This window comes from Lepidochelys olivacea (genome assembly GCF_965140295.1).
Source record: "Lepidochelys olivacea isolate rLepOli2 genome assembly, chromosome: 2".
In the NCBI taxonomy this organism is placed as follows: Eukaryota; Metazoa; Chordata; order Testudines; family Cheloniidae; genus Lepidochelys; species Lepidochelys olivacea.
The window spans coordinates 217,747,199-217,891,377 of NC_140412.1; the positions used below are offsets into that span (position 1 = coordinate 217,747,199).

Below are 144,179 nucleotides of genomic sequence, written 5' to 3' on the forward strand. Positions count from 1 at the left end.
GTCTCAGGATTTTATGCTGGCACTTGTCACCATAGTATCTAAGTGCCTTCCATATTAAAAAAAAAAACCCAGTAGCAATAGCAAACTCCTTACTGGACGTCATAGAAAAATTTAAGGACACCTATGTATTCCCCGTAGCCAGTGCATGCCCAGGACCTGAAGCCAGGACCTCTAGCTTCTAAGACCAGGGCACTATCTCTAGGCCAACAAGAAAACAGTATGATAACTGCCAAACTTTCACCCTCAGGTTTGAATATGAGGTCTAACAGATTGGTCACAAACGCCAATGATTATGATTGTTGCTATGAATAATTATTATTTATCAATATGTTATTCTGCAAGGACATCAGAGTTTTCATTTGATTTCATTTGATTTTCATTTGATTTCACAGCATTCATTCATCTAATGGCTAGTCTGGTAAGCCTACATTGTACTACACCCAGCAGTGGCCAGAACCCAGTCCGTCAGAGGAAACTGGGGGGGACCACTCCCTTCATTCTGCACTTAGACCCGTGCTTTGTTAAGTTTCCACTGGTGATAGAACAATCCAGTAAGTGATATCAATAAGAGATGCAATGCCAGCTGAAGGGGGAGAGGTAGAGCAGCAAGACATCATAGTCAAAGCCATGCTACCAAAAGGAAGATGAGAAGGCCAAGATACTCCTGAGTGACACTTACTGAGAATAGAGGAAAGACAAGCCTTAAAAAGTCACCTGGAAGGAGCCATTGAATAAGAACCAAAATATGTTGCTGGATTTTTCTACTTGTAATTAATATTGTTGACAATGGGATTTTTGTGGGTCACTTTTAGCAACAAAGAAGGCTGATTAGTAAGTTTATTAAATGGTATGAATCTTAGTTTTCATGAAAAAAGTGAAGCCAAACCATTCTCTTCTCCTGGATTTTCTTGAGAAGCTAAACCTGAGAAATGCTTGTTGTGGAAATTATTTCTGGTTATAATATTTTTTTTCAATTGGATCCAGTTTTAAAAAACCACTAAAGGTTCCAATCTTGAAAAAAATCTTATACATGATTAACTTTAAGCATGAGTAATCCCACTGAGTTCAGTAGGACAACTCGCATCCTTAAAATTAAGCACATGCAGAAATTTTTGTAGGATCAAGGCTTATGATATTAACAGAAAAAATTCTGAATTTGATGATCAAATGTTGTTTGTTCATCATTTCAGTGTGAGTAACATAAGTATTTTATAACAGAATACCTTTTTCTCCTAGGTATTTGAGCAGAAATAAAATACTGGAATGCACAATTTAGTTAATTTTGAATGAAGCCAAGAGATTTTATTCGGTAACAGCTGATTTTCTTTGACAAATATCAAAGTGACAAGGACAAATACAGGCCTCAATGCTGCAAACACACGTGCTTAGCAGTCAAGTCAATGGGATTACTCATGAGCATAACATTAAGCATATACACAAGAGTTTGCAAGATCAAGGCTATTGGGCCAAATCTTTACTCCCATGAGCAGCCTTACTGAAATGTATGGCCCTGATTCTGGAAATCATCCCTATTCAGGAAGAGAATGTTTAACCACATGCTTAACTTTAACCACATATTTAAGTCCCACTGAAATCATTAAGACTTAAGTACATGCTAAAGTGCTTTGCTGTATCAGGGCCCATGTGAGTAATGATTACAGACTGAGGTGTGACACATAGATCCCTTGGCAAAGGGTCCCTTGTTCTGTGCAAACAACTCTTATTTTAAACATGTCAAACCCACTACACCAAACCCATAAGGGCTAAAAGTAAGGCAGGGATCGGCAACCTGTGGCCCGCGGCCTGCCAGGGTAAGCCCTCTGGCAGGCCGGGCTGGTTTGTTTATCTGCCGCGTCTGCAGGTTTGGCCAATCGCAGCTCCCACTGGCCACGGTTCGCTGTTCCAAGCCAATGGGGGCTGCGGGAAGTGGCGCAGGCCAGTGGGAGCTGCGACTGGCCGAACCTGAGGACGCAGCAGGTAAACAAACCGGTCTGGCCCACCAGGGGGCTTACTCTGGCGGACCGCAGGCCAAAGGTTGCCGATCCCTGCAGTAAGGTATCTACCGAAAACTCATAGCTTATCAAGACTCAGTCATTGAGAGATGTATGTACAGGTAATATTAAAGGAATAACATAACTATATGGAAAGTATGCTTTATGGTCTTGGAGTAGAAGTTAGTCACCAGGAATAATATGCCTTGGTGCTGGCCCATTTAAGGAGGGAGTTGTCACCCATCCCTGGTTAGCCAGTGATGTAATGCAAGGCTCATTTGTGTAGCTTTACTGTATCCCAAGACTATCAATGAAAACCATCAGAGACAACTGCAAACAATCAAAACTACTAGGAGGTTAAAAAGTGACTTTACAACAACCATGGGATCACCCTGTCTCTGAACAAGGACAAAAGATTGTTTCTGTATCACAGAGGAGAGAGAGGTCTTCTGCATCCATTCACTGAGGAAACATCTTGTGGAGCAGGAGTGTTTCCATGAAAGTTTGGATCCTGGTTCCGGTGAAGCCAGCAAGCTCTACAACAGACTAAACTTTGGGGAGACCCTACTTTATTAGATAAGAAAGGTAACTATTAATAAGTGTAGGCCCTAGTTTGTTTTATTATTTTGTTTTGTATTGTAACCTTTTGTTGCTATTGCTATCTTGTTTCTAGTGGAACCTCTATTTTCACTTAAATTAATCTTTCTTCTATTATAAGTGCTCATAAGCGCTGTCTTATTTTAAACATGACAAACCCACAGGGGTGATGATTTAAGGTAAAAGTAATAAACTGGGGTATGTAGCTCCTTCGTGGCAGAGGATCTGGGAATTCTCTGACTAGCCAGACCCAGGGACTGGAAGTTACAAGAGAATGTTTCAAAGGGATACAGGGCCTGGGGAATGTTTCAAAGGGATTCAGGGACTGGGGTGCACCTATTGTTAACCTGTAAGGCAAAATCCAGGCTGGCACAGACCAAAGGAGACTGCTTGAGTAGCTAACAGGCTGGTGGCATTAGGGCTGCCATCACAGGTAACGCTATCTCGTGCTAGAGGCAGGGGGTACCTCAGTGACTTGCGGAACACAGAGAACCATCACAACGGCCTATATTTTTTCCACTTTATGTTCATTATAGTTAAGCAATTTGAGTGCACACACAAAGATAAACACAAAAAGATAAAAATGAATGTGTGGGAGCATACCAGACCTAAATGATTGGTACAATTACACATGTCACTGCTATATCACATTAGGTTAATAAAAAATAAAAATTAGAATCCCATAAACCAAAGGGTTTTATGTTTCCAGACTCAGATGTCCTGGTACATTCTGAATACACTATTTATAGACCTGCATGTGTTAGGTTTCAAGCCATTATGTACCAAATAGGAAAAATACTTGAGAGCCATAAAATGGTAAGGTCTTGAGCCAAAGCCCATTGAAGTCAATGAAAAGACTTCATTTGATTTCATTTGGCTTTAGATCAGCCCCTAAATATTATACATATGTATTCCACAATTTAGATTAAATCTTGTATTGCTTATCCAAGCCACGTTACATTAGATTACTATAATGAAGTCTTTGAGTACATAAGTCAAATACAGTATATACAACAGGTCAAACATGAAAGAGAATTAGGAGCCAAAATACACTAAAGATGTCATTATTTATAAAAGTTAAACAGTGTCAACATAGAGTACATATACAAGGTAGTGTTAAAAATCCTCTGTGAAAATTTTAAAAGCATTTTGAAAAACAAATGCCACTCAAAAGCCTTACAATTTTTAGCAAAGCCAGTGGAATCCACATTAGCAAATTTAACCTCTTATGATGGTGTAAAATTAGCCATAGAATGAATTCAATAAATAAATGCATATAACAAATGAGCATTCTCAGTTCATACTGATCTGGTGCTGTATACTGAAATGTGATCTAGAACCAAAGATCCCAATTCTGCACTAAAATCCCTTAGAGTAAGGGTTGTCAATCTTTTTCTTTCTGAGGCCCCCCCAACATGCTATAAAAACTCCACAGGCCACCTGTGGCACAGCAACTGTTTTTCTACATATAGATTAAAAGCCGGGGCCAGCGCTAGTGGGTAGCAAGCAGGGCAGGAGCCACAGGGGGCCCAAGTTGCTTGGACTTTGGCTTTGGCTTCAGCCTCACATGGCGGGGTTCTGGCTTCAGCTTTCTGCCCTGGGCTCCTGGAGTCTAACACTGGCTTAAAGGTTAACACTAACACTTAAAGGTTTTCTTGCTCCACTATTTCAGAATGTTGAATACAGAATTTCACTAGGGTCAAATAGCACCTCTCTGCAGAGCCCCAGCAGACCTCAGTGCCTGCCTTACAACAGTCTCTGTAGAATAATAGTTTTCTTTGCAGAAGTTTAGTAGAATGGAATATGTTGTTTAAGTTTTAGGTGTCCTGTGTATACAGTGAAAAGAAAAGGAGTACTTGTGGCACCTTAGAGACTAACCAATTTATTTGAGCATAAGCTTTCGTGAGCTACAGCTCACTTCATGGGATGCAGCTCAGGAAAGCTTATGCTCAAATAAATTGGTTAGTCTCTAAGGTGCCACAAGTACTCCTTTTCTTTTTGCGAATACAGACTAACACAGCTGTTACTCTGAAACCTGTGTATACAGTGATCACACTTCCAGACTTACAGGTGTCAGTGCCATTTATTTATTTTAGGGCTTCCTTTGCAAAGGGGAGGGCAACAGGGAAATTCTGCAAAAGTGTATGTACTTGCTGTGCTCCTGCATTTGCCAGCAAAAACACTTAAATGCCTGTGCAGAATGGATAATTTGTTAATGGACACAAATAACTTACAAGCCATTTGCAAATATGGGAAGCTTTCCAGCCTTCTTTGAAAATCTGTCACCGTAAAGAGATGCTTTAACTCTTATGCTAAGATAATGAACTCAAACACTGCAGCTTATGAAAGTTACTCCAGTGTTTGGGTCTTTTGCTGTTGTACGTTCTGGCGTTTTAGAGAAGTGTTCAAAATCTAACAATAAAGCTAGCTGAACCTGGCTTTTTTTGCATTTCATTACATATTCAAAAACGGGGGCCCACTTCTGTGAAACCGGGCGCCCCAGGGTGGGGAGCGAAGTGGAGGACCCATTTTCTCGGTCTGCCTTGGCCACCTTGGCCGAACTGACATGCAGGGCAGGGGAAAGGTCGGATGGAAAACACAGAATCCCACCAACCAAAACTGGGGAGTGTCCCACGCAGCTCGGGGATTTCACAAGCCAGCTGCAGCGCCGGGGAACGAAGGCACGCCAGAGCGGACAGCTCCCAGCGCGGCTCGGCGGCAGGCACTGGGCGCTCCCCGGCGTCACAAGTGCCTGTGTCCGGAGGCCACGCGTCAGCCGAGAAGCTGGCGAGCGGCAGCAGAGACCGCCGGGAGAGCGCGCCCCACAGTCCCTGCCGGCCGCAGCTCCTTCCCCGCGCTCCCCTCCCTGCTCCGCTTCGCGCCAGCTCCGGCGGCTGCGGCTGCTGCTTCCCGGGAGCCGGAGCGGGCGCGTGAGGCCGTCCCGGGACCGGGCTGGCTCGCGGTGCCTTCGCCTTGTGGCGTTACCTTAGCGCCAGCAGCCCCCGCCCCTCCAGGCGCAGGCACAGAGTTAGAGCGGCGCCAGGCTGCTCTGCTGGGCGCCGGGGCAGGAGGCTGCGGGGGACTGAAGGGAGGAAGCCCCCAGCACCCCTCTGAGAGTAGCCGCCTTCTGGGCCATGCAACTCCCGGCGCTGCGAGCCTGGCCCCTCTGGCTTGGGCTGGTGCTGCTGGGCCTGAAGGCAGCGCCCTGCCAGCAAGGTAAGGGGTGGCGCGGGGGTGCTGGATGTAGCGAGTGCGGGGGTGGGGTGGGGTGGGGTGGGGGGTTGGGAGCAGCCTTGGAGCTATCCCTGAAGCAAAGACTCCAAAATCATGGACAGACTGGGACCAGCTTTAAGGGGACGACGACCCACCTTGACGCCCCCCAGGCTGGGGCCACTCAGGTGGGAACTCTCCACCCCGCTGCTTCCCCAGTTCTTTCAAATCCCTTGTACCATTAGCTGTTTGCTCAGAGGGGGCGATAGACCACTGGGAGCCCTAAGCAGGAACATTTTGCTCCCCTCAAACATAAAAAAGCGGGTGGGGGGGAGGGAGAAGGTCCTTGAGCTGCACAGGGCCCTAAGCAATTGCTTAGTCTTCTCCCTCCCTTTACTTGATACTTTGTCCAGAAATTTTCAACTTCCCCATGACTTCTGCCAATTCTATGAACGCCAGATTTTGCCAGGAACACCCAGCTTCTGCTTTGTTCAGCCGGTTCAGGGATGGCAGGTACTTGCTCCTGTTCTTCCTTGGGGCGGGGGTGTTATGTCTCCAATGCTGGGAAATGAACTGCTCTGCAATAGTCATTCCTTATCCTGGCAGTGTAAGCACTGACTATTGAAATAAAGCTGACCAAGGTGTTGGGGAAAATACTGTTTAACTCAAGTAGATTTTCTGACTACAATAATGCCCAAGGCTTTGTCTATACTAGCACTTTTGTCAGTAAAACTTTTGTCTGTCAGAGGTGTGAAAAAACACACCCCGACTAACAAAAGTTTCACCAACCAAAGCGCCAGCGTGGACAGCGCTGTGTTGGTGGGAGATGCTCTCCCTCTAACATAGATACTGCTGCTTGTGGTTTAATTATGCCGGCGGGAGAGCTCTTTCCCGCTGGCATAGATCGGCTACACGGGAGATCTTACAACGGCGGAGCTGCAGCAGTACAACTGTGCCACTATAAGGTCTGTAGTGTAGGCATAGCCTAATTGACCCATTAGCCATAGTTTCTTCAAGCACATGTATACATTAAGAGCCTGATCCAGTGACAATTGATTTTGATATAAAGCCTCCCATTACTTCAGCAGGCTTTGAATCAGACCCTTAGTAAAAATACTGTTTTACCAGTCTCCAGCGGGAGCCATGCACTCCAAATCATGAAGACTCCCGTCAGTAGTGTCCCTCCTCTTCTCCTTTGTTTCCACTTAAATTTATATTGACTTTCTAGTCTGGTAATTATATATAACTAACTTTACTGGAAGAGGGAAATTTAATGAACTAGAGAAATTCTGAAAAATTCTTTTTCAGTATTATGTTGCTACTACAATCAACCTCTAGAAAGGAAATGCATAATTTAAAATCGTTTAACATTCTTAACTTCTCTCCACTCTTTTCTTAAACATGTCCTATTATCCTTAACTATTGCAGCACATGTGGTATGTATTGTCACACCCTGACCTGAGACCTCTGCAAAACCAAGAATTAAGGATTGTTGTGAGTTATAAGATGTCTTAAACATTTCTTATTTTAGTATTTTTTTGGGGAAAATCCACATAAAGAATTGATAGAATAGTATGTTATATGCTGAACCATTACACTGTATTATGTTAACATGTTTACACATTTTTAAGTGTCATATAAATATTTAAGAATGTTAAAAACTTAAATTGTCAACATAATAGGCTGCAAGAGTTCTAACATCTGTAACAATTTAATTCATAATTAAAACTAGAGCAGTAGCTATTTTTATATATCTCACTTCTAGTTTTTTGAAAGAGTGATTTTATGGAAATATGTATTATTTCATCTCCATTGCCGAACAGTGCTGCGATGGATAAAGGCTCTGTAACAGTTCTATTTTATATATCGCAGACATTAGGATAGCCAACGGGACTACTTGTTCTTAAAGTCAAGCACAGTTGTAAGCACTTTCCTGGATCAGTGCCAGAGTGCTCAGCAACTTGCAGGATCGAGCCTATAATGAGTAAGCCTTGGCACAGGAAGCATAGCATTCCTGAAGAAAATGTTAGAATAAATATTAGAACTGAGAAACAATGAGATTGAATCTTCCTTGAAGCTCAGAACCTTCTGTTAAATAGTGGTGTGGATGCATGGGAAAGTGTGCAGGTGTTTGGGGAAATGCCCATTGAATATGAAAGAGAAACTCAAATTTTAACAAATATTTGCATATTTTTCCATGAGTCTCACTGTACTGTTTTTCATCAGAAAATATGTGCTATAGTACCTAGACAAAATAGGAGAGTTTGAGTTTCTCTCAAAAAGAGCTGATTTTCCTGACATTGGTTTTTTTGTAATTTTGTAAATTACACCAGTGTAGCTCCAGTGATTTTAACTGAATTATTTCTGTTTGGCATCTCTGAGAGAGAATTAGATTCCCAATCCAAATTTTGGATTTCTTTATTTTAAATGTAAGTCAAGTCTGTGATGTTACTCTACTGTGCAGTTTTATAGTTTAACTGTAAGATTTCTTTAATTATCTTAAAACCAAATAGTTAAATGTAAACTTTCTATTAAAGTACTTAGCCTTACTAAACATGGTAAGATTTTTTAAATGTCCCTCCCTCTTCCCCCAAAAAGAGAGAGAGAGAACAAAGATGAATCTTTTGATGTATCTGATTGTACTGCACTCTGTCAGGAAAAGATGATTTTCACATAATGGCATATTTTATTATATTGCAAATTAAGCTCTTGAGATTACTTCTTATTTTCCTGGAGTGTCATTTTATGACTATTGCAAATAGGTTCCTCCAATGGCATGTCATAATTTGTTTTTAATATCTATATATATTTGCACATTTGTATATTAAAACATTTCCTACATATGCCCCATGATAGGCAGCGCTACCAGAGGTTGCCTGACAAATAGGTTGCCTGACAACTTTCCATTATCAGACCTTGTTTTCAGTTGCTTATAACTTTGCCAGTTTTAACTTTTGGGGTTGAAATTTGCCAGGTGTTGGCCTCAGGCGGAACTTTTTTGGACAGTTTCAGCAAAAAGGTTAATCTATTTCTGAGAACAAGATTAAAGGAAAATGTTTGGCCCACGTTAAAAATATTTATAACTGTTTAATTTAGTCTCTCTAGTGTTGCCATGATTTGGAGCAGGCAGTTGAAGTTTGGCACGGAAGGCAAGGAAGGAGTGTCACCTTGCTGTCTCAAAGTGACTTTTTCTGTCCTTGTCAGAATCCATCAAAATTTGACTGAGTTATAAGCCTATGAAATTTACTGTTTGCACATGCTCAGTTGAGAGTTTTGTTAGTTTCTGGTCAGCAAAATTCTCCAAATTTTCTGTCTGTACTGAGCATGGTCCACCCCTTCAGAACTCTGTACCAGCCACACTGAGCATGTTTTAACAAGCTCCTGGGTGCTAGGGGCACTGTGATGCCAGGCACTGGAATTGGGAGCAGAGAAACTCTCTCCTGTGCTCTCAGTGCTCCCCTGTTAGGACTTATGCAGAAAGTGAGAACTAAGGGGAAGCAGCCTGAAACAGATGCGGAGGTAAGGAGAAGAATGTGGGAAGGAAGACAGGAGCAGGTTAGGTGGCTGGTAGGAGGAGCAGCAGAAGAGTCTCATTTGTAGAGAATATGCCCTTCAAGAATCCTCAGTTCAGTTTCAGGTTCTGCAGGCCTGACAATACCATCAACAAATATCTGTGAACCTACCTGGCAAAGTGTGGGTTTAGTCCCCTTTTAGTAGGGTGACCTTACATCCTGTTTTGGCTGGGACAGTCCCACTTTTAAGCCCTGTCCTGGCTGTCCCGACTTCTTTTCCAAAAGGAGGCATTTGTCCCGTTTGTCCTTGCTGACTTGATCAGTTGACAAGAGCAAACAGGACAAATGCCCACTTTTGTCAAAAAAGTGGGGTGCAGTGCAGAAGGGATGAGCAGAGATGCCAGCCCCCAGCAGGGGGAGGCAGGGCTGGAGTGGGGGAAGCAGTGTTCCAGCATGCGGGGACCCATCCACAGTGTTCCAGCACCTAGGTAACAACCTCCTGATGGGACTCCCGCAGGGTTCCAGCACCCGGGCAACAGCATGTGGTGGGGGGTCCCTCAGTCAAGTGGCTGGTTTTTCTCTTTGGGAAATATGGTCACCCTATTTTCTAGTGACTGTTCCACATAGAGAATACAGCCTATTGTTGTTATCAGTTGATTTGCAAGTTCCGGTGGCAGAGGTCTGTGCTGTGTGTTTAAAGGTTCCAACCCTGCTCATGATCCATGATGGAATTTCTGTTTTTTCAGTTTTCTTTTTGAAAAATGTAGGAAATTATATACAAAAGACACCAATACCTCTGTTAAAAGAATGTTAATGTTGCAAAGTCAGACACTCAAAGACAGAGGGGTAGCCATTTTAGTCTGGATCTGTAAAAGCGGCAAAGAGTCCTGTGGCACCTTATAGATTAACAGACGTATTGGAGCATAAGGTTATCTGACGAAGTGGGTATTCACCCACGAAAACTTATGCTCCAATATGTCTGTTAGTCTATCAGATGCCACAGGACTCTTTGCCACTCAAAGACAGAAAATGCCAGAACTGAAGTTGCCCATGCAATTACTGCTCTTGTTTCTACGGAGTTCATTGACATAGAAAATTCCATGAGGCAGTGAATAAGTCTATATTCAGTGCAAGGTTTCGATGACGTGAAGTAAATAAGTTTTGAAACCACACATTGAATAATGAGGATAAAAAACAGCCAACTATTGAATAGATATCCATTCGATGAGCGCCATCCATCCTGGGTACTGAATTAGACAGGAGTCCTGTGGAATAAAAAAAACATCTGATTATATAATTAGCTGGGGTTCCATAATGCATGAGCAGAAGGGGGCAGAATTAAGGTTGTATGGGCTGAGCACTTTTGAAAGTCTCACCATTACTTTAAAAGTTTTTAGAGTGAAACTAATTCCTAGGCAAAGGTTCAACACTAGACTATGCATGACTGTGTAAGCCATATGTAGAAGTCTTAAGTGGATCTTTAGTAGGGCTGGCCAGAAAAAAAATTCCCACTGAAAATTTTGACTTTTCATTGAAAAAATGGAAAACTTTGAGCCAAGCTCCCCCCCCCAATTTTCCAGCTTTCAGCCCATTTTTTTCAATAAAAACTTAACATTTTCATCAAAAAGCTCTTTTCACTAACAAATTTGTTTAATTGAAAAACCCAGTTTTCCATTAAAAGAATTTTTATTGAAATATTTCAACCAGCCCTAGTTTTTAATGCATAAGCCTTGTGTCAGCCTGCTGCAAAGGTGAATTTCAGGCATAGTGAATACAGAAGACAGTTGTTCGCAATGTGCAATTTAAAAACAAAAAATTGTATATGCTAGTTTCCTAGAGTATCCAGTTATACAACGCAAACATTGCACACACAAAGAACAGTTAGTTAATATCCCTGATCATGACAGTCATTTGCAGCTGTATTGCAGAGTGGGACCAGAATGCAACCAGATGTTATAATATGCAACGTAATATTTCAAAATGAGAGATATGGAAAAATTAGCATATCTCCAAAGACAGCAAAAAGTTGCATATGTGAATAGCTGGATCACATTCACAAACCATGTGCATAATGCTGTGAACTAAGTAAAAATATCCATTATTATCTGATCTTTATTTTAGGATTAATGATCCTGTGACCTTTTGATAGGAAAAAGTTTATAATTACTCTTGACACTATGCCAAGAGGTAGAAGTGATATGCATAATCTGCATATCAAATTAAGATTTCAGTAAAATGAAAGGTTTGTCTGATGTGTAATTTGACTCAAACACTATACGTAGTCATGGAGAAAAGAATTAGTACTAATTGTTAGAGAAGAGATTCAGTTACAGAAAGGGAACCACTTAAGGCACTGCCACATTGTGTAGGCAGAAGAAACATATAAAAGATAGAAGACAGAATGAAAATTCTGATTATGGTTCATGAGCTACTTATGTTGAAGCCTGTTTAGAGAACATTTGAATAATAGACATGACTGACCTTTGATTCTCACAAGGGTTTCCCTCAAATTCCGATGAAGGATAAATTCTCCGTAAGGTCATCCTGTATGGACATGAATAGCCTACAGGGTATTGCAAACAGTGCAAAAAAACACAGTAATGACATAGTCCATCACATCCACTTCCATCTGCACTTAGATGGTGGAAGATAAAGCTATTGGTATGTGCTTGAGTTGCCTAAAGGCATAACAGATTAAATAACCAGTCTTTGGAAGACTGCAGGATCCTTATATTCTGCTTGAAAGAGATGAGATCTTTTGTTCCACTAGGACATCTTCTGCATTAGAAAGAGAGGATTATGTGATTTGGGAAGCTTACTCACAAGTACGTTTATCAGAACAGTGATATGAAATTTTTTTATTACCAATGCCACAGTGAATTAAATGGATACATTCTTTTATCCTATATATCTCACATAGAATGTATATATCAATATGAGCTAATTGCATCATACAACTTGCAAATAAAGATTCAACACATAAAGATACAAAAATTGAAGAAACAGTTGTGGTTCACACTGCTAGTATTCAAATAGCAGGTCAGCTCCACTCCATTTGCTTGGTTTATAGTTCTACTTGACTTATGGTTCTAGTATGGTGTCATAAATATAAAGGGAAGGGTAAACCCCTTTGAAATCCCTCCTGGCCAGGGGAAAGCTCCTCTCACCTGTAAAGGGTTAAGAAGCTAAAGGTAACCTCGCTGGCACCTGACCAAAATGACCAATGAGGAGACAAGATACTTTCAAAAGCTGGGAGGAGGGAGAGAAACAAAGGGTCTGTGTCTGTCTGTAGTCGTCTTGGCCAGGGACAGAACAGGAATGGAGTCTTAGAACTTTTAGTAAGTAATCTAGCTAGGTATGTGTTAGATTATGATTTCTTTAAATGGCTGAGAAAAGAATTGTGCTGAATAGAATAACTATTTCTGTCTGTGTATCTTTTTTGTAACTTAAGGTTTTGCCTAGAGGGGTTCTCTATGTTTTTGAATCTAATTACCCTGTAAGATATCTACCATCCTGATTTTACAGGGGGGATTTCTTTATTTCTATTTACTTCTATTTTTTATTAAAAGTCTTCTTGTAAAACACTGAATGCTTTTTCATTGTTCTCAGATCCAAGGGTTTGGGTCTGTGGTCACCTATGCAAATTGGTGAGGCTTTTTATCCAACATTTCCCAGGAAAGGGGGGGTGCAAGTGTTGGGAGGATTGTTCATTGTTCTTAAGATCCAAGGGTCTGGGTCTGTAGTCACCTAGGCAAATTGGTGAGGCTTTTTACCAAACCTTGTCCAGGAAGTGGGGTGCAAGGTTTTGGGAAGTATTTTGGGGGGAAGGACGCGTCCAAACAGCTCTTCCCCAGTAACCAGTATTAGTTTGGTGGTGGTAGCGGCCAGTCCAAGGATAACGGATGTAATATTTTGTACCTTGGGGAAGTTTTGACCTAAGCTGGTAAAGATAAGCTTAGGAGGTTTTTCATGCAGGTCCCCACATCTGTACCCTAGAGTTCAGAGTGGGGGAGGAACCGTGACATATGGTGAGTGTTAAGATTAAATGTATGAGTCCATATATGAAGAAACACCTTAACAATTGGCACCAACTGGTGCCTTTTTTAGTAGTTTCACAAAAGGCAGTCTGCACCATCCTTTCACTCCTAAAGATTATTCTTTACCTCTTCTGTGAGTAGAGAGAGACTATCTATTGCTGGCAGTATCAATCTGGTATTTTTAATAAGCAATATAGTTTTAATATTTTTAAAGTTTAGGTATTTTCATAATCTAGCTTCCTTTCTTAAGAAAGAGCAGCCATTCACAGATTTATTATATATGGTTTTATCTGTAGAAATTCCATCAACAAGAACCTTCTTACTTTTAACAGATCAGCAAAGCCATCCCAATGTCTCAAGATCAGAAGCTCAAAGCTTTTATTGTTTTATTTCCTGGAAACGTTTCCACCTTTTTAAAAGCTATGGTTAAAATTTCCTTCACATTTTGTTGGTGGAGTGCCTCTTGTTGGCTTTAGTAACTGCAGTTTTAAGACTCTGAGGCTAGAACATCACTTAGATGTGCAAAAATATATCCATGCCTGTGCATCCATAGTTGTAATTACACTTGCTACAATTTATTGTGTGAGTCAGATAGCCTTTTGTGTATGTAACTAAATGTCTACCCATTTCCACACCCGTTTGTGGGAATTGCCTGCACATATATGGTGTTCTTGTGCAATTAGGAGTAATCTTGCTCGTCATGTATGGGTTTCTGCTGTCATATGTCAGTTTCAGTTGACCACACTGTGAAAAGATAGATTGAGTGCAAGGGACCTTTGGAGAGTCCTTAGTCCTTTAGGAGTAAGATTTTTACTTTCCTATTATATTCTTGACCACCTTCTCCTATTTTAGATTAAAAGGTTTCATGTACAACAAATGAATTATGAAGTTAACACCTTGAGCAAAAGTGCTTTTTGCAGTATTTACATAACCATGGCCTCCATAATTCTTTTAGCTAGGCTTAAAGACTAACATAGTTATCAGATCATGTTTGCTGTCCACAAAGATAAGAAAACAGCCATTATAACACAGATACCATTAATCATGGCAAAGAATTGTGCTAACACATGATTCATTTTGTAGTGAAAACAGACCCTTACTGTATTTGACAAATATAACTTAATTTGGCACTAACAAGATCAGAGTTTTGGGGCCTGATCCAAAGCCCGTTGAAGATAACGGAAATAGTCCCGCTGACTTTTATGGGGTATAGATCAGGCCCCATTTCACTTCTCAACTCCTTTTCCTCTTTTCACGGTGTTGGAGTTGCCCACAATTCCTCTTGGAGTTTCAGTCCTTTTCTCTTCAAATATTTCTTGACAGTGTCTTTCCATTTTATTCTTGGCCTTCCACATCCTTTCTTGCTGTTCTCTTCCTCCCATGCTTTCTTTGCTGATTGTTCTTTTTCCATTCTTATCAAATGACCACCCTACCTCAGACATACGCTTGCCAGCCTATCTATCATTGAGAGCTCGAAGTTCATCTTCCCTCTAATATCTTCCATGCACACTCCATATACCCTCCACTTGCCTGACATTCTCTTCAGTATATTATTTTCAGCAACCTGTATCTTCTTTTCTTCCATCTCCATAAGACCCACTGTTTCCAAACCGTAGAGCAGTTTGGAATACACACAGCATACATTTTTCCTTTCAGTTTGGTACTGGTCCCTCAGTACTCCTGTTACGTTTTTTGCTTTCATCCATTCACACTGAATTCTTCTTTTCAGTTCTCCAAATCTCTCCCTGATGGCATTAAATGTACTTCCCAAGTACACAGTTCTTTCTTTTGATTCAGCTTTGTCTGGATACTTCAATCAACAGCTCTTCTTCCACCTTCCCTACTTGCATAACTTCAGTTTTCTGGGTGTTTACCTTCAAACCATGGTCTTCAAACACAGATGTCTGCTCTGATACCATATTTATCAATTCCTCTTTGCTGTCAGCCAAAAGGCCCAGATCAACAGCATACATCAGTTTTCTCTTTGTCTCCACAGGCTTGGTTCTCCTACTAATTAACTCCATAACTAGGATAAAGAGAAGTGGACATCGCACACTGCCTTGTCTCAATATCACTGTCATCTCAGAATTTTCCGAAATTCCCTATGTTGTTAGCACCTTAGCTGTTGACACTCAGTACAGCTTCTCTCCACTTCATGAGACCTCCCTCCCATCCATTTCAATAGTCCCTACATCTGCTCCCATTGAACCAAATCATATGCTTTCTCAACATCAATATATGCTATGTAGCAGTTCCACTCTTCATTTATCATTCTTTCAAACTTCTGTTTCATTGCAAATATTGCATCTGTCATCCCTTCCTAAGGCCTTATTGCTCCTCTCCTATATTTTACTCTACATTGCACCTTAACCTTGCCTCCAGAGCTCTCTCAGTGACTTTCAGAGACTGACTTAACAGAGTGATGCCCCGATTGGTGTTTGTATCTCCCTTACTCTTGCAAAGAGGCATAATCAATTCCATTCTCAAGCCATCTGGTATCCTATCTTGATCCCAGCAAACATATAGTAATCTTTGAATCCACTTTACTCCAATATCTCCAACTGTCTTGATCATATCAAGACTTATCTTCACCAGTTGCTTTACCATTCTTCATCTTATTCAGTGTTTCTGTCTCTACAGAGATCAGTACCTTTTGAGACTTCCCCGTACTTGTCAGGGTTACATTCACTAGCAACTCTCTCTTCTCATTTTACAGCCTTTGAAAATGTTCTTTCCATACCTCTTTAGGGTTAGTCACCACACTGTTCCCATCCTTCACACATAAAGATTTCTTCATATCTTCATGTTTAATTGTTCCTCTTTTTTGCCAACCCAAAAAGCAACAGATCAGGCCCCAAGTGCAATAAAATTTGGCTAGCAATACTGTAGCATTTTCATGTTTTCTAGTTAAGAGGATTTAAAACCTTCTGTAATAATATTTATTTGACAGACAGATTATATCTTAAATATTATCTTATATTTGTTTCCACAGCTCTTGAATGTTACCCTGGTGGACATCAGATCCTTCAGAGTCCTTACCGAAGCGTTGATTTTGATTCATCACAACTACAGCAATCAGCTATTCAAGATCTCATATGTGACCATTCACTAACACCAGGATGGTACCGCTTTCTAATATTTGATAAGCCAGCTGAGATGCCAACCAAGTGTGTGGAGGTATTGGTGCACCGCATTTTGTATTTCAGATTTAACACATGATTTTTCTTAAAATTTTCATAATAGGATAGGTACCTATCAAAAGGAAAATAATTAAGAATACTTATTAGTAGGACAAAAAGGTGAAGTTACAATCTAGCTAGCTGAAAGCTTGTACAGCGCCAAGCAGGCTAGAGTAGGAGACTCACAATTGCAGGGACATCACATCATTAGTGTACCTCTGCCCAAAAACAGAACAGCAGGGAGAGCAAATTCATTTTTTAGCATTTAACCAGCTGAAATTTACAGCCACTACTAGGTGGGCTTTCTTGATGCTAGTCTATTTAGACATATTAAGGTTTTAAAACACAAATTATGTAAATTATTATGTATTATTATATTATTATGTAAATGTAAGGCTAGTGGTTTACTTAAAAATGTTCAAAGCAGTATACATGATTTTAGCCCCTTGATTCCCCTCTTAGTGAGCTAATTTTAAAATGTACACTTTAGGAGAAGATATTAGTCATAAAATGTTGATCCGATAAAGGTAAATGAGAAAGAGCTAAGATTAGTTTGCCTCTGACCCCTAAGATCACATCAGATACAAGAGTCATCCTTAACTCTGGATTTCCTAGGTTTGCAGTGCTTGTTTTTGGGATTATTACAATATCTCTGTAATGTTTTTATCCTTAAATTACTGACAGATACTCTCAACCTTAACTCCATTTTAAAAGAGTTTTGTCTTGGAATTTCCATGGTCTTTTTTTAATTAAAACTGTCATAGTGAACAAGAAAAGAGAATGCTACTATGTGATATTTCTTCTAATGATTTGAAAATATGTGGGATCAACTTTAAAACAAAACTTTAAAACTTCACCAGTACACCAATGCAGAATAAAAGAGCCATTGCAGACTGGCTGATTAAAAGGGATTTATAGCTCTGTGTTTTAAGAGTAGCACAAAGCAGCTGAAGTGTAGCAGTGATTCTGACTCTTCATTTGCTATTGATTTATTAGTGTAGAGGGCTGTGTTACAGAGACCGATGTTATATGAAAGGAAGGGCAGGGGAAGCTCATTTCAGAGCCTGATGTCTCTGGACTCCTGTGCTCATGCCTCAGATCCCCCTGCGGTGCTGCCTTGGTGCAGAGCGGAGCCAGAGCAGCAGTGTCATGGGGGGCTTTTCAAGCCCTGATGCTCAAGCTAGTATACAACTATGGTTTAAAACAGTGGGTCAGGACCCAAAGTGGGTCAGGACCCCATTTTAATGGGGTCACCAGGTCTGACATTAGACTTGCTATGGCCTGGGGCTGAAGCTGAAGCCCGAGCCCCACCTCCGAGGGCGGAAGCCAAAGCCCAAGGGCTTCATCCCTGGACAGCGGGGCTCAGGTTACAGGCCCGCCACCCGGGACTGAAGCCCTTGGGCTTCGACTTTGGCCCCCCCCACCGGGGCGGTTTGTCTCGGGCTTTGGGTTTGGCTTCCCCCACCCAGGGCGGCAGGGCTCAGTTGGGCTCAGGCTTTGTTCCCTCCTCCAGGGGTCGCATAGTAATTTTTGTTGTCAGAAGGGAATCACAGTGAAATGAGTTTGAGAATCCCTGACAGAATCTGTAAACAACAGTGAAAGATGAGCCAAGTCATCTACCAATGAGAACTCTTGACATATTTGTCCTGTGTTCCTTTTATCACTAACTCATTATAACCAATAGAATTGTTACCTGCAAATTAGCTATGGAGGCGGCGTGGTGCTATCACAATGGCCCCACTTAAGACTTTTCTGAGCTGTTGACCTTACCCTGTCTGTAGCCCATGTAGTCATAGTGATTATAAAATATGGTCACTAAGGGTATGTCTACACAGCAATTAAACACCCACAGCTGCCCCATGTCAGCTGACTTGGGCTCACGGGGCTCAGGCTGCGGGGCTGTAAAATTGCAGTGTAGACATTTGGGCTTGTGCTGGAGCCCAAGTTCTGTGACCCCACGGCTGGGGAGAGCCCCAAAGCCCAGACTCCATCTGAGCCTGAATGTCTACCCTGCAATTTTATAGTCCCACAGCCTGAACCCTGCGAGCCTGAGTCAACTGACCCAAGCCAGCCGTGGGTGTTTAACTGCTGTGTAGCCATACCCCAGGAGCCTAATTTCTTCAAATATAACTTGTGCACAACATTTCAATTAATTTTAACCATGTAAAATGTTTGAAGTTTCTACATTATTCCATTAACAAGATCATTCAGAACAAGGAAAAGACACAGAAGCTAAATTTCTTAAAGGACATATCTTAAGATTAGTTTTAATACAAACTAATCAATTACTGGTAAATTCTCTGTACAAGTATTCTGTTTTTACAACTGTAAGTTTAGGGGAGGATGCACTTTACTTTTCATACATTACAAAGCAGTTAAATCCTTGCTCTAAGTTCAAACTGGAACTCAAACTTAACTGTGAAGCCACAGCCAGCATCTCCATAATAAATTATTTCTAAAAAATAACCTTCGGTATGTATAATAGGGTCACTTACCCAGTCTGGCATTAAGATACCTATGCAACAATTTCTCTTCCCTAGGATCCTTCTGTAACCAGGCTCTTAGTCTGTTCTCTGTCACCTTCTGCCAAGACTTACCTAGGCTCCTTCCCCACCTCCTCTCCATAGCAGGGTTGGTGGAACAATTTGTATAGTGGGGATGCTGAGAGCCACTGAACCAATTTGTAAACCCTATGTATGATGGAAACCACATCAAGCCAGGGGGTGCCCCAGCAGACCTAATTCCAGCACCTGTTCACCATAGGGAATCCCCATTGATTATGGAGGAGCCTCCCCAGCACATAGTTTTCCTCCTAGCACTCCACATTGGATTCCCACAGGAAGCCCTCACTGGTCTTTCTCTAGTTCCTGGAGTGCCTCCCACCACACTGTTGTTCCTGCCAGCTCCCTTTCCACGCACAGCACGGGCTGTAGTTTATCTCTTAGCTAGCCTAGCTGTCAGTCACTTGCTTTATGGACTGTCACTCCCATGATGCGTGGGGTAAACCAGGCACAGATGAAGTTGGGCCCAAATTCTCTCCAACCCTGTGATAGTACATTGACTGGGTAATTGCACGTCTAACTGCCATAGTTGTGCAAACAAACAGGTATTCATCCATTTTTTTTGTATATTTGCAGAGGCCAATTTGAAAATTTAAACCCAAATATTTAATTCTTTTTAAAAAACACATTTTAAAAACATATACAATGCAATATAGAGAGTGTCAGAGCATAACTGATAGATTGAAAAAAACCTGGCTCTTTACCTAAGCAGTACATGTCATTTATAAACTGTTTTTTCTACACTTACAGGCAAAAACACATCTGTATATATATATCTAATCTCGTGGGCCAAAATAAAACAACTCAAGTAAAAAAATGAAAGTTTGTTTTGAAAATTCCTTTCATTTTGAGTCCCTCTGACTATTAGAAAACTTTTAATTTGAGCTACAATGAACTCTTTGCCAGAGTTTCAAACTCTGCCAAACGCTCTGTTCCAGACTTTCTTTAAAACAAAATCTCATCTCACTGGACTCTGTTCACCTGGTAGGTTAATGTTGGGCTTATGACCTCCTAGATTCAAGAGATAAAACTTCCTTCTGTGATCATTATCTTCTGTGGTAGGCTTAGTGTGTCTGTATAAGAACAAATTCTTTGTAGGCCATCACAGTTCACTCTATCAGGAAGTCATCTGAGGTAAAAGGTGATCCCAGATCCTGCTGGAGAAGACCAGACTGAGACTTCTCCAAAGGTCATAGAAAGCTCAGAATTTCAGGTCCATGATCTTCATGTGAGTTTTTTCCAAGTGCTGGTTTTAACATCACTGCACTAACTCTTTAGCAGCAAGGTGGTTTTCCATTTTTATTATAATTTATTTAAATAATTAATTAATTAAATAATTCCATTTATTTATTATATTCTCTCTGGAGAAAGAGAATAATATACCTATGTCCTCAAGGTGTTCCTTCTCAGATGTCTTTTAGTAGAACACCATATTTAGAGAGGGGACCTTTTAACATGAGTGCTTAGTCTGGTAAACTCAGAACCATTACCTTTATTATTATTGCTATTATTATTTATTATTTGCATTGCCATAGCGCCTAGGAGCCCTAGTCATAGTCCAGGGCCTCTTGTGTTAGGTGCTGTACAACACAGAACAGAAAGTTGATCCCTGCCCCAAAGAGCTTAGGCTACTCTCATGCTCCAGTTTCTTTTGCTCTAGTGCAGGGGTTCTCTAACTTCATTGCACTGCAGTCCCCTTTTGAAAACAAAAATAACTACATGACCCCAGAAAGGGGGGACCAAAGCCTGAGCCTGCCTGAGCCCTGCCACCTCAGGTGGGAGGGGGGGAGCAAAGCCAAAGCCCCAGGTGGGAGGCCAGTAACCTGAGTCCTGACACCCAGGGCTGAAGCCCTCGGGCTTCAGCTTCAGCCCTGGGCAGTGGGGCTCATGCTTGGGCTTCAGCCCAGGACAGTGAGCCTTGGGCTTCGGCCCTGGATGGTGGGGCTCGGGCTTCGGACCCAGACCCCAGCAAGTTTAATGCCAGCCCTGGTGACCCCATTAAAACGGGGTCGTGACCTGCTTTGGGGTCCCAACCCACAGTTTGAGAACTGCTGCTCTCGTGTGATTGGGAAGATTTGGAGTCTCATGCTTTAGTGGATTAGAACCATCTCCATAACTTCCAGATTTGTTCTCATGGCAATGCCCATGACTAATATCTTTGTTAAGCTATGAATCGCACTGCAACTACACTGGTTTGTGTGTGTGATTTTTTATTTATTTATTTATTTATTTTTTACTAATTTTCCCAGAAAAATTCCATTCTGTGGTGAGATGTGACAGGTGGTGTTTCACAAATTATTTAAAAATACTGTCTGTCTGCTTTTATCCATTTTAATTTTTGTGTTGCTATTTTTATTATTTGTATGACATTAGAATCTAAAGATCCCAAATGAGATTGGAGCCCATTGTTCTAGGTACTGTGCAAACATATAATGAGAGATAATCACTGCTCTACCAAGCTCACAACATAAATAAACAAGGTAGGCAAAGTGGTGGAAGAAAAAACAGGCACAAAGAGGTGAAGTGTCTTGCACAAGATCACACAGCAGATCTGTTGTATTAATTTAGATGGAATATATGGGCTAAAGGTGTTAACATAACCCAGTCACTGTCTAACACTAAACAGTGTTAAAGAAGGTTTGGCGTTTGGCTTACAGAGACCTCCGTCTGCTTATTACCATGCCAAATGCATTCCTTCTAACCTTTTATTAAAGATACAAAACCAAAGGAAAAATAGTTAAAGAACTTGAAATGTACAGTATTAAATAAGACTTTATTCTTAACTATATACTTTGTTCCCCTTCCCTTTACCTGGAGAGAGTTTTTAGAATGGAAACCCCGCTGGTTGGACAGTCTTAGCTGGTTGCAAATGTGGTAATAATTGTCCTTTTGAGGAAAAGAGAAGAAGTTTGGTTGAGATGGGCTGGAGTTGTTGATCTTGTTAACAATCCCATTTCTGAAGATGACAAAACAAGACAAACAGACTCAAAAGGGGGAGAGGAAAGAACTGTAAAGATAGAAAATGTAGCTTCTGTCTCTTATGTTGACTCTCACTTATAACCTCACTGTTGAAAAAAGCATGGGCACAGTACATGGTCATATCAGCCACTCCGAGATCTGGCAAACTTGTACCAGTATCAGGCTGTGTAGAGCACTGCTTTTAGCTGCCTTCTTGGTCACAGACTTACGGCAGTGGTGCAGAATATGCAGTCTTGCCCAGCTAAGCCAGACTCTTGTAACACAGAAGGAAAAAGGAGAGAGAGGGGAAAGAGACAAAATACGGTAGGGAAGGAAAAGGACACATGGGGGTGAGGGGAGGGACAAAGTCTTGCATCTCAGGTGGTGGTTGGAGTTTATCTGGAGCCAGTGAAGTTGGAGATTTCCTCTGGCTTCCTCTCTCTGGCCTGGTCTTGTCAGGCATTACTCAGGATTAAGGTGAAGAAGGTGGGGCTAGTGAAGCTCTTTCCAGTAGCCAGTTTTTCTCTCAAAGTCTCTTTCTTTAAGGAACCCAAAAGGGACTGATGGGTCGAATAGCTCATCTACTCCTTATTTTGTCCAGTCAGGCCTAGTTTCAGCCACACCAGTTTTGGTTCACTGATTTCTGGTTCCCCACTTCTCTTGTTTACCAAGCATGATGTTAACATGATGTTAACACAGTCCCTGAGTTATATCAGTAGGCCTTTCTGTCTTGCTTTTGCACCTTTTCCCATCAGTATTTGTTATTCTAGGTTATTACAATAACTTATTAACTTACACTCACTTTTTGCGGTTGAAGTCACAATTAGGGTAAATTGGTACACTCAGTTATCACAATAGGTCAATGGCAGAGCTGACCTTCAAAATTCTTAAAAAAAAATCTTCAAAATTCTTTCTTCATTCAACTAGCATGTCCTCTGTTTGATAGCCAGTTTTAGCCTGAACCAACCCCTTGCATATGGGTCCCTATATCACTCAAACATTTGCACATCACAGGAATTACGTCATCTGCTTTTGATGAGCAGATGTAGAACACAGGGGTTTTTCTTCATATGTGTGGTATGGCAGCCCACAGCATCTCACAATCTGCCCTCACAGCCTTACATGTATATTAAGCAGTAGGACTGACAAGAGTGAAACCTGTGTGGACCCACAGGTGAGAAAAGCAATTTATGCCCAGTAGAATCATTAGTTAGATAAAGTACAGCAGGGCTTAAAATGTATGTATAGGCTTCTCTATGGCGCTCATCACCGTAATATAAGAGTGTCTCTTAACAGTAATGAATTTGTCCTAACAAGACTGCTGTGAGGTAGGGAAGCACTATTACCCCCATTTTAAAGATGGGGAACCGAGGGACAGAGTGATTAAGTGACTTGCCCAATATTTGTGTATATTGTATATTTGCATTCAACTATGAAAAAACACCACACACATTTCCCATGTGGAGATGAATTCCCCATTTACTAAAAGCTGGTGTAGTAAAATAGTTAAAAGCATATGAACCTTGCATTAAACACCAGAGCAGCTTGGTACTGTATTAACTATTTTAAACTGCTTTTTTTTCGTGCTAAAGATGAATCACTGTGGAACGCAAGCCCCTGTCTGGTTATCTCTGATGGAGTCAGAATCCATCCCTCTACCTGGTGAGATCAAACAATTAACAGCTTGTGCAACGTGGCAGTTTTTCTTCAGCACTACAAAAGACTGCTGCCTTTTCCGAATCCCTGTCAGTGTGAGGAACTGTGGAGAATTCTTTGTTTATTTGCTACAGCCCACCCAAGGATGTATGGGGTATTGTGCAGAAGGTGAGGAAGCACATCCTATCATTCTACAAAATCTGTGTGTGTTAGTAAATATCTCTTACTCATTTTTTTGATATAGCATTCATTATTTTAATGTGTTGTTCCTTGCTTGATTTGGTGTCATATTGAGTGAAAACATACATTTAGAATTTTTCCCGTAGCCTTTACTTGTAATATTGATAGTGTAGATCAATAATTTATTGAGATACCATGGTGAGATAAAACTATATGTATGAATATATTTTGTTGAGTTATTGGGTATTTAAAAATACAAGAAATTCAACTTTGCATATATCAGTTATTAGAGGTTTGATCCACTAGTAAAATACCTTTTTTGTCTTGCTATAATTAAACTTTTCTTTCTGAAGAGTATGCACATTTTATTAAAAAAAAATTAAAGTTGGAAACACCAACAAATAACAAATGTATTTGTATAAATGGGGTGTAAAAGAACTGGAAAAATATCTTTGTAGAGTACCTGTAAAGACCACCTGGTGTTCCCAAGGGAATTGCAACTAGTCCCAAATGATCAAGTGTCTGCTAGGATCCTTATTCTGCAATTAGATTTTCTAGCACAGATCCCTATGCCAGTAAGCGCCCCATCACATGGGCTAGAGGGTTCTGATCAGGGCCGGCTCCAGGCACCAGCTTTCCAAGCAGGTGCTTGGGGCGGCATTCAGAATGGGATGGCGGTCCATGTCCCACAGCGGCAATTTGGCGGCAGCGGCAATTCGGCGGCAACTGCTTGGGGTGGCAAAATTGGTAGAGCCGCCCCTGGTCCTGATTCAGGAAAGCACTTAAGCATGTGCTTAAATTGGGACCTATATTTGTACTATCAATTTTATACAGTCTTTTTGCAAATTTAAAGGCGGGGTTAAGGCCACTTTGAAAATTTGGTCTTTAATGTCATCTTCACAAAAACTCTGAATCAAGTGATTTTGGATAACTAGGGAAAAATCTCACCAATCAAACTCTTAGAATTTAGGAATTTGTGCTAATGTACTGCATTAGTAGCAAATCAGAGTAGTCTACTCTATCATGTATGGAAATGTACAGATATTTTACCTTATAGCAGTGGTTCTCAACCTGTTAATTGTGAGCCGCAGATTGAGAACCACACCCCTCCACCCTAAAGACCACCACAGTCCCCTATGCCCAGAGCCCCTGTTCAGAGCAGGGCCAGGAGTAGAGCCCTTGGTACAGGCCAGGCAGCCGGACCCCAAATCCTGCTGTGTGGGGCTGGGCAGGAGCCAGAACTGGACCCCGCTCTGCAAGGCTGGGTAGCAGCCGGGATCCCCAGCACCGAGCCAGGAACGGAGTGCCCAGCGGGGCCGGCAGCCAGCACACGAGAAGCGGGGCCAGGAGCAGAGCCCCACCTAAAACCTGGGGCAAACCCCTAGTTCCCAGAGCCCGCACACACACAAACCTACCCACAGACCCACTCTCTAGCCCTCTGCCCCACTGCGGCACTCACCAGCCCCCTGCTGGCAGGAGCGCTGGTGCAGGCTGCAAGACGCCAGCCCCGCCCCCTGCCAGACCAGAGTGGCAAATTTTGAAATTTTTTTTGCACATAGCTGGGCTGCAGCTGTCTGTTAATTGAGCCGCATGAGGGTCGCAGGCTGAGAACCGCTGCCTTATATATTATTTTAATTAATACAGATCTGGTAATGCACTAAATCACATTATTTTATAAACAACTTGTGATGCGGTATTCACACCACACTAGCCTAGGAAGGGTTAATGAGGCTGAGAAGGGGCCAGTTAAGTGTATAGGTCACAACTGAGGGAAATTAGATGGCCTAAGTAACCCTGGACTGCTGATGAAGCCAAGCAGAAAAGGAACAGATGAGCCTAGTATAAAGCCAAGAAGATGGCAGCAGAAAAGGGCTGCAGTGAGGGAGTCTACAGCTATTCTCTGGACATAGGTGAGGGAAGGAAGGAAACCTAGGGGGAGAATAGGAACCCTGGGTATCCAGGCCATGAAGGAAGGGTTACCCAGAAGTGTGATGAAGCAGAAGCTTGAGAGAGGCAGAGTAGGAAAAGGCATTAGCGAAATGGCAGCAAGGTGAGATCTTGCAGATATTGGCTGCTGATTTGCAGGTCCCTAAGCTGGAACCAGGAGTAGAGGACAGGTCTGGGTTCCCCTGACAGCCACTGAGGGCAGCGGATTTGGAGACTGCCTGGGATGGTTTGTCCTTTGGGACTTTGATACCCTGGATAGGGGAAAACACATAGTGACTTTGTTGGAGGGGCAAGCTATGAGGAGGGAGCACCCGAGTCAGAGAGAGGGAGAGTGGTGCTGCTGGCAAACAACGGAAGGTGAGGTTGGATCTGGAAGGAGCTAATTTCCAAGCCGTCAGGAGAAGGCACCCTAGTAGAGAGTGTACCTCATGACATGACGTAATAGATTAGAAAAGTTCCATTTACATCTGATGACTCTGTTAACAGAAAAGTTTCTTCTACTAAAAAAAGGAGAGAGAGGGTGTGAGACACCAGTTAGAGATCTAGTCAATGGATTTCATGGGCCTCAAACTCCCACTATTAATCTGATATAGGAGAGTAACAGCAGTACCTGGCAAAGGGTAGCTGCGTGGGTGCTCTGAGCCTGAAGCACGTTTTGAAGCCAAGAACTTCTTTCTGCAGCTTTACTGGGGCTATGTCAACACTAGCACTTTTGTCATATAAATTATGCTGCACAGAGGTGTGAAAAAACACCCTGAGTGATGTAAGTTACACCGACAGAAGAGCCAGTGTGGACAGTGCTATGTCAGTGGAAGAGCGTTTCCCGCTGACATAGAGCTACTGCTGCTTGTTGGGGGTGGTTTAATTACATTGATGGGAGAGCTCTCTCCCATCACTATAGAGTGGCTAAATGGGAGATCTTACAGCGGTGCAGCTGCATCGGTACGCTTGTGCCACTGTGCTCTCTTGTGTAGACATGGACTGAATTTTGTCATATTTTCATAAGAACGGCCATACTGGGTCAGACCAAAGGTCCATCTAGCCCAGTATCCTGTTTTCTGACAGTGGCCAATGCCAGGTGCCCCAGAGGGAATGAACAGAACAGGTAATCATCAAGTGATCCATCCCCTGTCACTCATTCCCAGCTTCTGGCAAACAGAGGCTAGGGACACCATTCTTGCCCATCCTGGCTAATAGCCATTGGTGGACCTATCCTCCATGAATTTATCTAGTTCTTTTTTGATCCCTGTTATGGTCTTGGCCTTCACAACATCCTCTGGCAAGGAATTCCACAGGTTGACTGTGGATTGTGTGAAGAAATACTTCCTTTATTTGTTTTAAACCTGCTGCCTATTAATTTCATTTGGTGACTCCTAGTTCTTGTGTTATGAAAAGTAGTAAACAACACTTCCTTATCCACTTTCTCTACACCAGTCATGATTTTATAGACCTCAATCATATATCACCTTAGCTGTCTCTTTTCCAAGCTGAAAAGTCCCACTCTTATTAATCTCTCCTCATACCCCTATTCATTTTTGTTGCCCTTTTCTGAACCTTTTCCAATTCCAATATATCTTTTTTGAGGTGGGCGACCATATCTGCACACAGTATTCAAGATGTGGGCGTACCATGGATTTATATAGAGGCAACATGATATTTTCTGTCCTATTATCTATCCCTTTCTTAATTATTCCCAGCATTCTGTTTGCTTTTTTGACTGTTGCTGCACATTGCATGGATGTTTTCAGAGATCTCTCCACAGTGACTCCAAGAGCTCTTTCTTGAGTGGTAACAGCTAATTTAGACCCCATCATTTATATGTATAGTTGGGATTATGTTTTCCAATGTGCATTACTTTGCATTTATCAACACTGAATTTCATCTGCCATTTTGTTGCCCAGTCACCCAGTTTTGAGAGATCCTTTTATAACTATTCACAGTCTGCCTGGGACTTAACTATCTTGAGTAGTTTTGTATCATCTGCAAATTTTACCACCTCACTGTTTACCCCTTTTTCCAGATCATTTATGAATAGGTTGAATAGGACTGGACCCAGTACAGACCTCTGGGGGACACCATTATTTACCTCTCTCCATTCTGAAAACTGACCATTTATTCCTACCTTTTGTTTCCTATCTTTTAACCAGTTACCAGTCCATGAGAGGACCTTCCCTTTTATTCCATGACTACTTACTTTGCTTAATAGCCTCCCTTTGGTGAGGGACCTTGTCAAAGGCTTTCTGAAAATCTAAAATACTATATCCACTGGATCCCCCTTGTCCCTGTGCTTGTTGACCCCCCTCAAAGAATTGTAGTAGATTGGTGAGGCATGATTTTCCTTTGCAAAAGCCATGTTGGCTATTCTCCAACAAATTATGTTCATCTGTGTGTCTGACAATTTTGTTCTTTACTGTAGTTTCAACCAGTTTGCCCGGTACTGAAGTCAGGCTTACTGGCCTGTGGTTATCCTCCAGTCATTTGGTACAGAAGCTGATTTAAGCTGAGTTAGTAGTCCTGCAAGTTCACATTTGAGTTCCTTCAGAACATCTGGTCCTGGTGACTTATTACTATTTAGTTTATCAATTTGTTCCAAAACCTCCTCTAATGACACCTCAATCTGGGACAGTTCCTCAGATTTGTCACCTAAAAAGAATGGCTCAGGTTTGGGAATCTCCCTCACATCCTCAACCGTGAAGACCGATGCAAAGAATTCATTTGGTTTCTCTGCAATGGCCTTATTGTCCTTCAGTGCTCCTTTAGCAGCTCAATCGTCTAGTGGCCCCACTGGTTGTTTAGCAGGCTTCCTGCTTCTGATGTACTTAAAAAACATTTGCTATTACTTTTTGAATCTTTGGCTAGCTGTTCTTCACATTCTTTTTTGGCCTTCCTAATTATATTTTTACATTTCATTTGCCAGAGTTTATGCTCCTTTCTATTTTCCTCACTAGGATTTTACTTCCACTTTTTAAAGGATGCCTTTTTGCCTCTCACTGCTTCTTTTACTTTGTTTTTTAGCCATGGTGGCTCTTTTTTGGTTCTTTTACTATGTTTTTTAAGATGGGGTATACATTTAATTTGAACCTCTATTATGGTGTCTTTAAAAAGCTTCCATGCAGATTTCAGGGATTTCACTTTTGGCGTTGTACCTTTTAATTCCTGTTTAACTAACCTCCTAATTTTTGTGTAGTCCCCTTTCTGAAATTAAATGCTACAGTGTTGGGCCGCTGTGGTGTTTTCCCCACCACAGGGATGTTAAATATAATTATATTATGGTCACTATTACCAAGTGGTCCAGCTCTTGGACCTGATCCTGTGCTCCACTTAGGACTAAATCAAGAATTGCCTCTCCTTTTGTGCGTTCCAGGACTAGCTGCTCCAAGAAGCAGTCATTTAAGATATCAAGAAACTTTATCTCTGCATCCCTTCCTGAGGTGATATGTACCCAGTCAATATGGGGATAGTTGAAATCCCCCATTATTATTGAGTTTTTTATTTTAATAGCCTCTCTAATCTCCCTGAGCATTTTGCAATCACTATCACTATTCTGGTCAGGTGGTCGGTAATATATCCTTAGTGCTATATTCTTATTATAGAAGCATGAAATTACTATCCATAAAGATTTTATGGTACTGTTGGGTTCATTTAAGATTTTTACTTCATTTCATTCTACACTTTCTTTCACATGTAGTGCCACACCCCCACCAGCACAACCTGTTCTGTCCTTCCAATATATTTTGTACCCTAGTATTACTGTGTCCCATTGATTATACTTATTCCATCAAGTTTCTGTGATGCGTACTATATCAATGTCCTCATTTAATACTAGGCACTCTAGTTCATCCATTTTATTATTTAGACTTCTAGCATTGGTATATAAGCACTTTAAAAACTTGTCACTTTTTAGCTGTTTCCCATTACATGATGTAATTGAATGAGACTTTTTTTTCATTTGACTGTTTCTTATTAGAGCCTACATGTATTTTATCATCTTCTATACTCTCCTCCTTACTAGGACATAGACAATCTCCATTGTCCCGTAAGGGATGTCTCTGTCCGAACTACATGCTCCTCCATACCTGTCGGCTTTCCTCCAGCCCTTAGTTTAAAAACTGCTCTTCGACCTTTTTAATTTTAAGTGCCAACAATCTGGTTCCATTTTGGTTTAGATGGAGCCCATCCTTCCTGTATAGGCTCCCCCTTTCCCAAAAGTTTCCCCAGTTCCTAATAAATCTAAACTTCTCCTCCCTACACCATCATCTCATCCACGCATTGAGACCCTGCAGTTCTGCCTGTCTAACTGGCCCTGTGCGTGGAACTGGAAGCATTTCAGAGAATGCTACCATGGAGGTCCTGGACTTCAATCTCTTACCTAGCAGCCTAACTTTGGCCTCCAGGAGCTCTCTCCTATCCCTCCCCCCTATGTCACTGATACCTATATTTACTATGACCACCGGCTCCTCCCCAGCACTACACATAAGTCTATCTAGATGTCTCGAGAGATCCGCAACCTTCACACCAGGTAGGCAAGTCACCATGCGGTTCTCCTGGTCATCGCAAACCCAGCTATCTATGTTTCTAATGATCGAATCACCCATTACTAATACCTGCCTCTTCCTAATAACTGAAATCATACAAGCAAAGTCCTTTTTACTTTTGTGCTTTTCTTGCTGCCTTGTCTGCTGTTTCCTCGTTAGCATTTAACAACTGCAAAATGCCAGTTTTCAAAAAGCGATTGCCAGATGAGATGAGAAACAAATACAAACTTTGTATCATTGGATTATGGAATAGCATAATCTGCTCCCCATTCTTGCTAACTCATGAGTGTTTCAGTGTGGTTGGATCTCAGTTTTTCTCTTTTACCTTATGAGTGTCTAGCTGCTTTTTAAAATGTTTCCAAATGTCCAAGTATTTTCATGTTTAATCAAGGCACCACTGCTGTTGTACTCATTAAGAGTCAGGAGAGATTTTCTTGCTGCATATTGCACAAATTGCATAATGGCAATTGCACAAATGCTATATCTCTTAGGCCACTGTAGGAGAGATCATTTTTCAAAATTAATTTACATGGAATTCAGCTAAGTCATAGGTCTGAATTAATCCATAAAGCATTTAGGCTCTTATTCAGAAAAGTATCCCTATTCAGGGCGTGCTTTAGCTCCTGGTTAATCACTAGCCAAAATCCAGGGGAACATGCTGAAAAACAGTCTCTGTATTAGCCAGTGTGGGAGGGCAGTGTCGGTGCTCCATGCCCTGCCCCTTGACACAACCTATTTATTTGATATATCCATCTTAGGGTTTTGTACGGACTCCCATCACTGTCCTATGTGATCCTGATAGTGAGGATTGATCTATTTGCAGATACCAGAGTTAGCCTTTAATTAGTGTTTTGATTATATTTATCATTACTTAACATGCAGCAATATTTTAAGAAAGCTGGTATATAATTAATCTATTTATAGATATACTACTTAAGGAACTTCTTTATTGTTGTTTCAGAAGCAAAACCACAAAGATGTGAACCTGGGGAAGTGAAAACTCAAGGTGTCTGTAATAGTAAGTATTTTGTCTTGACTTTCAAGATTTTCTTTATACCCAGGACCTAATAATTTCAAGATTTTGTTATATTTTTTACATTTATTGTTGGTAAATGAAGTGTCTTGTCCTTTTTCCTAGAAGAAATTAAAACAGCATTGTTAGTAATCAGGTAAGAAACAGCTTGTATCTCAGGGTACGCCTGCACTGCAAAATAAAACAACTATGGAGGTGAGCCTCAGAGCCCAGGTCAACTGTCTTGGGCTCACAGAGCTCTCGCTACAGGTCTAAAAATAGCAGTGTAGGTGTTCCCACTTGGGTTGGAGCCCAGGCTCTGAGACATTCTGAAAGGAACTTTAAAATATTAAACTTATTTTTCAGGTTTAATAGTTTTATAATAAAAATTGAACTTTTAGTGCTTTTTCAGGCACTTATACCAAATACACATCTCAATGTCTATCCATGAAAGGAATACTGTCAACATATTTAGGGTTTTCCATTGCTTTGCGGAGGTGGAGGGGGTTCCAGTATAGATGTACCCTCAGTAAATATTTCTGTTTAGTCATAATCTATTATATTTATGTTTTTATTAATCTGGAGTTGCACATGTGCATCTGGCAATATTTTCAGTGGAAATCCTTGGGGCCCTAAGATCTCTCCATATGATCTGTTGCAGGGCCTTAGATTGTAATTGCTGTGTAAAATGTGATTCACATTATGACTCCATACACAAGTACTAAATAAGTAATAATCATGGTTAATAATGTTGATTTACAAGTTACTTTGATTTGCAGATTCCTTTCGTACCTAAATGCTGGCTCTCAACAGCACCACTTTCTTGCAAACTCTGCTGCCTACAACTGTCCCACTACACTTAGACCATTCCTAGTTTTGTTTACAGGCTAAGTAGTTGTTCCTCTCAGCCAGTCGAATTGCTGTGCTTGTTACTTTTGGCTCTCTGGCAAGATTTTGTTGTTGCCTTTTATTTCACTCCATTTTACCTTCCTCCCCTCCCCTCTCTTGAAGAAGCTGTGGTAGTTTTGCTATCCAAATGTTCTTATAAAGAATATATCAAGTCTTCTTTAATTCTTTCACCCTTCCCTCCAGTCTATGAATAATCAATATCTGAAAAAGGACTTTTCTTATTTTAATAACGAGCAAAAAGAATTTTTTTTTCTCATTGTGATTCTCACCAGATTTCTTTATTTCACTGACTTTGTAAAATGTAATTTGCAAAAGAAGTCTATATATGGAAAGAGTAAACATTCTTACTTTTATAACTGATATTTAAAACTTTCTCAATGTGAGTTCAGTCAACATAAACTAATATTGATTCTCCTCAGAATGAAATTCACAAATTATGTTTTTGTTCTGTTTTTATTTGTACATTTTATGTTTTGTGGTAGGTAGACTGTTTCCTTCGTCATCTCCATCCCCACCACCACCACCTCCTACTTCACTGGAAGTTGTGGCAGAGTTGGTTGAAGCCAGTGTTTACTTACGGTGTACTTTTGATGTTCCTCTTGCAAATAGTTCAGTGGGATTTATTGTAACTTGGTCCAGGCTGGCTTCTGAAGACTTCAAAGAAGAACTGAGACGAGAGACAACAGTTCAGGCATTCTCACTGTTAGAACTGGATGGCATAAACCTCAGACTCGGAGACAGGGTACGTTTAATAGAATCTTTTTGTATATTTGTAACTATATTATTGTCCTCAGTAGCCATTTTATCTACCAACCTATCATTTCATATATGCTCAGCAGATAGCAACAGTAAATATTAAAGGCAGGGTACCAACGTCTTTCTGTACAGATTTTCTTGGCAGCAGTCCTGTGCCTCCAGTTGTTGTTTATAATCAGTGATGCCAATCTGAGTGCAGAAACCTCATGGGTACATGAGTAGTGATTATGGCCATCATGGTCTTGGGGCTATCAGTCTATGTACAGTGTGCATTGTGCCCCTGTTAGCTTGAACTTGCATCTTTGCTACCTTCTACTGTGAGTTTGTAAAATCCTGTAAATAAAGTGAGTTTGGGATGGATCGGTATGGAGGTAAGAGCCTATAATGTCTAGCTGCTGCAGCAAGTGGTGCTCGTGATTCAGCACGAGGCACTTCTCCTCCTGAATTAGTAACAAACCACGGGTCTGATATAGTGGTCAGGCCAGTGTGTTGTTGGAGGATCTGTCTTTTTGGTTAGATGTAAAGTGAAACACTTGACGACTCATGAACATTAAGGGCTTGGTCCTGCATCATTAAAACCAATTAAAGTTACGCTGTTACTTCAGTGGGAGCAGGATAAAGCCCGCAGAACCCCCAGTACTTTTTATAAGAACAGAGGGGTTAACAACAAGATGCTTTCTATCCATCAATGTTAAAATTAGGGTTAATGCTCTCTCCTCACCCGCCCCCATAGGTGCTGGAACTAGGGGTGCTGGGGGTGCTGCTGGCTTGAAGTGGTTTCCATCATACACAAGGTATACAATTTGGTTCAATGGCTTTCAGCATCCCCACTATATAAATTGTTCCAGCACCCCCCTCCAAAAAATAAAAGATGTAAAAACATTTCCCTACCATTTTACCTGGGCTGTTCGTTAGTGACTTTGCATTAGTAGCCAATCAGAAGGCCAGTTGCTTAGTAGTCATGGTAAATTACCAATCCTACATAGGCCACATGGCCATTTAAAATACTGTTGTTCTGTTACTCCTGTTTTACCTTTGTTTGCAGATCTTCTGTAGCAGTTCTACTTTTTTCTTGGAAAAACCAGATATACAAAGCCCACCTGTTGAGAGCAGTGAATTTTTTGCTGGCATTAAGGTATTTTGGAAGGGAAACAATATTCTACTCTCTTGCAACAAAAGCTTTTCTAATTATTGTTGTTCATTACAGTTGTAGCAATATTGCAAATATTCTAAAAGATTATTTGCCTATTAAAAACTCTGGCATCAGTAGATGATGAAAGAACTCAATTTCAAATGCTGTTATTTCTTTTGTGCTTTTTTATTCTAATCACACTTGCTAAATATGCTAAATGAAGAGAAGGTGGGACCAAGTAAGCAACAAGAAAATGTATGACCCCGGACACTCCGAATGGATTGATAGTGAACTAATAAGGAACAAACTTCAACTGTGCGGAGCTCAAGTTCCATGGGAGGTGGGGGAGGCAAAGTTGCCTCCTAAGCTACTTTTATGCCTCTGCAGTCACTGATGCCAGCTAGAATGGCCCCCTAGGGACTGTTCCACTGGCTAGGAATCAAGGCCACAATTCTGCACAGACTTATATACATGTGTAACTTTATGCACTGTGAATGAGATTACTCACAGTGTATAAAGTTAAGCACGTGCATAAATCTCGGCAGGATCAGGACCCATGTTCTACTAAGTTCTGCAGTATGCTTTGTGAAATGTGAACATATTTTCTTTTCCACACAATTTTTGCATGCACAATTGGATCCTGTATTGATAGCTCAATTTAAGCGTTCTTTGTAAATTAGCCCTAACCATATTCTCTTACGTGTACTATACAAGCAGAGGTGAAAGTAAGCCAGTATGGTCCGGTACGGTGTACCGGCAAGAGCCAGTACGCCGTGCCAGACCAGACCGACTTCCCCCGGCTGGCGCTTTAAAGGGCCCCGGGCTCCCCACAGCAGGAGGAGCCCCGGGCCTTTTAAAGCACGGCCAGAGCACTGCCGCCGCTACCCTGGGGCTCCAGCAGCGGGGCTCGGAGCTTTAAAGGGCCCTTTAAAGGGGGGCGCTTTAAAGGGCCCAGGGGCTCCGGCCGCTGCGGGGAGCCCTGGGCCCTTTAAAGCCCCTTCTCCCCGCCACCCCACCCCAAGCCCCACTGCCGGAGGCCCAGGGTAGCAGTGGCAGGGCTCCAGCTGCGCTTTAAAGGGCCTGGGGCTCCAACCGCTGCGGGGAGCCCCGGGCCCTTTAAAGCGCCCCCTGGGCTCTCCGCAGCAGCCGCAGCCCCCAGGCCCTTTTTTAAAGCGCCCCCCAAGCCTCACTGCTGGAGCCCCAGGGTAGCAGCGGCAGGGCACCGGCGGTGATTTAAAGAGCCAGGGGCTCCGGCCGCTGTGGGGAGCCCCGGGCCCTTTAAAGCACCCTCCCGAAGCCCCAGGGCTCCCGCAGTGGCCGGAGCCCCCGGGCCCTTTAAAGCACCACCCGAGCCCCGCAGCTGGAGCCCTGGGGTAGCAGCGGCAGGGCTCTCGCGGTGATTTAAAGGACCCGGAGTTCCGCTGCGGAAGTGGTGGCCAGAGTCTGGGGCCCTTTAAATCACCCCGGGGCTCCCAGCTGCCTCTGCAGCTGGTAGCTCCAGGGGTGATTTAAAGGCCCCAGGGCTCCCAGCTGGAGCCCTAGGGCCTTTAAATCTTGATTTAAAGGGCGGGGGTATTTAAAGGCCCCGCCTCTTCCGGTTGAGGCCCCGCTCCCCCGCTCAGGACTCCGGAGTACTGGTAAGTCCTTTAAATTACTTTCACCCCTGTATACAAGGATCTATATTGCTAGTTTACAGAGACAGGTTCTAAGAGAAATATTATGTTTTGTTTTCTTCAGTATTTTGCTTTCACTAGGAGACGACTTTATAGACAGCATATTTGTTTTATACAGCTGTAAAAATTGTATTTTAACTTTTCAAAAGTTATACAGAAAATGCAATTTTGTGTTACTACTGTAGTTCACAGAGTAAGATAATCTCAAGTAAATATTTGCATTCTTAGTGTGCTTTTTTATATGCCAGCTGCATCCTGAGTCACTCAATATATCAGAAGATGGGAAAGAATACAGACTGACAATAGAAAGTAGAATTCCTATTTCTTGTCCCAAATTTAGCCAACTTGAAAATGACTGCAAAATCTCATTAAAATTAAATACTATTGATCAAGGTAAGTATTGTCCTAATTTTTATTATGTTTACCACTTTGAATATGTACTTCTAAACCTTCTCTTTAGATTTCAGATGTTTTTGGTGTGGTTGTAAATTATGGGATATGTTATATAGTATATATTAGCACAAAAAAGTCAAAGGTCAAATCTGCTGCCATTCAAGGTCTTGGGAAGCAAAAGCCTGATCCAACACCCACTGCAATTAATAGAAGGCTTTCAGTTGACTCCTACAGGCAGTCCATCGGCCCCCCTGCCATTAACTTCAATGGGAACAGGACTGGACCCTGCGTTTGCACATTGCTAATTTTATCACATCAGCCAGTGCAAGCAAAGGAAATTCAGAATGAAAGATTCTCCCCATGACTCATTGCATTGCTCTTGCTTATTATAGCACTTAGTCCTGCAGTCTTTACTCTTAGCCATTATTATACTTTTTCTGCAGTTGAGCAGAACTCCTGTTGACTTCCATGAAAGTTTTGCTTGGGGAAAGACTGTAGGACTGGACCTGTGGTTTTGTGTATATGGTTATAGATGTAGAATCCAAGACCAATAACTTATCTGTGAATGGAGATCCAGATAGCTTTAGCATTACCAAAATATCAGGAAAGTAGAAGGTCTTACTGTTTCATTGTTTACTTACACAGTACCAGCAAAATCTTTATTGGTTTCTCAAGCAAACACTAAAGGGACAAAATACCTTCTGATTTGATTTTTCCTCTAAATGAGTCACTAATGATTGGTTTTCATTAAAACAGATAAAGAGCAGCTAGGTTTAAACTTGGCTCTTTCTTCCTGTGATGTGGATCTTCTTCAGAAACCCTGCATTAATGGAACCTGTAGCCAGGTTATTGTTCATTTCACTGCTGTGACAGATTTTGCTCAGGATGGAGACAGAGTTACCAAGATTATGGTGGAACCTATATTAAGTGACAATTTCCTGTGGAACCGCTACATCCCAGAAGGCATACAGGTTGAAAACCATCACATTAAAATCTTTTAAAAAAGAAAGGGCCAGCACCTCAGCTGGTATAAAATATTGAACCTCCACTGGCTTCAGTCAGGCTGTGTTGAATCACACTGTAATTTCTAATGGAGAAGTTTTCCATTTTCATTTGAATGGAACTATTTGTCTTTTGAATTAAAAAATATTAATATTTTAAAGCTAACTTGACCACTGAGAATAGTAAAAAATAAAATTTGGAAAGAGATTTGAAAATGGATTGATTATAAAGCAAACTGGTGTTTTAAGATCAGTAACTAATATGTGATATTAGTATTAGTACATAGATTATGTAATTTATTGCCTGACTTGATAACAGTTACTTACTGTGAATCTCTTTGTTTTGAAGATTACAGTAAAGGATCTTCCCTCTGCCTACTGCTACTCATTTACTGACCCACATATAATTACATTTGATGGCAGGTAATCATTGGATTGCTACTTTTAATTATAAGTGATTTCATGAACTTATATTAGCAACACTGTTAAATTGCTTATTGTACATTTCCCCCGTCTCCTCCACACATTCATCCCCAAAACAATAGGGATAAACATGTTTCAGCTTGTACGGACTTCATAGTAATGCTTCTATTATTTGTATTTCTAAAGGCAAGATGCTTTTCTTTGCTGCATGGCAATAGAGTGAGGCAAATTGTATTGTTCCTGTGAAGTGTGGCTGGGGAGCATGCCAGCGGAGGAATGGTGGCTACCTGTAGGCGCTCTTGCTCACTCTCTATATATGTGTACGATAAAACACACACATTTCAGGAGGATTGGCTGAATAGGAGGGGTTGAGACAGTGAACAGCCACTCCATCAGCACAGTCTCCTAGCAACTACCTATAATTTACTTAGCAAAGTGCTGTATGGGTTAATGCTATTTGAGCCAGTCATATGCCTAGCTGCCTTTCACACATCACCACAAAGCCTTTTCACACAGGGACAGAGCAGCTTCCGTGCCCTCAATGAGTGCAAGTTCTGTTGTACTTTTCCCTCTTCTATGGCATTTCTAATGCATGGGGAGGGTCAAGGCAGAAGAGAATCCATGCAGGACAAACTATGCACTGCCTGAGCACCACAGGAAAAATGTTCCCATTGGTTCTTGTCAGGGTAACAGGGCTGACCAGAAGGGAACATGTGGTCCCCAAACAAGGATGCTCATCCACATATAGTATAGAGCCACAGAGTGAACCCCGTTTAGGATGGGAGAAATGCATCTTCTCTTACCAGGATTGGGTCAGCTACTGGATGGCCCTACAATGTATATTGGGGCTAGAGATTCCTTCCCTGAGTCCAATTGTGTTGCAGCATAGTCTCACATGAGCAAAAATTTTATTAGCATGTTCTTCACAGAGGACCTTATGTTACTAGCAGTAAAAAACAAACAAAACAATGAGCTTGATTCTGTCATTCCTACTTCAGTGAGAGTTAGCTTCACAGGACACTTCTCTTCAGTGGGCAATTTAACCATGGAGATACTGCAGGATTGGGCTTGTTTGTGATTTATAATGGTATTCTCTTGCTGAAAGCATGCTGCCAAAAAGAGAGAGGCTGATGATTTGGAATAAACAATGCAACCTCTTTATTTACAAGCTGGAAACAAGAAGTACACAGCAATTGTCTTTAGTGAATCACTAGCTAATGCCTTGCAAACCCAGTAGGATGGCCATCCCAACCACATATGCACTATGTCTACTAGGTCACTGTGCATATAGCAAAAATTAAACACTATTTATGTTGTAGTTAAATTTCAGACACTATATATGTCCTGACATACTGTTAGCTTCCAAACAATCTTCCATTTGTTTAATTTAATACCGGTAAATTGAATGCTTATCCTTGTAGGAACAGAAAATTCCCTCCTGAGAAAAAAGCCACGACTTGTGTTTAAGCTAAACCATTTTTTGTGTCTCCAAGAATATGCACATTGCTGTTCTGTTGCTGTTGAGTTTGAACTGACCCTTACCCAAATCTGTGATCCTCTAAACCATTTTTGTACGTGGTATTTACACACTTCAGTAACACTCCCCACCTGACACTTTAGGCTCCTCCTGTTTAAATCATTTAACCCTTTAGAGACACGTAATGGCCTCTCTCATATCAAAAGGTTGAAAGTGCTTCTCTTGACACTGCCGATCTTTGATGTAAAACCCTCTTGTCCTCCTGGCTATCTTTCCATACATACATTCACTCCCCACTTCTACACCACCTGCCCATCCTTCCAGCCTCCCGGATGTTGTTCTGCACCTCCCACTGCAGCTCCAGCGAAGTCTACTTTTAATATACTCTGATCTCTCTTATTTTAAATTTTTGATTTACAGCTCTCTCCATGTAACAAGTCATTATGCTGATTTCTAGAACAAAAAATGGTTTTTTAAATTTATTTTTAACTTTAATGTTTGGCTTACTTAGAGCATGGAGATCACTTTGTAAGGAAAACAGTAGACAGTGCAAATAAAATATTAGAAATTTGTATCTTAGAGGCAAAGTTTTTGACAAAGCATGTTGCAGCTTTTTATTATACTTGAAGATGAAGATGATGTCACATGCTTTTCTTTTGCTCCCAGGTTGTACGATAATTTTAAAACTGGAACATTTGTGCTCTATAAGAGTACATCTCGGGATTTTGAAGTTCATGTGCGCCAGTGGGACTGTGGCAGCCTTCACTTCCCAGCATCATGTAACTGTGGCTTTGTTGCCAAAGAAGGAAGTGATATAATTGCATTTGACATGTGCAGCGGTCAACTACATGAGTCACAGCCACATTTATCTGTAAAGAGTAGAGACATAATGGGAAGCAATATCAGGATCACTGAATCCTATCTAGGAAGAAAAGTCACGGTAAATATTATTTGCTGTGGTGTTATTCATTTTGGAAGGTATTTCTGCCAATTCATACTGCCAAAGCTTGTGTTATCTTCTATAGTGAAACAGTACAATAAAGCCTATCTTACAACTCTAATCCCATTGAATCAAAAGGATAAAATATCCTCCCAGAACACATGGATGAGTCCCACCGCTGCTCTTGAAAATTACATACACATGTCAAGAGGAGATTATCCTTTGAAGCCTGAATTACAAAGAAAATGTTTAGGCCTCAGTGCTTTATAATTTTAGATATTCCAGCTGCATGACAATTTTAGTAAATTAAGAACCAAGAGCAACATTTTAAATGTGGGTGGCAAAATCCGCATTTAGACACTGAAATAAAAGTGGCCAGATTTTCATTTATCTCGTATACTTCATCTGAAGAGCCCAAATATGAATCAATTAATCAATACACCTCTATAAGGTAGAAAAGTATCATTATCCCCATTCTAGGGAAACTGAGACACAGAGAGGTTAACCAGTTTGACCAAATTTACTCAGTGAGTCAAGGGCAGAACTGGGAGTGAAAACCAGGAGTTGTAAAGTCCCATCTCCTTGCTTCAGCTACTAATCCCGTGCCAGTCATCTCTTGTACTATTAATTACCATGCAAGAGTAACACTTTTTGCTCTTCTATGTATGTACAAGCATCCTTATTTTTCCTTTTGCCTAGACCTCACTGTTTCTGATTACAGAAGAAATAAACCAGTTTAATGAAGAATGATTATGTTCTTTACCTGCTTGCTGCAATTTAATTATCAACTTTTTTTCTAATAAAGCATTTTCCACATTAAACTGACAGAAATATTGCTTAGCATTGAAGAAAACTAATTATGGGTAAAGCATTGTCACTTTATCTACTGAAAGACTGTCCCTATTCAAATCCAGTATCTGGAAGTTGAAGCTAGACCAGTTCAGACTGGAAATAAGACAAAACTTTTGAACAGTGTGGATAATTAACCCTGGGAGAAATTTACCAAGGCTTGTGGTGGATTGTCCATCACTGGCAATTTTTAAATCAGGATTGGATGCTTTTTAAATGATATGCTCTAGTTCAAGCAGGAATTAATTCAGGGAAGTCCTATGGCCTGTGTTATGCAGGAAGTCAGAATAGATGATCACCATGGTCCCTTCTGGCCATATTAATCTATGAAAATATCTTATTACATCTATCCAGAAGATTTTGCTCTTAAAACACATAATTCCTTTTCAAATAGATTGCAGGGATGTTTGAACTAAAATAATAAAACTCTGAGATTCTCTTGAGTTATTCTGGAGCATTTAGGTCCAGCTTCTCATGTGTAGAAGGTGACTTTGCACCATACTACCATCAGATTCTGGTCTTAAAGCCAGCACAGCCAGCTAGAAGGTTGAGCGTGACCCCAGTGTTAGGTGATCCTCTGGTGGCACCTGTATGTCCCCTCTCCCTGGTGCCAGCATACACGGAGTGACTTGATCTTCTCTATGCTTAGCTGATCTCTGGCTCCTTGTGTTTTTGGAGCAGTTGGTCCTCCATTTTATCCCTGCTAACAACCATGAAGTCCTACAGGACTACAATGTATAATATATCTGACAGTCATGAAGGTTATGTGGCCATGAAATTACCACACTGGCTTGTAGGGTTTGACTGTGAGATGCAATATAAAAATAGTTCTGGAAAGGTTAGTCAGATGAGGAGTTTAACTGCTATATACCTGGCACTTCCCTATTTGTTTCCCCTGTTGTCTGATATTTTATACCTAATAATTAGTTGTTTCTATTTGTTGTGGTAATATCAATCCCTTTTTAGATCTCATTTTCTTCTGGAGCTTTCATTCGTGCTGATGTGAGTGAATGGGGAATGAGTCTGACACTCCGGGCACCCAGTTCAGATTATAAGAACACTTTAGGACTTTGCGGCTCATTTGATGGAGACGCAGAGAATGACTACCACACTGTGAATGGGATCAAAATCCCAAAGAATTCTAATGCTCATCTTACTTTTATTAATGAGTGGAGGTAAGAAAAACCATTTACTTCAATCAAATATCAATCCCCTGCAGAAATTTCTTAATTTTCAATTCAGCTTTTCCCCTACATACTCTGAAAACTTGTCTTATTACAAAATCTTCCCAGCGTTATTGGTTGATATTTAATCACGGAAAGAAACTATAGAAATTTAATTATTTTATGGCACTAATTATTGATGTGACAAATTAATGCTTGAGGATTAATTGCCATTTAGGGGCATGGCTACACTTGCAGATGTAGAGCACTTTGAGTTAAACCCACTTTCAGAGAGCACAATAGGGAAAGTGCTACAGTCTGTCCATACTGACAGCTGCAAGTGCACTGGCGTGTCCACATTTGCGGCACTTGCAGCGGCATTGGGAGCGGTGCATTATGGGCAGCTATCCCACAGAGCACCTCTTCCCATTCTGGCGCTGTGGTTTGTGGGAAGGGGGTTGGAGGGCCGGGGCATTCTGGGTCCTGTCCCAACGCCCCGTGATGCATCAGTTTGCATCCCAGCAATCCCTGTGCTTCCATCCACATTTGGCGTCATCTTTCAACGTTTTTTGTCCTGCGCGCTCTGTCTGAAGCTGCCGAGAAGTATGCTGACGAATCTCGCCAGCACGTCACGTTTGGTTATGATCCAAAGTGACATTGAGGACTCCGACGATAATATCAACTCGAGTAACGCATATGACACGAGTTTGCTTGTGGCATTCACGGACATGCTCACCACCGTGGAACGCCACTTTTGGGCTCGGGAAACAAGTACTGAGTGGTCACATCGTCATACAAGTCTGGGATGACGAGCAGTGGCTGCAGAACTTTTGGATGAGAAAAGCCACTTCCATGGGACTGTGTGAGGAGCTCGCCCGCACCCTGCAGCGCAAGGACACAAGATTGAGAGTTGCCCTGATGGTGGAGAAGCGAGTGGCTATGCAATCTGGAAGCTGGCAACTCCAGACAGCAACTGATCGGTTGCTAAGCAGTTTGGATTGGGAAAGTCAACCGTTGGAATCGTGTTGATGTGAGTTTGCAGGGCCGTTAATCGCATCCTGCTCAGAAGAACCATGACTCTGGGTAACGTGCATGACATTGTGGATGACTTTGCAGAAATGGGTTTCCCTAACTGCTATGGGGCAATAGATGGCACGCATATTCCAATTCTGGCACCAGCCCACCTACCTTCTGAGTACGTTAATCTGAAGGGGTATTTCTCTATGGTTCTCCAGGTGCTTGTGGATCACTGTGGGCATTTCATTGACATTAACGCAGGCCATTTCATTGACATTAATGCAGGCTGGTCTGGAAAGGTGCATGACGCATTCATCTTTCAGAACACTGGCCTGTTCAGGAAGCTGCAAGCTGGGACTTTTTTCCTAGACCAGAAGATCACATAGGGGAAGTCAAAATGCCCGTTGTGATCCTTGGAGACCCACCGTACCCTTTAATGCCATGGCTCATGAAACCCTACACAGGGAGCCTTGACAGCAGCAAGGAGTGGTTCAACAACAGGTTGAGCCAGTGTAGAATGACTGTGGAGTGTGCTTTTGGCCGTTTAAAGAGCCGCTGGCGCTCTCTGTATGGGAAACTGGACCTGGCCGATGACAGCATCCCTGCATTTATATCCGCATGCTGTACCCTCCATAACATTTATGAAGGGAAGGGTGAACAAGTCACTCAGGCATGGAACTCAGAGGTTCAACACCTGAAGGCTGAATTTGAACAGCCAGAAAGCAGGGCTATTAGACAGGCCCAGCGCGGGGCTGCAAGGGTTAGGGATGTCTTGACGGAGCAATTTGAGGCTGAAAGCCACCAGTAATATCTGGTGACCTGCACGGGAGTGAAGTGCAATGGTTCCAATATTAGTAGGAATCTGTGTTTGCTACACTGATTTGCAATGCCTGTTTCTTTCCTGGGCTAAGATATCTTTTACTTTATGCAACAATAAAGAATGTTTTCAAAGCCAAAAAATCCATTTATTGAAAAGAAAATTGATTTATTGAAAAGAAACACAACTGCTTGGGAAACAGAAAGGGCAATGGGGTGGGTTGGGGAACTGTACAATCACAGATTTGCGTATGTCCTGTTATCATACTCAGCCTTCCTGTCTGGAGTGCTGTGCAATGAGTGCTGCAGTTCAGGATGGGTTTACTGCATGGTGATAGGGGTTGAGTGCAGTGGGTAAGAGTCATAGTTTTCAGGGCTGGGTGGTGAAGCTACAGATGTTGGAGGCAGCTGGTGGCGGTAAGAACCTGGATGTTGGGGAAAGTGGGTTGGAGGTGACATGGGGGGCACAAGGGAAAGAGTTTTGGGACAAGGGCTGCAGGGGTGGGCGGGCACGGTAGTGCTTCACCTGCATGGCTACGAGCGCCTGGATAGAGTCCGCTTGGCGCTCCATTATGCTTATCAGCCGATCCATGCTTTGCTGCCGGAGCACTGCGCTTTTGTGCCGGCGCTCCTCATTCTACTAGCGGATCCTCCTTTCACTGTCCTGCCACTCCTGCACTTTTTGATTTTCATTATTTGAATGCTGCATTACTTCATGCAACATGTCTTCCTTGCTTCTACATGGCCTCTTTCTGATTTTTTGGAGTCTTTTGGCCGGTAATAACACGGACGGCTGAGATCTCAAGGTTGCATCTGTAAAGGCAAAATGCAACACTTAACAGAGGCAGCATTGTTCACACCAGACAGAGCAATGATTCCCCCATACTTAAGGACAAGCACAGTCTACACAATAGCATAATTTGTCCATCCCAAAGCGAGCGCACATAACCCACGGGAGCCCCAAAATGGTGAGTAAGCACAGGGTCAAGTGTGACTGATTGTTTCACGTCTGTACTGTCCTCTGGGTTTCTGTGCCTTGGGGAGAGCCAACAGTAGCAGGTGTAGTAAGGGGAGGCCCTGAAACATAAATTCTTGTATCAGAGGCCCAGTCTGAGGCCTGAAGCCTGAACCAAAGTAAAGCCTGAACCAAAGTACTCCAAGGCAGTGTTAAGCAAAGCTGGGCTGTGAGCCAGAGGCAGGTCCCACTCACAGAAGTTGGCAAGAAAAGGTTATTAGAAGCATGTGCACACACACACACATAACTGTGTGAGAGGAACTTGTGCCAAGACAGCATCAGAACACTCCACAGATACAACAAGGAACAGGCAGGTGCATCTTAAAGACAGGGTCAAAAGGACAACATGATGGATAGATTCGTTTGAACTAGGGGGCAGTGGAGTGTCCCGCGACTGACTGAGCTGTGTCCATTGCCAGGGAGCACAAATTCATAGTATGCCCTGTAGAGTCTACAGGGAACTATTACTGTGCTTCGTTTGACAATAAACCTGGCCGACGTTCCTTCGTACCTTACTAGAGTCTGTGGTTTTGGGAGGTTCTCTTGGGGTCTGCTGTGTTAGCTATCTGCGCAGAGCTGGGACAGCACACAAAGGGAACACTCATGCAGCCAACTGTTATCATCATCGAACAAGAGCAGAGTACCACACCGGTAGCTACCGACAACAGCAGGGGCCCGCTATACTGAACACTGTCCCCACATTTTAAACAGGAGTTCATCCTGGAAGATATCTCACTGCTGAGGGTGACTTGGGAAGCAAGGGAGGGTCTTCTACTGCAATGCGGCTTCCTCCCTGGCCCATATGCAGCTTGCCTGTGTGTGCAGCAAGGCTCCCCTCGCCCCTCACGGCACAGTGGCGCGGACAAGTTAGCCTTACTGGAACAAGGACCACAGTGGCTCTCCCGAGAAACCAGTGCAAGCGCATTGCCCAAGTTCTGGATTAGACCTTTGCAAAGATCACTGAGGCCAATTACCGCGATGTGAGAGAGCACATCAATGCCGTATTCCGCATCTAGGCATGCATGCAGCCCTAACCCTCCTCACCCCAAGAGCCTGCACAGAATAACTTCCTTTCCAAAATAAAAACCGTTTACCAGGAACCTCTTCTGGTGTTTGTCCTTCCCCAAGCACCAGCTGCCACGACTGGCTACCTTCCTCCTGGTTTGAGAACAGCTCCTGGCTGCATGCATCTAGGGATTCCCGGGTGTCTTCTTCTGCCTCAGCACCCTCACTCCAGCTTTGCTTCTCCTCCTCCTCCTGCCTTGTTGCACTGGGCTCTGAAGTGTCCATGGTGGTCCTTGGAATGGAGGTGGGGTCGCCCCCAAGTATCAGATCCAGCTCTTTGTAGAAACAGCAGGTCGCAGGGGCAGCACTGGAGCAATGGTTTGCCTCGCGGGTTTTGCGGTAGGCGTTCCGCAGCTCCTTCACGTTAATCCTGCAGTGCATCCCGGTCATGGCCCCTTTCCATCATGTCCCTTGATATCTGCCCGAAGATATCGTAATTCCTACGGCTGGAGTGCAGCTGGGACTGGACAGCTTCCTCCCCCAAACACTGATGAGGTCCTGCACCTCGCCATTGCTCCATACCGGGGATTGCCTGGCGCATGGAGGTATGGTCACCTGGAAAGATTTGCTGAGAGCATTCCACGCCTGGCTGAGCAAACAGGAAGGGGATTTTCAAAATTCCCAGAGAATTTAAAGGGTGGGTCTGACAGTTGGTCACCTGAGGGCAGGGCAGTAGAGTTCAAAGTGATACCAGAGTGGTTAGAACAGGCATTGTGGGACACTTCTGGAGGCTGATCAAAGTGCACTAACAGACCAGGGCCTCCACACTGGTGCCGTGGCGCTCCAGCAGGGGCGCACCAAAAGTTATTCCACTTGCCGAGGGGGAGTACCAGGAGCGCTCTAGCTGCGGAGTCAGAGTGCTCTACGTGTTTTGCCAGTGTGAACAGGTAGTGAGCTAGCGCCTGGGGTTCCTTTAATGTGCTCTAACTCGCAAGTGTAGCCAAGCCCTTAAAAGGCTATTAAACAATATAACCAGGTGTACCACACAAACCAACGCATTTATTCATGCATTTTAATCATATTATCAAAATTTATTCTCATGGTTTTGTAATTTAATTAGGTCACTCAAAATTTTGAAAGGCTATATGGTGATATTCAGTATCTACTATAATCTAGGGTCCAGTGGTGTAAACAACACTGTGGACTTCTAAAATAAAACAATTCAGCGACATAACAATTTGCAGTATATTCATTTTTCTTTTCCCCTTCTTTTATAGAATTTCACCAGGAGACAGTTTGTTTGACAAAACACCAAGTTCTTTAAGTTCATCCAAGAAAACACCCTTCTGTAGTTGCACAGTTGATGATCCTGGATTATATGAATCGGTGAATAAATTGGATTCTGTTTCTCAAAGAGAATTTGCTTCATCTTGCAAAGAAAGTGAAAATGTTAAGTTTCTTTCTTTGATACCAGGACTGGATGTCACTGCTGAGTATTTTAGCTCTGTTGAGCTTATCAGGCGCTTAAGCAGACGTTCATCTTCACATGAAAAGGATTCTTCTGCTCTTCTGTCCGGAGAAGACCAATCTGTTAATCAAACCAAACATCACACACAAACCCTACCACATACAGCTACAAATTCAAGGGAAGACACTGGAACAGAAAAACAAGGCTTATTGAGCTTGGGAAGTAGAAGAAATAAACAGAAGTATGACAGCCATCTCCACAAAAGACAGCCTGTCAGAAATAGATGGAAGCGCCAGCATTATTATGAATATTTTTCTGTATTTCCATTCCAAAGTCTCAGCCAAACGGACCTGGAAGGGTTTAGCTATTTTTTTCCAGAGGACCATACCCCTGACACACACCAAGAATTTTTCCCTTCTTGGCCCACACCTTCTGGCCTCACTGAGTCCAACGCCTTGGCATTATGCAAGCAGACAATAGCTAACTCTAGCTTAGGCAGATCTTGCACTGCTCTTCTTGGCAGGCGGATAGAGGATACAGTAGATATGTGTTTTAAAGATCTATTGCTGAAGGATGATCTCAGCTGGTCAGAAGCAGGCATGGCCCTTTTAGAGAATGAATGTGAAAAGAGGGTTTTGGAAGAAATAAATTACAACACACAAGGATTTCAGGGGTCAATTGAAGACCTTCTCTTAGCATTAAAATGCCCCAATCTCTGCAGTGGTAATGGACAGTGTGTAGAATGGGGCTGTGCCTGTTTTCAAGGCTTTAGCTCATATGACTGCAGTGTGTTGTCTGGTAAGTAGAACTATACAGGAAGCTTTACTCATACAATGTTCTTGGGTTTTGTGCCAGACCAGCTCATTTTATTGCTTTTCTCCCCTACTTTTGCACACTGACAATCATTCCCTACAGTGAGCCTACTCATTATCCCACAACTTCATTTCAATAACAGCTATATGTGTTATCTGTTCTGCCTCCTGGTTTCCCAAGGGCAAGCCACAGACTCAGTTTCTGGCATGTCAGAATTAAAATATTGACAACTCTCACTGAATATACAATCTAGACTACTAGCTGAGGAGAGTAGCATATTTCACACACTGTCTTCTGTCAAGGAGAGCTGTCACACATATCCATTCCCTATTTTTAACTTCTTTAAGAGCCCTGGTCATTAAGTGGCAGTAGAATACTTTTTTATTTTGGAGGAGCTGCTTCCCTGACAGCAAACTATTTTAGGAGAGTATCTACATCAAAAAGAAAACAGTTAGGTTTGGGCTGTGGACTCCTTTCCCCCATCCATTTCCATTTCTACCATTTCTGATGTTAGGGCCTGATTCTCAGTTACACTTTATACTGCCAGAGGAGTGTAAAGGTATGTTACTATAAATGAGAAGCAGACCTGACACATGCCCAGCCACTTCTTGGCAGCATGAACATTTCCTCCCCTACTCAATATCAAAAGTAGAGCTGAATAGGAAATTTGAAACTTCAAATTTATAAAACGTTCCAGTTAATTTCTTTCTTTGGTTGGATCTCTAATTTATATCTACAAGATGTTGTACCATATTTGTATATCTCTTTCCCATATCTGCTGTATGACAGATTTCTGTCATTCTAAAATTGTATCTGAATTCTCATTTAAACATTTTAACCAGACAAAATGAAATGCTGAAGACAGACCAGGCAGGGCAATATTGTTTACTCTTTCTTCTAAGATATGTATAGTTATAGACAGAGAGATGTGTTATGCTTTACATAGCTTAAATGTGTGTTAATCAGTTAATTTGTTGACTTTCACTTACTGATCTTTACTTCAAAGGTCAGGTTCCAGAAATTACAGAGCTGGAGAATGATGGATTGTGTGATGTTCGACAGTATGACTGTACATCTGTGAGAGCTTTTGGCCAAGGTTTCAGGGAGTCACCCAGTCTGAAATGTGAAATTATCAAACTACAGGTTTGTCATTTACACAGTAATAATATATTTGAACTTTTCAGAGCACTGGGATTAATTTCTAATTGCCTGGGCAGAATAGAAGGCATTTATATTAATGCACACAGGGTCCAATCATGCAATGGAAGCTGAGAGCAAATATACTCAGCACTTTACAGTAGGCACTCAACTCCTTGTAAGACTGCCATCTCCTCAATGGCAAGAGAAATAGAAAACATAATAGGAATTTTTACAGTTGAGAGAGAGAGTTATATGAGGAAACAGCAGCCAATTATCAGAAAAGCATGCTGAGAAATATATCTGTACAAGGGTAGCCCTATGTTGGGGAGTTTCAGTAGTGACCAGGTGGTTGAAAAGAAAAGTCCTTACAGAGAAGGATAGAGTCCCGTTATTTGGAGGGCAAGGCAGCTGGCTGAAGGACACCTCTAATTTCTCAAGGTTGGAGCCTGATGGTTGAAACGGCATTTTGAAATAAAATGTTTCTATTATAAAAATGGAGGTGCAATTTTTGCCACACTGTTGGGTAAAATACAGCAGCTATTTAATAATAGTTTAGGACAGAAAATTAAGAATGTTTGTTATACCAATAAAATAAAAACCAGCAGGATCTTATTAAAGGGGAAAAGGCAAAATACCACATTTATTGTGACTACAGAAAGAATCATAGTAAGCAGTTAGTTATAGCTATAACATTCCATTCAATCTCATATTTATTCACACATTCATTCACACACACACACACACAGGTTCTGCAAGGTTGTTATCATAGTTACCAGCCTTAGAGTTGCTCATGTCAAGCCACTGGCCAGGTGGCCTGGACATGAGGAGGGAGCAGGGCCTTGTCAGATGCTCATCTGATGCTCCTGGAAGTTGGTTTGCAGACTCAGACCCCCAAAGTTCTTACTTTCTAGAGTCCATTTTTATAGGAATTTCTTCCTATGCCAGTCTATGGGAATTGCTTCATCATGCTGTTGCTGAATCAGTCAGCAGATAGCACATTCCTGACGGCTCCGTGCTGCTAGATGTTATCTTGTTTTTTGGTTCTCCCATTCTTGAGGCTGTTGGGTGGATTCTAGTCTGCCCTCCAGGGGTCCTCTGGTGATTTCCACTTGACGCCTTCTTCAGCCAATGGACACTGGATTCTTAGGCTGGCACCTCCCTGATCATTCAGTTATTATCCACACCAAGCATCCATCCACATACATCCTCTGTCTCTATTTTAATCACAATTGTTAATACAACAAAAGGGCGGGGAGTCTCTGGGTGCTGTTTCTGTTGTTACAGAGTATTGCTTTGAGTCTCTCTCTGTGTGAATTGCTTTGAGAACAGACTCTGTCTTAGAATGTACTAACTCAATTAGCAGCTTGCAAGTTTCACACATAGAGAGAGAGAAACAGTACCAAAAACCAAGAGACCTCTTAATTAGTAATACCCTGGAATTTAAACTATGGGGAATCAAACTCATTTGTGATTTTAATACAGAACTTCTTTAATATGATCCAACATACTGTAACACATGTTAATGAAATTACAAGAGGAATTTAGGTAGACAGAATGCTCGAATTGCCCAGGACACCTGATTAACTCATAAATATTGGAAAACCTGAAGTCGTCATGTTGCAATAAAGAGTTGGCCTCTTGATCTTGGACTAGAGACTGAGAAAGCTCCAAAGTAAAATTGCTTTTCACTTATGTGGGATTTTGTTTGGAGTGTATTCAGTGGGAAACTTTCCTTTTTGAGACAAGAAACTTTTACTCAACTAGTTCCTACAGATGCTATGATTGTTTTGACAGATTATAGAATGCAGGCAATAGCTATTTCTTGAGCACAACATGGATCCACTTATCTACATGTTGGTTCAAAATGAGAAAGTCAGCAGCAAATTTACACTCCATTAGGTTAAAAGCCCTTCAGATCAAGCCCCCAGTGAGGCAATTATTGAGAGTTCGCTTATCACAGTTTGATATGTCTCACTCTCACCTCATGGCAAGGTTTTCCGTTATAACACTCTCTGTGGAAGCACATTTGGTTCCCAGCTACAAAATCTTTATCGTAAATCACTTTTATTGACACTTCTAGCACTGACTTGAGCTAAGTTAGAAAATGAGCCCCACTGCTAATATTTGTACAGGATCAGGCTTGATGGGGAATCTGAGGTATTGTCCTGAGAATACCAAGTATTGGAAATTTTTTACTTTCGGGGCTATCTGCCCTGTATAATTACAGTGGTATAAATTAGGAGTTACCCTGTTGTCAGAGTTGCAACAGTGTAAAAATTGGTCCATTGGAACCAGCCCCTCTGTGCTTTGGGACAGACCTACTTGCTCCTACGTCACCTAGAGGAATCATTTTAGCAGGCATCTCATTAATGAAGAAATATTTAGCTAAACCTGGAAAAAATTCTTATTCTTCACTTTCTCACTTCTGGTTAAAGGCCAAATCCATCCTTATTCCCCAAGAGGGTCAATCCTGATAGAGAGCAGGAAGGAAGTGTGTTTGGTGCATGGTGGAAATAAAGATGACTCTGGGGAGCTTGCATAGGAGTATTCCACACTCCCAGGAGCAGCTAGGCACTGCTCTGTAGGGCAGCAATCTGTGCCATAGCAGGAGATTTTGGGGGCCATGACAAGTGAGTCTATGATTACACAGATACATTGGGGAAATTTACTCAGGTTTGGTAGGGGGCGAGACAGTTTAGCCCACAGAAGCAAAATACAGAGTAAGATTCAGTCTAATTTGCATGAAATTGTACATGCACGTAGACCTGGGAACATACTTTGTCTCAATACCCCTGACATCTTGCTTTGTAATTTAAAAAAAAATTAACATGTTTCTGTAGCAAATTCATACCTCTGAATTCCCAGGATTGGTAACAAAAAGACTCCTGTGGAAAATGTCTGCTTCAGATTTCAAAGGTTATCAGGGTAAATGCTGTCAAAATTGCACTTTTATTACTATTTCTGTTAGCTTTTTTTCCTTCAGTGTAATTATAGATTAATCATTCTTGCCACATTCCTTTTAAAAAAGGAAGTCAAGAAAGAAAGACAGAATATCTTTATATCAGAACCAAAATAATTCATATATGGGGAAAAAAACAATTAGCAAAATAACAGTCCAATTATATTGGAAAAAGGTTAACTGTTTAAAAAGTCAAGTTAAATTTGACCCATGATGAGATTTCCATCTTTACAGCAAAAGAGATTTTGTGTGAGGTTATTTTTGTGTGTGTCAGACCAACAAATATTTAATATTTTTGTAAAAACAAATTAATTCGGATACATTGTGAACCATCTCTTTCAGTGTGTCTAACTATTTTGTATTAAACTATGTGATAGGTTCATCTGATCATACAACTAATGCATCTAGTTATTGTCAAGCTGTCCTATAGTGACTCAAGAGTGTGAGTACCAGTCTCAGGGGAGACAGTTAGAAAGCCTGGCACAAAACCCAAATTTGTTGTGAGATGTACACTTAGATTTCACCAACAAATTATGAAGTGCAAACTCCTCAGGCACTATAACAACCTTAACATGGAGTCACAGACAGTCCCCTTGGGTAATCCTCTGTCTTGCCACCTCGGTAAGCTTAACTTTGTGACAGATGGTCTCTTATACCACAGATCACAGCAATATTCAGGTTACTCCGAGTCCCAAAGGACCAATCAGTTACCTCAGGTAAGACGGTGCTTGTAGCCAGTCCTGTAATAAACTATCTAAAGATTTATTATATGGGAAAAGGAACTGCGAGAGTTATTTTCAAGTTTAAAGTAGGTAAACATACATACACAAATGAGTTACAATCTTAAGTTTCCAAAGTAATGGTAGCTTCTAGAATAAGCAAGGTCTATATGTCCTTTAGGGCTAACCCTAAAGCACTGGGGATCTTTTGCATATGCCTAGTAATCCTGGCCTCCCAGAGTCCAAGCAACGTAAAGATACAGTTCCTTTTGTTAGGGGTTTTTATTCCCTTCCTCCTGCTGCTCTGAGGGGAAAACTCAGCTGATGGAAGGAATCCACTTGCAAGCCTCATCTTTATGGAGGTGGAGAGAGTAAACAACAAAGTCTTCTTTCCTCTTTAATGTTCCACTCTAGTCCATCTGATGTTGATGGGCCTTCCTTGTCGGCCAGAATGTAACACTTTCTGTTGGAAATCAGCATTTTACACTAGTTAATGTCTCACTCTCCTGTCTGGTGATTTACACAGTTACAGAGTCTTACAATGCAAATACTCAAATAATATCTTATAATATGCGATACAGATATTATAAGTGAAATTAATGCATGCAGCAGCTTACGAGCATTCTATAAAGTCTAAACCTTCTTATAATTCTAATACCTCTTTTAGCAATACCAACACACAGGTGAGCCGGACAGGTTCCAGCTGTGTATTTGTCATTCAGTGGAGACATGGGGACCATGGCATGAGCTGGCACTTGATCTGCAAGCATCACAGTTATGAGTACAATTCTGTATTACTCACTCACAAAACCCTCCCACTGATGTCAAGAACAGTTTTGTCTGACTAAGGACTTCAAGACAAGGCCCTATAGCATTATCATCTCTGTTCCATTATATTGGACTCTAAGGCCAGATCCTTGACTATGGCCAAGGACCGCACACTGTTACTCAGCATAGGGATGTACAAAGGTAGCTTTAAACAGCATTTGTGGCTCCTCGAGCCAAGGACAACTATAAAGTGGGTTGGCTCCGTGGTGAAGTTTAGAAGAGCTTAATGGCTGGCACCCAATAACCCAGAGGGGTTGATATAATAACTAGGACTCAGGGAAGACCCAATCCCATTCCCTTCACCCCAGCCTTGCCCACATACTGGGAACTGGGAGGAGGGGCGGTTTAGGCACTGCTTTCCCACCTCTACACTACTAAAGAAGCTCGGCGCCACAAGCTTGCATGATCCTGGCCAGCTGCTCCAGCTTTAGATCCATTATCTTCTGGACATGTGGTACCAAATGGCCTCACTGCAGGGATGAATCTGGGCCTTCAGTTCCAAATTAGCACTTTTAATTAGACACAGAAGACCTAAGCTAAGACATAAATTCATCAATAAATAATCATACTTAGCACTTCCATAGCACTTCACCTTTCCAAAGTGTGACTAACCCTAGAAAAGACAGATGTATTTTAATAATGTTCTGTACATGTTCTCTGTTATAAACATGTTTTCAGAATGCATTGATATGAAAAAACAGGCATTCTATCCTTTAATTTAGTACAGTGACAGTAAATGGATCCTGGGAGAACCTGTGTTTATGCCATCTGCCTTCCAAAACACAAGAACGGTCGATTGCCAACTGCCGACTGATGGTCAGCAATCTGATGTCATGGATCAGGTTGATGACAAACCTATTGCAAGGTGGCAAATCAAGGTACCCATAGTCCTTTCAAATAGCAATTTTGAGATACAATTATTATTATTAAAATGCAAATTGGTATTTATATGTTGCCATTTGTGAAATAGTACTAGAATCTTTGCTGGATATATTGGTATAATTTATTGCATTATTATTGTAAAATCTTACAGATTTCTAATGATGGATTCATTTATAGCAATCCTAAAACAATAACATTATTTGATGGAGCTTGTCAAACATGTGAACCACAGGCAAATGGGTTATGTACATTAAAGGTATGTGCTTCATTATTATTTATGCTTATTTTGAATATTTGCGTCTTAGTTTGAGCTAGGAAACAAATATAAAGGCCAACTGAGTTCTTGGAAGATGTGTAATACATGTGTTCACACCATAGACTATTATTTGTTAAATACTGCTTGCCTCACTCAGACAGAGTCAGATTCAGATACCCTTATTCATTTGCGCATCCGATGAAGTGAGCTGTAGCTCACGAAAGCTTATGCTCAAATAAATTGGTTAGTCTCTAAGGTGCCACAAGTACTCCTTTCCTTATTCATGGTGAATAGTGAATCGTACTTTATTCCACAAATAGTTAATTCAACTATTTGTGAAGTAAGGGACCACATACTATGAATAAAAACGGGTATCAGAATCTGTCCTACAAAAGCACGATTGAAGTTAAAGTAAGTCTGTTCTTGTGAGCAAATTGGCCCTAAAATAGCTTCATCCATCGTGTCCCTTCAGATAGTACTCATGAAACCAATTAGATACATAAACTGCTGTAGACCCATGCATGGACCCATTCCATGGAGCGTGGAATTATGCACATAGGTGAGGAGCCAGATGATGATAGCGCCATCCATAGGCAGGCAGGAAAGGAAGGGACAAAGAGCTTCTTTCTACTTGTGCAGCCTACACATGGGCCTTTCACAACTGAGCACAGAAACTGCTCTGTTGGTGCACCCACAAGAGTGGAGGAAGTAAGGCCATGCACCTCCCTCACTCCAGACCAGCAGCCACCGGAGAAGTCTTGCAATGAGGGGAGCAAGCTGAGCAATCCTGCTTTGCACCAAGCCAGTGAGGACTACTGTCCACCTGTGCCCCTGAGCTTGCTCTGAGAGGATGTCGCTATGCACCACCAGGCCCTTCTAAGACAAGTAGATAAATACAATATTCTAGCTCTAAAGGTGTTCCTGGCATTCATGGTCAACTGCAGAAAAGGGTGAAATTGAATGAAGCACAGGTTTATCTGCTGCAGGCCTCCACCATCCAGGCTATGGGGCTTGGATGGGGGCATTCAGATAATCAATAAAGTGAATTTATTAAAATTCAGTTTTTCCTTCTGTGACATCACCTTAGTATTTCCCACTTCAGCAAAATAGTACATTAGCTTGTGACATCACAAAGACCAGGGACCAAATTTATCCCTGGTGCAACTGTTCATTTCACTGACATTACACCAGGGATAAATTTGATCCTAGAAGTCTTAAGGCTGTGCATGCAATGGACAATGTCAGTGTTGTCATAGAATGATGCATTTTGAGATATCTTCAAAGAATCAGGAAGTTATCAGGGGAAAGTGCAAGAAGTGTATACAATATTATAAATCAGATGTCCAGGTTGTAACAGTGGGGATTTTTCATGCACAAAATTTACAATCGCAGATTTAGATATTGGGATGAGGCAGCTTTGAAAATGTTGCCCTCAAATTCATTCCCAAACAAAAATGAATACTTTATTCAATTAAATTGTTAAGTTAGAGTAGATTTTCTTTCTCTGACATTTTACAGTACATAAAGATTTATTGTTTGAGAACCAAGAGAAAATCGTAAACATTTAATCAATTACATGGATATTTCTGTTAAGGAGAAAACATGCAACATAGATGGCCTCTGTTATGGGGAAGGAGATACAAATCCTACCAGCCCATGCTTACTCTGCAGACCTGACATCTCAAAGTTAACTTGGTCAGTTACTGAAAGTAAGTTCAAATTTGTCCTGGAGCCTCTCACAGGAATTAGGCTGATACCTAATGAAGTGGTGGTGTTTCAAAATTGTGTTGATACAACCAAAATATTGATTATGACTTCAGTTAAACGGTGCATGTGAAATGGGCGCTGACTACGACCCTGATTCAAAGCCCATTGAAGTCAGGGGAAAGATTCTATTGACTTCAGTGGGCTTTGAATCAGGCTCTTAGTGCACAAACTTGCACATGTGAGCACATGACCAGATTGGTACCCGTGCACAACTCTGGTGACCTGATACATTTGCAGTAAGTGGAGGCGAGTGCCTATTTTCACACACAGGACTTAATGAAAATCAGTCCATTATTCAATAATATATTCTCACCATTCTCTGTGCATTTTGTTCTGCATAGTATGATCTTGGGGACAGCAACCTGTTAAATGTTTGACACACTTCACCTACTGTACCATGTACACTAACAATATAGAAATCGACTTAATGATTACACGTTGAAAGAATAGTCACTGGTTGTTTTCAGATACAATTAAAAGAAAAAATAAGTAGGAGAAAACTAACTTCATAGGGTCTTAATATACATTTATACAAACTGAGTTCCACAGTGCTGCTGAAAAGGGCTAGGAGCTCATGAAGATGCGGTGCCCTTATCCACTCACTGAACTGCTGTAGACCGTATCTCCTTTCTCTCTCTCTCTCTCCCTCCCTCCCACCCCATCATGTGCATGGAGCATGACAGCTACTGCAGCCCTGGGGCTTTAGTAATCCCCTTAGAGCTGCTTGTGAGGGAGGGGGAGGAGAAGAGGAACCAGATTAAATGAGGAGCCCAGTGACAGTATACCAGAAATTAGCTGGTGAATAGGTGGGGAGTTGGAGCTAAGCCCTCTCTGTCTTCTGACAGTCTCAGTGAGAAATTCCTTGGTACCAACGGACCCATTCCTGACAACAGGTGTCTCCGTTTATGTGCAGTGATCTAGTTCAGACTCCTCACTTTCACTGACTCCTTTGCTGCCACTCAGCCATTGAGAACCTGCCTGTCCCACTGGAAAGTCAAGGTTGGCACTAGATTCCTGATGTCACTCTCCCACTTCTTAGTGTGTGCGCAACATGCCTCAGCTGGCACATGACCAGGATTCATCACCAAATTTGGTCCGCTAGTTGGTTCATTAGCTTCCCCAGCCCGGGCCAGGTACTGACAGGGAGTGCGACATGAACGCTGATCCATGCCTCCCTACTCCCCACTCCAATATATGAGTAGGAGGTAGAGTCAGTGACTCATGGGATGGGATCTCTACAGCTGCTGCTATGCGTGGCCTTGCTCCATGGGATTCACTTAGTTCTTTGTGTGCTGAGGGCCCAGCTAGGCTATGGATCTCAGTCAGGACTGCATACCTGCTTGACTTACTATATACTCTAATTTTGCATCTTGCATTCTGACAATAGAATATTCTGTTTTGAGATCTACTAAAGAACAGCACTATATAAGAACTGGGTATTATTATTGTTTTGCAGAATAGGCATGTGCAGGATAGAATTTCTAACTAAATTTTCTTTCACATTTAACAAAATAACTATTCTGAGGAGTTCTATGTAATTTATCTAATGTGATTGTGGAAAGAATAATTTAGATAAGGCCCCAGTTTTCTGCTGGGCCTCAAATAGTCCAATATTATTGTGCCTTACAACAATACAAAAAATGTCCACAAACATTTGTGCCTTTAACTTTGTAAACATAAATGATAGCAAATGGAATTCTAACTACCTGATATATTTCTTCAGACAGGCTGTTGGATGAATAACTATCTTTTACATGCAGGGTCCCATCACTGTGGTATTTGATCACAGACTATTTTCACATGAAATTTACTGTGGACATGAAATCCGTTTTTGTGCTCATTCACACGACTATCTGCAGGCTCAAAATTGCAATCACATAAATAGAGTTCATTTCTGAAAATGTAGTTCTAAATGTGTATGTTCTTTAACAGAATCTCATAGTTAAAGAGCATCATCTTCAAGTTAAGCCATATTCAGCAAGCGGTCTGCATGCAGAACTCCCATTGATGTTAGTGGATCTGGATCTTAGTGGCAGAGCTTTTCATTCAAGTTGCTCAAGAGGTGACACTGCTCTTGTCCCATAAGAGACATGATAGATAGATAGATTCCTCAAGGAAAATGTAAACCATTTCTGGGCTTTGTGGAGTCTGATACTTTCATTTACAAAATGTAATTCAAGTGCAGGTTTATGTTCATATTTATAGAGAATCAAAGTATATGTCCAGGTGGTTCAAGGGGTTTGGGGTTCTTTGTACATTCAGATAAAATAAGCTTTCTGCAATATTTTTTCTATATAATAAATAATTGGGTTATAAGCTTTGTTAAAGTTATGATAAAAGGGCCTTTTTTTCTGTGCCATTTAAGTACCATTAAAGTTAAGAAGAATTAATTGCATTCATCAAAGTCAGAATAGACTCTTTTGAAGAAAATTTTCCCTTTTCATATTTATAAATATGTTTTAACTGTTGTTTAAAAGACAAAATGTCTACTTTGTTGCAGACAATGAGCCTCCTGTGCTTCCAACTTTGCAAGGCACACTACAGACATTTTATGGGGAAAATTTTGTGTACCAGTTTATGGCATCAGATCCAGAAGGCTCTGCCATCCTTTTTACGTTGGATTCTGGCCCTCAAGGTGCCAGCCTTTCCCCTTCTGGACTCCTTATATGGAAAGCTGTGGCAAAGAGTTCACAGAAATTGACATTTTCTTTGACAGATGATTGCAATGCTGAGACTATAGTAATAATAGAGGTAATAAATATTACAGTCAAACAATCCACACTAATTCCTAACCTATAAGATACCCAGTGACAAAACTAATTGGTAGTTCATAACCAGTAATATGTTTTTATTGGGCTTGTCTTGTAGGTCAATGTGAAATCGTGTGATTGTTTAAATGGTGGGTCATGTGTGACAAATACACATTTCCCATCTGGAAGTGGAAAATACCTGTGTGTCTGTCTGCCTGGTTTTGAAGGTGACCTCTGTCAAGTGAATTTTGATGATTGTAAATCTAATCCCTGTGGTATTGGCAGATGTGTTGATGGGATAAACAGCTACTACTGTGAATGCACACCTGGGCTGCAGGGTAAATTATTATTTTTCTTTTTTCGTAGATAACAACTTTTAATTGTTTTTTACTTGTTTTTACTTTACTTGTATAGATTGAAATTAATTTGTTGTGATAATATGAAGAAAAGTATTATACTCTTGTGATATAATACCAAGTACTATATTATATTCAGCGACTTTAATATTTTTCTTGCATCTGTGTGCATAATCTCGGCTATATGACACTATTCTGTCAGAAAAACTATTCAGCTGTGAGTCTCACCCCAGCTGACTCAATCTGTAAGGCCAAATCATAATGCTTATGACTGTAATAAGTTGTTCACTGGCCACTGCAGACTGAAGAGGCTGACCTAATAAAGATCATATATATTGGGTTTAAATTTTCTTCTGTGAATCAGTTGCTCTGATATTTGAAAGAAACAAAAGCATTCTGCCAAATTCTTTTCTCATTTACACCTGCACCCGCCCACTGAAGTCAGTGAAACAGCATGTGTATAACTGAGGGCACAATTTGACCCCAAACAAGTATAGTTACTTGCTGAGCGTAAGTAGGTATAGGAAATCAAAGGATTTAGGGGAAGATCTTGCAGCCTAACTAGAAGTCCCTGAATCAATGGAACAACTGCATTTCCAGTGTGCAAAGGAGCAGGATGCAGGGATTCTACGCAGGAGGTCTGTATACTCTGTAGCTTGTGGGGCACAGCATGAGCATCCCTGTGCTTCAGCATGGAGGAATGGTTTATAAGTTTGGCAGTGGATCCCCCAAGTCAGATCTGTGAATCCATTCAGAAATCACCATCCAATTCTATCTCCCTTTAAAAAGGACGTGCAGAGCATGCCGGAACATATACTTGTTTATCTGTGCTCATATTTTTTATTCATTTCAAACACAACACAGGTAATCATTTTTGTGCTTTTTAATTATAAGAATGATGAGTCACTCTGACTATATTAGAGACTAACAAATTTATTTGAGCATAAGCTTTCGTGAGCTACAGCTCACGGAAGCTTATGCTCAAATAAATTTGTTAGTCTCTAAGGTGCCACAAGTCTTCCTTTTCTTTTTTTGCGGATACAGACTAACACAGCTGCTACTCTGAAATCTGACTATATTATAACAAGTGATTAATATTGTGGTTGATAATGTCTGTTAAGAGCAAATGATCTCACACTTTCTTCCCCAATTCAGCATTGCCATTAAGCACATAAATAGTGGGTTTGACTTCATTGGGACCATAGACATGGTTAAAGTTAAGCACATGCTTAAGTGCTTTGCTGAATTGTAGCCCACAAAACCCTCCCTCTATGTATATTCTACAATAAGGAAAATATTCACTGTTTAATGGAAATACGGTTTAATGGCAGACCTGCAGAATTTGTGCAGTTGGTACTTATATGTGGAATTTGTTTTCTATTTCACTGCCCACATAAATTCCACTTTATTTAAATGTACAGCCAAAGTTAAGTAAAGTGATACTCTAAAAGTCTGTATTTCAATTTAGGTAGAGATTGCCAAGAAGATATTGATGAATGTGCATCTAAGCCTTGCTTCCCTGGAGTATTTTGCTTCAATACTTTTGGTTCCTATTTTTGTGGTCCATGCCCAAAAGGTCTACATGGAGATGGGAAGATATGCCTTGGTAAAATAACCTTTCCCTATAATACAGTAATCACCTTACATTAGGAGTCTTTGGTCTGTTACATATTTCAAACAATAACATATTAGAGTGCTGACAGGTATCTTGTATACTTTTCATCAAAATGTATCGTTGCTAAGTCAGATATTAGGTTTATAATTCCCCTTATGTGACAGTAGACAGCTAGACCAGATACACAGCTGGTAAAAATTGAAGTAGCTCTGTTTAATTCTTTGGAACTACACCCAGTTTTCACCAGCCCATTTATCTATTAAATGCTTCTTCAGATGTTTAGAAAAAGGAATTGTAAATATTTTGCAGATATTTAATATTATAGAACTAGGATATTTCCCATTAACACACAATGTTTTGTTACCATGTGCATTTATTGACCAAATATCCTAATTATTTTTTAAGAAATCTAATTACATTTGTTCAAATCAAACAAATAACTTCCCAACGTGCCTGCAAGATTATGTAATGTTGCAACTACTGAATAATTCAAGTTTTGTTATGGTTATGTTCTTTTTCAAAAACTACTGAGAACCCTTTTCCCCCCATCCCGTTCATCTGACCTTTCAGAATCTTGAGGTATTTTATTTTACTAGCATTTTAACTCTGCTAACGTTTTATATGCAGTTGAAACAAAATTGAAAAGTGACGTTCCCTCACATCTTTTGGTTCCGGAAAGCTTTGAAGATGTTTATGATGAAAGAGAGGATGACACTGAAGAAATGGGAAGGAGTGAGGGTGAAGATTACATTTTTCATGAAGAAAATGGAATTGCTGATGCACATACTGATGAGAATGTATCTGGCAAGTAAAGCTACCAGTCAATTTTATGTTATTCACATGAATTTTTAAGATTAAAAGGAAACCGAATATATTCGTTAGTTGGGCTGCATTCTTATTCCTATTGTAAAATGTCAACATCAAAACATCGCTTAGGATAGCAAAGTCACCTGATTGATACTGTAATGAGGGGCAGGGTACATGTTGTACTTTGTGTGCCTGCCTAGTGCTGTACACTAGATAACACGTGGACAGGGAGGGGACATCTGTTGTGGGAAACAGACAGTGGTTTATGGTATTATACTGAGTGCCATTTTAATCCTTAAACGAAATACATAGGTGAGGAGTATTGCAAATGAACTCCAAATTCTAACCTCAAAAACTCCTTTAACTTTTATACCTGGCTTTTCAACTCTGTGCCTTGTCAAGCTACGTTCTCAGGAAATTTCCTGGCCAGTTCAGCCACCAGTGTAAGCTGCCTCCGGACTGCTGTGGCATCTGCAAAGGCCCCATACAAGCCATTTTGCCAGCTCAGTTTGATGCTCTGGTTGTACTCCCTTCCGCCCCCTGTATGCCCTCTCGGACCCTTGTAGGACAAGAGGGACTAACAGAAGGTGGCCAGGGGAGTAGGAGAAGGTCACTTTCCATTCACTTTGTGCCACTCTCAGAGAGGCTCAAGATCTGACCCTTTATCTCCATGCATATTATGAAAAATTCAACCATTCAATTACTAGAAGTGGTTTTCAGGACCTCTGTGACTATACATTTTACACATCTGCGCACACTACATCCCAGGCTATGTTATTTAAATCCATGAACAAATCCTTCAGCTTGTAATACCTTAAAATGATTTCCTTACTCTACTTAATGTTTAATCAGGACAATTTTAATTAACTGAAATCTCAGTTAATTGAAAGGCTTTAAGAGTTCACAGCCAGCAGATGATACTCTACTGAAACCTGTAGGGTATATCTGCATTGCAATAAAACACCAGCGGCTAGCCCACATCAGCTGACTCGAGTTTGCAGGGCTCTGGCTGCAGGGCTATGAAATTGCAGTGTAGACATTTGGGCTCAGGCTGGAGCCTCTGCTTTGGAACCCTCCCACCCAAACCTGAATGTCTACACTTAAATTTTATAACCACACAACCTGAGCCCCATGAGCCTCAGTCAGCTGACACGGGCCATCCCCAGATGTTTTGTTGCAGTGTAGACATACCCTGAGTGAGCCCAGCTAGGAACCTATATAATGCCCATTTGGACCTAATAAACATTTATCACTGTACAGTGAAAAGAGGAAAAGATTAAAATTGGAATATGCAAAAAATTTAAATCAGAGGGAATTATCTAGTACAGCGGTCTATTATAAAACACCAGTGTACAGTATGCTTGCCAACAATCAGTCTTGGTGCAGAGAATCAGTAATGGTTATTATATCAAGACTTGCAAGCTAAAGATATGGTGACAGCTCTACTTTCCAGATGTAAACTTTGTTGATAAACATGCGCTCTTACACAGGACTTTGCCTCCCTGAAGTTGATATTCATATTCAGCTTCGTAGCTTTGTAATAGGACTTGCTGAAATATTTGTATTTGTTTTTGTCTGTCAAAGTTTCTGATGGATTATAAGCATGAACTGGTGTGCGGAGGCAGAGTTTTATATTGCAAAAATATCAAATAACTTGGAACAATAACAACAAAATCTTGTGGTGCGGACCAGTTGGAATAATGTAGTAGCATAGTTGAATTACAAGCAAAAATATAGACGTCATTAATCTCTGGATTTTAATAATGTGAAATAGCTCTTATTTCATAGCACTTTTTTCATTAAACAATATGCCTTTTAAATTATATGGGCATTTTTATGAGTATTACTGGCAACCATTTCCTACGGCTTATGCTATTTCAAAATAATAACTGTATTTGGCTTTTTAAACTCTGGGCTTGGGTTGGCTTGACATATACGTGCAGGGTTATAATAGCAAGCAATCACTTTATCTTAAACTAAACTCCAGATACTCAGTCCCCAGCAACACAAAGAGGTTGGTAATCTTTCCTAACAGAACAGTTGCTCATTGCCCTGGTGTGTTTGTGTGTGGGGGCGGGGGAGAATCCCTGGTTGTATGCCAGAGCTGGGCTGTTCTGTTCTAACCTTCCCAGCAGAGAGGCCGTGTCAGGGAGGGTGAGGACATAGCTAGAGTGCCCTGTGCTTTGCTGATCCTGGCTGCTTAGGGGCCATTCTTTGGGCTTAAATCCTATTGAGTGTATTTATTCTGGCCTAGCAAGTGTGGATGAAGGGTTTGTGAGGCACAGAACATATTCTGTTGGATCTGGATATCCCCATACAAAAAATGTCTTATAATATTTCTGTACTTTTTTTCTTCTGTGATTTTTTGTAGGTTATCAACAGTCATCCATTGAGAGAGTTCCTAATGCCACAAGTTTTACTCCCAGTCCTAAAGATGTTGCCAAAAGTTTTATTTCTGTGCAAAGGGCCAGCAGCACCCCCTCAACCTCCACAGTGAAAACAAACACACCAAGGAAGCGAATTAATTCTCAAATAACCGCTTTTGACCAGTCTGCAAGTACCAGATACATTGGCCATACCTTCACTGCTATCAGTGACCAGCTAGATAACACAGGAGAAAGCTCTGCCATGAAGACTATGACAACGCCATCTTTTAGGAACAATCCAGTATTACGTGATAAGACGACAATGACACAATCTGAGGCTTACAATCCTATAGAGACTAGAAAGGACACATTGCTTAGCAGCAAAACAAACATACCCTCCATAATGAGCAGAGTATTAAAAGGAGGAAATAGTCATAAAGTTCAACACCCATCGGTCAAGCGTAAGGACAGTCTTTTACAGTCTGGTTTTGTTGGAATCACTGTCCCACCAAAAGTGCCTGGCACAGATCAGGAATCAGATACAACAGCCGTGCCTAAGGCATTAACTTGTGCTGATTTACCTTGTTTTCCTGGAGTTCTCTGTGAACCAAGCCACGATGGAAGCTTCAAATGCGGTCGTTGTCCTTATGGTTATTATGGAGATGGTGTCGCTTGCAGAGGTATTGCTGATCATTATACTAAATATTTTACAGTGAAGAATCTGTGACATTTTTATAATTTTTAAAAAAGATAGTGTTACTGTATAATGGCTGATAAGAAAATAGCTTCAAATTGTCTATTATTTCACTATTAAAAATGGTAAGACGTTCGGTTCTATGAATGCATTTTAAAAAAAATGTTTGTTCAGTGTCCATTAGCTTCCATGCTTAACGTCAAGGGTCTTAGCTGATTCAATGCAACGTGTTTATAATATAATCATGTTAGGCAAGACTTCATTCTGCTGAAGTGCTGCTGTCATTTTCCTTATTACTCTGTTCTTATTTCTTATTGCCTTTCAGCAATATGTAGGCATGCATGTGGTAAAAACATGGAGTGCGTGGCACCCAATATTTGCAAATGCAAACGTGGCTACTCTGGTTATAACTGTCAGAGTGGTGAGTATGGTACATTGAATTTACCCCATCTAACTAGTATGTGTGAATGAAAGTGTCTAAAATCATGTGTTGATTTTGCACAGCTGTATGTCAACCTGACTGTAAAAACCATGGGAAATGCACGAAGCCCAGTGTCTGTGAATGTCTCCCAGGATACAATGGATCAACCTGTGAGGAAGGTAATTAGTCTGTCTCCTTAAAATTAGAATCATAGAGTCCAAAAAAGTTGTCCCCTGATTGACTGTCACTACTGTGAGTATTCATCCTGACAGGGGGAGGGATGTCTGTTGTTTTACACAACTCCTAGAACTATCATAGAAATGAAATAATAGAAATGTAGGACTGGAATGGACCTTGATAAGTCATCTAATTCAGTCCCCTGAATTGAGGCAGGATTAAGTATTATCCCCTGACAGGTGTTTGTCTAACCTGTTCTTAAAAACCGGAGGGAGATTCCGGTCTCCCTAGGTAATTTGTTCCAGTATTTCACTACCCTTACAGTTAGGAAATTTTTCATAATGTGTAACCCAAATCTGCAGCTGCCGTCTGAGCCCATTACTTCTTGTCCTGTCTTCAGTGGTTAAGGAGAACAATTTATCACCCTCCTCTTTTTAACAATCTTTTACATATTTGAAGACTTTTATCATGTCATCGTAAAACATATGGTACCTTTCATAATATTGAAATCTCCCATGAAGATTGTTTGTGGTGAGATGTTCCTAAATTTAGTGAGCTGTAAAGGCGAAAAGAATTTTGGTTCTCAGTTTTATTTATGACATTATCAATAAATTTGGATGCTATATTATATCTACATATATATATATATACACACACACACACATGCATACACAGACAATTAGGGATTAATCATTTTTGTAAGAATATAAAGTTTAAACCCCATTCTGCCATGTCCTTAAAATATAAGAATCAGCAAGCTAAAAATTGATGGTGGACGTTTGTACTCCCATCTGAGTACAGAGTGCCAAGTGCACAAACCATGCTTAATATTTTAGTTTGAAATTGGACGTGGTTCTCAGGCCTGTCCCTCTCTCCTCTGTGCACTTTTAGTAATTTTTGATAAAATGAAGACCAGTCCCTTTGAGCCAAACTGTGCCCTCAGATGCACAGATGGCTCCCATTGAAGACAGTGGGCCAAGTTAATTGCTGACATGCATGGGTGTACCACTATCGATTTCAGTGGAGCTGTGACCACTCATACTTGTGGCAAATTTGGCCCATAACAAGCTGCATGTGCTCATCAGGCAGAATTTGGCCCTTTCTACACTTTGTCACTGTGGAAAGAAGGAGGTGCTCTGTTGTTATTTCGTCAACAGGTCTTCATTTTATTTCCAGTTATTTTTGCTGATACAAATGTTATCTTTAGTTATCGCTAAAAGATAAACAATTTTAATAGATATTTTTAGAGCTGACTTCTTGAACAACATAATTCTGTATCTGCAGCACACTGTAAACCACTGTGTCAACATGGAGGCACATGCTTGGCCAGAAATCTCTGCACCTGCCCTTATGGTTTTGTGGGACCCAGGTGTGAAACAAGTAAGCAAACAAAAATGTAGAAATCAAGAATATAATAACTTTTATTCCCCTGCACTTGGATGTATTAAAACAAACAATGCTTTACATTTCTGATGCACTGTATCTGCTGTTAGCATATAGTAAAATCCAAGATGATTGTCTGAAGGCTACTAGAACTGCGGCTTACTAGCATCAATTAAATAATGTTTGTACAGCACTTTGAAGATGTGAAACTTTATGTATGTGCTAAATAATTTATTATTATTACGGTTAGTCGCTCAGGGAGATGGATTTAGAGTTGAGGTTAGGACATAATCCAGAACAACTGTAATTTTTGGCAGCTGGTTACTGTTTCTGGATTCCTAAATGGCCCTTCCTTAAGCTGTTGGGATGGTCCTCATTCTGAGGCTGATATTAGTAAATGCTAGGTCAGTGGTGTGTAAGATCACTGAATATAACAGCAAATTAATGGACTCATCCTCTGACTTGGAATGCAAAATGGAGACCTTTGGTGGGAATTATAGCTGGCCAGTTTGAATAGTTTAGTCCCAAATGAGATACTGTGTTTCATATTAGCTGTATCTGGCCTTAGATGCTCCAAGTGTTCAAACCAATATTTTGGTTAATTTGCACACAAGTCATTACTCACTGAAAGGTCCTTGCTTAGAAATCAGAAATTCTACTGGGCTACTGCCCTCCTCAACATGCCAATGAATTTGCCTGTGGATTAGGTAAATTCCTCTCTTTGTTGCTCTTGGAATCCTCAAGTCTGTTGATCCTTTTGGTTTTCAATTGCCATGTCAATAATTACTGCTTTTTTTGAGATTATAAGATCCCAGAAGAAGGAACTGTGACTTGAAGAGCTGACTTGTGGCGCTCTGAAGCCATGACTACTCCTAAAAGGCTCCTCCTTACCAGAAGTATCAGGTCTCTGCAGGGTTTACATCTGACCTCTGAGAAATGAAAAAGCAAGAAAGGAGACCATAGTGAAGTATCTTGAAGTTAGCATTAATTCAGGAAACCATCACTTGATGTTGTTGTACCATTTGTTGCTTGGAAAGGTGATTATTAGACAAATCCAGGCCAGGAGCATCTGGTCAGAATGGGACTTTTTTTGACATCTTCCAATCTGGTGTCAAGCTCCTATATGGCATTGAGACAGGTTTAATCTTAAATGAAGCTTCAAGCGATGGATTGGTGTGTAACTCCCATTAGTATCAATGCAATATCCATGCTCATATCTGGGGAAGAACTGAGAAATCAAGGAGGTTTCTCATAGATATAAAATTGTAACAAACTCTTTTGTACTGTTTTCTCACCTTATGGGTTTTTTTCCCCCTGATTTTCTGGATTATAGTGGTTTGCAACAGACACTGTGAAAATGGTGGTGAATGTCTCACTCCAGATGTCTGCCAGTGTAAAGCTGGCTGGTACGGACCTACATGCAATACAGGTAAAATTGGTTATTCTCCACAGGGAACTGCTTTGCAAAAGTTCCACACTCAGGGGCCTACCAGAAGCAAAAGGGATTCCCATTGCTCAAACTTCTGAATCCTTTGGCTCAAGCTGGGGGCAGGAGCTGCTGCTACTGCTGTGGAAGCCTAGCGACCCCATGTGCCTCCAACTATTCGTTCATTTCTTAGCACAGCCTGCAGAATTTGCAGGGAATGGCATTTCAGTTCTTTCACCCGCTGTCTTTTAGATTCATCGTAATCATGTCAGTCATTAACACCCTGTCCTTGCCGTAAAAGCAAGCTATTTCATCACCCATATGTGGCGATGCAGTTCTTACATTGCTTTGTTTTTCCTTCTGCTGTTCTGTAGCGGTGTGTGACCCGGTATGCCTGAATGGTGGCTCCTGTACTAAGCCAAATGTTTGCCTCTGTCCAAAGGGATTCTTTGGTGCCCAGTGTCAGAATGGTAATAATTTTTCTCTTACTTTTCTTTTTTGAGAAGACACAGGAAGATGCCTGCCTCTAAAAGGACACTCTCAAGATTTTAAAAACTCTCAGTAAAGTAACATAGGTGAAAGACAGAGATTTTCTTAAGATTTCATTGTTTATACTGGCCAGATTGTGGCTGGCCCCTTGTGTGAACGCCCAAGGAGGGAGGATGCATGGAACTTTGCTTGTCCTGTGCTTTTGCACCCGTACAAAAGCCAGTCACAATTGTACAAAGGACTGTTGGCTGTGGGGTATGACTGGGCCCTTAGCTAGCTAGCCTGCACACTGCTTTCAGTAAGGCTAAGATTTTGTCATGGATATTTTTAGTAAAAGTCACAGACGAGTCACGGACAATAAAGAAAACTTCACGGAAGTCCATGACCTGTCCCTGACTTTTACTAAAAATATCAATGAGAAAATGGGGAGCGCTGGGCAGCTGCAGGATTCCTGCTGCCCAAGGCGGCTGGAAGCTGCAGGGGGGCCAGCAAGGAGCTGCGAGTTCACCCACCCTCAAGCCCCCTGCTGCCCACAGTGGCCTGGAGCTCTGGAGTCACCCTGACACCCACAGCAGCCGGGAGCTGCAGGGTCTCCCTGGTCCACAGCGGCCAGGAGCTTTGGGGGCCTCCATTGCACAAGGTGGCTCAGACCGTGGGGGGCCCCCACCACCACGGGCAGCGGGTACCATGCAGCTCCCTGCCACTGTGGGCTGAAGTCATGGACTTCTTTGGAAGTCACAGATTCCGTGACTTCTGCGACCTCCATGACAAAATCGTAGCTTTGGCTATCAGGGATACTAGCATGCACAGCATCCTGCAGTGCAGCTGCGAGCCCTGAGCCATCCTACCCTATGGTTGTAGAATGGGTCCTGTATCTGCTACAGAATAGGCACTGCTCCATGTCAATATGGCTCCTGCCAGACGGGCAGGATTTTGCTAAATATAAATATCCTAGAAAGATTGCTAATAGATGTGCATCTTAATAGTGGTTACAATCTATTTAGTTAGGATAGTATGCAATATAAGAAGGAACAAAAAGCTATTCCTTCCTATAGTATACAATGCTTGAAGCTATGCCTTATTCCCACATTTGTATCTTTTAGCTGTTTGCTACCCTCCCTGTAAGAATGGTGGCCACTGCATGAGAAATAATGTGTGCACCTGTCCTGATGGGTACACTGGCAGAAGATGTGAAAAAAGTAAGACAACATCAAAATGCTTCCAGGATCCAGAAGCAATTGGTGAAATGCTCTCAGGTTCATTATTTTCACTAATCAGTAAATGATATTTAATTTAAGGTGTCTGTGACCCAATGTGCATGAATGGAGGCAGATGTGTGAGGCCAAATATTTGCTCTTGCCCCTCAGGGTGGAGAGGAAAACAATGTAATACACGTAAGTATCTTATAACTAACATGCTAAAACTTATTAAAGGAAATATTTGGCTAAATAATGTAACTGACAGTTCTGTCCAGAAAAAGACATGAAGATAGTACCAAACAGCTTGGAGGGGGACAGGGGGACACTTTTTCCTCTGATTACAGACCCACATCAAAATGCAGGATGTGATATCTGTACTACTGAGCCAAAGCCGTGGAGGTTTCAGTTTAAACCATGAAAACAGGACATACCTTCTGTTCTAGAGTAGCATGTAATATTTTTCCCTTCTATTTCCATTATTGTCGATGTTAAAAGCTCCATGTTTCCAGTGCTCACACCCAAACTGTCTGTAAGAGACTTTTCAGATTTCAGAGTAGCAGCCGTATTAGTCTGTATCCACAAAAAGAAAAGGAGTACTTGTGGCACCTTAGAGACTAACAAATTTATTTGAGCATAAGCTTTCGTGAGCTACAGCTCACTTCATCGGATGCATGTAGTGGAAAATACAGTGGGGAGATTGTATATACACAGAGAACATGAAACAATGAGTGTTACCATACACACTGTAACAAGAGTGATCAATTAAGGTGAGCTATTACTAGCAGGAGTGTGGGGGGATGACCTTTTGTAGTGATAATCAAGGTGGGCCATTTCCAGCAGTTGACAAGAACGTGTGAGGAACAGTGGGGGGGGGGAATAAACATGGGGAAATAGTTTTACTTTGTGTAATGACACATCCACTTCCAGTCTTTATTCAAGCCTAAGTTAATTGTATCCAGTTTGCAAATTAATTCCAATTCAGAAGTCTCTCGTTGGAGTTAATCCTGATTTCATTGACAGCAGGGTAAATCAAGAGGAACTTCATTTAAGTCAATAGGAATTACACTGTGTGAGAGCAAAATCCGGCCCTAAATATATTTTCTTTCAGAAACACATATCATTAAACACCCATATTTGTACTTCCATATATATATATATATATTAATTCTCTTCATATTTTCGACTTTTAAAAATATCAGGACAAATTCAGCCCCTAGTTCCACCTACACAACCCTTTTGACTTTAACAGGGTCAAGTCAGCAGGGAATTTAGTCTAAAAGTTCTTTTGTATTGGACAAAGCATCTCTTAAAAAAACCTAACATTTTCTTTTTGTCCACATAGCTAAAACTCCTGTCTAAACCCTAATTATCTTACATCTTTACAACTGTAACCTGTTCTTCTGTGGCACTCACCTTGTCCCACTTCCAGTTAATTCAAAATGCAGCTAAGAGAATCCTCTTTACTCATTGTTCTGATCACCTGATCACCTCACCACTAATGCGGTCTTGGGATGCATCAGGAGAGGTATTTTCAGTAGGGATAAGGAGGTTTTAGTACCGTTATACAAGGCACTGGTGAGACCTCACCTGGAATACTGTGTGCAGTTCTGGTCTCCCATGTTTAAGAAGGATGAATTCAAACTAGAACAGGTACAGAGAAGGGCTACTAGGATGATACGAGGAATAGAAAAATTGTCTTATGAAAGGAGACTCAAGGAGCTTGGCTTGTTTAGCTTAACTAAAAGAAGGTTTAGAGGGAGATATGATTGCTCTCTGTAAATATATCAGAGGGATAAATACCGGCGAGGGAGAGGAATTATTTAAGCTCAGTACCAACTGGACACAAGAACAAATGGATATAAACTGGCCACAAGGAAATTTAGACTAGAAATTAGACAAAGGTTTCTAACCATCAGAGGAGTGAAGTTTTGGAATAGCCTTCCAAGGGAAGCAGTGGGGGCAAAAGATCTATCTGGCTTTAAGATTAAACTCGATAAGTTTATGGAGGAGATGGTATGATGGGATAACATGGATTTGGTAATTAAATATTCATGGTAAATAGGCCCAATGGCCTGTGATGGGATATTAGATGGGGTTGGATCTGAGTTACCCAGGAAAGAACTTTCTGTAGTATCTGGCTGATGAATCTTGCCCATATGCTCAGGGTTTAGCTGATCGCCATATTTGGGGTTGAGAAGGAATTTTCCTCCAGGGCAGATTGGAAGAGGCCCTGGAGGTTTTTCACCTTCCTCTGTAGCATGGGTCACGGGTCACTTGCTGGAGGATTCTCTGCTCCTTGAAGTCTTTAAACCACGATTTGAGGACTTCAGTAGCACAGACATAGGTAAGAGGATTTTTGCAGGAGTGGTGGGTGAAATTCTGTGGCCTGCTTTGTGCAGGAGGTCAGACTAGATGATCATAATGGTCCCTTCTGACCTAAATATCTATGAATCTTCACATCCCTTGGCTGTGTTGCCCTCCCTCCCCCAAGTTCAAGCTTCTTGAACTTGTCTTCACCTTCCAGGTTGTTCATTGCTCTGTTTCTCTCTCCTTATATGTTTTTGACTCTTTATCACGTTTCCCCTTATGCTTACATAAAGCCCTGGCAAGCTTTGTTAAAATCTTTTAAAGTTAGGCTTAAATTCTGTAACCTGTTGTACACTTGAAAACCTTGAGATTTTATCTCTTGGTGCATTATTACTCCTTCTCTGTCAATGATGCCAGAATTGATTGTCCACTTATCCACTTCCCTCACAATGGGCTTGGCACCTTCCATGTTGGCCCTTATGTATAGAACACCCTTCCTGAACTGATCTGTAAAGCCACTGAACTTCTCCTCCTTCAAAACCCTCATCTTCCAGGGTGCCTACTAGAATTTGGCCATCTGCTAAGGGACAGGTTGAAGGGAGATGAATATTGGTGATGTGAAGTGTTTTTATTTTTAAAATGTATAGTATTTTATAATCATTAAATACCATGTATGTTAAAAATGGTCTGTGCTTTGATTATATTCCTTCCCCGCCCTCTCTTAGGCTACACCTTCACTACGAACTAAGGGTATGATTCCGCTGTTTGTCTATACATACTCGCACTAGTTCTCATCGAGCTAACACGAGTATAAGTAGCAGTCTAGTCTCACTAGCTGTTAGCAGCAGCGGAGATATGGCTGACCTATGCCAAGTACATACCCACCAATTTCATGCTCGTTGTACTCCACATGATTCAGTCATGTCTCCACTGCCACTGCCAGGGCTACTGAGGCTTCACTGCTACTTATACTCACACAAGCTCAATAAAAACTAGCACGAGGATGTGTACACAAGCAGGGGAATGACACCTTTAGCTCATAGCGTAGACGTAGCCTTAGATTGTGAGCTTCTCAGGGATGAGCTGGCATCTTCCGGGGTTTTGTGGGGAAGGGGGTCAGCACACTGCACATTATGGGCAATATTGGAGTGAAAGAATTTAACATATCTTTTTTGGGGGGGGCGGGGTATGAAGCTATTTGTCTTCAGAAATGTAAGAACGGCGGAGAATGTATTGGACCAAGCATGTGTCATTGCCTTCCACAGTGGGAAGGGGTTCAGTGTCAAACACGTAAGTCTGACATGATTTTTAACCCTTAAAAAAAGGACATTGATGTTGCTTCAACAAAGTTAATGACTATTAATTGTACAGACATACATCGTACCCATGACTCCTGTCTTCATTTGATTTTGCATTTTGGCCCCAGTGTCGATGCATAAGTGAGATGAAGGGTAGTGGTGGCTATGTACCATTTTGCAGCCCAAAGTAGCTGGAGGTGGCCAGGGAGCATTGCAGTCCTTGGTGATCTGCTCACACTGCTGCAACAACCCTTAGGGGCCATGACAATAGCCCAGAACAGTCAGATCACAGTATGCTCTGGCCAAGCCCCAGCCATGCCCCCTTCCCTCTCTCAATTATGCCCCAAGTATGTATCTACCATGAGGGCTGTGAAGGGAGGTGGCATAGGGACATTCTGCTGGCCCTACAGCACCAAGGAATTCCCCGTGCACAAGGGGGTATTCCTCAGTGAAGAGATCTATTGGGCTTATGGCCCCTGGTCAGCAGAATGAGTACACAGAGGTCATGGCATAACCCAATATTGGGGCCATTTTATTTAAAAAAGCAGCTACTCTGTTTTTGAGATTAAAGCCATATACCTTTTTATATTTCAGCTGTGTGCAGTCAGAAATGTCTCTTAGGTGGTAGGTGTGTGCTGCCTAATGTGTGCTCTTGTCGTCCTGGTTATACTGGAGTCATCTGTGCAAAGAAACTACAGGTAATTACATTATGGGTACACAATATAATAAAGGAACAGAGGGCAAAAGAAATGGAAAAACTGCAGTGGTTTTGGTTTCACAAAAACTTGTTTTGTAAATTGTTTGAAAGCCACGTTTTGTTTTTCAAAACTAAAAAGATTGGTAATTCAAATCCAGGTTCTGTTTTCACCAAAGAATCTAATTTGGGGTGGGAGTTGTTAGCTAATTACTAGGGATGGGCCAAAGTATTTATCAGTTGGTGTGAGAAATCATACAACTTTTTTAAAATGTAAAGCTCTATTTGTGTGAAGTATTGTTACTTTGTTGGGTTTTAATGTCTGTAATGCAAGTTTTTGAAGGGAGCTTAATTTATATATCAGTACCTGATAATAAAAAATTCAGTGCTCATGAAATAACTTTGATTCAAAGATCCCTTTATGGACATCTTGAAAGGTTTAATCTATTATTAAATTTTGTATAGACTGTGTAAATAGATGATTTGGTCTGAGTAATAAATGTTTTCTATTTAATACCAACAGTACAGTATATACCATTGCAAAGAGTATTTGCTTCCAACTATGCTTCTCTCTATTTTTGGAAAGGTAGCTTATTTTTCAAAAAAACTAAACAAGCTTAATGGATGAGTATTCAATATTCCATTTCTGAGTGTGTTGGGAAGGCAAATATTCATTGGAAACTGCTTGTTAAAGTTTATGATGAAAGCACAGAGTGTTCTGAGTACACTAAAATCTTTTATTTTTCCCAAGGTACAGAGACATCATGGTTGAAGAAAATCAAGTACATGGATTACCAGACCATGTTGTATGGACTAAGAGGCACATGAAACTAGAAAGAGGCTTTGAAGTCAATAATGAATGAAGTTTATTTAAACAAAGGGAATGATATCCTGAAGCATGCCTTTAAAGTATTCATTATGATTTTAAAGCCAAGGGCATTAATTTTTAAACAGCAGTAGAACAATAACATACTAAGAGCAGAAATGTAATAATCTGTTGTAAATCCTCATTTTATTGCTACCTCACACTCAGAAACCACGGCCTCTGATTCTCTGTTGGACTTTTAGGTATTGTAGATGATACAAACACCAAGCCCCTGGTCAGCTAATGTCTGGAGAAACAGTCACTGGAACAGTGATCTGTAGTGAATGTCCTTTCTTGGGACCTAATCTAAGCATCTCCTAGCAGCAGGAAGGCAGCACCTGACAGGATCAGGTCCTGAAATATAGCAGTTTGTTTTCACACATTGATTTTAAAGGGCAAGTTCTGTTGGTTCAAGAATCCCCTGCCTGTAATGAACATGTGAAAAAGGCTCTAGGTTCCTATTGTATCATTCACACGTGCCATAGTGTCTCGAGACTATTGATACACTCAACATCCATTTCTAATTAAATTTAATGTAAAACTGTTACGTTAGGGTAGGTTGAAACAGTTCAATGCTTACATCTGACTGCACCTATGCTTCTGTGCATGGTCATCATTTCAAAATATCTGTGAGATAATGGAATTGCCATAAATGTAAACAATCGGCTTTTCAAGAAAATGCTTTAAAAAGTTAATAAGTGAAAATACTATATTAAAGTAAAAGGATCTTCTCAACTCAGCAATTTTCCTCAAGTTATCTATCAGCCCTTTTAGAAAACAAGGACTGTAACTAAAGAGCCATGATCTTCTTAAAAAATGATCACAAATAAGCATTTTTACAGAGTTGAATTTAAGAATTGATGACTCCTCCTTGTGGAAACATTTATGTATCTATCTCGCATACGTGGCTGTAGTCCACCTCAAGTTATTTCTGACTTTTTTCATTTGTTCCACACGTAGTGCCCTGTCCCAGTGCTGGCCTCTGCATAGCCTATGACTGCAGGCTCCCCTCTGCTAATCTGAAGGATCTAAAAGTGACGGTCAGCTTTCCTTAAGAAAAGTTTCCAGTCTTTTTCCCTGTGAAGGCCCTGATCTTTCCCTATATGAAATGGTGGCCAGATCAGGACAATGAGACATGAAGTGGTTTCGATATCAGCACACTCATAGGCTGAAGAGTCTTCCCACTGTGTTACGAGCAGAGAGTGAGAGTCTGGAGATGGTCCATGTGAAATCTGTGGTATTGATAATGGAAAAGAGATTGGATTCTAGAGTGTCTTTGGCATTAGCTACATGGAAACTGAGGTCTCTTAAGAGCAATGAACCTGGAGGATTTCAGCATCATGCAGATCAACTGCACCATTAGAACCTCTAGGAAGTCAGCAAGCTCTCCCTCTGGAAAGCTGTCAAACACTGGATTCTTTTTGGTCTTCTGATTTTGTTTCTGGAGTGGAGTGTCTTCTGCATCGGAGGGCTGAGGGAACCGGGACTATTTTCCTCCATTTGGCTTGTCTGTGATCTACCTTGGTTTGTGTTGTGCTGTGTAGCCTGCAAGGAGTAGCTGGGCTAAAATAAACCAGATGTCAATTATGCCGACAAGGGAATGTGTCTAATCCAAAATCAAATCCAGAATGGTGCCAGTTTAATGGTTCGCTGAACTCTGCATTCATCAGCCAGAGTTTGAGATAGCTATTTTTAGTTTCTTTTTTTGTTGGTGCTTTGGGACTAGACTAAGGAGCCAGTTGTAGGATTATTCCTGTTGTGTTGTTCCTGTTGTTCCTCCCCTAACCTTGCATAAAGGTGGGATTTGAGAGGGTGGGGAATATATGCGTCCTGAAACCTTTCCAGGGATAGTGTTCTAGCTCTGTAAATCCTGCGGGTGTGGCAGTGTTTGTGTCCAGAGGGTCTTCAATGCTAGGCCTTGAAAGGGTGGAAATGGTGAAGAGTGCAGTGAATGGATCAGAGTGTAGGGTGGCGAGGCAGAGGACACTGTGTGTGCACACACTCACACTCTGTTTCAATAAAAGAAAAAGCAGTGTATCCATTGAGAGCAGCAGATTACAAGTGGTAAGTAGGTAATAATACTGGAGACCACTACCACTACCTAGAATTCCAGGCAATTGTGAGCAGCTGCCTCCACCACAGTCAGAGTGTTTTCAGGGTTAGATTCTAACCTGCGTGTGCTGTTCTAGACATTTTGTCCCCACCAGCAAAGAGTGAAAAGCCATTTTAGTCCCTGGGGCAGCCAGCAGAGCACTGCTGAATGATGCGTATCTCACCTTAGCTAGGAGAGGCAATTCAGTTTTCAGTGTTTAATTATATCTTTACTAAAAGGAAGTTTCATGACCTCAGATTCTGCTGAGGGATGCCAAATTTGTATGGTCTGCTCTTTCCCAGAGTCCAGTTTGGAATTGGTAGGATTTTGCCATTTTGTGGGCTGCTGTCACAGGATGTTGACTCCCAGGTTAGAGGGGTCACCTACCCTATGGCTGTTCAGCAGCTCTCGGTGTAGATTCTTCTTCTCCTACATAGTCCTGTTCAGTCTCTTTTCTAAAATAAGTTGGCATTCTCAGATGTCAGCCTCCTTCCCGCATACTACCTGTGGATTGCTATGCATCCCACTGTGGTGTGTTTCAAAAGCCTTTTCAATTTCCCACTGGCATTTTAAGATGCAGGCGAGCTGCTGTGTCTGCTTTTCAACAGCTTCCTTAAATCCCAGCATCTAAATGGCAGATATCCAGATTTGCTGGGAGAAATTTCTCTCATATTTAAAATCTACTCAACTGAATTATTTCCCTTTTCTACTCTTTAGAAATCTGTGTGAGCAAAGACCAAATGCTACCACCCTCCACCATTTTGGCAACTGCTGGAACCAATCCCCTGGGGTTTTTCCATATTCCATGAATTAACAACCTTAAGATTTTTAAAACTTTTTAAAAATATATAAGTGCCAATAGAGCAAGCTTGTAACAAACCTATAACATTTAATTACAGCATCGTTTTTTAAAAAAATAAAAGAAAGGAGTTGTATCTGATTTACTGTTTTAGAGGGGTTTTTTGTTTTGCACATCCCTCCACTTACGAGCGACTCTGAGGCTGTACATCTTGCTATGGGTTCATGCTGTATAAAACTCTCGTTCATAAAATCCTCGTCTTTAGGATTTCCAACTTATTTTCAGTGCCTCTAACACACTATAATTAACTTCATCAATTTTTTGAAAAGCAAGCTATGCAAACCAAAACACAGCAGAGTTGGGGTACACTAATTAAAATCTAAAAACAACAGCAAAACGCTGTACTATATTTTTCAATGAATGTATCAAAGTTTTAAGGCTAGAAAGAGCCACCAGCTTATTGAGTCTGACTCCCCTGCATATCCCTGGTCACCCTCACCCACACCACCCAGCCTCTGCACACTAAACCCAACAACCAAAATTGGATTGTGAAACAAAGGAAAAAATCATTAGTGTGTACATAAAGTAAGATTTTTCAAAACTGCATTGTAATGGTGGGGTGGGTTGTTTTTTTTCACCAGATTGTAAATCATGTACATTAAATAACATTCGTTTATTGTAAGTGTCTTTGTGTACATGTATTACTACTTTGTTATAAGACTGAAAATTTATTTTCATAGGTTGTCTTGATTTAAACATTTAAAATATACTACCTCAGAAAAAAAGAAAAGGAGTACTTGTGGCACCTTAGAGCTCAAATAAATTGGTTAGTCTCTCAGGTGCCTCAAGTACTCCTTTTCTTTTTGCGAATACAGACTAACACGGCTGCTACTCTGAAACCTATCTCAGAAAAGTATATTTTCCATTGATATTATTTACAATCATGACTCCCTTTAATATTAATAGAAATTGGAGAAATTATTCATGCAATGAGTGAATAGATTGCTTTGATATGAAATCTCAGTGCAGCAGGCCGGGTGGTTTTATACTTGTGAAGGATACACTAGAAATTGAATTAAAAGCTACAGTACAATGATCTGATGATACAGATGTGCAGTTTAATAAGGTGTTAATGAGGAAGCAAGTGCATATAAAGAACTAGCACAAAGGGCTTATGTCAGAGGGGTTGAACATGTGGTCCAAAGGTTCCATAATACAATCTGAAATAAGCCATACAGATCTGTATTTTGGTGTGCTGCAGGGCCTCCTACAAACATGATCTGTCTTGGAGTGAAGGAGAATTTGGCACAACTGTGGATCTTCTAGTGACTGTCAGTGGCTGCTCTTGCTGAAGATTATAGTCTTTCCTGTAAAATATCTCACTATGGCCCTTAGCCCACAGAACTCACTAACTTCAGTGGGCCACTTTCCATCTATTTCAATGGCCTTTGGATCAAAAATTGTAGCTCAGAAAGGGCAGGAGCAGAGAAAAAGAGGCCTAGAATTAATTAATTAATTAATTAGGCTTCCATGAATCCTACTGTCTCTGCTAACTTTCTTAACATGGTTTTCTTATATACTAAAAACACAAGATATTGGACTCTGACAGCAGATTCCAGCTCCCTATTTAGTCAGATTGAAATTACAGAAATGAGTACAGAACCGGAACTCTTGTATTTAACAGGCAAGTTAGCTATGAAGCCTTCTCCTGCTATCTTGGAAAGAATATTTTGAATGTTTTCTGGAGGAAAAAAGACACCTTTTCACACAAAACTCTAAAGAGCTCATGAAGGAAAGCAATAGGTTTCCTAGACTTGTACCTCTACTACCTAGCTTTTCACATGTGCCACTTGTAAAATGATCTGCTTCACAGAGGTGATACATAAAACCATAGCTCAACATAGAAAGTGATTTAACAGCTCCATTTGGCACATTAAAGGATTCTTTTTTTCTCAAGGGTCTGCAATCAATACAACCAGGAGTATATCATGACAACTTAAGATACTCACCAGCTTGTTTTTTTTCAAGTTCATTATTCAGCCCCGTTTGAGAAAATCCAAAGTTTCAGTTCACAGTAAAAATTATTAATGTGGGTGGACACAATATCAAATATATTGGACAGAAGATTTCATTTCTGGCCAGTTAGATTCTTTCTATTTCTTATGTAATTAGTATCATCTGGCACATTCTTTAAGTTACTGCACTCAAATAGTACCAGTAGTTAGGCTGTACATGGAAAAAATAGTTCATTAAGAAGTTTCATATTAAAGGAAACTTTAGAGGCAATACAAAACAAGTGGCTTAATTCTTTGTTGTATCCACGGACACTGGAGGGGAAAAATAAGTAGGAAGTGAAGTATCTAATTAGCAGGAAAAAAATAGCAAAAAATATGGCAGCAAATCAAAAATACAGCCAGCTGAATACCACTACAATCTTTCCAGAACAAACTCTTAAACAACAGATTGTACTGGACATGGCGCATCTATATAAAACAGGTGTAGCAGACTATAGTAAATGTAGGCGATGCTGCCAACCTGTGCCACAGAATTTTCCTGGCCAGAAATTATTAAAGTGTTGGAGCAGTGTACATAAGTGTCTTTCCACAGTTGGAAATATGAAGATAGATTCATCTCCAGAAATCTATACCCTGGAAATGGTGGATGTATTAAATCTTCCAAAGAACAACAAAAATTGGGCACTGTTGTCTCTGAGTGGCATAGTCTAATACTCAGAAACATTTTGGGGATCAGCCTATCTTTTACTATAAGTTTGCCTGGACTCTAGTTGTTACTCTAATATAACTAAAAAAGAAAAGGAGGACTTGTGGCACCTTAGAGACTAACAAATTTATTTGAGCATAAGCTTTCGTGAGCTACAGCTCACTTCGCTGTAGCTCACGAAAGCTTATGCGCAAATAAATTTGTTGGTCTCTAAGGTGCCACAAGCACGCTTTTTCTTTTTGCAAATACAGACTAGCACGGCTGCTACTCTGAAACCTGTCTAATATAACTATTAAATAAGAATTCATTTAATTCAAATTCCGAGAAAGAGTAGAAGTCACTTTAGCCAGTAGATGGTGCTACATTCCAGCTATATTTTAAAAAATAACCACTCATGTTTTCAGCAAGTTAAAAAACTTTGCTGTCAAGCCAGAAATAAACCCATCATACTTCATTTGCTAAAATGTTCCATGAAGTTAAAGGGCCTAAGTCATAGTTCTTTTAGACATGGCCCAGAAACAGCCGAAGGATATTCTAATTGTGTTTTGTATTCAGTATTGTAGGTCCGGAAGGCTTCCATCAGTTTGAATGACAACTCCAAAAATATTCTAATTTTTTTTGTAGTTCAGAATATTCTATTTTTTACTTTAAATAAAGCTTATTCCAGTGGCAAATACTTAAAAATCAAATTCCTTCCATCTCCATAAAAATGGCTTTTAAATATAGATAGATTACTTAGAATTCTTGCTTGAACACTTAGTAGTCACAATTGTGCCTTGTCCATTGATTGCCTGCTGCTTTTCTAAGCTCTTTGTGGATTGGGTTATGTGAATTTTCTCTGCCTGTATACTTTTGGGGTCTGACAATATTAGAAGTGAAGTCCTTTTGCAGCCGCATTACTGTTTGCCTGACTTTTAATCATTTCAAACTAGTGAGTCACATATGTGGCTGTCTCCTCCTGGCAGTTCCGGGGATTAGCTCTGCAAGTCCAACACCCCTTTTTGCAGTCATGCTCTGTCCCTTTCTCTCTCTCTTCTTCCCTGCAGCCCAAGAAACACCATGAGTAAAGTCTCCAGGAGACAGCACATGATGTGCATCTCTCCTCAGTAGAAGGCTTCTGCATTTGACCACAAGAGAGAGGCCCTGGTGGCAGAGTGGGGGAGCAAAATTGTCTACAGATGGCAAATTGTAACAGACACACTAACTGTCCCACATATATTCTATCAACGTCCTTCATTTGCCCTTTTTCTCAGAATGTGAGAGCTCTGAAAGTGTGCTCAGCCCAACCCCTGGGGCAGACAGCAAATGAGAGAGTGTCCCTGCTTTTCATCTGCCTCTGGATAAAGCTTGGTGGCAACTGAAAGCATGAGAAATACTTCCTCCACTCCAGCCACGCTGTATCTGTTAAAGTTGAAGCACCCTCGAGGCAGCTCGCGATTACATATAGGCACTTCCATAGGTTGATAGGAGCAAACCCGAAGTCTCATTTGAAGTCATCCTACATAAAGTCAATGTCTCTGGTTGGACACCTCTTCCCTACTCATGCTCACTGGAAGACCTACTTGGAAAATGGTGAAAATAGTTCTTTAAAAAATGTGAAACATTTTGGACAAAATTTTGACCAGTGTTGACTTGTTTTAGTGGAATGCTGGTGCTGCTCCCCATCCTCATGCTGTAGCCTCAGTAGCTTCTCTCTTCAATGGCTATGCTGACACCTCCACCCATACTGCTATCATAAGGGGGTATTCTTCAGAGAGGAAGGCTTGTCTAGTGGATATGGTGCTAGACTGGGACTTGGGAGACTTGGATTCAGTTTCCTACTCTGTCACTGACTTCCTGTGTACCAAAATGGGGATAACAGCACTTCCCTATCTCACAGGGGTGTTGTGAAAATAAATATATTAAGGACTGTGAAGGGTTTGGGTATTATGGTGTTGCCGGCACACAGTGCCGAGAGGCAAAACAACAGCAGGGGGGTCGTTATCCGGTGAGCTTCACTCAATAATCACAAGGGGGTGGAGAAGCAGAAAAGTTTATTTGAAGCTTCAAAAAGGTACAGGGAGACTAGAATCTCAAATCCTGTATCCGGAGCAGGAAGTTACACAGGCTTTTATACATCCTTTTTTCAGCATACTTATCCAATAGCAAGCTGCCCTAAGTATCCATATAGCCAGCCAATCCAGTTCCCAGCTAGTTTCCTTGTTCTCTGTATCATTTGTTAAACTATACATAAAGCTGCTTTATTCAGCATTGTTCTTCCATATCTGCCCTGTTTGGCCTTGTTTAGTTTCAGGCAGTCTGACTCTGCAACATATTGTTGCAGATCCTCAGCATAACTGCTGTGTGTGCCTCCAGGCGGGGGGGCCAAGGACACTTGGACCTAGTACGCATAACTGCTGCGAGTGCCTCCAGGCCGGGGGGGGGGCAAGGACACTTGGACTTAGTGCGAGGGGGCTTCATCGACACTCATGGTCTTCCATCCCCTCGAGTTACCTAGTGGCCATGCCCCAGTGTCCCCAACAATGGTAATGGAGGCTATGTAAGCACCTAAGATGGCTAGAGGCTTCGCATATTATCTGTACAGAACTAAAATTTAGGAAGGTGATTGCAGATCCTGACCCTATAAAAATAAGCGTTAAACTATGACTGATCATGATCCTAATTATTTTATTTGTATTGCTAATCACACAAAGCAATGCTCAGTGATTGAGGAAGACATCAGCAACATGCTTTACAGCTTGCTGCTGTTCCCAGAGAAGTGCAGCCTCCTTCCACTATTTTCTACTGTGAGATCCATTCTGTTTACAGGAGACCACTGCTATAGCAGAGCACTCCAATCTTCAATAAATGTCCTATTCCTACCACAGAGAAGAGTGCCCCCTTGTGGCTGGATGATCTTATTAAAGCTAAGTATCACTCCAGCTACAATGTACTTTTGAACATAAAGATGAACAAAAGGTTTTAAAAACACAAATGTTTATTATTGTCAGCTATTAATGTAGGGAGCTTATTCATGAGCGACAATGCTTCTATTTATGGTAATCAAAGAGAAATAAATAAGAAAAAGGTAAGTAAATGCTTTATTCCAAAGGAAATATTTACTTCAACATCAATTACACCCACTGACAAAATTATTCTACTTATAAAGGACACAAAAGTACTTGGATACATATTCATTTGCTTTGTCTGGAATATTTTAAAAATACTTTCCCTTTCATACAGAAGAGCTTTTCTTTAAAATACTTGAAATAAAAGCTATTTAAGACCAATTAGGGGTTGTTTTTTTAAATCACCTCCCTCTCTTCCATACTCATTAAAGCAACACAGCCCATCTCCAGAGGAAGATGGCTCATTCATTTCTCTTCTTTGTACACTGTTGACCAGAGTATAGCAAACGACATCTGCACATATTTGCACTACACATTTCCCTCCATGTTGACAAGGCATTTTACAGACAGCTGAAATGAGACACCAGATATATGGTACATCTACCATACAACACAGTTTAATTTTTCTTGCATGTCTCATTGTAGTAGCAGAATTGTTCCCTAGTGATAGTACTGGGACAATATCAATAAAAACATAATGGAAGTACTGTAAGCAATGACTGTCTTTGAATTCTACCCTCATGTGCCTCACTGGGATCCAGTCATGTAGTGTCTAATTTCACTCACACTCCATTTCTCCTTTTCTGTCCTCTCCATCTTATAAGCAGATAAAATATAAAACTTAAATCCAGTTCTCCCTCTAAGGCTGGATTGTGACTTGGGCTATATGCCTGCATGGGGGCATAAGAAGAACAAGAATTCCTGTTATAGCTCCAAGGGCTACCTGAACTTTGGCTCTGGGCATACTGGAGTAAGCAGGTGCTACTTCCTGAATGCCTCCCAGAGCAAGTGGGTAGGGAGAGGCAGTGAACAGACAGTGCATTGGCCCCACCCCACAAGGTGCCAGCTACATCAGCCCAGGTGGGGGGTGTTGTAATTTGCTGTTGGCACAAGCCCCAGAAGTGAAGTTCAAAGTGACAGTTGTTTGGTGACTGCTGTTCCTGAAATGATCACTAGCCCCACAACTGATGCAGTCTCAAAAAAATCAACAGAATGTGAAGAGTTTGATCCTTTCTATCACTGTCTATTCCACAAGACTGTAACTAACTGAAATCTTTGGCACCAGGCATTTTGTAATATCTCCACAAAATGCCCCTCATCTGCCCTTGAACCTCAGGGCAACCTCTGTACCTCTGTCTGCCTGCATTAGATAGAACAAGTGATAAATTGTTTCATCAGCGATCTAATTGGTGGTGTCCCTCCTATAAGTGAGTAGATTATAGCATTTATTTGTAAGATCTCCTAGACAATATCAGCTGCATTAGTGTTTCTGCAGTGCTTGGAATCCAGGGCCCATATGACTCTGGGATTTCACAAACAGTTCTTTTTCACGGGGCGTCATTCATTTCAAAAAGATTAACCCAGAAGATTAATCCAGAGACTCAAAGGGTAGCACTGAGTGCTACCACACAGGAGACCGAGTTCAAGGACAGTCTCTAGATAGCAATTCTCTCGGTCTCTGAACCAGCAGGATGGAAGTCTGCACCATCGACTCTCCAAATATAGTACCTCCTGGTGGCTGCCTCTCAGAGCAATGTTGTTACAGAGCATATGGGGCAGCTCTGAGTGGATTAAAATTTTATGAGCCTTCCCTCTTTATATGAATCACTGTTTGGAAAGATGACTGGCTCTTATTGTGGATCAACAGAGGTAGGTCCCAGATCCTCAGAGGTCTAGGTGCCTTTGGGAGCTAGGTGCTTAAATATCTTTGAGGATCTGGGCATAAGTGCTTGGGAATGGTATTGGACTAACAGCCCTACTTACTGCGGTCCTTTATTTTCCCTTGGATCAAGAGGAACACAGGATGTCCCCCAACAATAACCTGTCAAACTGTAGGAGCAAACACCTCCAGTGCAAGAGGATGTGTCATTTCCCATGTCCATTAAGTCCTTGGCCTCTCTAATGACACTGCCAACTAGTACCAGTGGTGGGTTTCTTTGTGATGTGGAAACTTGTTGACTAAGAACTGATCTGAGACCACAAAATACATTTCATGTAGGCCCACAAAAGGCATTAGATAATAATTTTTGGTGACTACCAACCAAAACTTAGATTTGAACCAATGACTTAGAGCCCTTTACCAAGCACACAAGCCATGTATTTGCCACCTTGCTTAGATATCTGGGGGCACCATGACACAAAGGTAGCCCTGACAGACTAGGACGGGGTCATTCATTTGTGGCTTTGTCAGGGCTTTTTCATTGATGCTCTGAATACTAAAACAGTAGTTCAAACAAATACATAAAATACTGAAAAAAGAAATATCAGAGTATTTTACTTAAATGCCATGTTCCACCAACCCATCCAGCTGGACAGCTGCAGATTCCAACAGACACATAAGCCCCATCACTCCAACACCCCTGAGGAAAATTTCTGAAAAGGAAGAATGGATTAAAAAAAAGAAGTTCCTTGCTACACTTTAAATATGTTGGATTAATTAAGAGCATAAGAAAAATTAAGAAGGAAAGGAGGACTTTCCTCCCTCACACATCATAAATGTTGGCATCAATAGAACGAGGATACTAGTAACCTGATGTGGGATATAAAATATTGAGGATTGAGGGTCATATCTTCCGGTGGCATAAATCAGTGTAGGTCCATAACAGAGCTTTGCCAGTTTTCTCTCAGTTGAGGTTCTGGCCTATATATGTAAAGATTTAAAAAAGAATAATCTAAATGCATTCCTGTAGCTACTGTTCACTTAAAAGTTCTATGAGCAACCCATCCTGTGTAGAGTCATACAATCCTTAATGGACCTACAACACTGTAGCTCAAAGTAATCTGATAGCACTTTGCTTTGAATTAATGTCACCAGCTATAGAGCAGCTCCTCCACTTTTACTGTAGCACTGTCATTTGCATAATTATCAGCCCGTTACTCCTTTTTAGATGTTTTTATTGGCTTTGCAGTTATACCTCAAGCTCATTCAAAACATTTCCATTATTCTTGCAGTCACTGCATACAGGGTGTATAATCCAATTCCATTTTATCATCCTAATAGAAAAGCAATGGTGCCATTTTAACCAGGAGAAAGTCTGTTTCTTCACATTAAATGGCTTTTATGGCATATGAGGTTGTTCCCAACTACTTCTTACACATTCAGCCAATCATAATCAGTCTGAGCAGACTGCAGTCACAGGTCTGGCAAAAGATTTCATTCCCACAGATCTCGAATTAGGCTGCCATCTGAGCACATTTACAGTCCTCAGGCACTGTTAGCATTTGAGTTACCTCAGGTGCAAATGAAACATAAATCTGGGCACTTACCCTCCTGGCATCTTGATCCTGTCCAACCAGGAGCACAAAGATACTACACTGTCCCATGCATTCCCCACCAGTCTGACACCCTCCTTTACAACTTAATGCAAAAGACCACCACAGGCACTGAACAAATCCAGCAGATAATTAGAGTTAATAGCTCACTTTCTCATTGTAGCACAAATCTGAGGAAGCTGACAGACTGAATTTTTAATCTCACCAGTAATTAATTATTAGCATTTATTTCTGTTTGATTTTCTTAAGCTTTACAACGTGCTCTTTAGTTACAAGATTTTATTATTAAAATTGAGATTAAATATATTGCTTAAATATTAACAGAATTTCTACCAATTGTTTTAAATGTTCATATGTGTATTAGCATAGTGTTTGATTCTACTGCCCTTACATTTACCAGAGTAGAGTAAGGAACTACCTAGTGTGAGAAAAGATGACAGGATACAGTAGAGATGGGTCAAATTTTTTTGACCTAAAGGTTTTTTCACTGAAAAAAATGCAGATTTGAGGCAACCAAAACATTTTGCAAATGGATATGGAATTTGCCAGATTGTTTCCATCTACAACGACAACAACAAAAACTGAAAAAAAAATCTAACCATTTTGACAGTCAAAAATTAAATTTTTGATTTTTTTTATTCAAAATTTACTTTAATTTACATAAAACCCCTCAAAACTGAAATCTTTTGTTTGACCCCAGATGAGTTTTTCTTCTGAGTTTTTTAGATCAGCCATCAAAGTGAAAAATCAATTATTTGCAGAACTCTAGAATTGAGTCCTTAGGCCCTGATTCAGTAAAGCACTTAAGCACATTAATTAATTAATTAATTGTAAGCATCCTATTGAATTCAATGGGAGAATCAGGCCTTATTCATTTTGGGGGAGGGTATTCTATTTTGGGCAACCTATAACTAACAATAATACACCTTGGGCCAGACCCTCCTCTCTCCCTCACCCCCCTGGACTATGCCAAGTTCTTCTTTTGAGTTGTTCTTTGTATTAAAGCACAAGGAGCATGTATCTAACACTTACAGTATATGTATTAACACAACAGCAACCAGAGTCTGATGCTGGCTGAAGCGAGGGCAGGAAGAGGTGGGGGGTGGGGGTTTGGGGGAAGGGGTGGAGTGGGGGCGGGGCCTCGGGCAAAGCGGGAGTCTATTGACCTGAGTTTATGGGCTAGTTTATTATGGCTCGCCAATGATCTGAGCCCTCTTATAAGATTCTGGCATTGCCTTAATCAAGGCCCAACCTATCATGCCCACATTTTATTTCCTCACCTAGATAAATCTTCGGGTACACTTACTCTATAGGTTAACATATTATAACATATATTCATACTTATTAATATTGATTATCTCATGCCCAAAACCATTTTCCTTGGCCTAACTTATGACTTCCGTGTTCTGCACTGTACCCTGTGGTTAGCAGTCTTTTCCAGACCAATGGTAAACATATTCAGTTCTTTGTTCGCTTCCCCATTCAGTTCCCCAAAGTCAAGAGGTGTAACGAATAGGCCATTTATCTATGCCAAAGGTTACAAACACTCATACTGACTAGCTCTAGCTAATCATACAGGATACAGGCCTGTAGGTTCCTTGCATTATAGCCAACTATTATGAATAACATACAATGGACTTAGGCATAAACAAAACCCAAGAAAATAATATAATCATTCAAACCAATGAAGAAAACACATTATGCAATATAGCAGCTAGCAAATTGACTTAATGGGCTACAAGTTGAGCACTCCCCCTGGAACTGGGGAAGTCAGAGCTTCTGGGTACTACTGTCTGTCTGATGATCAATTGTTTGCAGCAGCCTTTCCACCTATCCCCTTTCCTGCACATACTTAAGTACTTTGCTGAATAGGAATAGGTTATTTAAAGGGTATTTTCAGAGATTAAAAACGTTAGAAATATTTCTGACTGGATTACTTGAGCATAATGCAGGTGAGGAGATCAAAATTGCAAAGTAAAATGCAATTTATCCCATATTCCCTCAATTTTTGTCATGCTTGCAGAAATAATGGAATTTACTCTGATATCATGACCTATCTGATTTAAAAGAGTGGCCGATGCTTCTTAAAACAATAATAATAATAATAATTACTAAATTATCAGTTATGGAGACTCCCAACTCCCATCAATTTTCAATGGGGTTATTGAAATATATGTATTGAAATATATAAAATATATAACTGCCATTTGTGCCCTTTGAAAATCTCCCCCGTCCCCATGCAAAAAAACCCTCCAGACCTAAATTACACTATTTAACTTGGTGTGTAAAATTTCTAAGTCATTACTCAAAGGTTTCTGAGTGTAGCAGTTTATAGTCAGTATTTGTTAAAAGCAACTCCAATGTATGCCAAGATGGATGATGTGAATTTATTTCTTGTTCCATATGAAGGCATAATGGTATTTATACAGTATTTGGTTCAGTCCTCAATCCATTTTGTTTTAAACAAGATTTAGTTTTTGTCTTTGAAATATGTTGAAGGCTCAATGATATGTATTTTATTAGGAAGTGTCTACACTGAACTACTGTGCAGACTTCAGAGGTGTGAATTGCATATTGCACCAAAGAGTTGCACTCTAGCTGTCCCATGTGGATTCTGCTGGCACAAACCAAAAGGTACTTAGTTCATGTTAACATAGTCTGATTTGAAAGAGGATTATGTTAACATGAACTAGGTGTTTTTTAGTTCACACCAGCACCGTCCTCATGGGACAGTTGTACGGCAACTTGGTGCGCTACGCAATTCACACATCTGTAGTCCGCATTACAGTGCAGTGTGGACATAGCATTAATAGCGCCTAGAGTGTCAATCAGAATCTAAGGACTGACATAATGTATGCATAGTCACATGTATAGCACACTAGTGAGGATTTGTTAAAGGTACCCTGCTGTGCTGATCCACAGAGGATATGAAATATTACAGCCTCTGCTACAGGGGCTTGGCTTTTCAGCGCAAGTTGCAGTAGCTCATGCCTTTAACTCTGGAGGTTCCCCAGTTCAATTCCTAGTGCGTTGGCTAAAAAAGGCAATTGTCCCATAAACATTATTGTGGTATAACTTTATAGTAGCTGTGTTTGAAATAGTTGCTGAAGTAAACTTGTGCATTCCAGGAATAGACTAATATAGGGCTTCACCTTGTGAGGTGCCTACAGAATCAAGCCCCCTGGGTTGGGCACACTTCATCTATCTGTTAATATGGAACCAAACTCCTTAGGATTCTCAAGGGAATGAATGAATGCTTTCTCTGGTAAGATTATCTATGCAAAAAGATAAATGGGTAAATGAGACCCTTCGTCTCATGCTCCATCAAGGACACTCATTGAGATTAGTTAATTTTCTTCTCTCCCACACAAGGACATACAAAGGAAAGGTAACTTTGTCTCCTTAGCCTTTTTACCTGATCCGTCATGGTCTTGGACTAGTGGATGAAGTGATTCTTTAGTGACAGCCATAGCATTTCCTGGTTGGGGGTAAGAGGAGGTTGAAATTGGACTCTATCGTGCAACAGTGAAAGGAGGTGCGGTAAATATCAAGATACTTGTTACTATAATGAAAAAATGTTACATTTGCTATGGCTTTAACTAGATGTTTCTCCAAACTATAGGTTGACTTTAGCTTCCAGACAGAATAGAAAAAATGTTAGTTAACATGTATCTGCTACAGTAAATTGATAGGATAGACAAGTGGTATCTGTTTCTACTGTCATATTATTTGAATCCCTCAAAACTGGGGTAAATAAAGGAGGGCATTTGGGGGAACTCTCTCTGAGTTAACCATACTGTGAGCTCAGTTTTCCGTTATTGGATAGGTTACACCAAGGATGAATTTTTTACAATTACTTCGTCTTGTAAGCATGGCTCTGAGAAAGGTACCAACCCAATGTAACCACAGTGGCATGTCACCTGCACATCTACCAATGTGACATATGCCATCATGTGCCAGCAATGCCCCTCTGCCATGTACATTGGGCAAACTGGACAGTCTCTATGTAAAATCTCTCTGGTCACTCGATTACATACCTAAAAGTGGCAACATTACAACAAAAAGACTTCAAAAACAGACTCCAATGAGAGACTGCTGAATTGGAATTAATTTGCAAACTGGATATAATTAACTTAGGCTTGAATAGAGCCTGGGAGTGGATGGGTCATTACACAAAGTAAAACTATTTCCCCATGTTTATCCCCCCGCCCCACCCCCGTTCCTCAGACATTCTTGTCAACTGCTGGAAATGGCCCACCTTCATTATCACTACAAAAGGTTTTCTTCACCCCCCACCCCCACCCCCGCTCTTCTGCTGGTATTAGCTCATCTTAAGTGATCACTCTCCTTACAGTGTGTATGATAACACCCATTGTTTCATGTTCTCTGTGTATATAAATCTCCCCACTGTATTTTCCACTGAATGCATCCAATGAAGTGAGCTGTAGCTCACGAAAGCTTATGGTCAAATAAATTTGTTAGTCTCTAAGGTGCCACAAGTCCTCCTTTTCTATTTACAAATATTTTGGGAAGGAAAAGAATGACAGGAGCAAGAGTTTGCCTGCATTTTTTGAAGTGAGAAGCCAAGGCTCTTCCGTGAAGACCATACAGAATGTTCTACACTCGTTCCCCTTGCTTCTTTCTCTTTGTTCCGTAATTCCAGTGTTATTGAGGTTCCATAAGGCCACCCCCCTTTTCTTTCAAACCCTCAAGACTCTCTTCTGCTTTGAAGCATAAAGGAAATTGGCATAGTGGCGATAACTAGCTGTGGCAGTAGAGGATAACGGACACTATTTATTGAAAAAAGGCTTTTAAATATTTAGGATCCAACTCTTAAATTATTCACACAGCCAACCTTTGGGATCTCGGTACTGTTCCCTCATTTTCCTTCCCCTTCCACCCCACTGTCTCCTGTTGTTTGCTACACTCACTTGTTGCATCTTGTGCCAAATTCAACTATAAGGTCTTCAGGGTAAAGATTCTCTTTTACTGCATGTGTGTATAATGTCTAGCCCAATGCACTCCTGTCTGGGTGCCACTGCAGTAGAACTAATATTTTTCCTGCATAAATAGAGAAGGTGTAAGACCATGTGAAATTATGCTAATATAACTTTTTTTAAATTCGGCACTTACATTTTTAAAATTAATCTGATTCTCAAAGGGCTCCCAGTGAATAGGAGGGAGTGGTCAAATACTGCAAAACAGTGTTTGGAGAGTTTAATTGCTATGAATGGCTCCTTGATTCAATCATATTCATGTCCTTTATTTGCTAAATATTAATATTCATGTGAATGAGGTTTTGTTCACATTACTCTTTAGGGAATGCTGTTCTTCATTTGAATACCTGTATTCACATGCAGCAAAGTGTATTTGGATGCAAACAAAAGGATTTGCTATTCACTATTTGTTATTCGCTGTTCAGCATTTGCTGTGTTATTTTTCCAATTTAAACTTCTCAGTCATCCAATCAAAGAAAAGGGACAACAGCATGTGATTTAAGCAATCAATCACAGTGATCAGTAATGGATAGCCAAGTGCCAAAATGAACAATTGGAAAAACTCCATAATCTGACATTTGTTTCTGAATAACAAATTCATTCACCAAAATCCGGATGGATTGCTGAATGATTTTGATAGTAGAGAGAAGGACTAAATGTTATCAGAGAATTTATTTGCAAAGAATAATCACTCTGCTATAATCCAAACCATGCAAGATGGGGCTTCTGATTTGTGACTTATGCTGCACATCTTTTAGCTGTCAGCAACAAAAAAGGCTGCAGAACGCATGAAGAATAGAGATACTCTCTCCTCAACAGCTGCATCAGATTTTCATCATAAACCATATTTATCTCAGATGAAGTCTCAGGAAACACTTTGCATTTTAGGAAGGCCATCTGGGAAGAAAATTGAGGCGGGGTAGGGATTAGGAGGGAAGTGCTCATTTACCTTTGGACAGAACCTGTGAAAGAGATGCCTAGAGAAGATGAGAAAATAGTGCAGTTCAGTGACAGGAGAGGAATACAGGGATCCATCTGTATTTAAAAAGCTGACTGTGATATTAAATAAATCATAAGAACCAGAAGGGACCAGTGAAGCCATCACATGCTTTATTTCTATTTTCCTGGTTTCTTTCTCCCTATATGTTGACCTAAACTGTCAAAAAAGCTTCTGTTGAAATTCTAGTAATATGTGACTCCAAATTCTCCTTTGTCTGGACTCTATGTATTAAGTCTGAAAGTGTAAAAGGTTGAAATCAGCTTATTCTGAAGAACTGACCCTGTCATTATTATTTACCACTTTACCAACTTGTGTGTCATCTGCAAACTTCACCAACAAAGATTTTATTTTTCTTCCAGATCATTGATCACACTGACTGTTTGATCTTGGGCAAGATGCTTAATTTCTCGCCCTTCATCAATCAAGTGGTTATAATAGTAACTGTATGTGGGTGCTCTGAGATTTAATGAATATTTGGAAAATGTTTTAAGAAAGTCAGAACAGAGTGCTAAACAGCTTCCTTGGCAATATGAAATGAGATTTTGTGTTGTTTGAATAAGACTAATATACTTAGCGTGGGTAAAGAATGGGTAGAAAGAGGCTTACAGTAAAAGCCCTAGGGCAGAAGGCTCCCGTGTTGAGGACCGTGCCAACTTTTCAGGGCTAGAGACCTTGTGTGAATAAACCAGAAGTGATAATGAAGCTGCTTGAACAGCATTCTGCTTGTTTCAGAAGTGCACAGGATAAATTATTCCAAGAATTACATCCTGTGCAACTATTAAAATTAATGGGGCTGAACAAAGTATACACTCGGATAGAATTTGGCCCATAATATGTGGATGCCTCTGAATTTGGCCCATAACATTTAGAAAGGCTTTCACCCTCTATCCCCTTGCTTGGAAGATATCCCCTATAGAAATCATTCAGGTTTGTAATGAGGATTTCAATGTTACAGTATCTTCACCAACAGGTAAGAAACAAATATATTGGATTTGTGGGGTTTAAATGTAAAATCAACCATAAGAAATTGGAAATAAGTGTTAATTATCTGAAATGAGTGAAAATGACATGTTCCAGGGACAACATAATAAATTCTACGGGACCTGGTTTCAGTAAATGGAACATCTGAATGTGTATGGCTAAAATTCTGTGATTCTATCTACAGAGCCCTTTATAAGAAGAGAACTGCTACACCACAATATTGTTTTGCTACCTCAGTAGTCCTTATCCCATACCTATAGATACCTTGCAAATCAGAGCTGGAGCTATCCTAATTATATGAAACATCTGAACATCCTTGCACTAGGATCCAAAACTAACCCCTTGGAATGTACCAGTAAACATACAGTCCTCATGTAACTACTCTCCTCAGTACTGAGGCCCATAGGGCTTCAATATGAAGATAACAACAATCACCATCTGATTTTTATTATGAATTAAAAAGATGATACAAAAACTCACTAATTCATGACCGACTGAGAACACATGAAGTTTGAGGTGAGTGTGATTTGTATTTATTAACACTACGATACTCACCATTCAGGAGTGACCTGGGGACACTTGTCTCCTAGACCAGGAAAATTTAGGATATTTTAACATGGAGGGGATCTGTATGATCCATTCTGCAATTGTCTTCTAGCATTCATATGGGTGCCTTACACAGCTGAATCATTTTAGCAGGTGGGCAGGATAGTTAGTCATTGTTAAACAGTGGCTAGGACAGCAGGCTAGAAGACAGCTTGCTAAACACTTCCTATGTTCATTTCTCTGCACACCACGCACCTAAATATCCAAAGGTGTTAATAATAACTACATTTACCACATATATAATAATTCCAAAGTGCCTTGCAGAGGTAATTATCACCATTATACAAATGGAAACTGAAGCAAAAGAGGGGAAGTGACGTGCCAAAAATCACATTGTCCCCCAAGCCATTAGAGTGTGCTGCTTCTAATGAGCCATATTACAAGCAAATTGTCAACAAACTTCACTTCAGATGTGAACAATTTTTCAGTTACAGGAAAGCAAAGATGATCAGAAAATGTGTCCCTTTCTTTTTATGACTTCCATAGCTTTTATGGGCTATAAGATTTTCTATCATTTAAATATTACCCAGAGCAGATTCACATGTTCTTTGCCAAGATTCACCCCAGAAGGAATTTATAAGGTAAGTTTTAAACACCTAAAATGATAAATACTTGTAGAAGCACTGGTACAAACTGTCTAGAGACGAGTGAAAAAACCTCGTAATTGTACTCTACAGTACTCTGATGGATAGCATAATTTATACACTACTGTAGTTTAATTCTCATTTAAATTAAACAGAGCCCTTATTGTAGCAATCCTATTTCTGGTACTCTTTCTTCTGAAAGAGTGTCATGAAATGGAGGTTAATCAGTTGTCTTAAGTAAGTGGCATCGTGATCTGAAAACTTAATTAATTTTCATTGGAAATAAAAATTGGCTTAATTGCTTTAAGGAATAAAGACAAGAATATTTTTTCCTTTGAAAACACATTCTGGTTTAGTAACCTGCTTTGATCCCCTTTATACATAGGAAGCCTGGGACATTTGGGGTTCTTATGGGAATGGGCACTTTTGAAAATCCTACTATTTTCCTAGCTGCATCGTTAGGTACCTAAATATCTTTTTAAATCTGGCTATTGGTTCTTTCCCTTCTTCTTGAAGAGATTAAAACAGGTAACCAATCTGTTGATTGCAGTAACGAAAGCACCAATTTCCTGTGGAAAAATTGATACAAGCAAACTCAATTCTGAGCAAATGGGTTTTTGGGTGTACGGAGTAATACGCATGCATATATGACATGATCTTAACAAAACTGGATTTAGCCTGTTGATAAGGAAAGTAATGTTTTAACCAGGTGTTATATTACATCATATGAATGAGCAAGGTGAATCTACAGGTGCAAAGCGAATATCTTTGCATACGATGGGCAAAATTCTCCACTCACTTGTACCCAGGCAACCCCACTTCAGTATAGATCGTTATGGGATTCCAATGTGCATGTGGCTATGTGAATCCCTAGCTGTACAGACCTCTGCATTTTTGTAGTATTAATGCCACAGAAAGGGGATGATCAAACTCCTGGGAGTTAGACGGTCACAGCCTTTATTTGGCCACACAGTTAGACCCCCTTTACTTGGCTGCTCATGGTGAGATTCCAACTGTGGTGGGCAGAGTAGGGGCTACACATGTAATATTACCTCCTGTCAGTAAGTGGGCAACAAGGCTGGGAAATGAGAGGATGTCTGGCTCCATCTCCTATTCACTGGCCAGAGATGCTGACTAAGCCAGTAAGATGTGGGGGTACTTTCCTTCATCAAATGGAGTGAAGTAACTTATTCCTCCCCCCAGAACAGGGGAAGAAATGGAACTCTGAGTCACCATTTGTCTCCGGTCTGCTCCTGCCTCTTTCTCAGGGCAGATTATAATTTTATAATCTAGCCCTTAATAAAGCTTTTGCCAAAAATCTTAGTCACCATTTGTCTCCGGTCTGCTCCTGCCTCTTTCTCAGGGCAGATTATAATTTTATAATCTAGCCCTTAATAAAGCTTTTGCCAAAAATCTTAGTTATACTCCATCATAAAATTTATTTTTCATTCTTCTGTTTAATACGCTCACCAGAACATACCCTTATGTTTTTTACATGTCACCACCAATCTTTTTGACACTGTCATACCTTGCAACAATTCGGTCGTGTGTGATTCTTTTTCAGTTTTAATGGCTGGTCCTACATTATTTATTATTCAGGTGCAGAGCCTCATTTCTAAATTGTTATCTATTTGCTATCATCTGTCCCATCTCTACCTCTCCCCCCAAAGAGGATTGCTGATGGTCTGGGTTATTAAGAGGCTTTTCCCAGTTCCCTCTGAGCTTCCTTTGAGGGTCTTAAAAGAATTAACATGAAAGAAAATATCCTTAAAGTAAAATATGGCAACTGTCCTGCCTATGGAGCTAATTAGATGCATAGAGTGTACTAAATAAACTTGCCTGGGTGTCTCATTGAATTAAATAAATTTGTTTTACCATTATCTGTGGTATTAAGGATTAGGCTGAGTCACTATCTTTGTGCATCTAAATTAATCTAAGGGTTTACCAAGTTTGCCGTGTGCATTTCTGCATGTTAAAGGGCTTGTGTCAGACTCCACAGAGGTCTAATTTAAACAAGGAACCATAAAACCCTTTTGTCTTAAAAATGAAAACCAAACACAAAAGGATGTCTAACGGGCGCTGTTGAACTGGGTTGTGTGAACAGCTCGGCGAATGGAGACAAGAAAACACAGGCACTGAGGAATTACATTTGATACTTATTTGCAAATTGTAAAATAAAAATAAAGCTGCATATTGTACAGTACTGTTGTTTCTTATATTTTTACTACCAGTTTTTTGTGACAGGATTTATCAGGACCTGAGTCTGGCCCATCTAATGCTCCCACGCAGGGGAGTAACGCAGTGCAAGCCACGCTTTTACTCCATTTGGGCTGGCCACCAGCATCATGGGTAGCAGCATTATGCAGCCTCTACAAGACCACTATTCCCCCTTCTATGTAGGTAGGTGCGAAGTGGGTGGTCAGGGAAGGAGGGTGGACAGAGCTACGGCTCCCTCCCCTCCCAACACCCTGACCAACACAGCTGTGCTGACATGCTGATGGCAGAAATCTACATTAAGTATATGGCTAGCACAGATTACCCAAGCGAGGGTGGACAAGGAAGTGGAATTTGCCTGTGCTCAGTGTTTGTGGTGAAGCCATAATTTAGCCCTCAGTGATTAGTGGTATGTTGCCCTGAGGGGAAATAGTTTGCTCATCCTGTGATAATTTGATATTTCAAAAAATCCCACTCACGCAGAGATGAGACCATGACCTTTGGAAGGAGGGACTTGAACTTGGGTCTCCTACGTTCCTAGTGAGAGGCTGGTCTGGGAGTCTCTCTCTCAACTCCTTCCTAGATCTGAGAAACCTTTCCCAATGACTGGCTTGGTTTCAACTAATCATCATTTTGCAACAAATAAATGTTCCGTCCAAAAAATCCTGAGCAGTTCTAGCTGTATGATGTAGAAATGGCTTTACATATAAAGCGCTGTTCATCGGGCAAAATAAGGACAAGCTCCTTCCAACATTTGACTGCAGATGTTTTATGGAGGGGGCCTGAAGAACCTGATTTGAAACAATGATAATCATTCCCCATTATTTATTGAGGGCAAGATTCAGCTATCCCAACTCACCTTAATCATTAACTTCAACTTGTTTTCTTATGAAATCATGTACTCTGCAACTGCAGTAAGTGTATCAAAATCTGGCTTTGCCAATGCTACACAACCTCTATCTGCTCTCGGGGCCACAAAACATGCTAGTGGTTCCTACCTACCAGTCAAAATGCTGGTTTACAAGAAAATGCTAAACTCCCACAGAAAATATGAAAGGGGGGCCATATGGGGAAGTCACAAAATGATTATGCATAAAAACTACAATAGAATTAAAGCACCTACTCATTCATAAACATCACAAGAGCTGACTTTTTGTCTATCAACCCACAGTCACACTAGTAGGTAGATGTTCAAATGATTTGTAGCAGGCTTTAATCATTATTCTATCTACAATTTAGCACATCAATCAGTGGGAAATCGTGCAGTTTTGCACAATTGATCATGACAGTTTTCCAGATGAAGACCATGTCACAGCTTTCAGATAATAACGACTTATGGCCAGCATCATTTCTTTGCTTGTTGTCTGAATACGTTTTAAACCAACTGAGCTAGAGTGGCATTTGAAATATACTGAATAATGTCATTGTTATTCTGCTACAAAAAAGGAAAAATATTTTCTAGCAGGTGTATGGCTGATTTAGGTAAGCAGAAATCAGGGATTGTTCACATGCCCGTCTGCAATTACAATTTGCGCACACACATCTGATATTTGTGTGCAAAGGTAAGTGCATACTAATCCCCAATGTGCAGGTGCAGAGCAAAGACATTTGTGTCTTCATAGTAATACATGTGTACAAGGCCAGACTTGGTTTTTGCACACTCTATCATTAATTCCTCTATCTAACACATAAATTACAGCTAGAGACCATACATAGCATGTTTTGTAACTCCTAGAAATATCATTCCAGAACATAACTCACTGTCAGTTTCCAGGCAGGTCCTGGGTGTTTGGCTAGCAGGACCAATATGCTACCTAAGCACATGGTGTTTGACAGGACTTACTTTAGCTACTAGATGGAATCAGTCTGGTACATTCTTGTCAGGTTGGCTAAGTAGGTCCAGTGAGATCAAGACCTACTACAGGTAGAATTGTGACTGTTGGCACATCCTGGTCCCAGCTTTCCTGACACCATCAGAGCTGCAGAAACCAGGCAGAGGTAGATTTCTACAGCTATTCCAACCCTCTGAATTCAGGTGAAGGAGCACTTGGGTGTATGCCTAGAAACCTGCCACATTCCAAGGTAAGTTAGCTGTGTATTCCAGAATAAAGAAATGTTTTAAAAGGAAATATTCACTTAAACCTCCAAGGCAAAAATTAATTGCTGCAATTAGTTACACATCTTTCACATAATTATGTGTGTGTATAACACTTAGACCAATGGGACCTCATTCTCTGCTTGGGTCCTGTAAGTACTGCTTCAGTGCAAATGATACAAACTAATAACAATAGCAAATCTTCCTGGAAACAGTTCAGCACCTTGTGAGGCTGTTTCTGCTTTTGCATGCCTAAGTCCAGCTGATCACAACCTCTGCAAGAGTTCTTTTGAATTCTGGAAATAAATTACAGCAAAGGTCAGAAGGTTTGTTTTTAATTATTCAGAGATAAGTGAACACAGTGATTGAAATGTGTGTTATTTTCTAGTGACTCCAAACAGCTAGTAATCCAGCCATCACACTGTAATCTCTTTTAGGCTCTAATCTTATCTTTCAGAAACATTTGGTGACAACCAAGCTAAGAATCCTGCAGTGAACAAGAGGGGACTAAGACAATGGCTTTTCACCTGGTTTTAAAGTTGTAAAATAATATTGCATCATATTGGGGCAATAAAAAAGAAAATCTTGATCCTGACACTACTGAAATCACTGTGTCTGGCCATTGGGAGTAGCACTGACCCCCAAAGAGATGTCAGATCATATAATGCTCCCTAAGATCTTGGCCTGAAGCTTATTAAAGCCAATGAGCGGGGCTCAGGGCTGTGCTGGGCTTTGACTCAGGCCCCAAGGGTCAGACATTCAAAAGCACTCAGTTGCCATTTGGCACATACACAAACTGGCAGATTTTTGGAAGGGCTCAGCAGCTCTCTTTGCTCTGCAGGATGCTGAGACCATTGGAAAACCTGGCCACTTCAGGCAGGTTCCTCAGTCCGAGCACTGCACATTTGAAAACCTGTTGTTGGATGCGCAGGTTGCCTTCCAACACTGTTTGGTATTCTCAGCATGCAAGGTCATCCCTGAAAGCTGAGAAAGATTTAAGGATTTTAAGGAACACTTTGTAGCAAAAAAAGAAAGTGTGTGTGTGGGGGGGGGGGGGGGGGAGCGCTGGTGCTGTGAAAAAGACCTTTAATTTCCTGAGAATCTTCTGAGAGCAGCTGAGTACTCTAGGGGCCCGTAATTTCAATGGAATCCAATTCCACAGTCCTTATTCAAGCAAAACTCTCAAGGACTAAGCAATAACTCCTGTTCATAGATAGATTCATAGATATTTAGGTCAGAAGGGACCATTATGATCATCTAGTCTGACCTCCTGCACAATGCAGGCCACAGAATTTCACCCACCACTCCTGCGAAACACCTCTCACCTATGTCTGAGCTATTGAAGTCCTCAAATCGTGGTTTAAAGACTTCAAGGAGCAGAGAATCCTCCAGCAAGTGACCCGTGACCCATGTACAGAGGAAGGCGAAAAACCTCCAGGGCCTCTTCCAATCTGCCCTGGAGGAAAATTCCTTCCCGACCCCAAATATGGCGATCAGCTAAACCCTGAGCATATGGGCAAGATTCATCAGCCAGATACGACAGAAAATTCTTTCCTGGGTAACTCAGATCCCATCCCATCTAATATCCCATCACAGGCCATTGGGCCTATTTACCATGAATATTTAATTACCAAAACCATGTTATCCCATCATACCATCTCCTCCATAAACTTATCAAGTTTAATCGTAAAGCCAGATAGGTCTTTTGCCCCCACTGCTTCCCTTGGAAGGCTATTCCAAAACTTCACTCCTCTGATGGTTCGAAACCTTCATCTAATTTCAAGTCTAAACTTCCCAATGACCAGTTTATATCCATTTGTTCTTGTGTCCACATTGGTACTGAGCTTAAATAATTCCTCTCCCTCTCCAGTATTTATCCCTCTCATGTAGTTATAGAGAGCAATCATACCTCTCCACAACCTTCTTTTAGTTAGGCTAAACAAGCCAAGCTCCTTGAGTCTCCTTTTATAAGACAAGTTTTCCATTCCTCGTATCATCCTAGTAGCCCTTCTCTGTACCTGTTCCAGTTTGAATTCATCCTTCTTAAACAAAGGAGACCAGAACTGCACACAGTATTCCAGGTGAGGTCTCACCAGTGCCTTGTTTAACGGTACTAAAACCTCCTTATCCCTACTGGAAACACCTCTCCTGATGCATCCCAAGATTGCATGAGCTTTTTTATGGCCGTATCACATTGGTGGCTCATAGTCATCCTATGATTAACCAATACTCCAAGGTCCTTCTCCTCCTCCGTTACTTCTAATTGATGCATCCCCAGCTTATAACTAAAATTCTTGTTATTAATCCCTAAATAACAAGAATTGACTTAAATGGTGACACATCAGGCTCTAAATCCCTTCTACTCCAGGGCATGCTCTGCTGAGGACTTCCAGCTTTCATGTATCTGAATGGGAGTTCAGAGTGTTCATCTCCTCATAGAATCATAAGGACCCAATTGAGAAATAGTTCCTCCCCCCACCCCCCCATCATTCTTCCTTCTTTTCTCTTTGTACTACACCCTGCCAAGCGGCTGAAGTGAGCACGCCAAGCAGCTGAAAATACTTTAATCTCCTCACTACTTGGAGGCTCTCCATTGTATCCCTAACAAATAAATCATTTATTCTGGTCGGTGAATCTTATCTTTTTCCCCTCAAAGAAGTTTGGCACAATAAACAATGATAAGAATAATTAAATAGGGCTTGATGTGATTTTTGTAGAGCACTCAAACACCACAGTGTTGAATGCAGGATAAATACTAGGGCCTAATCCTGTAAAAATTCACTCAAGTGAAAAGTATTTAGTCACAAAATTAATCCCACTTAATTCAAGGGGATTACTCAAAAGAGTAAAGACTACCTGTGAGAGTAAGGTTTTTCAGGATTAGATAGTAAATACCTATTGTTTTGTTAAATCTACACACACCATATAGTAAAGATCACACATTAATAATAATATTTGATCTAAAAATCTGGGCCAGATTTTCCATTCACTTACATTGATGTAAATCAGGAGCAACTCCACTGTCTTCATTAGAATTACCCCACTGTACAGCTGGCATGGTTGAGTATGCGTAGAATTGTCCTTTGTACAGATAGGAATCACTTTGTCTGCCACAGAACTGTTGCCAACTTTAGGATGAACATGGCAACTGTTTAACATGCACAGTAGTTTAGGGCAGGAAATGAAGAAGAATACCAGGTCTAATTGTAAACAGGATCTGAATGAGTTTTCCCCTGACAGCTAACTGGGAAGGGGAGAGACTTCAGGAGCAAACTGTATTTACATGATCAACTTTGGCTGGTGTTGGGTTACATGGGTAGTGAAATGTTGTTATCAATCTTGTTGTCTTTATTATATGAATAAAAGGGAGCAGAACTGTGCTTAACCTGTCCCAAATGAGGAGGTCACCCTCAGCTGAAAGGACCTCGTTAATCCAGGCGCTCGAATGCCAGAGCCCTGTAAAAGTAAGAGGGGTGGGGACAGGTATCCCAGCCAGGAGGAGTGGACTCTCCCTAAGGGTCCCTGGTCTGGTTTAACCTGTTCCTCCCCACTGTTCAAAGATAGAGCTAAATAGGTTCTATTAGGAGCCTTTTGTTATTTTAAGTGCTCAAAAGAGTTGACAATCACTTGTGATGGCACAGCATTTCTGCCTAGTCTAAGAGCGGAAAATCACTGAGAGCCGGGTGAAACCTCCAGAGACTGACCTGCAGGGTGGCAGGTGACCAGCAAGTGGAATGGTGGCCAGTGAGTGGAGAGGAATGGCGGCTGCCAGGGTGACCACGGAGAGGAACAGCGGCTGGCAGGGTGGCCATGGAGAGGAACCATGGCTGGCGGGACAGCAACCAGAGAGAAAATGCAGCTGGCAGAGTGAACAGCCAGAGCAAGTGCTCGGATGGCAGAGCAAGCCAGGTGCCTTCTTCCCTGGATGGGAGGTGAACTCACACAGATGCGCCTCTGAACCCTGGGTCCTCACTGACCAAGGACAATCACTGTGAGTGGGGTATGGTGAGGGAGCAGCAAGGAGCACAGCAAAAGAACTTTTGGTTGTAGAACTCAAGAACATGAGGCAGAAGACATTGCCCCACGCACTCTGGGATGGGCATCCTGCTCACAGTTTTATTATTAATGATCCTGCTTGTAGCATTTTCCCTAAATGTTGTTGGCTGACTTCCCTCCTTCCATTAAAAGTTTCTTTTCTACACTCAGACTTTGTGCTTGCGAGTGGGGAAGTATTGCCTCTCAGAGCTGCCCCAGGGTGGTGTGTAATTTTCCCAGGTTATTGGGTTGGGGCTCAAGCCGGTTCTGTGTTGTATTGTTGAAAAAGAACCCCTAGATATTGAACTCGGCCCTGATTGCTGCTGGCTCCACCTTGCAGAAGGGTTACATAAGTGAAATTTAGATAGGGTAGAATGTAATTATTCATGCTGGATTTTGATCAGGATTTTGACCATAGCACTAAAAGTACTCGCCTCAGTTCTTTACTGTTTGCAAATAGCAAAGGATTTTCATTTGAAAAATTGATTTTTATATTCCATTATTTTTTGCTGTTTACTAAATCAGGTTTAATTTTTGAAACCCTACCTGACATAACAGAAAAATAGGCATCCATTCTTTAGCACAAATAATAAATCAAATAAATAATAACTTATAAATAAATTATAATAATAAATAAATTCTAACACACATAGAATTTATGTGGCACTTTTCAAGTTCAAAATTCTTTACATTGTCTAATTAATCCTTACAACAATCTTGAGAGATGGGTAAGTTTTATCTCCATTTTACAGATGGAAGAAATGAGGTGGAGAGAAGTTAGTTGCCTAAGGTCACATTTGGAATCCATATGAGAGCCTGATCTAGAAGTTGGCTCTTTCTGATTACCCATCCCAGGCTCAAATCATTAGAACATGTCTCATCTGACTCACACTGAAGTCAGTGAGAGTATTTCTATTAATGCCAATGGGTCAGTAAGTGGATCTGAAAATAGCACACTCAGAGAGTCAGATCCTATTACACTTGTACACAACAAAATTATTTTGAGTTAATTGTGAATAAATCATTGTGGAAAAATTCATTCTATTGTTGACTGCTTAGACATTGCCCTGCAGAACTGCATGTAAACATTGTGATGGGTTTGGTCACAGAGACCTCCTTGGGACTGTCACCTGACATGCTGAAATTACCTCTGAGCCTATTTTTCCTGCCGTCTTGGGACTCCAGAACCCTGCCTTGTTGAGCCAGACAAGCTACCCTGCTGCAACACAGACCCAGATCTGGTCCATGGCCCCAAAGCTGAAGACTTAACTGAAAACAGCTCAGCAAGTACTCCTGTCTCCAACACCCAGACATCCAGCTCCCAATGGAATCCAAACCCCAAATAAATCCGTTTTACTTTGTATAAAGCTTATACAGGGTAAACTCATAAATTGTCTGCCCTCTATAACACTGATAGAGAGATATGCAGAGTTGTTTGCTCCCCCAGGTATTAATCACTTACTCTGGGTTAATCAATAAACAAAAGTGATTTTATTAAGTATAAAAAGTAGGATTTAAGTGGTTTCAAGTAATAACAGACAGAACAAAGTACGTTACCAAGCAAAATAAAGGAAAAACATGCTAGTCTAAGCCTAATACATTAAGAAACTGAATATAGGTAAATCTCACCCTCAGAGATGTTCTAATAAGCTTTTTTCACAGACTAGACTCCTTCCTAGTCTGGGCCCAATTCTTTCTCCTGGTACAGTCCTTGTTAGTTCCAGCTCAGGTAGTAAGTAGGGGATTTCTCATGACTGGCTGCCCCTTTGTCCTGCTCAACCCCATTTTATAGTCTCTCTCTCTGGGTTCCCACCCTTCCTTCTAAATGGAAAAGCACCAGATTTAAGATGGATTCCAGTATCATGTGACATGTCCTGTGAGACTTCATTACCCACTGGCTGGCACACATGTGTACAGGAAGGCTTACAAGTAAAGATAGCCATTTACAACCAATTGTCCCAGTCAATGGGAACCACCAAGATTCTAAACCGCCATTAATGGCCCACACTTTGCATAACTACAATAGGACCTCAGAGTTATATTTCATATTCCTAATTTCAGATACAAGAATGATGCATTCATACAAATAGGATGAACACACCCAGTAGATTATAAGCTTTGTAATGTTATGTTACGAGAGACCTTTTGCATAAAGCATATTCCAGTTGCATTATATTCACCCTCATTAGCATATTTCCATAAAACATATGGAGTGCAAGGTCAAACATATATGCACACTCGTATTGAAATAACATACATGCAGGATCTATAGAAAGCTAGAATGCTGGTTCAAGGAAGTTAAAGATAAAAATGATAATTTTTATATCTTTTATTGTTATGAAGGTCAATCTTAAGGTAAAACTCATGTTGCCAACAAAAATACAAAACAACCTCTGAATAGTGACTTTAGTACCATGAAAATAAATTAACACAAATATAATTCTGTGCATGACCAAATGGAGGCCATTAATACCATAGCCTGCCAATAATGGAATTCAAGTGACCCTTCTCCAATAAAATATAAGATTAGTGCCTTTACAAGTTCCAGAACCACAAATACACAGGCCTGCTAAAAACATGATTTGCTAGTTAGCCACCAGTTTGATCAACAGGCCTCTGAATCACCAATTACATGGATAACAGGTTAAGGAATAGAATAACTCCAAGAATAAGGAAAATGTTAAGAATTGCAGAAAAGGCAGTATCTGTGGCATAGTCATTTGTTTCTGTTTAAATATCCCATCTCTAGTAGACCATTTCTGTTCTCAATCTGTTTTTTATAGTCTGAATTTTAGATTAAAGATTGACCCCAGGGACCCTTGAGGGTGTGTTTCTATTTGGCTGACTCATCCAAGATGCTGATCATCTAAGTCTCTAAAAACCATTACCTTGGATTCTTACCGCCATTTGTGAAATTACTATATACAGTGTTGCCAACTCTTGTGTTTTTTTCTCAAGCCTCATCATATTTGATGTTTTTGATAAAGCCCCAGCTCCTGGAGTCCTGCAATTACATTAAAATCTCAGTTTACATTTAAAAAAAAAAAGAATGTAACCCTTGTGACCATGAAAAAAAGCTTATAAATGTAACCCTTAAAAGTTCAAAACACAGAAGACAAATAAAATCATTATTTTTAAGCCAATCTTGCTTTTTAGAGCCTGACTCATGATTTTTCAAACATTTAAATTGGCAATACTGTATTTAATTTGTTTTACATTTTCTAAAGAATGTTTATTATGACCTCTCAGCACATGTACATGAGTTTAAAAAATAAGGGTTAAAGCAATCTAAATATATCTGACACCGCTAAAAAAAACTAAAAAAATCCTCCCCACACCACAATAGAAACTCTATTTCCCAGTTCAGATGTCAAACCTGCAGGCAAAAACCTGAGTGGATGTGGCTTGTAACATTACAATTAACACCACCATGGACCCTTCCCAATGCAGGCTGATTCTTTCATTGTGTCTGCTATGGATTTTCCTGAGAAATCTCATGCGGTTACGCTACAACCAGTGGAAGCAACAGTGGGGACACTAGTGTAGACAGGGCGCTGCTATTGTTTACCATTGTGGTACTTAAAAATTACTCTGAACAGTTTTAAACAACATGGTGGTAACAACACTAGCAGTTATCTGAATCTGATCTACACTAGTATTCTCACCACAGCTATTTCCAGTTTAGTGTAGACAAGAATTATTTATTTTGTGTATAACAAGTCTCCAGCTCAGGGCCATTGTGAGGCTTAATTAATATATGTAAAGCTCAGAGCTTCTTGAGTGAAAGGTGCCATATAAACACAAAGTAACCTCATAACTGAGTTATAACTTATCAAGATGTATGCAAGTGAATAGATGACCTTTTGTTTGATGCATGTTGTATACTCTGAGGCTAATTAGATTGTTGCAATATGGTTATGTTCCTTACACAGTACAGCAAATCCTGTTTTATAGAGCTTCTTGACTTTGCTGTACAAAAATAATTTTGGCTTGAAACGTGACATAAAAGATTTCCACTCAGAAACAAATGTTTCAGACAATTCAAAACAAAATGTTGACTGTATAAACTTGACTGGACACACATGATAAAACCAAGTGTAATGAAAAGTCCAGATGCTTAACAGCATCAGACACTCATTTTGCCTCTGATGACTTTCAATCTGGCTTCTTGTTTTTAAACAAAATGTTGCAGGGTGGTGATTTATAATGTAGACTAGACCATAGGCCCCATTCCTCATATTAAGGAAAGAATAATTAAAAACGCTAAGATATTAAGATTTGAAAACCAACCTTTATACCATGAAAGTACATTATAAGACATCACCTAACCAGTGTTACCGTAAGTGCTGACAAAACGCTCATAAGTATAAGTGCCAACTACAGCATTACAGAAGTACCAAAGTATAAGTATGCTGTGGAAATAAAATTTAAGTATTTATAGGTCTGACCCTGACCTTCCCTGAGTGTCACCTGGCAGAGGGCCCCTCATACTGTAACTCACATCAGACCTAATAACTTCATTGCCCCAATACACTGTTGTAATAATATGTATCACAAAGGTGTCATGTAAAGTATCATATGTAAACTGGTGACACACTAGTCCTGAAAAAATGGTGTGATGTATGTACAGGTTGTGCATAACAAGCTACAAACGAGTATGGGAAATATGTTCTTAAAATATTATTGGGAGGCACAGCATAAACACAGCCTGCCCCTAGACAAAGGAATGTCTATTTACCTGTCTGACCAGCTTGGTTACCAGTAAAGGACAATGAAAGTACATTTACGGTAAACAAAGCCATTAAGCTAAACAAGCAGGGGAGATGACTGTTCAACAATCACGCCGGGGCAGAGAATCTGCACCCCAGGAAGGCTTCCTGGCTCTTGAGGCAGATAATGGACTTTGGCTAATATAAGTGGAGCAAAAAGAACTCTTCATTGTCCGTCACTGAGGGGAAACAGGGTACAGCATTCTCTGAGCCTGTGAAAGTTGGACCTCCTAGTGTGAAGTAAGTAAGTAAGTAAGAAAACTGCTTCTAGGGAAAGATTGCAACTTTCTCAGATTAAGTTTTAGTCACTAGAAAGCATGTTTATATTGTTCTCTGTGTAACCATACTTCTCTCTTTTTCTCTTGCTTAGTATCTCTGTTCTTTGTTAATGAACATGTTCTTGTTTTATTACATAATCATCACATTGCTGTGTGTGTTAAAGTGAAGTGTGAGTCTTTAGCTGCTGTCTCCTTGAAGGCAGAGAACTTCATAATTTTTGTGTTTCTAATGAGAGGAATTAGATATTGTAGGGAGATATTTCTGGGAAACTTGGAAACTGGGGTTCACTGATTGTTACCTGCAAAGCAAGATTTAGACTGACAGAGTGTTGAAGAGTTTGTAAGCAAGGCAGACAGGCTGGCGTACCAGGGAGCTCTCATGTAGCTTGGCAGCACCAAAGCTCACTCTTGCTAAAGCAGAGCTGTAACACAGTGGCTCCCAGTTCTAGGTGTCCTGAACACAATGTCACAATAAATAAAAGTGTAAGTATAAGCACAGGTATGCCTGTATTTACTGCAATTGTCTGGTCAATAAATGGACAACTACATAAATGATGTAAGCACATAGTGGAAGAGAAAGAAAAAGAGCAACAATGAAATGTTAGTCATATACATAAATAATCATGGAATAACAATGAAAAAATCTCATGTAAATACATTTGTAAAATTTCCTTTCCATTTTTTTATATATATGGGGGGGGGTGTGCATAATGATATTATGTGCAATCCACATATCATTCCATGAAACGGGAATTTTTCTTCAAAAACATAATCTCAAACATCTCAATCCTGAAGCCAGTTCCTTCTTGGCTAAAGGATTTGCCCAACACTACTGAATAGTCTTTCCAAATCTGCTTTCAGTTGAAAAGATCCATCAGTGATCTTCCTGAAAACACCATCCTGGCCAGTTTGGATGTTGAAGCCCTCTACACCAACATTCCACACAAAGATGGACTACAAGCTGTCAGGAACAGTATTCCCGATAATGTCACGGCAAACCTGGTAGCTGAACTTTGTCCTCACCCATAATTATTTCACATTTGGGGACAATGTATACCTTCAAATCAGCGGCACTGCTATGGGTACCCTCATGGCCCCACAGTATGCCAACATTTTTATGGCTGACTTAGAACAACGCTTCCTCAGCTCTCATCCCCTAATGCCCCTACTCTACTTGCACTACACTGATGACATCTTCATCATCTGGACCCATGGAAAAGAAGCGCTTGAGGAATTCCACCATGATTTCAACAATTTCCATCCCACCATCAACCTCAGCCTGGACCAGTCCACACAAGAGATCCACTTCCTGGACACTACGGTGCTAATAAGCGATGGTCACATAAACACCACCGTATACCGGAAACATACTGACAGCTAGTCCTACCTACATGCCTCCAGCTTTCATTCAGACCACACCACACGATCCATTGTCTACAGCCAAGCTCTACGATACAACCGCATTTGCTCCAACCCCTCAGACAGAGGCAAACACCTACAAGATCTCAAGCATTCTTACAACTACAATAACCACCTGCTGAAGTGAAGAAACAGATTGACAGAGCCAGAAGAGTACCCAGAAGTCACCTACTACAGGACAGGCCCAACAAAGAAAATAACAGAACACCACTGGCCATCACCTTCAGCCCCCAACTAAAACCTCTCCAACGCATCATCAAGGATCTACAACCTATCCTGAAGGACGACCCATCACTCTCACAGATCTTGGGAGACAGGCCAGTCCTTGCTTACAGACAGCCCCGCAACCTGAAGCAAATACTCACCAGCAACCACACACCACACAACAGAACCACTAACCCAGGAACCTATCCTTGCAACAAAGCCCGTTGCCAACTGTGTCCACATATCTATTCAGGGGACACCATCATAGGGCCTAATCACATCTGCCACACTATCAGAGGCTCGTTCACCTGCACATCTACTAATGTGATATATGCCATCATGTGCCAGCAGTGCCCCTCTGCCATGTACATTGGTCAAACTGGACAGTCGCTACGTAAAATAAATGGACACAAATCAGACGTCAAGAATTATAACATTAAAAAACCAGTTAGAGAACACTTCAATCTCTCTGGTCACTTGATTATAGACCTAAAAGTTGCAATTCTTCAACAAAAAAAAACTTCAAAAACAGACTCCAACAAGAGACTGCTGAATTGGAATTAATTTGCAAACTGGATACAATTAACTTAGGCTTGAACAGAGACTGGGAGTGGATGAGTCATTACACAAAGTAAAACTATTTCCCCATGTTTATTCCCCCCCCCCCCACTGTTCTTCAGACGTTCTTGTCAATTGCTGAAAATGGCCCACCTTCATTATCACTACAAAAGGTCCCCTCCCCACCCTCCTGCTGGTATTAGCTCACCTTAAGTGATCACTCTGGTTACAGTGTGTATGGTAACACCCATTGTTTCATGTTCTCTATGTATATAAATCTCCCCACTGTATTTTCCACTGAATGCATCCAATGAAGTGAGCTGTAGCTCATGAAAGCTTATGCTCAATTAAATTTGTTAGTCTCTAAGGTGCCACAAGTACTCCTTTTCTTTTTGTGAATACAGATGAACACGGCTGCTACTCTGAAACTTTTCAGTTGATGCAGTTCATTAGATGAATCATTGAAGAATTGGATCCCAACAATTCCTAACTCAGTGTCAGATGCAGCTATCCCCAAACATCAAAGCCATAGAAATTAGTGCCAGCTTTGGAAGTTGAATCTTGATCTCTAGGCTGTGGCAGGGTCATATCAAACTAGATCTTGTAAAAGATGTTCCTCTGCAATTTTTCTCTGATCCTGATTCTGCAGCCAATGCAGCTTGAAGAATGGGCATGACACTGAACAACAAATGACTTTGTACTTTTGTTCAGCTGCATCAAAGGTCAAAATATGCCTGAACCGTTTTAAGTCCTTCCTTCAAATTATCTACCAAGCAAGAATGGGGTTTTTGAGAAAATGAGTCAAGTCTGGATTTTAGCACAAGCACAGTAGGCAGAACTTCCCCACAGAAAGACTGTCTGCTCTCCTCCCCTGAAGTTTGTCAAGTCCAGTGGCAATGGGGGACCATCATATACAATCACTCACAGAGAAATTCCAGCTCTGGGTAGGAGAATTTTGGCAGCTGGAGATGCTCTATCACAATATTAATCCTATCCTGCATATTGTAAAGTTAGATGACCTAACACATATTTATTGACAGAAAACTACGCCCTTGTTTGTACTAGCTAATTAGCTTTATGTTGAATTGTTTCGTTTTTACTGATTTGAGTCATAAACTTAGGGCCCAGTCCTGTAGTACCAAATCCCCATGTCACTTTACTGGGAGTTCAGTGTGCAAGGAATGCCAAATCAAGCGCTCTGTTTTTTAATGTAGTTTTTCACCAAACTTTCTTTAGAACGCTTAGCAATTTTTCTAAGCAGTGATTGAAAGAAACAACACAAATGTGATTTATTTAATGCTGTCAGATTATAGTACCTGATTTTTTTCCTTTCTTTTGAATTATTCCAACTGGCAACAGAGTCAATTTATAAATATCAGCTTCAGTCAATAATTATATTCCATTGGAGTGATAACTAACAACAGACATACCATCCAGAATATTTACCACCAAAAACTTTGAAAGGCCATATATCTAAAAACAATTTTTGCCATACTTGTCTGTTATATTTATTTACACATCTTGGAAGCTTATGCTATGCTTTCAAAAAGTCTGTATTAAACAGCTATAGGTTTATATACATACTTTGCTAAAAGATGGGAAATAAGTTTGACAAATATATTATAGAACTGGCCTATTCAGACAACAAAGATGTCAGGGTGCTATTTTAAGATTTTCTCTTTGTAGGGAGGTGGCTGAATTTTTGCTTTTTATGGCCAACCTGATCATGTTTATACTATTATGAACTTATGAGCTAAAAAGAAACTGGGGCTCAGAAAGTAGGGGAGAAAAATCCTACTCCTTTTCCCCACTAAAAACTCTAAGCTGTGGCCCTGCAATAATAGACCTGGCATCTTAACATACCCCCTTACTTTAAAAAATGACTTTAGTGCATATGGCAATCAATATATCATTCCAAGGAAGAAAGTGGCTTAACATTCCTCCTTTGTCCTATAAATCAAACATCTTTCCATTGCGCTCTCTCTTTCTTGCGGTGCCTTCTTTGGTGGCATTACAAGGGGAAGATGGGATAATTTGGAGGATCACAAAAAAATCCCAGCCATTGCTTCCCTCTTTAACCAGCTTCTGAGAGTTGGATTTTGAATGTTCCAAGTGTGATTTCTAGTGACAGTTGCAGACTGAAAGTCACTTCCTATTATGTCTGTTACTATTGCTGCTGTTTTGAAGGACACAAGCTTCTTCTGAGAAACATATTTACAAGGAGTTAAATCCTGCTCATCATACCCATGGAAACTAGTCCCATTAAATCCAAATATTAACAGTAATCTCATTACCTTCATTGGGACTAGCGTGTAATTTACTTTAATTACTAGGTTTATATGGGTAATCACAGTGAAGGTAATGGGACTGTAAATGTGAGCAAAAATTAGCAGGATTTGGCCAAAAATGTGGAAAACTGTGGATTTGAAGACAGTAGCAAAATGAGGAAAGCTGCAAAAAGTTATAGATTCATAAATACTAAGGTCAGAAGGGACCATTATGATCATCTAGTCTGACCTCCTGCACAAGGCAGGCCACAGAATCTCACCCACCCACTCCTGCAAAAAACCTCTCACCTGTGTCTGAGCTATTGAAGTCCTCAAATCGTGGTTTAAAGACTTCAAGGAGCAGAGAATCCTCCAGCAAGTGACCCGTGACCCATGTACAGAGGAAGGCAAAAAACCTCCAGGGCCTCTTCCAATCTTCCTTGGAGGAAAATTCCTTCCTGACCCCAAATATGGCGATCAGCTAAACCCTGAGCATATGGGCAAGATTCATCAGCCAGATACGACAGAAAATTCTTTCCTGGGTAACTCAGATCCCATCCCATCTAATATCCCATCACAGGCTATTGGGCCTATTTACCATGAATATTTAATTACCAAAACCATGTTATCCCATCATACCATCTCCTCCATAAACTTATCGAGTTTAATCGTAAAGCCAGATAGGTCTTTTGCCCCCACTGCTTCCCTTGGAAGGCTATTCCAAAACTTCACTCCTCTGATGGTTCGAAACCTTCATCTAATTTCAAGTCTAAACTTCCCAATGACCAGTTTATATCCATTTGTTCTTGTGTCCACATTGGTACTGAGCTTAAATAATTCCTCTCCCTCTCCGGTATTTATCCCTCTGATATATTTATAGAGAGCAATCATATCTCCCTCTAAACCTTCTTTTAGTTAGGCTAAACAAGCCAAGCTCCTTGAGTCTCCTTTCATAAGACAAGTTTTCCATTCCTCGGATCATCCTAGCCGCCCTTCTCCGTACTTGTTCCAGTTTGAATTCATCCTTCTTAAACATGGGAGACCAGAACTGCACACAGTATTCCAGGTAAGGTCTCACCAGTGCCTTGTATAACAGTACTAACACCTCCTTATCCCTACTGGAGATACCTCTCCTGATGCATCCCAAGACCGCATTAGCTTTTTTGATGGCCATAACACATTGGCGGCTCATAGTCATCCGATGATCAACCAATACTCCAAGGTCCTTCTCCTCCTCCGTTACTTCTTATTGATACGTCCCCAGTTTATAACTAAAATTCTTGTTGTTAATCCCTAAATGCATAACCTTACACTTCTCACTATTAAATTTCATCCTATTACTATTACTCCAGTTTACAAGGTCATCCAGATCCTCCTGTATGATATCCTGGTCCTGCTCTAAATTGGCAATACCTCCCAGCTTTGTATCATCTGCAAACTTTATTAGCACATTCCCACTTTTTGTGCCAAGGTCAGTAATAAAAAGATTAAATAAGATTGGTCCCAAAACTGATCCCTGAGGAACTCCACTGGTAACCTCCCTCCAGCCTGACAGTTCACCTTTCAGTAGGACCCTTTGTAGTCTCCCCTTTAACCAATTCCTTAGCCACCTTTCAATTTTCATATTGATCCCCAGCTTTTCCAATTTAACTAATACTTCCCCATGTGGCACAGTATCAAACGCCTTACTGAAATCTAGGTAAATTAGATCCACTGCGTTTCCTTTGTCTAAAATACCTGTTACTTTCTCAAAGATCAGGTTGGTTTGGCACAATCTACTTTTTGTAAAACCATGTTGTATTTTGTCCCATTTACTGTTGACTTCAATGTCCTTAACTACTTTCTCCTTCAAAATTTTTTCCAAGACCTTGCATACTACAGATGTCAAACTAACAGGCCTGTAGTTACCCGGATCACTTTTTTCCCTTTCTTAAAAATAGGAACTATGTTAGCAATTCTCCAATTGTACGGTACAACCCCTGAGTTTACAGATTTATTAAAAATTCTTGCTAATGGGCTTGCAATTTCATGTGCCAATTCCTTTACTATTCTTGGATGAAGATTATCTGGGCCCCCCGATTTAGTCCCATTAAGCTGTTCGAGTTTTGCTTGTACCTCAGATATGGTAATATCTACCTCCATATCCTCATTCCCATTTGTCATGCTACCATTATCCCTAAGATCCTCTTTAGCCTTATTAAAGACTGAGGCAAAGTATTTGTTTAGATATTGAGCCATGCCTAGATTATCCTTAACCTCCACTCCATCCTCAGTGTTTAGCGGTCCCACTTCTTCTTTCTTTGTTTTCTTCTTATTTATATGGCTATAGAACCTTTTACTATTGGTTTTAATTCCCTTTGCAAGGTCCAACTCTACTTGACTTTTAGCCTGTCTCACTTTATCCCTACATGTTCTGACCTCAATAAGGTAGCTTTCCTTGCTGATCCCTCCCATCTTCCATTCCCCGTATGCTTTCTGCTTTTTCTTAATCACCTCTTTGAGATGCTTGCTCATCCAGCTTGGTCTACAACTCCTGCCTATGAATTTTTTCCCTTTTCTTGGGATGCAGGCTTCTGATAGCTTCTGCAGCTTTGATTTAAAGTAATCCCAGGCCTCCTCTATCTTTAGATCCATAAGTTCTTCAGTCCAATCCACTTCCCTAACTAATTTCCTTAAGTTTTGAAAGTCAGCCCTTTTGAAATCAAAAATCCTAGTCGCAGATTTATTTTTGTTAATCCTTCCGTTCAGTTTGAACTGAATTAGCTCATGATCACTTGAACCAAGATTATCCCCCACAACCATTTCTTCTATGAGGTCCTCACTACTCACCAAAACCAAATCTAAAATGGCTTCCCCTCTAGTCGGTTCAGCAACTACTTGATGAAGGAATCCATCAGCTATGGCATCTAGGAAAATCTGAGCCCTATTATTATTAATAGCACTCGTCCTCCAGTCTATATCTAGAAAGTTAAAGTCTCCCATGATCATGCAGTTTCCATTAGTATTTACTTCATTAAAAACATTAAAGACGGCTCTATCCATATCCAAATTAGATCCCGCGGTCTATAGCACACCCCAAGCACTATCCCAGGGGAGGCTCTAGTAGTTTTCTTCCCCAATGTAATTTTTGCCCAGACGGACTCTGTCGTATCCATTCCATCGCTTCTTATTTCTTTACATTCTACCTCATCATTGATATACAATGCTACTCTACCACCTTTACCTTTATTTCAGTCTTTCCTAAACAGTGAATACCCTTCAATACCTGTAGTCCAGTCATGACGACTATTCCACCATGTTTCTGTTATCCCTATAATATCTGGTTTCACTTCCTGCACCAGTAGCTCTAGTTCCTCCATTTTGTTACTGAGGCTCCTCGCATTGGTGTACAAACATCTTAATTTTTGGTTGTTTGGCCTCGCTCACATTCTGTACCCGATTAGGCACGGTCATTCTACAGCTGGTATAAGCTATTAGACTGGTCTCCACACTGCCCTTACTCCTTATATCCATTCTCCTACCCACGGCTGTATCCTTTCTTACTTTGTTTTCTTCCCTCTCAATGCTAAAATCCGGCGTGGAGATTACCTGGACATCTCCCAACCATCTCCCCTAAATTCCTAGTTTAAAGCTCTCTTAATCAGTTGTGCCAGCCTCCATCCTGGAAGTCTATTTCCTTCCCTACTCAGATGAAGTCCATCCCGAGAGAACTGTCCTCTGTCCATGAATGCCTCCCAGTGGCCATACATCCCAAAGCCCGCCTTATAGCACCACTGCCTAAGCCATCTGTTGATAGCCATAATCTTGTCACACCTTTGTTGCCCTTCTTTAGGAACAGGCAGAATCCCACTAAAGATTACCTGAGCCTCAAGTTCCTTAAGCGTCTTTCCCAGCCTAGCATAGTCTCCCTTAATACTTTCCAGCAAGAATCTAGCCGTATCATTTGTTCCCACATGAAGGATAATTAGGGGATTCTTTCCTGCTCCCTTTAGGATCCTTTTCAAACTCAGGTCTACATCCCATATCTTAGCACCTGGAAGACAGCACACCCTTCTATTCTCTGGATCAGCTCTGGTTACAGGCCTGTCTATTCTTCTCAGTAAAGAGTCCCTGATCACACAGTGTCTTTTCCTGGTGACAGTGCTCTTCTCCAATCTATCCCCGTTCCCTCTGGCTGCAAGTTCTTTCCAGTCCTATTCTCCCTTGTAAACCTCTTCAACCCATCCTGTATCCTCCTGGGGCTCATATTTGGTGTAGTCTCCACTGACTCTTCCCCTTTTCCTATAGGACGAGCCGCTCTTCTCCCTTGCCCTTCCACCTTCAGCGACAACCTGCTGAACCCCTTCTTCATTTTTCAACTCTGCAAACCTGTTCTTGAACTCTATTTCTCCTTCACTAACCCGTCTTTTCCTCTGCTTGGTTCTCTTAGTCACATACTTCCACTGTCCACTTTCCTCACGCAGTGTCCCCTCAGAATTCCCCAGCCCTGCTTCCATCTGCAAGTCTGAGCTTTTCCTTTCAGATACCTCATGTCTTTGCTCCATAATCTGCTCAAACCCCTTCCTAAACCCAACCAGACTTTCCACCTGCATCTCCAAACCTCAGATCTTTTCCTCCATCAGCTCTCTCAGACGGCATTTCATGCAGACAAAACTCTTATCAGGTACCCCCTCCAGGATCAAGTACATACCACAGCTTCCACATCCAGTCATCCTCATTGTGTCTTCCACGACATGGGTCGCTCCCATTGCTGCCTCTGCATCTGTCATAGCCTTCCCCCCTAAACCCTGTTAATCTGGGGAACACAAACCACACCAAAACACCACCACCCACAGCAAAACCAAACCCCAAACAAGCACCACAATACCTTCTCCTCCAACAGAGCTCCCACTCAAACTCCCCTGTTTGCTGGCTCCCGTGCCACTGCAGCTGTCTGTGCCGCTGCCTGACTGGCTGGCTACCTTAACACATGATTTTTGCTCTCTTGTCTTATCTTGTAATGAGAGAAAAAATAATTTAATGAATAGTTGCATGTTTGAAAAAGAAAAATGCTACATATTTCCAGGACTAAGAAACACTATAGGAAGGTACATCATAACATTCACAGTTAGTTTTTTTCCCCAGTACCTTAGTATATTAGCAGGAGGATATAAAAGTTACTAACAATAAAAATCAGAGCAGTGAATGGAGATCATTTGACACTTTTAGAATTTCTGTCCCTTTTGCAATCATAGCATTTGGCTATTATAGAATAGATTTGCAATACAACAAGTTGAGCAACGGTATGAATAGCCCATTTAGTACATCACATTGTATCGTTAGGGTGCAATATGTTGTGTTTAGACCTGAGCTATTCACAATTTATGTACACAATAGAGTCAAATTTCAGAGTATATACCTAAAATCTATCTTGTGACTGCCATTCCTGGGCCCCAACTGTCTGGTGAATCTGTGGAATATTGTCCCAGCTGCCACAGGAATATGGTTCTGAAAATATGGGTTAGGTTTCAGCTGACTGCGACTTTTTGACATGTCCCATCACACAGCCAACAGTGATGTATTTTATGGCATTCCTAAAACTGCTTTCTGTGTCTCTCAATTACTTGTCCCCAGCAGAATGCCTGCACAGCTATTAGCATTTGTTTTACTGTGTCATTCCTATGATCATAGTCCCATGTGAAGTATGACTTCCTGCCATTTATTTATTAACAGTGACTTGCTGCCTTTTCCAAAATGATTTTTCTTTCCATATGCACTAGGTCATTTGCTGGCCACAGATGTATCACTGATCTTCATCTGAGCAACATTTATCAATTTTTTTTATTTGGTTCACGTTTAGCTAGATGCAAGAAGACTACGTAGCAACAATTAAAATGTCCAAACAGTATAATGAATGGGCATTTTGGAAGTGCAAACTTTGAACAATATATAATAGAGACATAAACATGTACAGAATAGTAAGAATGCCAGTGTACTCCACTTGCTGTTTAGTTAGGTAACAATCCTGAATAATTGATACAGAATTTCTCATGCAGATCTTTGCTATGTAGAGCTGAAGATGTGAACAGAGATAGCAAAAACTCCTGTGGAACAGAATGAACAGTTAGTTAGACTTCTACCTAGAAATGGGCCAAAACTGAAACTATTTTTCTGAAAACACCACTCACTTTCCTTTCCACCTACAAAAATGAAAAGAAAACTTTGGGGATTTGGCTAAAACTGAGTGTGTGGGCTCAGTAAATAGCCTGGAAAAAATGAAAACCTCAGTGCTAATTCCAAGCCTGCCACTGATTTAGTGCATGATTTTGGGCAAGTCACTTGATGTCAGTTTTCCTATTTGTATAATGCAGAGACTAACACTTGTTTTAAAGGCCGCTGTGAGAACTGGTTAATGATGGTTCATAGACCATGCACATCATATAATGTCTTCTGCAGTTTCCACAGTATGCATCCGATGAAGTGAGCTGTAGCTCACGAAAGCTTATGCTCAAATAAATTGGTTAGTCTCTAAGGTGCCACAAGTCCTCCTTTTCTTTTTGCGAATACAGACTAACACTGTTACTCTGAAACTTGTGTTCTGTTGTTACCTAGATTTTTAAGTTCATTGAGACAGGAACTGTCTTTTCATTAAGTGTTTGTACAGTGCCTAACAAAAGAGGCCCTGATTCCTGATGGGGCACTTTAGGTGCTACCACAACACAAGTAATTAAAATAATTATAATTTAATGAATGAGCAAAGTGAGATGCTACATTCAGCTTCAAGGCATCTCTCTGTCTGTACGTAATTTGATAACTTTGAAACACGGCATCCAATCAGTTCCAAAATTTCATGGAATGTTCTAGGCATCAAGAGGCAGAACCCTATTGATTTTAGTGAACACCACAAGATGGGAAAAGCCTGATTCAGAGCAAAATCAGGGCTCCAGACTGCCTGGCACTGCAAGCACCGAAATCTCTCTGGCACCCCCTCCTGCTGCCTACCTCAACCATTTAACTTGCTCTAGCCTGGAGTCTAGCAGAATAAGAGAGCCTTACAGGGAGGACTTTATCCCAGGGGAGGGAGTGGAGATGTGGGGAAGGGATAGAGTGGAGTGGAGGGGAAATGGGGGTGCAAGGGAAGCAGCAGGGCCTGGCAGGATGGAGCAATGGGGACAGGGAAAGCAGGGACCCAGAGAGGTATGAAGGGGAAGGGGTGTGTGGCTAGAGGAGGCAGGACCCCAGAGGGGTGTGGGGGGGAAGAAATTTTGCTGATTGGGAAAGCAGGAACCCCGGCCTGGGGGACTGAAGATGGGGAGGGAGAAACAGGAACCTGGAGCAAGAAGAGAGCAGGGGACAGGAACTGTTCACGACAGTTGTATCAGCTCAATTTCTGCTAATATTATTGACTCTGGAAGGAGAAGGGCCCTAGGTATTGTGGCAGCGAGGGAGTGATTACCAGCCAAGGCTTGGGAGGGGTGTGTGAACTTCTGGGGTCAGGTGTGAAGGGGATGTGGGGACTGGTTAACAAATAACTGAAGGGTACAGGACAAAGGAGCTGTGAGTGCAGGGGCTATAACCCCTCCATCGCCCCCCCCATCTCTGGCCCCCCCTCTAGTCCCTGTTACTTCTCCCCCAGCCCCTACAAATCCTGCCCTCCCCGCTGCCCAAATTACTGCAGGTTGAGGAATCTCTGGTGCCCTCTATTACTGCCTACACATACCACAGGCAGTACCTTAATATGCTGCTCGCTCTCATTCGGTGTACAGGTAGGCCTACAGGAGCAGCAGGCTGTGTGGCCCTGTAGTAGTAGTAGTAGTAGTAGTAGTAAAGGTCAAAGGAAAGGATGAGGCTTCAGCCTCTAATTTTTCTTGCCGAATGAATCTTTTGATCCATACTTGACAGGGGAAAGCAATAGCCTAAAGTATTCAAATTAGAAGTAGGTCAAGGAAGCTGGACCTGGGTTTTGTGGAACCAATACCCAAGCCAGCAATGGTTCAGATTTGGGTGCTATTTTACCCAATCTGCCAAAGTTCAGGATCTGGGATAGGGAAGAGAATGCAAACAAAAGGTTCCTACTTTGGTCCATTGCTAATTCTCTCTATATATATTAGGGAATCTCTACAGTGCAATAACAAAATTGTGGCACCAAGTCTCAGAGCCCAGCTTAACTGACTCGGGATCATGGGGCTCAGGCTATGGGGCTAAAAATTGCAGTGTAGACATTCAGGTCAGGCTAGAGGTTTCAGACCCTGGGCTCCAGCCTGAGCCCAAATGTCTACACTGCATTTTTTAGCCCTGCAGCCTAAGCCTGCTGCCTGGCCAGCCACAGCCATGTCACATGTCTTTGCTTACATCATAGATGTATCCTTAGTGCCCAGAATGAGTTAGCAGCCATTAGTTTAATTGCATGTAAAATTATATTACATTTTTATAATGAAATATAAAACACAATATTGGGATCATTAAGGTAAGTGTACAACATACCCATTCCAAAGTATTTGTCACAGAAGTCTCTCTTTTAGAATTCCGATTCCACAGTGATGGGTACATAATCAGATTAGATTAGCCAGGAGAGGAGAGGATACTAGGGAGTGGGTGCTGTAGAAAGCCCTCAGACAGATAGAGAACCATTTAGAATCATTCACATTAGGTTTAGCATTCATATGGATATTTGTTTTTCTTTAATGCAATTGAAAGGCAATGTTCTTTTTTCCAAATTTTACTTCCCAGCTAAAATTGTTCTATTTCAGACTCTGCCCTTGAGATGAGACAGAGAGAAGTATGTTCAAAGCACATTTTTCTTTATTACTATGACAAGTATGAGAAACACCGTGTGGTTTTACATCATTTGGGAAGGGGGAGAGAGCGCACTAGCCAGCAGAACAATGAAGGACCCCAGTTTTATTGTCTGAGCTATAAATTTGTTAATAAAGCAAGCCAGGAAGCCTTGTTGGCCTATATATATCCCTCCCTTCAATTCCCAACCCACATGCATGGAGACACACTCCACTTACGCTCACTCTCTAAAATCAGATTAACAATCTGCAGCCTAATACATAACAGCATAGATATAGTTGTAACCTTTTCAGAAGAACACCACATTAACCAGTTGTTCCATGTTTTACTGTGGGCAAGTCATCAAAGTAGACAATAAGCATTAAAATAAAACCTGTTTCCTAATAGGTTGAGTATTAGGGAGGAAACAGAGAACTGAGAAAAAATACTTGGCGATAATAAGTGATTATGGCCAAGATTAACTAGAAACAGCTTCAAACGTCTGGGTTTTTTGCGGGGTGTGGGGGGCGAAGGGAGGGGAGAAATGATTCAATTAATCTGAAAAGTGCACACAGCTTGAGATTCACACTTATAACAAGAAACGGAGTACTTGTGGCACCTTAGAGACTAACCAATTTATTTGAGCATAAGCTTTCGTGAGCTCCGATGAAGTGAGCTGTAGCTCACGAAAGCTTATGCTCAAATAAATTGGTTAGTCTCTAAGGTGCCACAAGTACCCCTTTTCTTTTTGTGAATACAGACTAACACGGCTGTTACTCTGAAACCTGACACTTATAATAGAATCGCATAGCAATCTACTTATGGCTTTGTACTACTGTATTCGTTACATTATTATTCACTATTTTATAGCCCCCTAAAGTGTGTCTTCAGCGACAACAAAGAAAGGCATGAGCCTTGCTCCAAATTTAATATATGTTGTAGATAACACCACAGTAATATATCACTTCGTAAACATTGCCAACAAGGTCTGAAAAGAAAATATGCAAAACCTCACTATGAGCCCAACCCTGCCAGGTGTGAGCACCTCCAGGAAAGTTCGGCGTGACCCCCAACTGGCAATGAAATCACTCCCCAACTGGGAGTTGATAGCACTCAGTACTTCACAGGTTCAGACCAACTAAAATCTATTTATTTAATTAATATATCTGTGAACTTGGCTTCATTCAATGTATATAATGACGTATTTGTTTTTGGGTGAAATGCTTTCAACACAATAGGTCATAAGGAACGACCAGCCCACGTAGGTGGAGCAGCACTCCTTTGGTTTCCGTTAGGATTCCTTTTATGGGTAAGTCATCGGATAACTACACTCAATCAAGTTTACTAAGTGAACATATAACAGCCCAAACAAACAGGTAGAGATTAATTTTGCCTAATCTGGGGACGCAGCCACAGTGTAGTCCGATCCAAAAATATTTACTCACTACCAACCGTATCTATACCTTAGTCTGTTACCACAGACAGGAATATCCCCAAATTCCTTTATTTCATGACATACTCTCATTTTTTTTTCCTGTGAAGTTTTCACGTACCAGGTTCTTGGATAGCTGTACCCAGTTAGTTTAACAATTTGGCAACAATTATAGTAGTTGCTTATTACTTTAACAAAACTCAAGAAAACCTCAGCAAAACTCTATCTTGCCCTTGATGATCTCTACATATGCCAAGAATAAAAGCTTATGCACAGGTTTTAATATATTTCCAGCAAGAGGAGCAGAGTAGCAGGTTGTTCTCAGAGGACTCCCTTGAAAACCCCAGTACAGGGGACACGACTGGGATGCTGGAGGGATGCATCAGGGATGGAATTGCAACACGTAGCACTGTGGAGATTCTGGGTAGCACTGCTACCCCATCAGGCAGCCCAGGGACAGGCTGCCATAATTTAGAAGGCTCCTGAGGGGTGTCTGTATTACGCAGGGGATTGCTCCGGCCCCTGGAGCAGCTCAGGATTTGGAGGGCAAAAATGTGCCTTAAAACCATGGGGGTTGCATGTTCTGAGCTGTGCCTTTCAAAGGTGCAACACCAACTTTCACTCTCAGGTACTTCGGAATCCACCTACCACTTTTCCTTCATTATATTAAAAATCTTATACCAAAATATTAAGACTGAACCTGATGTTCTTGTTCCCAGTGGATGTTTTGCACTTAATTTTGATGTAAGCAGGACCGTGGATTGAAAAGAAGAGATGAAAGCAGGCAGCACCACGGCTGTGTATGCCAGTCTGTAGGTTCATTCTTCTCCGGTGCCTGATATTTCTCAATTTAAAAATAAAACATGACACTGTGAAAAATGCATGTCTCATGTTATTTGATAGCTTTTCCATCACTGTGTGAATACAAGGACACCAGAAACACTTTCAGCCCATTTACACCTTTGTGGTTTGGTAATGAAAGTCTGCATGTGAGAAAAAAATAGAGTAGCGAAGCCTAGAAGCTAGTCATTAGTCTTTTTGTCAGCGGCTGTATCTCAGTGAACTTTATAAGTAATTCATGTTATTTCTTCTCTCTCACCCCACAGCAGAGAGGGACTATCCATTAAGACTGAGATTCCTTGTTGGGCTTTACAGAAAGTCAATGGATGGCCAAAAAGGGACAAAGGAGGTTTGTCAGTCTGTGTTGAATTGAAAGGTTTACTGCATTTTCAACTAAATTTGAGAGGAGGAAAATGTCATCCTGAAACAAAAGGCACATATTTAATTCTTGTGTCGAAGCCTTATAAATCTTGGTCTCTCTGTTCTGATTTGTGAATAGATCAATTAAATGGGCATTACATTCCTGAATAAACCTTTGTAGCCTTCAACGATTTACTGCATGCATATGCTTTTCTCAGTGGAAACTCAGGATCCATTTAGATTAAGTGCATCCAAACAAATAGCTAATGAAGCCACTTTCATTTCCTTTAAGAATAATGGGTCTAAGCGTGAAATATCTTTAGATAAAACTCAGAAATTGGAACTCCATGTGTATGGTAAACAATAAACGTAGTCTCTCAGCAACAGCATTAGTTTGGAATAATTTTTATTTGAATGTGGGATGGCCATTTAGAGCTATTTACTATAACTTTTTCTATTCAGGTGAAAACACCATGCTGTCCATTCCTCAACATTTTGAAGCACACTTCTTTTCAGCTACAGTAACTTGTCTCATAACAAATTCAGAATATAAGCAAGGGTCCTAAGCATGTACCTCTCTATTTGGCTAGATGGAAGGCACTCACAACAGAACAGGGCACAGAGCCAAAGCAACATGCTGTTCATGTGGGCCCTCTGCTACAGGGCCACAGACATATCTATGCAGCCACACCTTGCTGTGAGGGCTGTGGGATGGCCAGAGGGTGGAGCCAGAGAAGAGTCACTCTATAGGAGATACTCTCCAGACAATATGGTGGTATTTCTGTCAAAAGCCAGAGGGGATTAGTAATGCTAGGACCAAAAATAATTACCACTCCATGGAGGGGGTTGGATGCAGCCACAGCAGAGAGAGCCAGTGGCAAAACACATTTCGCGGAAGCTGTGCTGTAAGGAAGAAAGGAAAACCAGAGGGCAAGATGTTTAGGCTACCTACAGAGATGCTCTGGGACTGGAGCTGGGCGGGAAGTGGGAAAGAAAGAGAGAGACCCACTCACCCCCCCTAGACTAACCAACAGCCCAGTGGGTGCTCACCTGATTCAGACCAGGGACTTGAACCTGAGTCTCTCACATCACGGAGCTATTCTGGAGTGGATCACATGCTCTCACTCTCTCTCGGGATTGTGGGAGTTTCTGTGAGCGAGGCTGTGTTTGTTATGTGCTGTGTGCACCAGCTGAATTTCTGTTACTCTGTGTTTGCTTTGATTACTTGCTGTTTCTTTGTTTTAGGGGTGTTGTTCATCTCCCCCCCACACACATTTTTCCTGGGCAGAGCTGTTCTCCATGGGGTCCACTTCAGCTGGGTTTAGCAGTGTGACCTGCAAGCTTGGGGTTCCATGTGTGCCTGCTGTCTCCTGCAATATGGAGCACGTGTTGCTGAGTGTAGGTAAGGTTACTGGCTGTGCTACTATAAAATCTGCATCTCAAATTAGCAGATCTATAGTGATTTTCTTGGCCCAGGAGTGGCTTGTGACTTGTTTGGTACAGGAGGGACTCTGGGTCAAGGAATCTTTTTTTTTTTTTTTTTAAGTTTTTCCCTTGTTTACTCCAGCAACTCAGGTAGTTTTTTCCAGTGCCCCTCCTTCACAACCAGATGCTAGTATCTGATCTCTCCCATTACAGGAAATAAGTTTCTGCTGTTAGGATAATTCCATTAGGTTGCAAGAACCCAAAAGTGAGGCGTGTTATATAATTCTGGCACCAGGTTTATGTGGTTCTAAATAACTCTGAACAGCCCTTGAACTTGGTTTCAAAGCACACAGATGGGGCAGATTATACAGTGTTTGCTACCTCTGGAAATTTGAAACATTTTCTGTGTGGTGACCTTGATCATTTGAGAGGTTGCTGCCCAGCACTGCTGGCTCAAGCGTCCCTGGGAATGTGGAATCCCAGGATAGTGGGGAAGGGGCTGGAACATCAAGGGACCAGCAGGAAACAGAGCCTCCATCTGCAGTGCCAATCAATTCCCATTACCATATGTGGTCAACCATTGTCCAGGGAGCACCCACCCCCTCCCCCTGAAAAACCCTCTATTATGACCCCAGCAATTGTGCCTGGACAAAAGTGAGTCCTGGAGGTTGAGAAGCCCTGCCGTGCAGAAGAAGCAGAAACAGGTTCTCAAGATGGGAGTGAAGAACAGACTGATAAGACAGATTTATGTGGGACTATTTCTAAAAGGGCTAAGACTCTGGAGGCCTCTGAGGGTATGTCTACACTGCAGTGTAAGCCCAGGGTTCAAACTCAGGCTCAAGCCTAACACATCAACATCAACACACAAATTGCACTAACCCAGAGCTTGGATCATGGGTCCCAGGACCCCATAAGGAAGGAAGGAAGGTCTGAGCCTGAATGTAGATGCAGCCCCACTTGACTTATGCTCTGGAGGGCCCCCAAAAGTATCCTACAATCCTATGAGCCAACTTTCTTTGTCCGCTGGACAGTTGTTTTTGTGGACAGTCAAGTTTTCCTATAGTGCTCCATGAAAAAAGGGCAAGAGCAGCCACATTTTGCAAAGGCACTAGGAAGTCTGCAATACTGGTGGTTGTACTTGGGCCCATGTAAGGCAATGTACACACTGGCATCCCAGGTTGGGACCCAGGGTTCAACAATTCCTAACCTGGGGTTACAAATAAGCATAGACGCTTACACCCTAGGTTAACAAACCCAGGGTCTGCTAACCTCAAGTTCTACTAACCCTGCCCTTACATTGCAGTGTAGATATACCTTGAACTGCTGGCAGAGGAGATGGAGATGTGTGCCTTGAGAAAGAGAATAGCTTTGTTGGGTGGTTGCTCTATGCCTGCACTCCCAGTGGAGTACTATCTTCCCCTGGCACATAGAGTCCTCAGCTCCCGATCCTGCATGCTAGAGTGATGACAGTGGATCCCAGCCTGGGGTTGCACTGCCTTGCACTCTTGGGAAAATAGATATGTGAGCTGCTCCCACTGAATTGCTTGATGTACTTCATGAATGATGAGAATCTTATAGTGGCACCTCAATGTTCTTCTGAGCTGGTGGAGTCTGGGGGAGATGAAGAGGATGATGGTGGTCTCTGACTCCTCACTGGTTCCTGAGGTCCCAGCCAGTCAGCTAGGTGGGAAGTGGGGATAGTGTGTGAAGGAGATTAGTAAGCTTTTGGATAGCACTAAAGGGAAGCGGGGAGTTGAGGTAGAGGCCTATTTCCCTGATGTACAGCGCTTTGTTCCCTGCCCTTACATTGAGAGATATGTCAGCTGATCATAGGAAACATTTCTATCTCAGAAAGTTGTTGAGCAAGGTGAGGAAGCATGTGAGGATAGTTCAAGATATACATACCTCCCCTTGGCTCATTTTGTTCAAAATATTTCCACTTTCCATTGCTTCTCTCTGCTGCTCTGTTCTCTCCTAGTCTCTATAGTGCTATTCACAACTTTGGCTCTCTAAATATTAACGGATGTAAGAATGGTCATAAAAGGGCACAACTTTTTGAATTTCCCAGACAAAAATGGGCTGATATTGTCTGTTTTGAAGAGATGCACTCAGAATCTGATAATCAGGGGGACTAGTTGAAGGAATGGGAAGGGGAAGTTTTCCTGAGCGATGGCTCCAATGTCAATGCTGTTCTCTTTTCCCAGGGTGTAGGGGCATGGGTCTTCTCTGTGAAGGAGATTGTGCAGGGCTGGCTCCTCCAAGTGGAGACACTATTGGCACTATTGTTTTTAATCTTTTTACTGCATGTGCCCCTACTCTGGGGTGAGATCGTGTCTCCTTTCTCCAGACACATGTCCATGACAATGCTTGGCAGTGACCCTGATACTATTATTGTCCTGGGAGGGGATTTCAGTTGCCCTGCAGATTGTGTTTTAGACAGGAACCACGTGGATCCACACTCTCAGTCAGCCAGTATTCTTGACTGAAGACTACTCCCAACCATGTCTGAGGGGCTAGATAGGATCAGTTTTGTACCATGAAGACCAGTGTGAATAAGGTTGTTCGATCTTCCACATCTCCCACTCACTTGTCTCATCCTCATTATGTCCATGTCAGTGTCTCTCCCTTTCTTTCTGCCTGTGCTTCCCACTGGCACGTTAATATCAAGTTAGGACTTTAATTTCACCCAGACATTTGCTATGTTTTGGGAGCTTTGGTGGCCATACTAGCCCTTCTGTGACTCCCTGAGACAATGGTGGGATGTCAGAAAGGTCCAGATGCAACACTTCTGCCAGCAGTATACCCAGAATGCCATGTGGTCCTTGCATCAGGCCATGAGTACCCTGGAACATGACAGCTTGAGCCTTCATGGCAACCTTCAGAGTAGCAGCCGTGTTGGTCTGTATCCACAAAAAGAAAAGGAGTACTTGTGGTACCTTAGAGACCCAGTACAGATTCACCAAACCTTAACCAAGAAGTACCAGCTCCTGAGGTGCTTGTTGGAAGAGAAGCTGCAAGGAGCCCTGGTTCAGGCCCCATTTACTCAGCTGTACAAAACTGACATTCCCCCAAGGTCCTTTTTTGGGTTGGAGAAATAGTCTACAGATCGTCAGCTGATTTTTTGCTTCTGGCTGCTGGCTGGTCAGCTGACAGCTGACCCTGCTGAGATCCAGAAAGTACCTGTTTCTCTTTACAGTACTCTGTACTTCACTGAAGCCTGTAATGTGTTAGCAATGGAGGTACTGCACCAGGGATTACCCTATCTGAGTGATGAGGAACAGCAGTGCCTAGATGCCCTGCTGTTGCTTCAGGAGCTCTCTGTTGCAGTCCAGCATCTCTCTACAGACAAGGCCGCAGGTATTGATGGGCTGCCATCTGAAGTCTACAAGCATTTCTGGCATCTTATCTTTCTAGTGGTGCTGGAGTGTATCCGGGAGATAGAACTGCCCCTCAGTTGCCACAGGGCAGTGATCACAATAAAGCGGATTCCTGTGACTTACAGAACTGGAGACCTATGGCTTTTCTCAGATTATAGGATTTTATCCAGGTCCTTAGCTAACTGACCAAAGGACTGTTTGGACTCTTTGATACACCCTGTACAAACATATTATATTCTTATCCACTTCAATTTTTGATCATTTGTTTTTAATTCGTGATGTTTTTACTTTTAACAAACTTTGTAATCTGGATATGAGGTTTATTTCAAATGGACCAGGAGACCTTTGTTAGAGTTAACCCTAGCTGACTTTTAAAAATGTTAGACGCATTCAGGATTGGGCCTCAATGTTCTCTTCATACCCTTCTTTATTGCATCACAATGTTTTAGTGTCCTAAAGATTAACCGAGGTCTTAGCCGCTGCTTCCCAGTTCACAGAGGCATTCATCGGGGTGCCCTCTGTCTGGGATGCTGTATGTTCTTAGTTTAGAGCCATTCCTGCAGCTCTGCAGAAGCCATCTGACTGGCCTTGCTGTGACAGATGCTTTCCCAGCTCGTCTGTGAGGAGGATATCTCAGTTTTTATCATACCTAACAGACTGACACGCAGGCACTTTGCACTTGTTTACAAGGGTCTGAACAGGCATCTTCTGCCCACATTAACTGGGCTAAGAGCAATTCAATCTTACCGGGCTCTTGGCAATGTAGCGGTCCCCCTTTGTTGCCCCAACAATTGCAATGGGGCACATCTGGGATTAAGGTGTTGGGGGGTCTTTTTCAGATCTGAACAATATATGCTAAGGAACTGGGAGGGGGCTGAGAAGAAGGTGCAAAGCCGCCCACAGAAATGGTGCTGGCTCCTTCCTGCACACGCTTTTCTGGGGGCAGGTTTTGATTGCCAACAATCTTGTGGCCTCAGTGTTGTGGCACCATGTAGTGTGTCTGGACATTCCCCTCTGGATTCAGAAGCACATTAACCTTTTTTTAAAAAATAGTTACCACGGGTTGTGCCCTGCTTTGCTATTCCTTTCATTAGATGAAGGGAGCCAAGGCTTATTGCTGTAGTCAGTAGGGTGGCAGCCTTTCACCTCCAGGCTGTTCAGCGGTTACTGTACTCTGCCTTCTTGCTGGCCTGGAAGTCCCTTGCTTTTATTCTCTGCCATTGTACTTGGGGGATGGGATTTGACGCTCACTTGTGTTTGCTCATCAATGACAGTCTACATTTACCACATTCTATAATGGTCTTAACAATACCTGGCAGCTTCTTGGTGAATGTTTCTTTTGCAGCCATGACCAAGAAGCTGCTCTATGGTATATGTGTCAAGGTTCGGCACTATGGCATCCTCTCAGATCTCCCTGATACAGTTTGGAAGAGGCCTCTGTCCTTGGGTGACTCTATAGCCCCAGCTTGGAGGACCTTGTACCTAAGTACCCCAGTGAGTTGCAATGGAGGATTCTACACAGCATCAAAGCAAACAATTGTTTTATGCATCATATTACTCTTGAGGTGTCTGTGCAGTGCCCCTTCTGTTTGGCTTCAAACACAGTGTTTCATTTTTCCCTCCACACTGGCCCTGTTTGATTCTTCTCTTTGGTTTTTGCAGCAGCTTTTCAGTGGTTTGAGACTGGTTTGCTCTAAGCTTCTGTTTGTTCTCAGAGTGAAACAGAGTGCTCACATTCAGCCAGTTTCCTGCCTCCCTAACTTTTTGATGGGTTAGGCAAAACTAGCCCCTTTGAAACCCCTCCAGAACAGAGTGGCTGATGTAGAGCAGGGTGATGGGCTAGGGTCTGTTCCACGCACTGATTGGATTGATTACACCTTTTGTAAACTGACTTGTAACCTGGACACTTTTCAGTTGACTTGGTGTGCTAACAATATTTTGAGTGAACTTGGTAGTGATGATACTCAGTATCCATGTTTAACAGGGCTGAAGACATGTTGCACTTTATTTTATTCATATCTTTTTGTGTATGTATTGTAATTTTAAAACTTTTAAAAATAGTTTCAATGTGCTTTTGTGTGACTAAAGGTGTTTTTCAGGTCATCTCTCCCTCTCTGTCAAAATTTAAATGAACCTGGTACTTTCCCTCAAAAAAGGTTCAGTTTAGACAAATTGACATTTTCCAGCAAACACATTTTTTTTCCTCCCCCAAAATTGCTGCCTACCTGGGATCCACCCCACAGAACTGGAACTTTCCTCCCTTAAAGATCCACTGCCTCAGGTTCAGCACACACCCTGAAAATCAAGCAGCTCAAGTTTTGTGAGACCAACAGGGGGCACTATGACCCCAAAATAAATATTAATTTTTTAAGTGGCATTGCTTTATTTATATAGTTATATATAAAGTTATATATAAGTTATATATAAAGCTATAGTTATATAGCTTTATATAGTGGCATTGCTTTATATAGTTTCAGTTTCTCCCTCCTTCCTCACCTCCCTCCCTCCCTCTCCTCCTCCCCCCACCCCTTGTTTGAAACACTCTTTTAGAATCTGGAAAATAACATTCAGTTTCATGCCAATTGCAGACTTTCGTTTTCCACCACTTGGCAAAACTCCATTTTCTTTCCTATTTTTTTTTAAAAAGGGCTAAAATTAACACAGCTCATAGGCTCTCACCTGCTACAGTCACAAGCCTGGATGAATCTGCCTTTAATTCTGGTTATTTGCTTGTTTGTGCACTAGTACGATTGACGTAACTGATAAAACTTAAAGCTTCACATCTCCAAAGTGTCACATAAACAGCAATAAATTCAGTTTCACAACACCGCATGTGAGGAAGGCTAACAGTCATTATTACAGATGGAGAAACTGAAGCAGACGATTTAAGTAATGATAATACTGTGCATTTATATAGGGTTTTCATCCACAGATCTCACAGCACTTTGTAGAAACAGATAAATATCAATCACCCGGCCCTCATTTCACACATAGGGAAACTAATGAACTAGCAGAGTAAGTGACTTGTCCAAGGTCACCCCATGGGTCGGTGGTAGAGTCAGGCCTAGAATCCTGATTTCTTGATTCCCTGTTCCTGCTTTATCCACTTAACCATCCTGGCGCCCTTGTCCACCACCACACAGCATGCCAGTTGCAAAGCCTATTTCAAGTGCCACACTGAAAGCAGGTTCTTCTAGATCACACAGCCTCTCATAAAAGATGTCACCTTCACTCTGGGAATAAGTTAGATTATGCTCCCATTATTTCCTGGTCCTCTGTCAGCAGGGTGCAAAGCATTGTGCATCTTATTACAACACTGGTTATTGGTTTTTAGTTTTAGATCTTGGTGACATAATGAGAGATACTAAGAATGCAGAGAGAAATTGCTCGATTGGATTATAAGAATTTACAAAAAGGTTAAATTTGGGACTTGAAATACAATCCCTTTGTAGAAGAGAAGAGAGAGATTGAAAGGGCCCAGCTACAGCATTCTGATTTAAAGGAAAACAAAAGTGGTTTGCTCACCAGATGTCTTATCAGAACCATATCCTTTAGTCTTGGCAATGAACACTACAAACAACAGTGTAGAGATCTTGTTTAGTCCTTAAAACATATGGCATGATGATGGGAGTCGCAGTGGGGAGTTCACATAAAATGGTATAATCATTATGGGGTAGAGGAATTTGGAAAGGTAAAAATGTTTTTGCTAAAGAATAAATAAAGTTGTCTAGACAGCTTCCCATCGGGAAACATCAGAAGCCATACGCAGTTCTTACTGATTCTTAACACTCAGAGAGGGAGCCAAATCCACCAGGAATGCCTCAGAGTCAAAATTGATCTTTCTGTTCTTCCTTTTTAAGAGCTCCTTTGCCTCTGTGAAGCCTATGAGTCAAGTAGTGAATCAGGGCAGCATGGCCATATAATACGACAAACTGTATAAGGACTCAAAAACAACAAACTAATTCCTTAAATGAAGATATTACCAAACGCAGGTGTTTGCCTTCTATGTTAAACCTATGCAAAGCTTGAGACTGGGATGTTAGGAGGAATGTATGGCCTAATGGACTGAGCACAGTGGTGAGAGAGGCAGGAGATCTGAATTCTACACCCCGTGTTGCCCCTTTCTTGCTGTGTGACCTTGCTTGCACAAGAAACTTCACTCTTGTCCCTCAGTCTCCCTATTTGTCATTTGCATTCAGCAGCCTTTATACAGTGTTTCAAGATCCATGGATGAAAGAGTTGCTGTTTTTATTTTAGCACGAATGAACCCAGAATTGTATCTCACCACTGCTCCACTGCTCGGCAGTACAGAGGAAATAAAGTGAAGACTGTACCTTGAGAGTCATGAAGCGGAGACTGCTAGGAAGCTCCCATTGGAACATTACTGGACCGCACCAGCATTTAATAGCCATTTCATGTTCATGGTGTTGGAAACATACCAATATGACAAATTACTTTAAGAAAAAAAGCCCACTGAAGTAAGACAACCTCTGAAACTTGTACTGAAGCTCGTGGCCAACGGCACATTGCACACAAATAGGCCAAACACAGAGGCGATGCATATCGTAATATAAGCTAGGTATCTGTGGGGATAAAGAGTCTAAGGCAGTGTAACTTGCACAGTGAGTGGCCATAAAAAAGCGTAGGATAAAGTGGTGTGCAGGAGGGAAGGGAGTACTTTAACTTACGCCCGCTTGGCAGGTGTTTTACCAGCTACGCCCTCTCTGCTGGCACCTCACCATGCACGTTACACGAAATGTGACTCATGTTCACTCCTTTGCTATGGGATAAATTACATTGCCTGACTTCTGATTTTGGCCTCAAAATATTAGAACTACAGGAGAGACAGGTTCTCAGCCTGTTTTTCTTAATGTAAGGAAATTAAGTTTACAGTTTGTCCACAGTACATCTAGAGGCCTGGATTGGTGATGGGACATTCAAGCACACATTGCTAGAACAATGCAAAATGGGGTGAGATTTTTTTATCCACACTTAGCTTATGTAAGCGTGGGCCACTTCCAACATGATTTGGAAGCCCCAGTCTGGACTGTGAAGAATGAGTCTGTGAAGAATGAGAACATTGTACAAAATGTTCACACCACATCACTGAGCACAGTGAGGGTCTGATCCTGCTTGGGGTTCTACAAATAAATAAATATCATTTTTGAAGGATGTCACAGGACTTTGATATTAGTGCCATTCCATACACACCCTCCCCCCCGAACATTAGTTTGGTGGAAATCTTGCTATGGAGGTGTTTGGGTTGGCTGATTCTTCTTCATATGCTCAGGGTATAACTGATAGCCACATGTGGGATCAAGAAAAAATTTTCCCCCAGGTCAGATTGGCAGTGAGCTTGGGGTTTGGGTGTTTTGTTTTGCCTTCCTCTGTAGTATATAGGTGCGGGTCACTTGCTGAGATTATTTCACTTAATCATGTCCCTGCCACTGCACGAGTCACAGACATAGGTGCACTCCGGTCCCTCCTCTTTTCTGCCTGTGGCACATAATAAACTAGTCTCCTGTGCGCTGTAATACTTGGGCCTAATTTTGGTTGTTGGGTTTAGTGTTTGGGTGCTAGGTGGTGTTTTTGGCTTGTAATATGGGAGTCAGGCTAGCTGATCCGATAGGCCCTTCTGACCTTAAACTTTATGACTATGACTGTCAAATGCAGCAGGAGATAGTGTGAAATGGGTCAGAATCTCCAAAAGACAGTATTTCACAGCACATTCATTATAATTTAGCCCTATCAACATCCTTTGCTCAGAAAAAGGATGTGGAGAAATAACTTGGTTACAGTTCTGGCTCTGAGCTGCTTCCTAAGTGGGGAGCAAATTTTATCTGAGCCGTAGAGATGCCAGCCTTTCCAGATCATGCCAAAAATGATTAATAGAACACTGAGGGAATATTGTCCATTGCACAAGAAACTTTGAACAATAGATTCAGTTAATCTGCAACAGTCACTTTGGTTTCATGAGAACCAATGAGCAATATTATCTAGTTATGTACTACTATTCTTGATATAGAAACTTTCTTCCAAGGATATCAAAGAACTTCGTAAACATTTATTAAGCCTCACAATTTTGTCAAATTGGTAAGTTAATTCCCCCATTGTACAGAAAGATAAATTGAAATACAGAAAGGTTAAGTGACTTACTGAGATTCAAACAGGGCCTGATCCAAAGCCCATGTATGTCAGGGGGAGTCTTTCCAGTGACTTCACTGGGCTTTGGATCCGGTCTGTAGCTAATCTGTTTTAGACCCATGATTCAGTTCATGAATTCTTCCTGTCAGTCCTCTGCTTTAGCAGAATGTGGTCATATGGGGTCATTTTTTCTGACTGAAATCTATAGGTTCACAGGGACATATGGATTATGGTTTGCTAGTAGGTAATTTAGGTATATTAATATATGTATTTGCTCAAATATTTTGTGTGTGCTTATTTACTCTATAGATCCATCTATAATGGTGTATATAACCTCTATATATTTTAACTAAATTTCACACACACACAAGCACAGTTTCACAGCATGGAACATACTTACAATGTTTTAATAAGCAAAGAAGCCTGCAAAACATAGTAGTAGCTTTCCCTGACACCTGGCACACACTTCACGCACAATAACTAGAAAAGCAGGAGCATATAATCATGACACAACTTTCTTGGAGAACTCCTCATCCAAAGGTGAATCCTGAAGGATAGAAATTTGTGAGTGAGGAAAATATCCTTTTCCAAGTCTTATTTTCTTCTCCAAATCCCTCCACATCTTTTGCAAATATTAAGCATTTCTTTCCAAAACTCTGGGGAATTTCCTAAATGTGATCTTCTCCTTCATGGTCTAGTTCCTATCCGGCTGTTCCCATCCATTACCAATGAATTGAGACTATTAGGCACTGGTCAACTCTGCGTAGGCACAACAGTCCACCTGCACACTGCAAGATCAGATCATTTATTTTGTAAATGGAATAAGTGTAGGGTTCTCTGCTTATTGTCCCAAAAGACATAGGCAAGAAAAATAGTCAATACTTAAATGAATTTATGCTCTCTCATTTGGTTGTGCATCAGAGACGCAAAGCATAGATCCAACATCCACCAGGCTGTGATATCACAGCTACCACAGAGCCTCATTGAAGGTTGGAGCTTTTAAATTAATATGCTTTCAGATAGAATCCACTACTATGTAATGTATACCTATAAGTCAGATATTTTCATCATGTATACTATGAGCAGCTGGGTGCTACAGTGTTTTATGTGTTACAAATATACTGCTATCTGGGCGTGAGGGGGCAAAAAAAACCCTGTCGAAAGATATGGCTAACTTTGCCAAATACAAACTGTTTATGTCATCATTTGAGTTACTACCTGTGAAGTGCCTCCTGTGTGCTATTTATTGTATTTATGCAAATGAAAGTATTAGCATGTAAATCCTCATTCATCCCTAGAGTAATTGCACTGTGTGACTAGGAATTACACCGAAAATGAATATGGGCAGCAATTCTTCCGTAAATAGAATGATGTGCCCCAAGCTTTGTAGTGCCTCTGAGCTAACATGGGATTTTCTCCCATACGGGAACCTACCAAAAAGCACCTCCTACTTACAGATTAATTTAAATTTTATTTGGTCAAGAAACCATTTCCCCCTACACTAACCTAGAGGGACCATCTCCCTGGGAAAACAGTGATAACACTGTCTGAATATCAGTTAAGACATTGATTTCTCTGCTGAGGTTCCTAGGAATAAGTGTCATTTGTCATCTGAACCTCTGCCTACTGAGATAACCTATATTGTGTGTGCCAGGTAAAGAGCAGTCATCAAACAATGACTTTTGTTCACTACTAACTTGGCATAACCCAATTCAATGATGAATTTATAGGCTGGATTCAAATCTTATGCAAAAGGATAATCTGAACCACCATTTTGAAGTCTACATTTATGATACACCAAAATCTAGAATAAACTGCAATACATTGATGCATATTAATTAGTTAGGTCTTCTATCAATTATTTTGTCTTTAGTAGTGATGCATAGCAGTTTATTCTGGATTTGATGGTTCATGAGCTGTCAGACCTCAACATTATGTTATCTCGATTAAACTGTTGCATAAATATGCAAAGGGAAACAAACAACATCTACAGAGATCAGTGTCAGAATACCCATAGTATTGGATTGCCTACTTTCCAGTGGCAGGGAATTGGATTTTCTCACCTCTGTGGTTCATCACCTATCATACCCTTTATTATAGGACCAAGCAAATATACCACAGGGCATTAAAGAAATGGGACAGGATGCTTTCAACATCCTAAGCATTCGGGGCCATTCCAAAATAGGAGAGGAAGAATAGTTTATGATTCAGCCACTGACTGGTTCTTGGGAAATCTGGGTCCAGCTCTGACACTGACTTCTTGGGTGACGGTTGGGGTGCCTTAGTTCCCCAAGGCTGTAAAACAGGATAATACTTCCCTAGGTCACAGGGATGTTGAGAATAAATCCATAAATAACTATGCGGTGTTCAGATGTTTCAGGGATGGAAACCAAATATGGGTTTGGTACTTTGAATGCAGACATGCTATTAACAGTGTTTCTATGCAATCCAAAAGATGTTACAGTTAGCACACATGTGACATGACGCTTCCCCCAAAATAATAATTTGGTGGCGTTTTCTTTTTTTAAATTTTCAAGTAAGTGTCCAAAACACATTTAAAAATTATTTTAAAGTGAAATGACTCTTCCTGGGTGTACTGATTTACAGAGCTTATTTTGTACCTTTAAAATGGAAACACAGATGATGCAAGCTCTCATCGGTATAGATCATCCTTTCCTCATGGATAAGGGCTGTTTATCTGTGTGTCCAACTACTTGAAATTCTATTAAAATTATAGAATTAATTATATTCCATCTTTGTTATATTTAAAAGATTGCATTTCATATGCAGAGCACATTTTAGATTTCATTAGCATGGTCTTCAATTTTTCAAAATGACTTAAAATGATTTGTTTTATACGTCTAATTAAATGATTAAGCTGACAAAGGAAATAATCTAGGGATTTGTAACAGGCAAGAGAAAATTAAACTATCAAGTGACTATCCTTCCTCTGGAAAAAAAGCGCTTTATCAAAGAAATGAATCCATAGTAGAAAAATAAGAGGAGAATTAGAGCTTGTTTCATTAAACGGCTAGAGTTTATTTTTATATATGTATTCCAGTTCCTTCAACTGACACCCCTATGCAAGAAATAAATACTGTAGGATTTGCGAGAGCTGATTCTAGTCTTGATTTCTTTGGTCAATTCACTGGTGGAAGGTTTTTTCATTCTTAATTTCTCCAGATTGTGCTTTTTTCCAATCACCACCTACCAACAGCAAAGACAAGGCATTTGCTGTTCTAAATAACCGTACCTAATACAGTCGGCCAAGAGCTTAAAATATAGGAGCTCAAAGTTAGGCTCCTAAATCCATATTTAGCCATCTAAATAAATAGCCTAATTTTCAAAAGTACTAAACAGCCAGCAGCTCCCACTGATTTCATTGAGTACTTTTGAAAAATCAGTCCTCTTTTTACACACACACACACACACACACACACACACGATAGCCACATATTTATACCATGTTTTCTGAAATAAAAGTATCAAACCATGAAATAAATTGAGATGAACTCAAGCAACAACATTTTGGTACAGGGTTTGAACTGTGTAGCATTCTGGGATGTTTGACTCCAGAGTTCTGCAGTAGCCCATTATAGAGTCGGGCCATTTGCAAAATTCAGGTTCAGCATGGCATTCTGGTTTTTGCCCTTCTGTGACAAACTGACTTTACACTTCATTCACACCCCAGGCAGTCTACACATTCATGTTCTTCCTGGGTATGTTCTTGAAGGACAGATGTGCTTAGCCAGACAGACACAGGGAAGATTCTAGTTGCCATATTTGCCTGGCTACTTTTTAAATAAATGTATCTTTGTTACGATATTTGCTAGGGATCAGGTTCTAAAATTATTAACTATCTCAATGGATTGTGTGCAAAGAATGGAAATGCCCTGATTCCGATGAATCTACTTTCTAAACCTTCAAACTAACCAACTTTTTAGCAGTAAATTTCTATAAAGGGAAACATTCATTTAACTGGAGCTTCAGAAGCTGTGACCAGGTATGAGTAACCTCTCTGGAGGAGAATGTTTCCTAGGGGAGCTGGCATGAACAATTCAAATCCCAAATCCAATATTCCAGTGGATTTCGAGCTGCAAAGTAAAGTTTATCAAGAACCTCTAAAAATACTAAGAAAATAAGAACTGGAGACTTCTTGGTAGCTAACGAATTTTAGGTTGACAACACCTACAGCTAGACATTTTTTGTATTTCACATCCACACAATAACAAGAATGACATAACAAAACACCAGTTAGATCTCCTGTGAGGATGTTTCACCTACATCAAATGAACTGCTAAATAAGACTTGGATTCCTAGTACTTTGGGTAGAGGAAAACACCTCTTATTTCCTGGGTGATGAAAGCTTTATAGGATTTACAGGCTGTCTTCCTGCAATGAAACCACTGGTCTTTGTGCAACTGGTAAAAGACCCAATGGTATCCCAGCTATGGACTTCTGGGCAGTTTTCACTCCAGTTGTGCCAAAGTCAATATAAAGGAATAGAATCTGGCCCAATACATATAAAACACATTGAAAAAATAAAAATATATGAATTGCTCTGATTCAATGGTTATGAGCATTGAATAAAAGACAGGCAGATGGACAGATCAACAAAGACCTTAATACCAGTTTTATCTAAGTTTCAAGTACTTTGAGCCCTGGTCTGCACTAGGACTTTAGGTCGAATTTAGCAGCGTTAAATCGATTTAAACCTGCACCCGTCCACACAATGAAGCCCTTTATTTCGAGTTAAAGGGCTCTTAAAATCGATTTCCTTACTCCACCCCTGACAAGTGGATTAGCGCTTAAATCGACGTTGCCGGCTCGAATTTGGGATACTGTGGACACAATTCGATGGTATTGGCCTCCGGGAGCTATCCCAGAGTGCTCCATTGTGACCGCTCTGGACAGCACTCTCAACTCAGATGCACTGGCCAGGTAGACAGGAAAAGAACCGCGAACTTTTGAATCTCATTTCCTGTTTGGCCAGCGTGGCAAGCTGCAGGTGACCATGCAGAGCTCATCAGCACAGGTGACCATGATGGAGTCCCAGAATCGCAAAAGAGCTCCAGCATGGACCAAACGGGAGGTACGGGATCTGATTGCTGTTTGGGGAGAGGAATCCGTGCTATCAGAACTCCGTTCCAGTTTTCGAAATGCCAAAACCTTTGTGAAAATCTCCCAGGGCATGAAGGACAGAGGCCATAACAGGGACCCGAAGCAGTGCCGCGTGAAACTGAAGGAGCCGAGGCAAGCCTACCAGAAAACCAGAGAGGCGAACAGCCGCTCTGGGTCAGAGCCCCAAACATGCCGCTTCTATGATGAGCTGCATGCCATTTTAGGGGGTTCAGCCACCACTACCCCAGCCGTGTTGTTTGACTCCTTCAATGGAGATGGAGGCAATACGGAAGTAGGTTTTGGGGACGAAGAAGATGATGAGGAGGAGGAGGTTGTAGATAGCTCACAGCAAGCAAGCGGAGAAACCGGTTTTCCCGACAGCCAGGAACTGTTTCTCACCCTAGACCTGGAGCCAGTACCCCCACGAACCCACCCAAGGCTGCCTCCTGGACCCAGCAGGTGGAGAAGGGACCTCTGGTGAGTGTACCTTTTAAAATGCTATACATGGTTTAAAAGCAAGCATGTGAAAAGATTACTTTGCCCTGGCATTTGCGGTTCTCCTAGATGTAGTCCTAAAGCCTTTGCAAAAGGTTTCTGGGGAGGGCAGCCTTATTTCGTCCTTCATGGTAGGACACTTTACCACTCCAGGCCAGTAACACGTACTCGGGAATCACTGTAGAACAAAGCATTGCAGTGTATGTTTGCTGGCATTCAACCAAAATCCGTTCTTTATCTCTCTGTGTTATCCTCAGGAGAGTGAGATATAATTCATGGTCACCTGGTTGAAATAGAGTGCTTTTCTTCAGGGGACACTCAGAGAAGCCCATTCCTGCTGGGCTGTTTGCCTGTGGCTAAACAGAAATGTTCCCCGCTGTTAGCCAAAGGGAGGGGGGAAGGTTGAGGGGGTAGTCACGCGGTGGGAGGAGGCAAAATGCGACCTTGTAACGAAAGCACATGTGCTATGTATGTAATGTTAACAGCAAGGTTTACCCTGAAAGAGTGTAGCGACTGTTTTATAAAATGTGTCTTTTTAAATACCGCTGTCCCTTTTTTTTTCTCCACCAGCTGCATGTGTTTCAATGATCACAGGATCTTCTCCTTCCCAGAGGCTAGTGAAGCTTAGAAAGAAAAAAAAACGCACTCGCGATGAAATGTTCTCCGAGCTCATGCTGTCCTCCCACACTGACAGAGCACAGACGAATGCGTGGAGGCAAATAATGTCAGAGTGCAGGAAAGCACAAAATGACTGGGAGGAGAGGTGGAGGGCTGAAGAGAGTAAGTGGCGGGCTGAAGACAGGGCTGAAGCTCAAATGTGGCGGCAGCGTGATGAGAGGAGGCAGGATTCAATGCTGAGGCTGCTGCAGGACCAAACCAGTATGCTCCAGTGTATGGTTGAGCTGCAGCAAAGGCAGCTGGAGCATAGACTGCCACTGTTGCCCCTCTGTAACCAACCGCCCTCCTCCCCAAGTTCCATAGCCTCCACACCCAGACGCCCAAGAACGCGGTGGGGGGGCCTCCGGCCAACCAGCCACTCCACCACAGAGGATTGCCCAAAAAAAAGAAGGCTGTCATTCAATAAATTTTAAAGTTGTAAACTTTTAAAGTGCTGTGCTTAAAGTGCTGTGTGGCATTTTCCTTCCCTCCTCCACCACCCCTCCTGGGATACCTTGGTAGTCATCTCCCTATTTGTGTGATGAATGAATAACGAATGCATGACTGTGAAGCAGCAATGACTTTATTGCCTCTGCAAGCAATGATTAAAGGGAAGAGGAGAGGGTGGTTAGCTTACAGGGAAGTAGAGTGAACCAAGGGGCGGGGGGTTTCATCAAGGAGAAACAAACAGAACTTTCACACCGTAGCCTGGCCAGTCATGAAACTGGTTTTCAAAGCTTCTCTGATGCATACCGCGCCCTCCTGTGCTCTTCTAACCGCCCTGGTGTCTGGCTGCACGTAACCAGCAGCTAGGCGATTTGCCTCAGCCTCCCACCCCGCCATAAATGTCTCCCCCTTACTCTCACAGATATTGTGGAGCACACAGCAAGCAGTAATAACAGTGGGAATATTGGTTTCGCTGAGGTCTAAGCGAGTCAGTAAACTGCGCCAGCACGCCTTTAAACGTCCAAATGCACATTCTACCACCATTCTGCACTTGCTCAGCCTGTAGTTGAACAGCTCCTGACTACTGTGCAGGCTGCCTGTGTACGGCTTCATGAGCCATGGCATTAAGGGGTAGGCTGGGTCCCCAAGGATACATATAGGCATTTCAACGTCCCCAACAGTTATTTTCTGGTCTGGGAATAAAGTCCCTTCCTGCAGCTTTTGAAACAGACCAGAGTTCCTGAAGATGCGAGCATCATGCACCTTTCCCGGCCATCCCACGTTGATGTTGGTGAAACGTCCCTTGTGATCCACCAGAGCTTGCAGCACTATCGAAAAGTACCCTCTGCGGTTTATGTACTCGGCGGCTTGGTGCTCCGGTGCCAAGATAGGGATATGGGTTCCGTCTATAGCCCCACCACAGTTAGGGAATCCCATTGCAGCAAAGCCATCCACTATGACCTGCACATTTCCCAGGGTCACTACCCTTGATATCAGCAGATCTTTGATTGCGTGAGCTACTTGCATCACAGCAGCCCCAACAGTAGATTTGCCCACTCCAAATTGATTCCCAACTGACCGGTAGCTGTCTGGCGTTGCAAGCTTCCACAGGGCTATCGCCACTCGCTTCTCAACTGTGAGGGCTGCTCTCATCTTGGTATTCATGCGCTTCAGGGCAGGGGAAAGCAAGTCACAAAGTTCCATGAAAGTGCCCCTACGCATGCGAAAGTTTCACAGCCACTGGGAATCGTCCCAGACCTGCAACACTATGCGGTCCCACCAGTCTGTGCTTGTTTCCCGAGCCCAGAATCGGCGTTCCACAGCATGAACCTGCCCCATTAGCACCATGATGCATGCATTGGCAGGGCCCATGCTTTCAGAGAAATCTGTGTCCATGTCCTGATCACTCACGGGACCGCGCTGACGTCGCCTCCTCGCCCGGTATCACGTTGCCATGTTCTGGTGCTGCATATACTGCTGGATAATGCGTGTGGTGGTTAATGTGC

At 41.3% G+C, this 144,179-nt stretch overlaps 1 protein-coding gene across 4 annotated transcripts; it reads left to right on the forward strand.

Annotated features, from left to right (window-relative positions):
* The first annotated feature begins 5,289 nt into the window (after nt 1-5,289).
* VWDE (von Willebrand factor D and EGF domains) lies at nt 5,290-79,196 on the forward strand. 4 transcript variants are annotated; one of them, XM_084620391.1, is made up of 31 exons: nt 5,290-5,804; nt 16,340-16,524; nt 23,638-23,869; nt 31,325-31,381; nt 32,767-33,026; nt 34,086-34,175; nt 36,094-36,238; nt 36,995-37,209; nt 37,589-37,662; nt 39,806-40,079; nt 41,895-42,103; nt 47,222-48,210; nt 49,232-49,368; nt 54,594-54,749; nt 54,905-55,009; nt 56,604-56,718; nt 59,277-59,527; nt 59,645-59,864; nt 61,351-61,488; nt 62,125-62,301; nt 64,676-65,350; nt 65,690-65,785; nt 65,869-65,964; nt 67,247-67,342; nt 68,679-68,774; nt 69,146-69,241; nt 70,364-70,459; nt 70,559-70,654; nt 73,961-74,056; nt 74,659-74,762; nt 75,510-79,196. In XM_084620391.1, the coding sequence occupies exons 1-31, from the start codon at nt 5,723-5,725 to the stop codon at nt 75,528-75,530; spliced, it is 5,679 nt and encodes a 1,892-aa protein (XP_084476517.1). In that variant the 5' UTR covers nt 5,290-5,722; the 3' UTR covers nt 75,531-79,196. The 4 variants fall into 4 exon arrangements, with proteins under 4 accessions (XP_084476517.1, XP_084476516.1, XP_084476519.1 ...); XM_084620390.1 differs by having other exon boundaries at nt 76,584-79,196; XM_084620393.1 differs by lacking the exon at nt 73,961-74,056.
* The last annotated feature ends 64,983 nt before the right edge of the window (nt 79,197-144,179 follow it).

Coding starts and splice junctions, on each gene's coding strand:
- VWDE (XM_084620390.1), top strand. CDS start 5,723: ATGCAACTCCCGGCGCTGCGAGCCTGGCCCCTCTGGCTTGGGCTGGTG. Junction 62,302..64,675: donor TACTGATGAGAATGTATCTG/GCAAGTAAAGCT, acceptor GATTTTTTGTAG/GTTATCAACAGTCATCCATT. Junction 65,786..65,868: donor TGGTTATAACTGTCAGAGTG/GTGAGTATGGTA, acceptor GATTTTGCACAG/CTGTATGTCAACCTGACTGT.